Source organism: Mya arenaria, chromosome 5, assembly GCF_026914265.1.
Source record: "Mya arenaria isolate MELC-2E11 chromosome 5, ASM2691426v1".
NCBI lineage: Eukaryota > Metazoa > Mollusca > Bivalvia > Myida > Myidae > Mya > Mya arenaria.
Genome location: NC_069126.1, coordinates 73,056,641 through 73,186,119, shown reverse-complemented (window position 1 = coordinate 73,186,119; position 129,479 = coordinate 73,056,641). Strand labels below are relative to the sequence as shown.

Genomic DNA, 129,479 nt, shown 5'->3' with positions numbered 1-129,479 from the left:
TGAAATTATTCATATAAAAAATAATATTTATACTTCAATTTGAAAGTTGCTAATGAAGTTCTTGATTCTCGTAACAACTGGGACAATAAGGTAAAATCTCTGTTAAATAAGTATGGTCTCTGATACGTGTGGTTAATTACAAACTCAGATAATTTGAAAAACTTCAATATTATGTTTAAGAATATAGTGTTCTGTTATGTTCTGTTTAAGGATAGAATGTTAGATGTTTTCAAGCAATCATGGTTTCAAGGGTTTCAAGAGTTTATTGGCGAATCGGCATGTTTGCCTTTGGTCATTTACAAACTATCTATTTTAATATGGCCAAGATACGATGGTATAATGATAAGCAATTATGTGATGACATAACATATCTATTTACAAAAGCAGTATCCTAATAATATATATGAAAATATAACCAATAGAAGCAGCTAAACGTCTGGCATTTCTTGTCTTAATTTCATAGCACTATATACAGACTTAGCTTTTAAAGTTTTGTGAAAATAAATCCCTCTTTACTGACATCAAATATTTAAATATAGCCATATTTGGCCAATTAAATTAATATGATATTTTTTCTAAGATCTGAATAGGCTGTACAACAAAGTAAAAAATGATATTCAGACTCCACAGTGTCATGTGAACAAAGTTTATCTTTTCTGTTTTCTCTGTTAGTATTAGTATTTCGCCCAGTCTCTTTTTCCATTCAATGAGATGATAGTCTAAATCTTGATTATTCTTTTCGGAATTTATCATTTATGACACATGTTAAATATTCTTCAAATAAAAATTCTTGTTTGAATCTACAATAATAGTATTCCATTCTTGGTTGAGATGTTAAGGTATCATACCACGTACGGTATGAAGGGATAAGCAATCGTAATACTCTATCCTCATTAAGGAACATTTTGAAATAGAACTTTATCTAGATGTTTTACCAACGAAACTAATGTGCGTGAAGTTAGCACCGTAGCACCGTATCACCATATCACCGCGGTGATGCGGTGCTAGCACCGTATCTCCATATATTGTCAGATCAGTATACTAGTAGTATTAAGAGTCTCTTATTCCTTGATATGACACCTATAACACTGTGGGGGCAAGACCTAACCATAGGTAAAAGTTGCATGTGAATAACCTAGGATTTTAGGCCGGCAATGCCGTATTTGAATATAGGCACATAATGGCTATTTGCCACATAGTCAGTAAAAAAACACGCCGAAACGTTGGTTTATAATTATAAGTAAAGTATACGTGTTATTTTTTGTGTTACTCAATTAACCACATAGTCAGTAACTCATATACAGGGGAAACCTTAAAATCAGCGATGGGACCATAGCGATCAATGTCACCGTGTAGCCAAAACATGGCCATGGGTGATAGAACATGTTAATTTCCTAGGATTTCAGGCTGAATAGGCGTAATAAGGAGATGACATAGGTTCCAAATGACTATTTATCGCATAAAATTGTATAACTATGGTGCGGAAACCTCAAAATGAGCATGGAGACCATAACGACCTATGTCATCGTGTAGCCGAGGACTGGGCCTAGGTAATAGTATTTGTGAATAACCTAGGATTTTAGACAGGCTTTGCGGTAGAGGAACATAGAATAGACCCCCAATGTCTATTTGCCGCATATTCATTAACTGGTTATGGCACGGACACTTTAAAACAAGCAAGGGGACCATATCGACATATGTCACCATGTAGCCGAGACCTAGTCCTAGTTGATAGTACATATGAATAACCTAGGATTTTAAGCAGGCTATGCGAGATACGTACATGGAAAAGGCTCCCATGCCTATTTGCCTCTTATAAATGACATGTTATGGTGCAAAAACCATAAAACGATAAACGGGACCAAAGCGACCTTTGTCACCATGTAGCAGAGACCTAGTCCTAGGTGATAGTACATATGACTAACCTAGGATTTTATGCAGGCTATGCGAGATAGGGACTTAGAAAAGGCTCCCAATGTATATTTTCCTCATATCCATTACATGTTATGGTGCAAAAACCTTCAAACAAGCAAGGGGACCATAGCGCCCTATATCAGTGTGAATCTTAGACCTAGTCCTAGGTGATAGTACATATGAATTACCTAGGATTTTAGGTAGGCTATGAGTGATAGGGGCATGGAAAAATCTCCCAATGGCTATTTCCCTCATATTCATTACATGTTATTGTGCAAACACCTTAAAACGAGCAAGGGGACCAAAGCGACCTATGTCAGCTTGTTGCTTAGATCTTTTTCTAGGTGGTAGTACATATGAATTATCTAGGATTTTAGGCAGGCTATGCAATATAGGGACATGGGAAAGGCCCCTTATGCCTATTTGCCTCATATTCATTACATGTTATGGTGAAGAAACCTTAAAACGAGCAAGGGGACCATAGCGACCTATGCCAGTTCGTTGCTTAGACCTATTCCTAGGTGATAGTACATATGAATTACCTAGGATTTTAGGCAGATTGTGACAGAAAGTGACATGGAAAAGGCTCCAAATGCCTATTTTTACCTGATATTCATTAAATGTTATGGCGCAGAAACCTAAGAACGAGCAAGGGGACAATAGCGACCTATGTCAGCTCGTTGCTTGAACGTAGTCCTAGATGATAGTACATATGAATTACCTAGGATTTTAGGCAGGCTATGTGAGATAGGGACATAAAAAATGCTCCCAATGCCAATTTGCCTCACATTTATTACATGGTATGGTGCAGAAACCTTAAAATAATTAAGGGGACCATACGTCACCATAGCGACCTTTGTCAGTTCGTTGCTTAGACCAAGTCCTAGGTGATAGTACATATGAATTACCTAGGGTTTTAGGCAGGCTATGCGATTAAGGGACATGGAAAAGGCTCTCAATACATATTTGCCTCTTATTATTACATGTTATGGTGCATTAACCTTAAAACGAGCAAGGGGACCATAGCGAACTATGTCAGTGTGTGACTTAGATCTAGTCCTAGGTGAAAGTACATATGAATTACCTAGGATTATAGGCAGGCTATACGAGATAGGAACATGGAAAAGGCTCCCAATCCCTATTTGTCTCATATTCATTACATGTTATGGTGCAGAAAATTTAAAACGAGAAACGGGACCAGAGAAACGTATTTCATCGTTTAGCCGAGACCTAGTTTTAGGTGATTGAACATATGAAATTCCTAGGATTTAAGGCAGGCTTTGCGGTAGAGAAACATGGAATAGACCCCCAATATATATTTGCCGCATTGCCATAAACTTGTTATGGCACGAAAACATTAAAACGAGCAAGGGGACCACAGCGACATGTGTCACCATGTAGCCGAGACCAAGTCCTAGGTGATAGTACATATGAATAACATAGGATTTTAGGCACGCTATGCGAGATACGTATATGAAAAAGGCTCTCAATGCCTATTTGCCTCGTATTAATTACATGTTATGGTGCAGAAACCTTAAAACGAGAAACGGGACCAAAGCGACCTAAGCCACCATGTAGCAGAGACCTAGTCCTAGGTGATAGTACATATTAATAACGTATGATTTTAGGCAGGCTATGCGAGATAGGGACATTGAAAAGGCTCCCAGTGTATATTTGCCTCATAGTCATTACATGTTATGGTGCTGAAACGTTCAAGCGAGCAAGGGGACCATAGCGCCCTATGTCAGCGTGTAGCTTACACCTAGTCCTAGGTGATAGTACATATGAATTACCTAGGATTTTAGGTAGGCTATGAGTGATAGGTACATGATAAAGGCTACCAATGCATATTTGCCTCATATTCATTACATGCTATGGTGCAAAAACCTTAAAACGAGCAAGGGGACCAAAGCGACCTATGTCAGCTCGTTGCTCAGTCCTAGTGCTAGATGATAGAACATATGAATTATCTAGAATTGTAGGCAGGCTATGCGATATAGGGACATGGAAAATGCTCACAAAGCCTATTTGCCTTATTTTCATTACATGTTATGGTGAAGAAAACTTAAAACGAGCAAGGGGACCATAGAGACCTATGAGAGTTTGTTGCTTAGACCTAGTCCTAGGTGATAGTACATATGGAATACCTAGGATTTTAGGCAGATTGTACGAGATAGGGACATGGAAAAGGCTCCCAATGTATAATTGTCTAATATTCAATACATGTTATGGTGCGGAAACCTTAAAACGAGCATCGGGACCATATCGACCTTTGTCATCATGTAGCCGAGACCTAGTACTAGGTAATAGTACATATGAATAACCTAGGATTTTAGGCATGCTATGCGAGATAGGGACATGGAAAAGGCTCCCAATGCATGTCTGATTCATATTATATACATGTTTTGGTGCGGAAACCTGATAACGAGCAAGGTGACCAAAGCGACCTATGTCACCATGTAGGACAGACCTAGTACTAGATGATAGTACATATGAATTATCTAGGATTTTAGGCAGGCTATGCGAGATAGGGACATGGATAATGCTCTCAAGGTCCATTGTCCTAATATTCATTACATGTTATTGTGCAAAAACCTTCAAACGAGCAAGGGGACCATACCGCACTATGTCAGCGTGTAGCTTAGACCAAGACCTAGGTGATAGTACATATTAATTACCTAGGATTTTAGGTGGACTATGGGTGATAGGGACAACATGGAAAAGGCTCCCAATGCCTATTTTCCTCATATTCATTACATGTTATGGTGCAAAAACCTTAAGACGAGCAAAGGGACCATAGCGACCTATGGCAGGTCGTTGCTTAAACCTAATCTTAGGTGATAGTACATATGAATTACATAGGATTTAAGGCAGATTGTGCGAGAAAGTGATATGGAAAAGGCCCCAAATGCCTATTTTTAACTCATATTCATTTAATGTTACGGTGCAGAAACCTTAAAACGAGCAAGAGGACAATAGTGACCTATGTCAGCTCGTGGATTAAACCTAGTCCTATGTGATAGTATATATGTATTACCAGGATTTTAGGCAGGCTATGCGAGATAGGGACATGGAAAAGGCTCCAAATCCCTATTTGCCTCATATTATTACATGTTATGATGCTTTAACCTTAAAACAAGCAAGGGGGCCATAGCGGCCTATGTCAGCGTGTAGCCGAGACCTAGTCCTAGGTGATAGTACATATGAATTACCTAGGATTTAAGGCAGACTATGCGAGATAGGGACAAGGAAAAGGGTCCCAATCCCTATTTGCCTCATATTCATTACATGTTATGGTGCAGAAACCTTAAAACCAGCAAGGGGACCACAGCGACCTATATCAGCGTGTAGTATAGACCTTATCCTAGGTGAAAGTACATATGAACTACCTAGGATTTTAGGCAGGTTATGCGAGATAAGGACATGATAAAGGCTCCCAATGCCTATTTTTACCTCATATTCATTAAATGTTATGGTGCAAAAACCTTCAAACGAGCAAGGAGACCATACCGACCTATGTCAGCGTGTATCTTAAACATAGTCCTAGGTGATAGTACATATGAATATTTAAGATTTTAGGCAGACTATGCGAGATAGGGACATGGAAAATGCTCACAATGCCTATTTGTCTCATATTCATTGCATGTTATGGTGCGGAAACCTTAAAAGAGCATGGGGATCATATAGCCCTTTGTCATCATGCTGCCGAGACCTAGTCCTAGATGATAGTACATATGAATAACCTAGGATTTTAGGTATGCTATGCGAGATAGGGTCATGGAAAAGGCTCCCAATGTATATTTGATTCATATTCTATACATGTTTTGGTGCAGAAACCATAAAACAAGCAAGGGGACAATAGCGACCTATGTCACCATGTAGCAGAGACCGAGTCCTAGATGATAGTACATATCAATAACGTAATATTTTCGGCAGGCTATGCGTGATAGGGACATGGTCAATGCTCTCAATGCCAAATTCATTAAATGTTATTGTGCAAAAACCTCAAAACGAGCTAGGGGACCAAAGCGACCTTTGTCAGCTTGTTGATTAGACCTAGTCCTAGGTGATAGTACATATGAATTACCTATAATTTTAAGCAGGCTATGTGATATAGGGACATGGAAAATGGCCCCTTATGCCTATTTGCCTCATATTCATTAAATGTTATGGTGAAAAAAACTTAAAACGAGCAAGTGGACCATAGCGCCCTTTGACAGTTCTTTGCGTAGACCTAGTCCTAGGTGATAGTATATATTAATTACCTAGGATTTTAGGCAGGCTATGCAAGATAGGGACATGGAAAAGGCTCCCATTTTCAATTTGCCTAATGTTTATTACATGTTATGGTGCAGAAACCTTAAAACGAGCAAGGGGACCATAGCGACCTATGTCAGCTTGTATCTTAGACCTAGTCCTAGGTGATAGTATTTATGAATTATCTAGGATTTTAGGCAGATTGTGCGAGATAGAGACATGGAAAAGGCTCCCTATGCCTATTTTTACCTCATATTCATTAAAGGTTATGGTGCTGAAACCTTAAAACGAGCCAGGGGACCACAGCGACTGATGTCAGCTCGTTGCTTAGACCTAATCCTATATGTTAATACATATGAATTACCCAGGATTTTAGGCAGGCTATGCGAGATTGGGACATGGAAAATGCTCACAATGCCTATTTTACCTCATACTCATTAAAGGTTATGGTGCAGAAACCTTGAAACAGACAAGGATACCATACCGACCTATGTCAGCGTGTATCTTAGATCTAGTCCTAGGTGATAATGCATTTAAATTACCTAGGATTTTAGGCAGGCTATGCGATATGGGGACATGGAAAAAGGGTCCCAATGCTCATTTGCTTCATATTCATTACATGTTATGATGCAGAAAACTTAAAACAAGAAACGGGACCAAAGCGACCTATGTCATTGTTTAGCAAAAAACCTAATCTTAGTTATGAATAACCTAGGATTTTAGGCAGGCTATGTGGGATGGTGACGTGGAAAAGGCTCCCAATGCCTATTTGACTCATATTCATTATATGCTATGGTGCAGAAACCTTAAAACGAGAAACGGGACCATATCGACCTATTTCACCTTATAGACGAGACCTAGTCGTAGGTGATAGAATATATGAGTAACCTATTATTTTAGACAGACTATGCGTGATAGGGACATGGAAAGGGCTCCATATTCCTATTTACGGCATAGTCATTAACTGGTTATGGCGCGGAAAAAATAAAACGATCAAGGGTACCATATCGACCTATGCCATAATGTAGTCGAGACCTAGTCCTAGGTCATAGTGCATATGAATAACCTAGGATATTAGGCATGCTATGCGAGTTGGGGACTAGAAAAATGCTCCCAATGGCTTTTGTCCTATATTCATTACATATTATGGTGCAGAAAACTTAAAACAAACGAGAAACGGGACCAAAGCGACCTATGTCATCGTTTAGCCGAAACCTAGTCTTAGGTGATATAACAGGATTTTAGGCAGGCTATGTGTGATGGGGACATGGAAAAGGCTCCCAATGTCTATTTGACACATATTCGTTACATGTTATGGTTCAGAAACCTTAAAACGACAAACGGGACCATAGCAACCTATGTCACCTTATAGACGAGATATTGTCCTATGTGATACTTCATATGAATAACCTCGTATTGTAGGCATGCTATGCGAGATAGAGACATGGAAAATGCTCCCAATGCCTATTTGCCACATATTCATTACAAGTTATGGTGCGGAAACATTACAACGAGCAAGTGGACCATAACGACCTATGTCAGCGTGTAGCTAAGACCTAGTCCTAGGCAGGCTATGCAGGAAAGGGACATGGAAAGGCTACCAATGTCTATTTCCCTCATAATCTGGCATTGCGCGGAAACCTTAAAACGAGTAAGGGGACATAGTGACTTACGTTACTAAGTAGACTTGACCTTTCCCAGATGATGGTTTATGTAAATATATAGGCAGGTTATGCGGGATAGGGAAATGAAAATGACTCCCAATTCCTATTTACCCAATATACAACTAAAACGGTGCGAAACCCTTAACACGAGCAAGCGCACGAAGGGACCTATGGCACTTTGTAGCCCAGACCTCGCTTTAAGTGATAACATCGCTGAATTACCAAGAATTACCCAGGCTTCGAGGGAAAGGGGCATGAAATAAGCTCCAAATGCCTTCATTGCATTAATAACAAACAGCGAAAACATGAACACGAACACATATACCATAGCCACCCAAATCGCGACCTGGCCATACACGGTGAGTAAACATATGAATATCATAGGAATTTATGCAGGCTATGCGGGATAGGGACATGAAATTTGCTCCTAATGGATATTTAGTTATTTATATTCTGGCATTGTTATGGTGCGGAAACCTTACAACACTCAAAGAGATCATAGCGACCTTAGTCACTGTGTAGCCGAGACTTTACCCCAGATGATTCCATATGTGAATTAGTTAGGATTTAAGGCAGATTTTGCGGGGAAGAGGCATTCAAAAGAATCCAAAGTACTATTTAGCCAATATACAACTTTTATGGTGCGATAACATTACAATGAGTAGTAACCTATGACACTTTGTAGCCAATATTTGGCTTGAAGTGATGGTATATGGATCAACCTAGGCAAGTTATGCTAGGCTAGATAGGGACATGAAAAATTCTTCCAATGCCTACCTGGCATTACTAACATGTTATGGTGCGGAAACCTTTAAACGAGAAAGGAGACCATAGCGACCTATGTCACCGTTTAGCCGAGACCTGGCCATACTCGGTGTTGAAACATGAAAATATCCTATGCTATCTGGGATAGGGACATAAAATATGCCCATTATGCATATTAGTAATTTACACGATGTTCTTGCAGCGTTATTGTTTGTTATTGTGTGGAAACATTAAAACGTGCACTGCGACAATATGGACATATGTCACTGTTCAGCCGAGACCTTGCACCAAATGATGGCATATATTTGAATAACCTAGGATTTTAGGCAAGTTATGCAGGATAGGACATGGTAAGACTCCCAATACCTAATATCCAATATACAACTGTTATGGTGCGATAACCTTAAAACAAGCAAGCGAACCATTGCCACTGTATAGCCGAGACTGGTTTAAGTTTATGGCATATGTGAATCACTTAGACTTGTAGGGTGATAATGCGGGATAGGGACATGAAATAAGCTCCCAACACCTACCTGACCCACATACTTACCGTTTATGTTGCGGAATCCTTACAACGAACAAGGGTACCATATCGACCAATATCACAGTGTAACTGAGACCTGGCCCTTGGTGAGGCCTTATGTGAATAACTTCGGATTTTCGAAAGACTATTCGAGATTGGGACATACATTTATTTCTTAATGCGTGTTTAATGTGTGTATATAAAAGTGCCTGTCATAGGCAATTAAATAAATAAATAGGTCCAGCTTTTATTTGTATTTAGAGTTACTACGGTGTTAACACCTAATTGTGTGATGGCCGTAAACGACAGTGCACTTTAGTATTTACTTAAGGAATGAATTGCAGGGTTCGGACTCCACATACTTTGACAAGCCCGATTGCGTTCATACCCCGATAATGATATCAACCCCGCATTTAATTCCTTATATTTACACCAATAGTTCATTATTTCATTCAAGAATCGTTAAAAAAATACTTCATTTCATTTAAGAAATCCTTTCAGTAATGCTTCCTTACACATTCTGTATGTGAATCACTTAGGATTTTAGGGTGATAATGCGGGATAGGGACATGAAATAAGCTCCCAACACCTACCTGACCCACATACTTACCGTTTATGTTGCGGAATCCTTACAACGACCAAGGGTACCATATCGACCAATATCACAGTGTAACTGAGACCTGGCCCTTGGTGAGGCCTTATGTGAATAACTTTTTCGAAAGGCTATTCGAGATAGGGACATACATTTGGTTCTTAATGCGTGTTTAATGTGTGTATATAAATGTGCCTGTCATAGGCAATTTAATAAATAAATAGGTCCGGCTTTTATTTGTATTTAGGGTTATTACGATGTCTACACCTTATTGTGTGATGGCCGTAAACAACAGTGCACTTTAATACGATTTGATATTTCCTAGGGATCACAACTTAGTCTTGATCCGTCTTCCCCTTGAAGCATAGTATATGCGGCAGAAATAAATTAGGAGATTGGAGGGTTCTTACGCTATAATATCGCTATGTCTAAATTCAGCCTTGAACTGTGCACTTTGATGTAATATTTGTTTATTTATATGGACATAAAACGTTAATTTTATGGCGTCACATTGGGAATGTGACGTCTTCCATGTTAGCCGAAAATATGTTAACACCTAAACAAATGCGCGGCTAAAATAATTCTAAAACTGTGCATTTTGTAATACATACACAGGACAGAGGCTTGGAACTATCCCGGAATACGGTGAAGATGTTTGCCGTTACATAATGTCGTATCCCGGAGAGCAATGCTGATTTGTGATTAATGCATATTTATGTACTTGATGTATGCTTATTAATGACAGGCTTTGATAAATTACCGCTTCAAATGGCCACATTCAGGAAAGGATACTAACATATTCATAAGTTTACAAAATGTTACCATATTTTTAAATATAATTCATTCAAGAAATATATTGTATATATGTAGCATACGTTTATAGACCTAAACATAAAGATAATGCTACTTATCTTTATCTAAAAGTAAACATATTGGATACTCAACAACACTGCTAAACGAAAAGCCCTCTTTTCCCCTGTAAGTAATCACTGTTTTCTCTCCTGCACCTCTTATACCATCCAAAATGCTACCCCTGTGTACCCTCCGTTAATACGGATATTCGGTAGCAGTCAATCGTTTAGTCATCATTCGATTGTTCATCGTAAGATGCGAATCGGGGATCCCAAATTTCTATCTATAAGGCATTGAAGGTAAATTTCGGCAATATCTGTCTCTAAAAAATATAAAGCTATTGTTTTTGTTAAACAGGTACTATGTTGCGACTGTTTCTTATATAGGGCCAATTTAAATTCGAAACTGTGCTAGAAACACCCTACCTTTCAAATCTGAAGCTAAGCTTTAAAGCTGTACTCTCACAGATTGAACGTTTTGACACCTTTTTTTGTCTTGGAACGAGAATTTTTTTGCGTAAATATCTGCAAACTAATGGTAAAAAACTGCTGACTAAAGATCAGATCGCAGCTTTACATATTTCCGTCCCAAAATTGATGTTTTATGCATTTCTCTTAGTAACGGTTTAAGCCATAAAACATTAAATTTGGAATGGAAATATGAAGATCTGCGATCTGATTTTTTGTCAGCAGTCTTTAATCACTGGTAAGCAGATATTTACGCAATATTTTCCAATTCCAAGACAATTTTTTTTTTTTAAAAATGGAAAAACGGTAAATCTGTGAGAGGGCAGCTTTAAACCTGATGTCTGCAACCCGGTGTTAATCAATCTCCAACGCAGTGTTCTCAATAATTTACATTTCATTTACCAAAATAACGTTTTTTTCTATTGACACGGGATTTTCATGTTGTGTGCTCAAACACCTTAGCGATGTATATTCATGTGTTCGTTCATTATGCTCAGACCAGAGTTTCCCCAGATCAATGGCCTATGTGAGGTTGAAGTGATTCCAAATTCCTACCACTCTGGCAATATTCATGTTAATTGAACATTAACTCGTGAATGCCTCAAACATGAGCCATCACAGCATATTGAGGTATAAGGCAATGCTCACATGTTAATGTGCTCAAACCAGACTTTTCCGAATACAATGGTATATTTGAGGTTGAAGAGATTCCATATGCCGACAACTCTAGCATAGTGGCAATAGCCATGATAATTTTAAGCAAACGTGTCAATGCCTAGAACATGAGCCATGAAAGAGTATTATTATTATCTATAGTTCACATTATAGGCCCTGAACCTAGTTATCATTACACTTTCTGTTAAGGACCTCTTAGTCGAATAATCGGGTCAGTTCGTCCCAAAAATGGCTTTTGCAGCAGCAAAGATCCATTTTCGAGCTCTATTTCGGCTATTCAGTACAACAGCTCCAGCGAAATAAAATTGACCATAAAGTAAGCCTCGTGGCATAGTTCATCCCTACACTTATCGTTATGTCCCCGAGGTAAAAATTTTGGGTCAGTTTGTCCCTATCCCGCATAGCCTGCCTAAAATCCTAGGGTATTCACATGTGCCATCACCTAGGGCCAGGTCTCGGCTACACAGTGACATAGGCCCCTATGGTCCCCTTGCTCGTTTCTGCGAGAACGAGCCTTACATGTATGGTAGGGGTCAGTAGGGCTTATATTGCCCATATACGCACAATGTTGGGCTAAGGACGGGGCCAGACTAAAATCCTCGTAGTATTAACAGTTTCCCCGAATGTATCACACCGCCAGGTAACCCTTGGATACAGTGCCATTGGTCCCCTTGCTCGTTTTTAAGGCATCCGCACCATAACAGTGTCTGAATATGGGCCAAATTGGCATGGGGGATCGAGTTCATGTCCCTATCCCGCATAGCCTGCCTAAAATCCTAGGGTATTCACATGTGCCATCACCTAGGGCCAGGTCTCGGCTACACAGTGACATAGGCCCCTATGGTCCCCTTGCTCGTTTCTGCGAGAACGAGCCTTACATGTTTCTTCGAGAATATTGCATGTCCTCTTATTGTATAGATTTTGATGGTGATACGGTGCTAGCACCGCATCACCGCGGTGATATGGGGATACGGTGCTACGGTGCTAACTTCACGCACATACGAAACTAAGTATGTCTTTGTCTAAGCTAAGATTGTCATTACATAAACCTTTCATTATTATAGAAACTTATTATGTAATTATATTTAAAACCATTATTTGTTATAAGCATATGGCCGAAATAGAATAGATAGAGCTCAACGTTATTGTATTGTTTTGTTTGTAAATCTAATGATTTAGAAGACGAACATCATTTTATCACAATATATCCAGTATTTATTATACCTCACTTTTGTCTACAATGGTAAAATCCCATTACCCGAAACAGAGATATTTTGACTGACAGAAACATTTGCAACACATTTTTGGCACGTGACCAAGCCAAAATTTACTGTCTGGTCATGTGACCGCAGTGACATTTTAAATGTCATTTAAGGCCAAATAACTGCTTCAATAGCTAAATCATACGTGATTGCCTCCCTTATACACATACATTAGTGACGTCACTATTTAATGTGTACACAAAAACATCAGACAACAGTTTTAGAAGGAATTTTAGCATAATTCAAGGTTGAATTTTGTTCTGGATATATTTATTTAATCATGTTATATTTTGTTTACCTTGTTAAACTTGTTTGATTAAATACATTTTAAAACTATTTTAATCACTTAATTTTGTTCGGTATAATAAAAAATAAATATCATACTGGATGGCAGCATGTGTGACATTGATATTGTCAACCCTCGAAACAGAATGTCACCCTTGGCCAACGCCTCGGGTGACATACTGTACTCGGGTTGACAATATCAATGTCACGCATGCTGCCATATGATATTTATATAATAACAACCTCTGATATTATTATTTTTTAAATCATATTATATTAGTAAGCTAAGAATGTACAATTTTATCGAACTAATGTCATCAAAAAACGTAAGCATTATAAGTATCCTAGGTAAATGTATAAATCAAGCATTTCTGTTAATGGCCTTCGACAGTGCAAAAGTCGGTGGGGAAGGCCAAAAATTAAAATGTTTCAAAAGTTCATGTTTTATTTTGTTTTGAGGAACGATTCTTTTCGGGAGTAAAACATACATTCTTTGTAACATGTTTTGGGGAAGTAAGGAGTTGACGAAATTTCATGAAAGAAGATTCTATCAGATTTTGATCCAAAAAGATTTTCACATTTGATGGTATATTTTTTCCAGTAAGAAAGATATTCAATAAAATAATGGAAAATAGTGGATTAATTTCATTTACTGGTTACAAAATTGGGTGATATAATTAAATTATACACCTACATCGGTAATATCACGTGATAACACCGACTAGCCAATCACGCATAAGGAATGAATTCTACCTGGTAGACATACCCAGTAATCATTTTAATGGAAAATACGAAATAACTGCTAAACTTAAATGTATTGTAAACTATATGGTACTTCAGTTAGAACGTTTCAAATGCATTGTACACATCGATGCCAAGTTTATGTCAGTTTTCGACAATTTTCTTTTTTTTCGCTATTTTATTATACGGAGTACAACCCCTTTAAAGCTGCACTCTCACAGATTGAACGTTTTGACAACTTTCTTATTTTTTGTCTTGGAACAAGCCAATTTTTGGAAAAATCTATGGAAACAATTTAAATAAGACTGCTGACAAAAAATTAGATCGCAGATTTTATATTCAAGTTCAAAAATGGATGTTTTATGCATTTTTCTTAAACCGTTAGTAACAACATTAAGTTTCGAACGGAAATATGAAAATCTACGATCTGATTTTTTGTCAGCAATCTTATATCCTTGGTTTGCAGATATTTATGCAAAAATTTGCTCTTTCCAAGACAAAAAAAATAAAAAAGGGTTGTAATAATGGTATATCTGTGAGAGTGCAGCTCTTTAAATGTCTTTTTTCAATGGTGATATACTGATATATTTCTGCCGTAAAACCTGATAACGATCGCTTGGTTTCGTGTTAACCACTTAATAACTGCGATAATTATATACATGTAGCTATCTAGTTAATATTCTTGTAACTTTTTGGTAAAATATATATCATAAGACTAAGACAGTCTTGAAAGTGCCCAGATATTCCTCCTGTTACCTTTTCATGCTGTACAACACGAACAGGTTCTCCAGTTAGGGTTAGCAAATTCAACTTAATTACCTGTAACACATAAACTGGTTAATTATTAACGCTGTAGACTAGTCATTAGTGACTTTGTCAGTTAAAGAAGGTTTCAGAAGAATTTGATTATGAATGATAATAAATTTCATCCAATTTTGGAAATGCTGCATATTTAAGTTAGCTTTGTGTATTTAAGGCCCTTTAAAGTTAAAGGACAGATGACTGTCTTGGGGTTTACTTCCTATTTAAAATGTTGATTTTCATATTCGGGAATCGAACCTGGGTCGCCTAAGTGAGAAACGAATGCTCTAACCACTGCGCCAATGATGAGATGTTGATTGCCACCTTGGTAGTGACCTATCTCCCGCCGTTTCAAATAGGGTCGGATTTTGGGATTCCTGACGGCCACCGGAAGTAAGCATTCTACTGAATGGGTGCACTTTACGCCCTGCTGTAGATCCGGTTGGGAAATCAGAATATCAAACCAAAGTCAGGACGTAGTCATCTACATATTTGGCTTTGAGGTGGATCGATTTACCTTTGCTGCTAAAGTGTATGCAAATCATTTGTGATAATAAATTATCTATATTTGACCGACCTTCTTGGCCATGAATGTCATTGCAATCTGATTCGACTGATGATATTTCAAACATATCTTATTCATCAGCGTATATATACATAACATAAAGACAAACAGAAACACATGTTCGGAGATTCAATAATGAGTCCCACGGCACAGGGATGTAATTTATTTTTACTACTGAAGTCAGCGCTGAAAAACGTAAATAGAAATGTCCTAATTTTTGGATCTAGTAACCCAATTTTGCACTTTTCAAGTTCCTAAACAAGATCTGCATAATTAAAATATTCATAAAACAACCATACAGACATACAGGCAGACAGACGTACGAACGGATGGATGGGCAGACAGACAACAGATAGACAGAAAGAAAGAAAAACAGTCAGATAGACCGACTCTTTGAAAGACAGTTGGACAGACAGACAGACAGTCGGTCTAACAGATAGACAGAGTCATATAAGATATCGGATACACCTTTTCTACTCATAGCAGTAGTGACCACACCACATAGAATTTTCGAGATACTAAAGATGTCAATACCTAACAGAGTTGGCGGTTAAAGTGCTTATCAGTGAACAAAACACAAAACTGTGTGAATCGGACGTATTGCCTATGTCAACACATTAAATTTTAAGTATGTTTGAAGGATGATCTTGAACATGAATTAAGTAATTAAAGACCAGTGAGTGACTTATCATTTCTCTCCAAGGTGATTGAAAAATCTATATTATCCAGACTTAAAGGCCTAGTATAAGGAATGTTTGGCATGATAATCCTCTGCTGTGCATCTCCTGCTAATTGCACTGGTGTCACAGTAGGGGCCAATTTCCTGTGTATTCGTTTATTGGCTCAGGGCCATTTAGTGTCCATTTTTTTTATAATAAAACATCGAAAACTGCACAGCATGATACTCAGATTGGAGATCTGATAAGGCAATAAGATTAAGATCAATTAACAGAGATTGTGTACAAATACACGGGGTTTGGGGGGGTTTTTTTGGGGGGGCGGGGGGGGGGGTCGTTTATAGAAGGCTTATAGTCATGTTGAAAACCACGATCTTCATTCTAAGAACCAGTCGGCCTACATACGTTATCACGGCTTTACTTAAATTTGTAATTGACCTGCAGATTGGCATGAGAATCAAGAGGTAAAAACGCTCATTGATCTCAGTGCAGTTGTCGTGTGTGTACCAACACCGCAACACATTCATTTCCGCGTACATTGGAATGCAGTGTTCCACAAGGCAGTTAGAGACACTCTATCTCACATATGCTGGAACATTATTAATTGTCATCCCATCATCCATATCGGTCTATGGAGTCGCAGTTAACCACACTGCGAACAAACGTTTTCGGCCAACTTCTGTTAATAATGAATTAAACGCGATCAAAGAACTTGAAAAATGTGCAGTGACAATAAACGGGTGAATGAAAGCAATCAAATTTAAAATGACCACCTCAAAAACAGAATTTATTATGTTTGGATAGGGCACAGTTAAATAGATGTTGCAGATGTACAAACGAAAACGCCATAGCTGGTGACAAAGTTCGGCCAGTCAGTGTGTTCTAAGGTAATGCTAAACTCTCTAGAAAAATTCTTTTTTCAAATGCTACAAAATCCTTGTACTTTCATTTGTCATTTCGCACTTAGATTATTCCAATTATATGCTGTTTGGCATAGCAGATTGTAATCTACTCAAAACGCGACGTATTCAAAATATATGTGCAAAACTAGTCTTAAACTGTGGAAAAAGTTCTAAACAACCTCTACATATGAACTACATCGGTGACCTATCAAGGCCAGAACTAATTTGAAATTGCTACTGTTTATCTTCAAGTATTCTTCTAATGATGCACCTGCCTACCTCACGGAACTTCTGTTCATGTTGCTAATGATGCACCTGCCTACCTCACGGAACTACTGTTCATGTACCAGTGGTCTGCTAATGATGCACCTGCCTACCTCACGGAACTACTGTTCATGTACCAGTGGTCTGCTAATGATGCACCTGCCTACCTCACGGAACTACTGTTCATGTACCAGTGGTCACGGAACTATTGTTCATGTACCAGTGGTCTGCTAATGATGCACCTGCCTACCTCACGGAACTACTGTTCATGTACCAGTGGTCTGCTAATGATGCACCTGCCTACCTCACGGAACTACTGTTCATGTACCAGTGGTCACGGAACTATTGTTCATGTACCAGTGGTCTGCTAATGATGCACATGCCTACCTCACGGAAATACTGTTCATGTACCAGTGGTCACGGAACTATTGTTCATGTACCAGTGGTCACGGAACTATTGTTCATGTACCAGTGGTCTGCTAATGATGCACCTGCCTACTTCACGGAACTACTGTTCATGTACCAGTGGTCACGGAACTATTGTTCATGTACCAGTGGTCTGCTAATGATGCACCTGCCTACTTCACGGAACTACTGTTCATGTACCAGTGGTCACGGAACTACTGTTCATGTACCAGTGGTCTGCTAATGATGCACCTGCCTACTTCACGGAACTACTGTTCATGTACCAGTGGTCACGGAACTACTGTTCATGTACCAGTGGTCACGGAACTACTGTTCATGTACCAGTGGTCACGGAACTACTGTTCATGTACCAGTGGTCTGCTAATGATGCACCTGCCTACCTCACGGAACTACTGTTCATGTACCAGTGGTCACGGAACTATTGTTAATGTACCAGTGGTCTGCTAATGATGCACCTGCCTACCTCACGGAACTACTGTTCATGTACCAGTGGTCACGGAACTATTGTTCATGTACCAGTGGTCTGCTAATGATGCACCTGCCTACTTCACGGAACTACTGTTCATGTACCAGTGGTCACGGAACTACTGTTCATGTACCAGTATTCACGGAACTATTGTTCATGTACCAGTGGTCTGCTAATGATGCACCTGCCTACCTCACGCAACTACTGTTCATGTACCAGTGGTCTTCTAATGATCCTTCCTACCTCACGGAATTATTGTTCATGTACCAGTATAATATGGTACATTAAAGGGAAGTAATAAAAACAACGTTTTACTAGGCTAGTCCAGCAATTTTCTTAAATGACTTAATGTCTTATCATGTACAACTTTAAACTGAAACTTTACCAATAGAATTTTCTTTCTATTTGTGATGCATGGATTTACCTTACTTGTGTATACCATTTGTGTTTTAAAAATTTGATGGCGTTACTTGCCCGTGATGCAGCAGCAATAGATAAAATCAACTTAAAAGTCCCGAATTAAAGGTGCCTTAATGGACCTAAAGTTCGGTGTATCCGAGGAGTTTTACCCCTATGCTATTTTTTAACGTACACAGCTGAGCTGGGTTACTTTTCGAGTTAAATAAAAAAAAATCAATTGTACGCTATTTCATTAATGATATTGGGTTTTGTTATTCAGAATGGACTGATTTTACAACTGAATTATTCATATTCCACAAAACATGAAAAAATTGAGTTGAAAAACGACCTTGATGGGACTCGAACCCACAATCTTCGGCTCCGGAGGCCGACGCCTTATCCATTAGGCCACAAGGTCTTCAATTTAATGATGCTCGCTTATTATGTACTTAAGGCTGACAGCTTTAAAATGCAATTTGAAGCAGTTGTGTGAGATGCAAATAATAATCATTACAACTCGATTTCATTCACATTAGTAATATAAACTCAATGGCGTCTGTTATTATATCTTATGCATATCTTATTTTAACGCGATACACCTATTTCATGCAAAATATATCGGGGCTGCTGTTTTCACAAATCATTAAATTCTTGAACACCGAACATGGCTGCCGTAGGATCGTTGGAGGAAACGGCATTAAAAAGAAAGGAAAGATTGAAAAATCTCAAAAATAAGAACAAAGGGGATGCATCAGAAAATGGACAGGAGAATGATGCCGATACAGAGAAAGAAAAATTACCAAGGTAATACGTGTTTTGAATGAAATTTTGATTCACATTGAAAACTACAATAAATTCGGAAGCTTCGTTTTCGGATAAACTAAAACAGCTTTTCACTACATAAGCATTAGACATCTTTAACATAAACATTTGAGTTATATAGCGTGAGGACTTATTTCATTATAAAACAGTTAGAAAACATGCCATCCTGAATCATCACATTTTGATAAAATGACATCAAACAGTGACTAGCATTTAATAAACACAATGAAAGATGTAATTCTGGCTTCCATAACTTTTTATGTTGATATTTATTTTTTTGATGTTTACTAGACATTGAACACGTCCCAAAAGGTAATATATTACCTGTTGGCTGAAGTTCTTTAGCTATGAAAGATGTTGGTATCTTGTTGGTACCGGTATCATACTGTATTAAGGTGTGAAGTCAAGTCAAGTAAATATTTATTTATTGTGAAGTTATCTTTTAACAGTTACCATTTCATAAGACAATGTTTAAGATACAAACTTTACTCATATTAACATGCATACAGTCACACATTATTGATATTTTTCAGGCCAGTGTTTAGGAGCTACAAACCCCTTGATGAGAGCTTAAAAGAAAATTCTTTACCCTCAGTGAAGCCAGAGGATGGTATGATAATCAGATATGTTACAAACTTACAATAGTTACTCTTTTCATCTATTTATTCTTAGTTTTAGCTGTCCTTTTGTTCAGAATTTTAAATCAATGTACATTGGAACATTTGCTGAGTCCAACACTAAGCTGCCTCTTGTATATTTATTTTGCTAATACTGAAAAAATGTACATAGTTGTATCTTTTAAATTATTTGAAATATGTTTTTCGTCAATGGCAGGTTATGTTTTTAAGGAAAGGTTACCTTTCTCTTGAGATAATTGAAATATAAGAACTAAAGTCCAGACATGTATGCAAGAATGTGTAAATAATTAAATGTGCTGTTTCCCTGGTTGGTAATTGACGGAATATTCCTGCTGTGGCTTTCTTTAAAGCCAGGAATGAAGTATAGGCTTACTTAATGGCCAACAAAATAGCATAGGCTTACTTAAAGGCAGTGAAAGAAATTTATGATGAAAGGCAAGGAAAGGAAAGAAGAGCAGGGAAAAGGCCGCAATTCTTGTTTACTTTGAACACATACCATCAGAGGTGTTACATGTTACTTTTCTTTACAGTTGCTGACAAAGTGAAGAGTCAGTTGGAGGCTTCCAAAACACATGATGTCCTGGAGGAAGTGGTATGACCAATGATTTATCTCAGTCACAAGTCTTTGTATAAAAGTGTATTGTAATGTATACCCAGGTACTAATATTCCAAATGTACTCCAATTAAACTCCCTAGGTGGTCAGTCTCTTAATCTAGTTGTCTTATATTTGCATTTGATTTAATATAATGCAAAACGCAGAACACATGATATAAACTCCCTAGGCAAGGTGCAGTGATTTATGACATAGTCCATTATATGCAGTGATGGATTTTCAAAACTGTGTGAATACATCTATTGAATTTGCATATTTCAAAACTAATGGTTCGAAAGAAAAAAACGGCAGAGATTCATGCAAACTTTCATTTAAGATAATGCATCCTGCTGATGCACATATTTAAGAACGGATCCCCAGGAAAATCAATCATTATTATACAGACTAGTGCTGCTGTGCAATATCAACCTCTGTAATATTACATGGGTACATTGTCAGCTAAGGAGGCTTACAAAAGGTTACATTATGTGAAGAATGGAAGAGAAATTTATCTGGGGTTTTGTTTCATTTTGCAACACTATTTCAGGATTTAGTGAATCTGGCGCCTCGCAAACCAGACTGGGATCTAAAGAGAGATGTGGCAAAAAAGCTGGAGAAACTGGAACGAAGAACTCAGCGAGCAATTGCAGAGTTGATTAGTAAGAACTCATGTTCCACTTTGTCTTATATTTGTGGTCTGTACACAATCTGTACATCATCATATACAATGTGATTGTTTGTGGTAAATGCTACAAAATAAAGTTTATATCTTGTATTAAGATTTGATGAATTGAGGGCTTTTTTTGGCAATTTTGACGCAATACCTGATAAAGTTGGAAATTGCACATTAACAATGTAGGCGTTATAATTTCAGATGAGCCATTTCTGTCAAATTGGGAATTTTTGCACATATAAGTTAGAATTTTAAAAATAGACTGAAATGCTTTTTAAAAATAAGATATTTGAAAAAAAAAATAAAAAAAAATAGTGACCACTTAATGAATTTATGCCATCTATTAAGTGCTGTGAAAAAAAGCTCCAACATCCTCAATTTTGGTCACATAATGAACTTTTCAGACATCAGGTAATGAGGTAGTTGACCAATATTGAACGATATCATATATTTTGTATAATATTATCCATACCGTGAATTGACTAGAAAATGGTCGTGCCAAATAGTCTTGCCTATTTATGTATGACTTGTAAGTAGCTGAGTTGATACATGTATGTTTATCTTATAGAGTTATGACTCTTAACCCTCTTGTGACTACTTCAACATGTGCAGACAAACAATCCTTACACTGATAAATGTATATAAATTTAAGTACCATACATGTCTGTGTATAGGTACATGTAGCCACATGAGTTTGGTAACTGACCTAACTTCACAATAGAACTGTTCACATATTGGCATTTTAAACTGTATTTTTTGTTTTCATAATCATTTATTTAAGCTTGATTTTGAAGACAGCTGAAAGCTGATATGAAGCACTCTTGAGTCTGAGTGGGGCTCTGTGGTGTGAGGTGAACATCAATACCATTGGACCACTCTCACCTAAAACATACTGTGTGTTTTTTCAGGGGAGAGATTAAAAAGAAGTGGAGAAGATCTAGCACAGGTGGTGAATGCAGGAGCAGCACATCCAGATAATGCTGCTGCTGATGATGATGATGATGACAATGATTGAAATGCAGACATGGAGATGATTAAGGACCAGTTTATATTAGTAATTGAACGTGATGGGAAAATGTTGTGACATGATTATTATCAAACAGTGGAAGACAATGTTGAAGATATATTTTGAGATAAAGTTACGTTATGCCAAATGGAAAGATTATTGTGTGGTACATGCATGTTATAATCACAAAAGGCCATCTCAAAGATTATAAAGGTAAATGTTAATTGGAAGAATTTTGATGATGCAAGCTTAAGTGTTATGCATTGTAACATTGGTCTCAGACGGGGCCATTATATCCAATTTAATATGTTACATTTACAAATGCTCATACTAAAATGGTAAAATGTTTCGTAGGAACTCTTATCAAAGTGGAATACTAGGATTATGTATCATTTAGGTCATAAATATATTTATAAAAATAACGTTAAGTACAAGTACATGCAAATAAATGCGTGTTACTTGGTACAGTAACATTTTTTGCTCCAAGGTGATGGCTTTGTTAATGTATTGATTTGCTTTGTTTATTAACATGATGACTTTTTATCACTTTTTATGCCCCCCTTCGAAGAAGAGGGGTATATTGCTTTGCACAGGCATGTCGGTATGTCGGTCGGTCCGTCCGTCGGTAGACCAAAGCTTGTCCGAGTGATAACTCAACAATCCCTGGACGTATGGTCATCAAACTTCACATGAAGGTTGGGGCTGACCAGTAGATGACCCCTATTGATTTTGGGGGTCATCGGGTCAAAGGTCAAGGTCACAGTGACCTTTAATGGTAAAATAATTTTAAAGCTTGTCCGAGTGATAACTCAACAATGCCTGCACCCATGGCCCTCAAACTTGACATGGAGGTTGGGCCTGACCAGTAGCTGACCCCTATTGTTTTTGGGGGTCATCAGGCCAAAGGTCAAGGTCACAGTGACCTTGAATGGTAAAAGGTTGTCCGAGTGATAACGTGACAATGCCTGCACCCATGGCCCTCAAACTTGACATGGAGGTTGGGCCTGACAAGTAGTTGACCCCTATTGTTTTTGGAGGTCATCAGGCCAAAGGTCAAGGTCACAGTGACCTTGAATGGTAAAAGGTTGTCCGAGTGATAACGTGACAATGCCTGCACCCATGGCCCTCAAACTTGACTTGGAGGTTGGGCCTGACCAGTAGTTGACCCTTATTGTTTTTGGGGGTCATCAGGCCAAAGGTCAAGGTCACAGTGACCTTGAATGGTAAAAGGTTGTCCGAGTGATAACGTGACAATGCCTGCACCCATGGCCCTCAAACTTGACTTGGAGGTTGGGCCTGACCAGTAGCTGACCCCTATTGTTTTTTGGACTCAATGGGTCAAAGGTCAAGGTCACAGTGACCTTTAATGGTAAAAGGTTGTTCATGTGATAACTCAACAATGCCTGCACCCATGGCCCTCAAACTTGACTTGGAGGTTGGGCCTGACCAGTAGATGACCCCTATTGTTTTGGGGATCATTGGGCCAAAGGTCAAGGTCACAGTGACCTTGAATGGTAAAAGGTTGTCCGACTGATAACTCAGCAATGCCTGCACCCATGGCCCTCAAATTTGACTTGGAGAATTGGCCTGACCAGGAGATGACCCCTATGGTTTTTGGGGGTCATCTGGCCAAAGGTCAAGGTCACAGTGACCTGGAATGGTAAAAGGTTGTCTGAGTGATAACTCAACAATGCCTGAACCCATGGCCTTCAAGCTTGACTTGGAGTTGCATCTGACTTGTAGGTGACCCCTTATGATTTAAGGGGTCATCAGGTCAAAGGTCAAGGTCACAGTGACCTTGAACGAAAAAAACTTGTCTTGTGATAACTTGACAATGCCTGCACCCATGGCCCTCAAACTTGACATTTAGATTCCTGGTGACCAGCTGATGACTCTGGATTTTGAGTTCATAGAGTCAAAGGTCATGACGGTCATAAAACACTTTATCCTCACACTTTAATGGTCATAATCTTAAAACAGCAATAAATCAGCTGTCATTTCGGTCCATGCATATTTCATTCAATTGTCCATTTAATCCTGACAACATGGCGCTCAGGGGGGGCATAATGTTCGACAAACATCTCTTGTTATATGTTTGTATCTGCTCAGATGAGTGTTAAATGTATTTAAAAAGACTTTTGACTCCTTTGTTTGAAAAACGCCAGGTTATTATTAACTTGGTCTTTTTGAAGACGAAAGAAAGGTTAAAGTTATGTATTGTGCTAGAAATATTTTGCAAATACTTAACACAAAAGCCACTCAATAGACAAAAAAATCTGGGCAGAATCCAGTACTGGTGTCCTTTTTAAGAGTCCATAAGAAAGTACTCCTTGCAGGGAATAAACCCATAACCTCTTATTAAGAACACTGGCAGTGATATATTAAAATGATGAGGCTAATAACTTCAAATTGCAATGTTGCAATCTGGAGGGTTATTAATGATTGGATATGAAATTATTGGGCATTTGAAAATATAAGATCAATTAGGCCAAATTTTAACATCTAAGTATACGAATAGTTTGATGATTTTGTAAGTGTTGGAGAAGAAATGCTCAAATTAAAATAATGGAATAGTAAATTTAGCCATGTTATGACAATTTAATGGCCTTAACTCTAGAATATATAAATAGATATACGGTCCTTCACTAGTCGGATGACAATGATTATATCTAATTGGTATATCATTGTCATCCGATTAGCGAAGAATTGGATAAGAACGTTAGGAAGAGAGAGGACTAAGATAAATTTGGTCAAACTTGGACAATTCAAGGCTTATCACCGTAAAATTAACTCAGCTGAGATAGTATGCCCATAAACACTGTAACCAAGTTTGGAAAATATAGGTTAAAAAATGTTTAGTAAGAGAGCAGACTTAGAAGTATGGAACTCGAACATCAGACAACATTGTCCCTATGCGTCTGCCATTTTACACAGGGGACATAAAAATAGAAGCAGAAATAGTATGCTATGGCACAGTAAGTTACTAATAAACCCATTTTGTTCTAGATCTTTTATTTTATTGCACATGTTTAACATGTTTGTCAATTTCAATTTGACAACACAAATAATGAAACTAAACATGAAATGTTAGCTTAGGGCATGTAAGATGGTATTGTGTAACATGTAGAAAAAAACACTGATGACTCCAGTCTTCAAAACAATACATTACTTGAAGCTAACAAAAAAAAGTAAAATCAACACTAGTGGTCTAGTATTGTGAATAAATTTGTTCATCCTGTAATTGTTCTTAAACACAATACAATGTGCCACTCATAATCAGCAGTAACGTTTGTCAGTAATAGGAGACTTCTTTGATGTGACACACTGTTCTATTTATAAATTATAACCTCTAAATGTGTTTCCACAAACTATTCTGATCTATGGTGATTGTCTAAACACACAAGTGAATTTCATTTCTTCTATAAATTGATTTTAAAGCTGCACTATCACAGATATACCATTTTTACAACTTTTTTATTTTTTGCCTTTTTGTAAATATCTGCAAACCAATGATATAAGATTGCTGACAAAAAATCAGAGCATAGATTATAATATTTCCGTTCAAAATTAATGTTTTATGGCTTAAACCGTTACCTTCGGTTTAAGAAAAATGCATAAAACATCAATTTTTTAACTTAAATATAAAAATCTGCAATTTAATTTTTTGTCAGCAGTCTAATATAACTGGTTTCCATGGATTTTCGCCAAAATTAGTTCATTCCAAGACAAAAAATAAAAAGGTTGTCAAAACGTTCAATCTGTGAGAGTGCAGCTTTAAGTAGTCTATGGATTTTTTGCAAAAGAACTGTGATGACTCCAAATTTTATGATTTCGCAAATTTCCTTTAAAATAATCACAACTTTCAAACTTCACGCTTTAAATATCACCATTTCACACTTGATGAAACATCCTGACATGAAATTGTGAAGTGTCATATCAAGAATTATAAAATGTAAAGTCCCTATGGGTCCTTCTTAAGTTTTGATTCCAACTGTCATTTCTCATGATTCTGAAGACATTTATTAAAAGGAGCATTTCGTCTCTGACAGTTTGTTCAAATATAAAATAAATCTAATGCATTTCTGCTGATTTTTTAATCATTTTTTACTTGTATATCACAACTGCTCATACAGTTTCATACCATAACACTGTACACACTTTTGTAATTCAACAAAAATAAATTTACAGGAACATTTCTTGCCCTTGCAAATCATAATGATGCCTTTCATTATCACATATCAATACATGTATATCTAGCCCAGAATTCACATAACTGGGTTTTCCCATGCCGGTAAAAATAAAAGGTGAATTTTGAGCTATTGAAATTCATGTAACAGTCCAGTGACTCTATTGTTTCCTAACTATCCTGTGTATATTAAAATGGTATAATTTTGTTTGTACTGGAGGAATAGCTTGGGAAAACCAGAAAATCTATAATAGGCTTAAACTATTGGTGAATCTTTACTTGAAATGGAAATGCTGGCTCTTGATCCAAGCTTGGGAGTGCCCCTTTAAACACAGTTAATGCTTTCAGCTAAATGATAAATTATTAGATAAAGACAATGATAAATGTTAGAACACTGAACACAAATTGGACGGAATACATATTATCTATCACAGCTATTTTACACGAGACTATTTGCAAATGAAAAATTACATATTATTTTCAACAACCAGAAACACTGTCGCAACACGTGATTTTTTGCCAAAAGTCAGAAATCCTGGTTTGGAAAAAATTATGCTGTTGCACTCAGTATAAATTGAACCATATGAATGTGATGTTGTCAATAAAAATTAGTCCTTTCCTATGGAGTTTTTTTTCAAAGTATTGTTCCTGGTAAGTGGACAATCACAGCTATTTAGAAAATATCACTTCATCAGTTCTACATGTTGTGATGAGTTGACTATTTATCCAATCACTTTGATAAATCCCAATTTCTGATAATTATGCGTCTGCCTCCACATGACTTATTTTCGCCGACATCATACGTCACAAATATGTCAATATGTGTAACTGACTAACTCATTTACTACAAAGAAAAACCACTTTCAGCAAAAAATCCTTTGGTGCGACATAAACATACAACCATTTTTTATCAAACTGTACATCTTACAAAAAAGAAAAAGAAATATGCACACAATTCATGCTATATAATATTAATTCAATATGAAGTTGCATTATGCAAGCTGTTGTAAGTTGTTTACAAATTGTACATGTATGCAAATGGATATAAAAAAACAACAACAACATAAAAAATGTTAATTGAGGATGTACATTAAGGTGTGCTACTAATTGACTGTCTGTCTATTAGTAATTAAAAAATGTGTCACCATATTAGTAAAATTAATATAAAAAGCTGAGATACTAGAGCCACAAATCATTTATGTTAGTTTCATTCTGTGAGATCAAATTTCCTCATAACATTGTGCAAATGTTATCACAAAATATTGTAATAAATTGTTCCAAAACTGTTGTAAAATAAATTTCAAGCATAAAAGGTTTTTATCAAAAACAAGTTTTGCGTTTAGAAATAACAAACATTTTGAATAGAAATGATAACCTTTCAATATAAAACACACTTCATAATAACAACTATGTCAACTCTGACAACTAGACAAACAAGTAAGATCGAAATATGTAAGCATTGTATACCATACATGCAAAAAATGAAGGTAATTCACAACAGTATGAACGTTTTCATTAATCATTATGCATTCCCATAATATATTCCCCTTAAATTATTTCCCTTTTCAATTGTTAACAAAATAATTGATCAAAATTTATTATTGACCACACATGTGTACGGTTCAAGATTTTACAGATATTAATTTTCAATTTCAATACATATAAATGACAGAATAATTTGGATAAATAAAATATTCCTTTACAAGAAAATGAAAAGACAGATCTATTTTTCTCCAACCCTGGCCCTGGATATCCAATAATGTATACATGTTTCTCTGCCCCCTAAACCAGGATATCTGGTCATCTATATCTCTCCCCCCTAAACCAGGATATCTAGTCATCTATATCTCTCCCACCCTAAACCAGGATATCTAGTCATCTATATGTCTCCCACCCTAAACCAGGATATCTGATCATCTATATCTCTCCCACCCTAAACCAGGATATCTGCTCATCTATATCTCTCCCACCCTAAACCAGGATATCTGCTCATCTATATTTCTCCCACCCTAAACCAGGATATCTGCTCATCTATATTTCTCACACCCTGTACCAGGATATCAGCACATTTATAATTCCCCAACCCGGATATATACCCTGACACAGATATTACCCCTGACCTGGAAATCACCCTGTACCTAAATATCTGATCCTTTGAAACTATAAAACAATTTGAAGCTATTGTATAAACAGGACTAACAAAATGCACTATACAGGAGGTTAACCAGTACATACAATACCCTCAATAATCTTTTTCAATTAAAGATACCAAGTACTCCATTTAAAATTACTGGTTTAATTTACTAACATACACATAAGCATAATAATTATCTTAACAATGTCCCCAATAAAACAATGACAATTTTAAACCATGACATTCAAAATAAAAGAAATAAAATTGCTAATTTTGTAGTAAAAACATTTAAAAAGACTCAAAATTTCTGCTAAAATTTAGATTACATCCCTAAACATTATCTTGTATACTGGTAAGAGAGTAATGAAATAAACTTTTCACTTAAAGGGTCTCCTATATGTTTAATAAGGTCAGACATCAAATAAAAATATTACATGTGAGAAGGAAACAAAATGCTTGTTTTCTGATAACATTATCGAAAGTTCACATAAGAACTCGATTGCTAATAATATTTTAAAAGTCACAGAAAATGCTCTAATTTGCCAAAAGCGACAGTTTCTCTATTGAAAATTGTCTTTTATGCTTGTATTTTAAAAAAAAATATTAAATTAAAATCACATTCAATTTCAAATGAAATAAATAACAAAAATACAAACAGCAGTAACTGTAGAATGTATTTTAGTGCTTTATTTCTTGTGCTGTAATCTGCAAATATTACACCTTCAAATGATACCATAACAATATAATGGGGTCACAAAATTTATGACTTATGATAAAATAACTGGCATATTACAAGTAGTACATTGGATTTCTTAAGATATTGCAAATGGTGGCATGGAAAAGATGTAATACAACGCAAAAATATTGCTAAATATCTGTAATACATCATTGCTGATTGCAAATCACTGGGAAATGTGAATGAAAAACCATACAACTTACATTGGGAAGTATGAGTTCTGATGAAATTATATTAACATACTTAATACTTAAATGTAAAAATTATTTTAAAATTACATTAACATTCAGTCTTTAGGAAAAAAGATAACTATTTGGTTGGCAATTTCAATTGATTTCAATAACAAAATTTCTCTAACAAACAAATAAAGAAACACTGACAGATCTACACTGACAGATCTATGTAAATGTATAATGTAGTTTGTTAACTTCCTTACATTCCCCTAAAAGTCTCACGCCCCTTTCATTTCCCCATCCCTCAAAAAACGAAGAGAGAGATATGTTTATCATGTAATCTCCAAAACCTGTCTATTCTGCTAAAATCATCATCCCCCTTTCCCTTTCCCCCCAAAAAAAGAGACAGATATACATATCCTATGGGTTGTTAAAATCCCCTTCTCCATTCTATTCCCCTAAAACCCTGTCCTTTATTCCCCAAGCAACAATACCTTCCAAAGCTTTAGCTGACAATGCTGCCAATAACACCAAAAGTAATAGATGTACCATTAATGAGTGTTCCCTTTGTTTTCATCTATACATTACATAGCTAGCGTGCAAATAAATTACAGCGCTTTTCACTATCCACTATACAGCACACCAGTTATAGAACATTGTCCAAACATATACAAACAGTTTCCAGGGGATCTAACAGCTGATAATTGTCAATCTTGAAAAGTAGACCCCTTTTTCCAAAGTCATTTATATTCATTTCAAGGTACTTTCTACTGTTTTTGATGCAAATATAAAAAACCACCTTACAACAATGCAATAGTCTATAGAAAAAGCTCTCAATCCCAATTCCAGAATAAATCCTGAACTTTAGAGCCCTGAGTTATGTTACCTAGTACCCTTTTGATTAAAATGATTAATGAGCGCTTCAAAGATGTGCAGTAACTATTACCTAAATGACTTCTTTTCAACAATAAATGTCCATCAAGTATATGTTCGTTCAGGTGACTCTGTGTGTGTGTTTCTCCCAAGAAGTCTGTCTGTATTAGCCGTAACATTGGTCAATAACAGCTGTATCTCTTGTATATAGTAATCAACCTTGCGTGCCACTGTCTCTGCTGGAAACACGCCTTTTTCGTCCTTACCCGATCCTCTGACTGGTCGCTTTTGATGACCTTGAAGCTCGACTGGGACTCTAGATTTCAGTTCTGCTATGTATTGCCTGTAAAAAATACATTTGTAAAATAATGAAGTATCTTTACTACACAAGGTATTATCACTTTTTGTGCTGAGGTGTTCTTTTTCAAAATAAGCCTCATAGCAAATACTAATGGTGCACAGGATTTTCATTTCAATTGTGTGTTTTTTCAATAAAAGTTAAAAAAGATTTTTAAAAGTTAATATCTTTTGCATTTTAATAAACTATTGAAACCCCATCTCCACATACATAAAATTCTTAACTTTTATCCTTAACAAATTTCAAAACTTACATAAGTTTGCGTAGTGCATCTTTAAAGTCCTCACACTGCTGCCTGGTATCCACGACGATTCTCTGAACTTGCGTCCATGCACCGCGTTCTTCCATCAGGCAAGACTCTGTCACATTACGGAGTTGTTGTTCTTGTTTCACCTGCGCTTTTAATTTCTCTAGCTGCTCAACAGCCTAAAAACCACAAATAGTTTTACAACAATTGTGAAGAAAGTTATATTAACCTTATACTAAGTCACTCTCATAAGCATGATGTTGCATGAGAGTGTGGTCTTTTGTTGTGGGGGAAACTGTAGAAACCGGAGAAAACCCTCTTGTCCGGCTTGGTGACCACCAACCAAACCCACATGCGCCCAGGCCGGGAATTGAACCTAGGACGCCTAGGTGAGAAGCGAGTGTTTACCATAATTCATCTCATATTAAATACTTCAACTTCATTCTATAGCATTATGTCATAATTTCACAAGGGTTTTGGCTGGTTTCTTTTAAATGTAAATTATAACATTCATCAATGTTACATATTTTATCTTTCATATGACAAGTACTTCTTTGTTTTCTTTTTACAAACAGTTTCTTTCGAATGTTCTTGACCACCCATGGCAATCTACGAAACTCTTCAAAAGCGCCTCTTAAACATGTATTTCAAAATCCAACACCTCCAGTAAGTGCCTCTAAAACAATAATGATACATTTATTTCAAAATCCAACACCTCCAGTAAGTGCCTCTAAAACAATAATGATACATGTATTTCAAAATCCAACACCTCCAGTAAGTGCCTCTAAAACAATAATGATACATGCACTTAAAAATCCAACACCTCCAGTAAGTGCCTCTAAAACAATAATGATACATGTATTTCAAAATCCAACACCTCCAGTAAGTGCCTCTAAAACAATAATGATACATGTATTTCAAAATCCAACACCTCCAGTAAGTGCCTCTAAAACAATAATGATACATTTATTTCAAAATCCAACACCTCCAGTAAGTGCCTCTAAAACAATAATGATACATTTATTTCAAAATTCAACACCTCCAGTAAGTGCCTCTAAAACAATAATGATACATGCACTTAAAAATTCAACACCTCCAGTAAGTGCCTCTAATTTCAAAATCCAACACCTCTAGTAAGTGCCTCTAAAACAATAATGATACATGCATTTCAAAATCCAACACCTCCAGTAAGTGCCTCTAAAACAATAATGATACATGTATTTCAAAATCCAACACCTCCAGTAAGTGCCTCTAAAACAATAATGATACATTTATTTCAAAATCCAACACCTCCAGTAAGTGCCTCTAAAACAGTAATGATACATGCATTTCAAAATTCAACACCTCCAGTAAGTGCCTCTAAAACAATAATGATACATGCATTTCAAAATCCAACACCTCCAGTAACTGCCTTAATAACAATCCAATACCTCGGATTTGCAGCTGCGCCTCTTCTCTCGCATTTCAGCTTCAACCACATGACTTGTTTCAATTTTTCCATTTACTAGCCACATGACATTTCTTCAAAACAACATTTTCCAGAGAGCCGTGTCAATGTTGTAAAAAATGTTGAACAAAGTAAGAGTATACTTATTAAAAAAATAAAAAATATAACACAAAAACACATACCATTTGCAACTGCACACCCATTTCTTGCATTTCTCCTTCTAATCTATCAGCATATGCCTGCTCAAGTTCCCCCACAGAAATCCTGGCCTTCCCGTGCCACCTCGCAATGGCGTTCATCATCTTTTTGCGAGGACCAAATAATCTGAAGAGTTCAACATTTCAAACAACAGTTAATATAACTATTTTTAACCAATAAGTATCACCTACATGTATATTTTAAACAGCAAAGAATAAAAATACCTTTAGAAAACCTCCAACAATCAACATCTTTCTTATGATTATTACTAACAGACAAGACCTCAGTTAACATATTATTATGGCTTTTAGTTTATATAAGGTATACAGTTGTAGTTTAGAAGATATACTTCTTTTCATTTAAAAAAAGGCGTAAGACAATATAGTTGACACATTAGCATCCTCTTTAACCATTCAGATTTCTTCTTTTTATTCACCTTAATGCATAGCGGCTTGCATTTTACAGTCATTGAAATTAGACATTTGGTAGAACAAGCCTAAATTCTTATACTATCGCTTGGCATCAAATTCTTTAACAAGCCCTGCTATATAAAATTCAAAATTTGAGCAAGTCTGGAAGACATTTTACCAGTGCAGGGCTTGCAGGCTTGTGTTAATTTCGACCTCTGATTTTTATACGCACATATTGAGTTCTTGGACTAGGGTGAGGAATTATGTATCCATCACCCTTAAACCAAATCTTACTTGATTCCAATTTCCTTGAGATCATTGTCGTTGAGAGACAAGAAGACCTGTAGATCAACGTCTTGTTCCTCAAAGGTAGGGACGTACTTGGACAGTCCCAGGTCTTCTAGAAGGGCTGCCAAATCTCGGGGTGTACATTTCTCCTGAATGGGTAACAAGAGATGTAACAGGGAAATGAGAAACACCCCACATTCGGTCTTGTTAGACAAATAGCCATTTGAATTGAATAGAAAGTTTATAAAATAACAGTTATCATAACTTAGTATTGATAGAAAATCCCGATTGTAAGTGCAGCCTAGAAGCTTGGAGCTAAAAGCATGAATATAACATGATGTGTAACAAACTGGTCCATGATGTTTTTAAAAGTATGTGATGTTTGATTGAAATCACATTAACATTTGAAATTAATGGGTAGGATATTGCGAGAAGATTGAAATTGATTAAAATGCCATTAATAGTCAAAAAGGTACAGGCTAGATGTCAACAATAGCTATAAAATTGTTACAGGGCAAGACTGACCACCAAGGCTGACGTTAACCTTTTGAGATGAGGTCACAAATTTTAAGCCAGACAGAAAACCTCATCATGCTTTTCAAATTTGTGAAATATGTCAGAATTATCATCCTGGTAGTGGTAAAAATTTATATCTGAGACACAAAGACTTGCTATAATATCAATTTTGCACATCCTTGACCTCAAAGTTTCATCTGGACTCCGGGACTGTCTTAGTTTACTACACCCATTGCAAAGCACCTGAATCATCACTTATAACCAGGTAGTACAAACTTATTCATCAAGCCGCTTACCATTTTCTCCATGAAGACAGCATTGGAGGATGGTTTGTCTACCTGTGCGTCTGTCTGTCCTTGTGAACCCATTCCCATGTACGCAATTTGTGGCTGGCTTACTCCTATTCATAATGTTAACAGTATGAAATAACAATTTTCAATAAATAAACCAATTGGCTACAAAGAACCACTTGACTCCATGTATATGCCTTTTATAAAATAATTAACTACCAAAAAACAAAAAAAAACAAGTACTTCTTGTGTTTGAATGTACACCGCAGATTAAAATACATGTATGTGGATTAAATGTCATATTTTTCAACTAGTAATTAGTGTCTGCAATTCTAGTTTTGTACTAATTACTCAATTTACTAGCATATTTGAGTCAATTATAAATCTGCAAGATGTGCCTACAGCAAATTTTCAAACATAAATTTACATTAAAAAGTAAAATAAAATTTCCAAATAAAAACATTACAAAATCATTTTCAAAACTAAAACATTACAAAAGAATAAGTACATACTGTAATACTACAAACCTCCATCCTGAGCTATAATAGGATATGCATTAACTGGAGCGGTAAATCCAGGCGGGGGCTGAATTCTGGGCCCTTGGTTTCCATGGTAACCCTGAATATCTTGATTAGTATACCCTTCACTTGTTTTGTTAAGAATGTTTAAACTGGACATGTTATTTTGCAAAAACTCTTTCCCTGGTCTTGGATCATGTGATTCGACACTTTTTGCAACTTGGTCGATCAAAAGTTTTGCTTCCAGTTGACTGGATAAATGTGTTGGAGATGACTGACTGCTGCTTTGAATGTCACTGGATTTTGATGATTTCATCTTTGGTTGATATTCTGGTTTGATTGCTGCATCTTCATCTTTGTCGCCTTCTTCAAAATTGGTGTCTATTACTGGATGTGTATCTTTAACACTGTCGATCCACTCTGAGACTGAATTCTTTAGTTCTATGATTTCTGACACTTTATCTGTGGTCAGTCTTAGTTCTTTTGATTTCTTACTTTGTAACTGCTTTTTCTCACTTGCATTATCAATTTTATCAGATTTTTCACTTGACCTATCAACAATCTTGTTTTCATTCACTGTGGGACTAATTTTCTCCAATGCTGCATTCTGATTGGCTGTTGGATTTTCTTCTGATCCTGAATCTGAAGAGCTCTCTGCACTGTTGTCATGGTGATGGGAATTTCCGCATGAGGAATCATGAGGAAATTCATCACTATCCATACTGTCCTCACGGTGAATGTTAAATGCTGCTGCAAATCCCCCACTAGATCCAGAGCTACTTATAATAGTTAGGGCTCCAGTTTTAGAAAACATATTGGCGTCATCTTCTGTTTCGTTGTATTCTGAAAGAGTTCATACAAAAGCTAATAATTTTTAGAAAAACAAACAAATAAAAAACATACTGTACATGTATATAATTGATTTGCAAATTGACCAAGAACTTAAAAATACGAGTACTGTACAAGTAGATTTTCTCAATTGAGAAAATAAAGTATTATGGTTAACCTTTAGTCTCTTCTTTCATGAATGGATTACAATTTTTGGTCGTGTTCATATTTTTCCCAGGTGTATTTTTATGTGGCTTCAAAAATATCATGCATAAAGTATTACGCGCCAAATGCAGCACATGCAAATCGTTATTAGGTCTCCATAAAAGAAAAGGTCAACATTATTGGATATAAAACATGAATAGATAAAAACCTTATTCAGTTATAGAGAAAAATGTTATCTAGTTTTTTTCCATGAAGAACTTATAATACAAATTTGGTATCGTCACTTTTTTAGTATATTTATTCAACGGCACACACATCTACATTATTTTTAGTATCAGGACATGAACTTTTCACTATAAACTATTGTAGGCTACAATATTATGTATAGAACCAATTTTATTCCAAATTTCAATAAAATATTCCATAAACATGTTTTTTTAGAATTACTTATTTCATTTGTGAATCCTTTAAACGCTATTTTCATACACAGTATACTTAACAAGAGCCGTCATAAGACAGCGCGCTCGACTACGCCGCTTTGACTTAGAATACAATAACATATAAAAATACCAAGTTTGGTCTCTTTATGTCAAACCTAACTAAAATTATTTGATACATAAGGTGACTTTGATGCTGCCCTCCCACCAGCCCGCCCAAACAATGACGCAAGTCATTCAAAAAACTTGAATTCCCATTATGAAAATGTGGTTAAGAATATACAAATATGTCTTTCAAAAGAAATTTAAAAAAAATAAAGAAATAAAAATTCAAGGGCCATAATTTGTATTTAGGCTTAAAACAGAGTTATGTTTCTTGTTGTAAGATGGTCGTAAATAATTATGAATTTTATTAAGTGCATTTAATGAACGGTATAGAAGTTTTTTTATTAAAATCCCAACTTGCCCTTAACTTTTACTTGCCTAAAACTTTAACCTAAGTCAATCAGGGGCCATAACTTGTATTAAGGATATGGAGTTATGTAACCTCATTGGGTGATGGTCCAGAACAATTGTGTGAAGTATTAAGTCAATTGAATGAAGGGTATAGAAGTTATTAAACAATATCCCAACCTGCCCTAAAACTTTAACCTAAGTTCCATAGTCAATCAGGGGCCATTAATTGTTTAAAAGATAATATAGAGTTATTTAACCTCATTATGTTATGGCTCTGAACATCTGTGTGAAGCATTAAGTCAATTGAATGAATGGTATTGGAGTTTTAAGTGAAAATCCCAACTTGCCCTAAAACTTTAACCTGCCCTAAAACTTTAACCTAAGTCAATCAGGGGCCATAACTTGTATTTAGGATACTATGGAGTTATGTAACCTCATTGTGGGATGGTCCTAAACAACTGTGTGAAGTATTAAGTCAATTGAACAAAGGATATAGAAGTTATTAATAATTATTCCAACTTGCCCTAAAACTTTAACCCAAGTTTCATAGTCAATCAGGGGCCATAATCTGTGTAAAGAATAATATGGAGTTATCTAACCTCATCATGTGATGGCCCTGAACAACTGTGTGAAGTATTAAGTCAATTGAATGTAGGGTATTGGACTTATAAGTGAAAATCCCAACTTGCCCTAAAACCTTAACCGGACGCCGACGCTGGGGCGAGTAGTATAGCCCACCTATTTTTCGAATAGTCGAGCTAAAATCGGAACGATAATTTATAAAGAGCTTCAACATCACATACCTCTGCTGCCTGAGCTGTCCAGCTTATAATCCTCCGGGTTGATGGGTGATGTCACGTCTCGGTACGAGAGCTTCTGGGGCTGTTCCACGGACGAGTCTGTGTCCTCAGAGGTCACACCACCACCAGGGACTTCTAGAACACATCAATCATTTGTGTTACGCCAGATTCATGTGTCCATTATGTTCTAAGCTGCTTATAACGGGCAAGCCACATTATTATAACACAAGAGTCTGATGAAAATATCTTAGATAATAAACGATGTTTTTATTATAACATAAGGTCATTATATGTTTTTTGATAAATAGCTATCATGATAACTTTAACTTGAAGTCATAAATGAATTGCTTTGAAAATATGCGTGATATATAGTGATGTTTTATGAAATAAGCTCTGTCAATGATCAAATGAGTATTGATGACACAAATTAAGTATCACTATCATGATCATTAAGAAATTTATAAAACTTGTTCACTAAATTCTGTATTGAATGACCATGAATTTGATATCATCTATTTATTATGAACAGAGAAATCCAGGCAGTGATGTTAAGGTTTGATTAAGCGTTGTATAACATTTCATGATAATTTGCAGCATGAGTCTTTACAAAACACAAATACAAATGTAGCAGTGACCAATCTTATTCTATATGATGGTGGTATGATATATTTCATAACTATATGATACTAAAAGCATACATGTACATATATCATACTAACCAGGAGCTTTTGGAGGGCCCCCATCTTTCCCAGTCCTGTCTATAAGCCTCGCAATGGCCTGAGGCCCGTCCATGATGCTAGGGCCACTGCCAACAGCCTTCCCTCGACCCAACCGGAGGTTCTTTGTGCGTGTGAAAGTGTCTACGGAAGAACCAAGCTCTGAAAACAATCAATACAGAATTATTATTTTCAAGAACATCACTTTTGGGATGAAAAAATAGAATTTAAAGTTTATGACTTTTTCTCAATATTCTATGAAATGCCAAGAATTTGTACCATATGATATGATAGCAATTTTTTAAACCGATAAGCACTGTTATCAACACTGCATTGAATTACTTGTATCAAATTCAAGTTTAACACTAAATCTTATAAGTAATAAGAAGAGTAATAAGAAGATATACAATTAAAAACTTTACTTTCAAAAATTTCCCAAGGAGTTTTTAACGTGTGGTCATGCGACAATCATGCTTGACAAATGGGTGTCTCTGCTAATTATATTGAGTACCATTATTTGATTTGCACTCGACAAACTCAAAATTTGGGTGTCCATTTGGCCGAGTGCTGAACAGTAAGTTGAGGGTCACTAGATTGTAAATTGGGGCTGGAATTCATAATATCTGCATCAGAAAAATCTACATGAGATGGGTCAGAATCAGGCTTAAAAGGATAAGATATGTCAGTTGTATTATTAGAAAGCCATTTATGTATTTATTCCAACTTTATAAATCCAGTTTACTATCATTAACAAGTAAGCACTCACCTGGTTCAGCCCTCAGTGAAGTGATAGGTGTTACATGGTTGTCTATGAGACTGACAATCTTCATATTTCCGTTGATAAGAGCGAGGGATCGGGCAGTGTCCCCGTTGTACGCCTTAGCATTCACATTCACGCCCTGCAAGTCAAGTAATTATCAGTTTGACTAATCAGTCTCAATTGGCAAATTGTTTACAGATGCACTCTTGTTCCCAAATAAGATTTACCTCAATTAATAATATTGTTTAAATATTCCAAAATAGATGAATTAATGTCGAAAACAATGGTTCTTATGAGGGCTATTCCAGTTAAACATATGTCCCACCCCAGGACGGCAAAATAAAGAAATTCTGTAGGGGGTAGGTCTTTTTCTTAATTTGCTACTGTAGGGGGTGGTGATAAGTCCAATTTCGCTTCTATAGGGGGGCGTCATTTTCTTTTTTGCTTCTGACCGTATCTGCTCATTTATATTCACTGCCCGATGGTGAAATACCGGGGTTTTTTTTATCCATATAACATATTTTACCGAACGTCGTGTACAGAATTGGTTTGGATACAAATTTTCGCGATATTACGAGTCGGTTCCGCGGTACCGGAAATCAGAAGAAGTTGCGTCCCTTGACAACAAGATGGCGGAGGCGCCAGAATTTGTAAAGTCGTGGTCGAAGACCAACCTACAAAATTGGCTAGAAACCAATAGTTGCGCCGCATGTGTGGATACGTTTGGTGGTCAGTATACCAAATTGCAGTGTTCGACACTAACGGGGTCCCGGGATCCCGAGGACACCAGTTTTTCAGGAGGGACACCTGAACTTCGAAGTCCGGTATTCCGTCGGGACACTTTAAATTTCTGACTGATAAACGCTAACTATCAATAAATAAGTAGCATTTAATTAATTTATTACCTAAATTCGGGCTCCCTAAATTTCTTGACAGCACATGTCAAAACAATATTATTAATTATCATTATCGGACTCGTCAAAGCGAAAGTATAGCTGACTATTTGACTATAGTTACGTCATGAATCTATAAATAAACAGGTCATTTCACAGGCGCATGCAGGTTAACGCTTCCGTTTTGTTGTTTACATTTTAAACAAGGTCAGAGCTGACAGAGATTTATTATCGGTAAAATACTTATGTGGAATTGTTTTGCTTATGTGTCAGAACCGCCCAAAAAGATGCCAACTCTGATGATACCTTTTATATAATATGATGCGACCTTTGAGTATTTACAGTAACATTTACGACACAAAAGAACTGCATCCTACATTCAGCATTCTTTGTTAATTGGCATTCAACTTATCAATATTCTTTGTTAATTTTAAAGACATATATTTTATGCCTTGATAAAAAATAATAGAAATAAAATTTGCAGGGTTTTATTCATGAATTCAATAAATTTATAAAATTTTATGACTTTTTTGGCGCGAAAATTAACATGTATACACAATTTTTGGTCGTCTGCTCTTCCAGTATGCACTACGACTGTTGGGCAGTCTGATTGATTTATCAACAGCTCTACTAAATATTGATTGGAGTTTTCACAAGCCAGATGTAATATTCCAACAGTTTCTTAATGAAAAGCACCGACATCTGACAAGACCCTGAACCATGATGTATTTTATGCGTATTTTCCAAAAATCTAAAAATAGTAACAACATCAAGTTTTTGTTTACATTGTATCCATCTCTGTTTTTGACTGAAAACAAAAGGGACTTAGACATTCTCCCGCTTTTGAACCCAATCTACCAACTTAGAGACCAAAATATACCTCACTGCCATTCAGTGCTACTAACCTGTCATTACATGCTGCTGAAAACATGTATACTAATTATGGTGGTTTATACTTGCATTACAAATTGAAAAGTAAAAGGATGTTGAATTTAATATTAAAACAGGCTCAACAATGAAAAAATGTAAAAAGTGGAAGGGACTCCTAATTTCAGGAAGGGACACCTGATTTCAAATGTTGGTGTCCCTTCGGGATCCCTTGGAAAAATGGTTAGTGTCGACCCCTGAAATTGACAACAGTTGTCTAGAATTTTATTAGAAATCATAATTTGTACGTTTTGCGTAAATGTTATAAATCCGAATGTTTCGTCCCCTTAACATTTCGACCACAAGTTATTTTAAGGTTGTATATAATTACATGGGTGAAAGTTTCAGCCTCATGTGGCTTAATATGCACTTATAGCAACATATGAAGAAACAAGAGAACCGTGGTGTGTAGGTTATAGTCCATATAATGGAAAATAACCAAATTTATTAATGGAAAATAACAAAATTTATTACAAGCGAAGCCCAGTAATAAGTTTTGTTATTTTCCATTACATGAGCTGTAACCGACTTATAGTTCACTCTAGTTTCTAAGCCAATCATCGAACAAGGCCGTATACAGCGTGCCCATTGGCTGCTCGAAGTTCATTTGGCGCGCGCCATGTCTGTTGACCTAGTTATAATAATTAACTTATTGGATGCAGATGTGATCTTATATGAAACCTATTCGAGCAAAGATTTGAAAATCTCTGGGTGATGATTGGCTTAGAAACTAGGGTGAGCTATAAGGTCCTATATAGCTCACCTGATCAAAGAGTTACAAAAAAGTAATTGCAAATAATCTTTGCATATAGACGTATAAAAAAATAAACTTCTCAAGGGGGTCCGAATTTGCTCAAAAAATATTCTAAAGGGGGTTCTTTTCTCATCAAATAAACTTCTGAAGGGGGATGGTCCATTTTGAAAGTGCCTTCCTGGGGTGGGACATATGTTTTACTGGAATAGCCCTGAAGGATACCGAGTTGAATTTAAAAGAAATACGCATAAAATATGGTATGTTGACCTTACAAGACTATAGTAGACCACAGTAAATCTTTTAGCATTTACCAATCATTTAATATTTTTGCGCTTTCTGCTATTAAATACTCGGTTACAATCTTGTTATCAGTTATTAATTTTTCCATAAATGCATTATTTAGTAAGTAGCTACATGTAAATGTTTATCAGTCAAAAGTGATGTTTGTTATACATAGGTATGCATTGATTTTGAATAAGAGTGTCACTTTAAGTTTACAACATGATTTCGGACATAGTTTTAAAAATGACTTATAACCCTTTGAGGTTCATACAATATGAATGTCAAATTTTCTAGTTTCTAGGTAAATGCAATAGTTTTATGTTTACATGTCTGAGGAAAAGCTGGAGAATGATTTCATGTCCTTCTGCAGCAGCCTCCATGAATGGCGTCATACCCAGGCGGTTCTCACTGTATTTGAACAAAAATAATTCATGATGTATGTCACTGAAGAGTTCAGAAGATAATTTAAATAATTGCTGTATCCATAAGAGTGTGGAAATTAAAGTGATCAAAAATAGTAAATAGACATAAAATTTTGGAGCAAGACATAAAATGATGCAAAACGGATGAGTCGCCTGTCGCCACCATGACCAGGGGTCGTTTACTGACCATGACCAATGGTCACCATGACCAGGGGTCGTTTATTACTGACCATGACCAATGGACATACTATGCTTTTAGACTCTTCACCAATTTGTTCAAAAGATATTGACAATGTGGATGACGAATGCGGACAAAGTAATCTCTACTGTATGTGTCTGCCATGCTTTTTAGCTGACACATCAAGCACAATGTAAAAGTGAAAAAGTGGATAATAAAATAGTATAACTGTTATATCATGAAGTATCTAAATTAAAGCTACAGATGTGCAAACTTACACTGCATGCATGTTTGCGCCCTGTTTCAGGAGAAATCCCACCATGTTCTGATGTCCAGAGTATGTGGCATGAAACAGCGCCGTCCATCCCCTCTCATCCTGGCACTCTAACTCCGCCCCTTGCTAAAATCATCAATACATGTAAATCATGGAAGCAACATGTGTAAGTAGAGATTCAACCCATCCTTGTTCATTATGGCATTCGAACCAAGAGCTGTGCTGGAACTAGACAAAAAATTATTCAGGTATTCAGTGTATTCATTTGAAGCCCAAATCGGCTCCTGGTTGATATACAGCATAATCTGCATATCTAAAAATAAATCATACAGGGAATTTCCCTCACACAGAAAACCGGAATCCTTGACATATTTTTTAACCTAGATACTCTCATTTTGAATTAATGGACGCCATAACAACCAATCATTGAGTGTAAACAATTATATTGGGACCCTATATAATAATAAAAAGTTTGGCAAAATTGAGGGTGAAATGACATCCATCTGACATACATGCCATATCATCTGAAGACCATTCAGGGGGATTTGTTCAGAAAGGCTGAACATTCAGGGGGATTTTGGTAGTATTCAGGGGGATTTTTAGCAGGTCTAAGTTGGTGAAACTGCAAGTATGAAAAAATGTATTCACATATAAATATTTTGCTATGAAAATCTCTAACTTTTTCATTATACAGTACAGATATATTTTATGTCATGATTTATCAAATTCTTATAATACACTGTCATGTCATACTTTAATGCACTTGCAGAACAGAATATGTCATTGGAAAAATATTTTTTTGAGACAATTAAATTAAATTTACCTTCCTCCAAAGTCTTCTAAAAACTTCTGCTCTTTTGGCATTTATCAAACCTTTTTTAAACAGTCATTTCACCCTTGTGGATTTTTTTTTTTAAATTCCGTGGGTTTTTTATCTCCCACCGGGAGACCAGGATATGAATCGAAATTCCTGGGGATTTTTCCCCCCTGCCGGGGATATGGCATGTATGATCTGGAAAATTCCATGCATAGATTTTCTTGTATTTCACAATCTAATTTGTGGAGTTTCTACTCGTAATCAAAGGCATGCAATTTTGATTATCTGCAACCTAATTCTAAAATATTTCAATCAACTATATTGGAAAGGAATTTTATGAGTCATATCTTGACACCAAAGCACATTTATATGCTTTAGACCAGTTGAGATTGTTTAAATCAGGATTGCAAAATTACTTAATCATCTGAAAATCTGAAGCCCCAACTACTATTACATTTAAGTGAGACTGGTCAAGTGGTTAGGATATAAACCTATCATGAAGAAGTTCCAAGGTTGTACGAAAGGTTTAATGCTATCCCAAGGGTAACTGTTCATGGTTCCTCTATAAATTGAAACAAGAACTGCTTTTTCCTGGATAACAGACTCACATTAGCTTATATATATGTATAGCTACCTTTATATTCAAGCTAAAATTGGGATTCACCAAAGAAAAGTGCTTACATTACACAAAAGCCTGCCAACTCTATCATTCCCACAGCTTGCGGCTAACATGAGAGCTGTCTCTTTTTTCCCATTCCTTAAGTTTACGCTGACGCCCTGGTCCAGTAGCTGACTAACAATCGACTCGTGTCCTATATAGCAGGCGTACATGAGGGCAGTCCAACCGCCCTTGTTTCTGTGATCTACATCTACCAGGTCACTAAAAAGATGTTAAAAAATGAGTAAATGAGGAGGAAACGTAACCCATTGATCATAAATGTATTTAAAATCATTCTTCAACTATATATAAATAATAAGTTTTGTCAGGAAGAAGATTAAAGTTTCGTTGAAAAAAAAATCATTTTATACAAAGTTTTTAAAATCTAACAAAAAATGATTTTTTTTTTTCGTGAACATTGCCAGAAGAATAAAATTCCTGTAAAGTTGTTAAAATTTCCTTTAATCTAAAACATGACAATGTGTACTTTTCTTTAAAATGCTTATAACAAATGTTTCCAAATAAATATTACTTCATACACTAAGTTTTCTTTACTCCAACTTTTAATGAGGAATCAGACAATGAATATTCCCTAAAATGCTTGGGATTATACACATTACTTTGCTATGTGTTCCTTCACACAATCATACAGTCCCAGGCTGGATGCTGTGTGCAAGTCGAGGGCCACCGGTTCCTCAAAACCCTTCCAAACAGACAAGCTCTTGTTGAGCAAATCATTCTCTGACATATCATCCGAGCCCTCTGTCTCAGCCATTGTGCTGGGATGTATAGTCTTACTCTGTAATAGATAAATACATAGGTACATTTTTCATCTGTTCTTGCATGTCATCAATTAAAAAGTCAGCAATATTAAAGTAAACCTTGGTTCTAGCCCAAATACACTACACTCCTCCCCACGACCGCCGGAACACTATCACGGAGCTCTAACCAATTGACCTAACCGGGCGGCTGGATCTAGCCCACACACACTACAATATAAGTCATGAATGATATTTTTCATCATGATAGACATTTCAACGTCATTTGCACAATTAGTCCAAATAATTGTACGTTGACGGATTTTTTTTAGATTTTTGATATGACAAATCCTTCACGTACAAATTGTTTAGTATCAAAAGTGGGTAGTTGTTCCGATCAGGAGTCCGGGTTAAAGCATATAGCGTCTATAAAATATCATAAAAACAAGAAATATTACCAGATAATGTTATTTTATATTAGTTCCGTACACAAAAAAATAAATATCCAACTTATAATTATGAGTTTGACAGCTTTTTTCATTTCATTCTGTCAAAACATAACGATATATACATGAAGGGCACCTGCAAGGCTTTAGGGCACAGTTTTAAATCGCACGGAACATTTCGGCCATGGCCCGAGTTGTTACGATTGTATAGCGAGGTCTATCTCGAAGCTTTGTCGGAGGAGGCCGAGCTATTACGATTGTATAGAGTTGTTCCCCTTCGCATAATTGTTGTCTGTGTCAGTCAACTTTCGTTTTATTGGAAAGGTAAACAACTTTTAATGCATTAAATGCTTGTTTAGTGCAAAATAACATTTCACTTACATGGTAAATTATGAATATAACTCTTTATGATCAATTTCAACCATAACTTCACTTAAAACAATTTCAATATTTTTAAAACACCCCCGTTTTTTGCACATTCCCGTTTAGACGTTAGGGATTGGAAGAATCCCGTATAACATGTCTATTATTTTAGACTATTGCACAATAAGCTGAATCTTTAACCATTCCTCATTAGTACCTTATTTTAAAAATTACTCAATTTCAGTTACAAAATACCAATAAAAAAATGTTGAAATAAGCTGATTAGATGTGATCCCTGAACATTATCATTCATAAGACAATGTCCGAAAAGACACTGTCCGATGACATTCTAGTTGATAAAAGCATTTTTTTTGTAATCCTGAACAACAATGTATCTTTGAACTACAGCAACGAGATATGGCCCTAAATTATATGTTCGCTTAAATATGTTATTTTAAAAAAGGCAACGCTTTAATACCTTTCAAATTAATAAATTCTTTATTATTGACATTAGATTGACTTTGGAGCAGACAACACATCAAAACAATACAAAGAGGCACTCAATAGTTATTACTTACGAAGAGCCACCCGGATCGGGCGACTGGAAATAGACGACATCGGCTGATTTTGTCTGTTTATAACCTTTTCCTTTACGTCTACTTCCATATGAATAAATCACAATGGCTTATAATCGAAACGGGATTAGTCCGTATTATAAGTGCACAAAATTATCATGCCACGAGCTAGGCTCATGAAAACGGTACAGTACAGTAGGGTAGGCGCCTATTTCGAGGAGAGTATTAAATCCGGCCCTATACTTTTTTTAGTATCTTTGTGAGGAAGAAACAACCAGCTTCCAGAAAATATTTTTGGTTTTTAATTTCTAGACTAAATTAAGCGCAGGTATGGAAACACGGCCATAGTGTCTAACTCTTTTAATTCTTTAACAATTTAACAAAGTTTGTTATCGTTGTAACGTAGAAACAACCAGCTTTCAGAAAATATTTTCGTAATTAATTTCGTTGGAAGAGTCGGGTAACCCGAACCAGAGGTATTTAGTGCCTAATGAAAAACAACCAATGATCTTACCTTGCATAGTTTATTGGAGGAATATATTGTTGTTTGATTGTTTGCTTGTTTTCTAACTATACCTTAAAGGTTAAAACAATATAATGAAGAACACTTATAGAAAAGTTTTAACGGATAAATCAACTGCCGAATGGTGATATTCAAATAACATTAAAACGTATCCGCATCGTAAATTTCTCGTTTTTAACACGATTTTGTTTAATATAAGCACGTCATGCTTTGGGTGCGCTATAACGATAATGGTTCAACACGGGTGCATCTCTTGAAATGTTTCCAACTTTCCATATTGCTGTTTTAAAACTGGGAAATTGCATACAACGTTATCAATTTTACGGTTTACGACACACATAGAGACGCCATTCATTATCGTCGAAAAAATATCAACACTCGCTGTCGTCTAAAATCACCAACATCATTGTCCTCTGAAAATGAAAAAAACTCATATCATAAAATAGAGACAAAAAAAACAACATAAAAGCGACAACACACACTGTCGTCTAAAAAAATCAGGGTAAAAACGCACTACCGTTTGAAAAAATAAAAATAGCGACAACAACGGCTCTCCCATCTGAACACTAAGGGACATCACGCACTGTCGTCTGGACACGGATTGACATCACACACTGTCGTCTGGACACTGACGGATAACACACACTGTCGTTTACAAAATAACACACGAACACCTGACTTAAAACTGAGGAACCACACGCATTTTCGTCTGCAAACTGAGGTGCAACACGAAAGCTACCGATGCAAAAAAACTCCCGTCTAAAAAGTAGGGACAATACGCGCTGCCACGGCATGACAGGTATGGGAACCGAGGGTCAATTTATTAAATACACTGCCGTTTGAAAACTCAGAGTATATTAGCCGTATTGAAAACGGAAAGACAACACGCGCTAATGTATGAAAACTGAGGGGAACCACACACTGTCGTATAATTACTGACGAATTACACACACTGCCGTATGAAAACTACGAATAACACGCACTGCCGTATGGAAACTACGAATAACACACACTGCCGTATGAAAACTACGAATGGCACACACTGCCGTATGAAAACTACGAATAACACGCACTGCCGTATGGAAACTACGAATAACACACACTGCCGTATGAAAACTACGAATAACACGCACTGCCGTATGGAAACTACGAATAGCACACACTGCCGTATGGAAACTACGAATAGCACACACTGCCGTATGGAAACTACGAATGGCACACACTGCCGTATGGAAACTACGAATAGCACACACTGCCGTATGGAAACTACGAATAGCACACACTGCCGTATGGAAACTACGAATAACACGCACTGCCGTATGGAAACTACGAATAGCACACACTGCCGTATGAAAACTACGAATAGCACACACTGCCGTATGGAAACTACGAATGGCACACACTACCGTATGGAAACTACGAATGGCACACACTACCGTATGGAAACTAAGAATGGCAAACACTGCCGTATGGAAACTACGAATAACACGCACTGCCGTATGGAAACTACGAATGGCACACACTGCCGTATGGAAACTACGAATGGCACACACTACCGTATGGAAACTACGAATGGCACACACTACCGTATGGAAACTACGAATGGCACACACTGCCGTATGGAAACTACGAATAACACGCACTGCCGTATGGAAACTACGAATAGCACACACTGCCGTATGGAAACTACAAATAGCACACACTGCCGTATGGAAACTACGAATGGCACACACTGCTGTATGGAAACTACGAATGGCACACACTGCCGTATGGAAACTACGAATGGCACACACTACCGTATGGAAACTACGAATGGCACACACTACCGTATGGAAACTACGAATGGCACACACTGCCGTATGGAAACTACGAATAACACGCACTGCCGTATGGAAACTACGAATAGCACACACTGCCGTATGGAAACTACAAATAGCACACACTGCCGTATGGAAACTACGAATGGCACACACTGCCGTATGGAAACTACGAATGGCACACACTGCCGTATGGAAACTAAGAATGGCACACACTGCCGTATGGAAACTAAGAATGGCACACACTGCCGTATGGAAACTACGAATGGCACACACTGCCGTATGGAAACTACGAATGGCACACACTGCCGTATGGAAACTACGAATAGCACACACTGCCGTATGAAAACTACGAATGGCACACACTGCCGTATGAAAACTACGAATAGATCACACTGCCTTATGAAAATTACAAATAGCACACACTGCTGTATGGAAACTACGAATAACACACACTGCTGTATGGAAACTACGAATAGCACACACTGCCGTATGGAAACTACGAATAGCACACACTGCCGTATGAAAACTACGAATGGCACGCACTGCCGTATGAAAACTACGAATAGATCACAGTGCCTTATGAAAATTACAAATAGCACACACTGCCTTATGGAAACTACGAATAGCACACACTGCTATTTGGAAACTACGAATAACACACACTGCCGTATGGAAACTACGAATAGCACACACTGCCGTATGAAAACTACGAATGGCACACACTGCCGTATGGAAACTACGAATAGCACACACTGCCGTATGGAAACTACGAATAGCACACACTGCCGTATGGAAACTACGAATAGCACACACTGCCGTATGGAAACTACGCATGGCACACACTACTATTTGGAAACTACGAATAACACACACTGCCGTGTGGAAACTACGAATAGCACACACTGCCGTATGGAAACTACGAATAGCACACACTGCCGTATGGAAACTACGAATAGCACACACTGCCGTATGGAAACTACGAATAGCACACACTGCCGTATGGAAACTACGAATAGCACACACTGCCGTATGAAAACTACGAATAACACACACTGCCGTATGAAAACTACGAATAGCACACACTGCCTTATGAAAACTACGAATAACACGCACTGCCGTATGAAAACTACGAATAGCACACACTGCCGTATGAAAACTACGAATGGCACACACTGCCGTATGAAAACTACGAATAGCACACACTGCCGTATGAAAACTACGAATAGATCACACTGCCTTATGGAAACTACGAATAGCACACACTGCCGTATGGAAACTACGAATAGCACACACTGCCGTATGGAAACTAAGAATAGCACACACTGCCGTATGGAAACTACGAATAACACACACTGCCGTATGGAAACTACGAATAGCACACACTGCTGTATGGAAACTACGAATAGCACACACTGCTGTATGGAAACTACGAATAGCACACACTGCCGTATGGAAACTACGAATAGCACACACTGCCGTATGGAAACTACGAATAGCACACACTGCCGTATGGAAACTACGAATAGCACACACTGCCGTATGGAAACTACGAATAGCACACACTGCTGTATGGAAACTACGAATAGCACACACTGCCGTATGAAAACTACGAATGGCACACACTGCCGTATGAAAACTACGAATGGCACACACTGCCGTATGGAAACTACGAATGGCACACACTGCCGTATGAAAACTACGAATGGCACACACTGCCGTATGAAAACTACGAATGGCACACACTGCCGTATGAAAACTACGAATGGCACACACTGCCGTATGAAAACTACGAATAGATCACACTGCCGTATGAAAACAACGAATAGATCACACTGCCTTATGAAAATTACAAATAGCACACACTGCTGTATGGAAACTACGAATAGCACACACTGCCGTATGGAAACTACGAATAGCACACACTGCCGTATGGAAACTACGAATGGCACACACTGCCGTATGGAAACTACGAATAGCACACACTGCCTTATGGAAACTACGAATAGCACACACTGCCTTATGGAAACTACGAATAGCACACACTGCCGTATGGAAACTACGAATAACACACACTGCCGTATGAAAACTACGAATGGCACGCACTGCCGTATGGAAACTACGAATGGCACAAACTGCCGTATGAAAACAACGAATGACACACACTGCCGTATGAAAACTACGAATGGCACACACTGCTGTATGGAAACTACGAATAGATCACACTGCCGTATGAAAACTACGAATGGCACACACTGCCGTATGGAAACTACGAATAGATCACACTGCCGTATGAAAACTACGAATGGCACACACTGCCGTATGGAAACTACGAATAGATCACACTGCCGTATGAAAACTACGAATAGATCACACTGCCTTATGAAAACTACGAATAGATCACACTGCCGTATGAAAACTACGAATAGATCACACTGCCTTATGAAAACTACGAATAGCACACACTGCCGTATGAAAACTACGAATAGATCACACTGCCTTATGAAAATTACGAATAAATGACACTGCCGTATGAAAACTACGAATGGCACACACTGCCGTATGGAAACTACGAATAGCACACACTGCCGTATGGAAACTACGAATGGCACACACTGCCGTATGGAAACTACGCATGGCACACACTGCCGTATGAAAACTACGAATAGCACACACTGCCGTATGGAAACTACGAATGGCACACTATGCCGTATGAAAACTGACTAATTAATATAACAGCACTGCCGTTTGGAAAAAAACACTGAGGGACAATATGTATTGCCGTCTTAAAAGTAACAACACAATTTGTTCAACGTTTTTTTTTTATTCTCATAAGTCCAGTTTCATTTTTCCATCAAAACCTTTTCATCAGAACTAAGAGCAACACATTTATATACATATAGTTCATACTGTCATACAAAACAGCAGGAGCAGAGCTCAGCCCACTGTCAAACCATGACTCCACGTTGATAGAATTACATCTGTCCGTGGTACACTTGTGTTCACATGTGGGATATGGCCCGTCTTTTACGCAGCAGTTGTCGCCGGAGCATAGTGCTGGGGCTTGGCACGTTCTCAGAACGGATCGGACATGGCTCATATCTGAAATTTAAAGAAAATAGCAAATGAATGCACAATTCTTTTTTTCAAACACATCACACAACGTGTACACAACAGCTGTCGCCGGACTAAATTAAACATTAGTATTTACTTATTGATTTAACTGCTGTCCTCGTGGAACCCTTCTCCACTTCATTCTTCAATGTTTTCATTTTTATAGTATTTACAAACTCTTCAAACGTTGTTATCGAGGCTTCCAAAGTGTATATGGTATAGTATATATATAGTATAAAGATAGCATTTGTATTTCATTAGTTTAAAATTAAAACTGCTAAATGAATACGTCTGCCTCAAGATTTAACCCACTACATGTCAATAATGCCGCGCTTAGGATTAAAGAACAGCTCTTCGGTATCAGTCGCTTCTTCAGAAGATGTTTTGCAATGAACAAACTGTTGAGCATTTCAAGTACAATATTGGCAGTGTAATGTAATCGAAAAGTAGTCGAAATTTACTCATTTTTTTCACAAGTTAACATTTATACTGTTACTATGATAACGAATAAACCCCAGACTTTACCAGTACCCCAACCCCTCCACACAACAGTAGTGAAATACATGTACCTTGATTAAACAAAGCCTTCGTGTAGCAGGACCTCGGCCTCTCGCATTTCAAAGTATGGGGCCACTGAGTCGCATTGACACACTCATAGTCCACCCTGGGATCGGATGATAACGTGTAAGTGCAAGAATAGCAGGCAAACGGTTCTGAAAATGGTCAAAATATTGCTTTACATGTTCAGGTTTCCTTCTTTGTGCTACCGCTAAGTCAATATGGAAAGCAGTGCAATTTTCTGTACTGACACATTTATAGTTTATGGTAGGAAAACAAGAATAACAGGTCAATGTTTTAGAAGATAGGGAAAATAAAGGTACACACTCTATCGCTAGGTAAATAGCTGGACTCTGAGTAATAGTTAGATGACATGAAGTAATATTTTGATAATTAAAAATGGACGGAGTGAGCGAAGCGAACGAGCCCTTCTTATTTATTCAGAAATAACTTCAGGTCATGATACTACGCAAAATCTGACGCAGGGCAGGTACCTTTAAACACCCGCGAAAGTTGGAATTCTTCGTGATTAAGCTTAGTACTAATTGAATGCCTATCTGCAATTTCATTGGCTGAGAATGTAGGTTGTATTCTAAATGTAAATGCAATCGGAAGGTAAACTATTCAGAAGAACATAGTATAAAATATAATGTAAACAATAATTGCATGTCAAGGAGGTCCTGGATACCTCTCTCAAATGTTTTTATTAGTGTATATATGGTAAAGTTGCATGTTTGGCATTCGGCAACTGAATTGGAACGATTGGCTTGACTGTTCCACTGACAGCAAAATATCGACAAATAACCTTTAATAAATGTGTATTTGCTATAAAGGAAAGACGTTTGCGTAATGTACACCGGCCCTTCCCCCTACCCCGACGGACCCGATAGCTACAGTCAGAGCAAAGGGTATATAATTGATGGGCTCCGCAAGGCGGGAAATTATTTTAGGAAATTGCAAATACTATGGTATATATATATATATATATATATATATATATATATATATATATATATATATATATATATATATATATATATATATATTCTTTATTTCCTCCTATAAGAAGAGCATACATGTACATTATATGTAAATAGTGAGCAATAATTACAATCAAATATATTTAACTATATACAAATATATATATACACATACTTAAATCGATTCTAAGATACAGGCTATATAAAATAAAGTCTATATTGCAAATAGATTATAAACAGTACTGCAGTTAATTAGGGTTACAAATCATGTACTCAATTAAATGTGTTTAGTAAGCATTCATCTTATACAGTGTTCGAAGTATATACTTGAAACAACATAGACGGACGTGATCATCTAAGTCAACGACAACCAAACCATTGAACAACGAGATGACCTGATCTTCAGGTTCAAATGCACAAAACTGTGTGAATCGACAATTACCTAACACTTTTGCCAAATATAACCATAAACATCTGCGTATTTTTATATGACATTGGCAAAAAAGTATAACATGTAATGCAAATGATGAGTAGACAAGACCGCACCCCGAACATATCCTATCATAGCGTCGCTCGAAGTGTTTGCACATTAAGTTATAGGCTCTTGAGCAACACCCATTATATGACGGATTTAGCGAGCTGAAATGCCAAAAGTTGCATATGTCGTATGTGTTATGTACTTGACTAAATAGAACCAAGTCTTTGTCTGTTGATAAACGCTTCTTCCATTCGTCCTCTATCGTAGTTTGTATGGCGACTTTAACAGTTCGTTTCCACGCATTCGCATTGGGGAAATGTCCGGATTGGATGTAAGTGTTTATTAAGTTGTGTCAGGTTGTATTTGCCCAATATCGACAATATATCGGGTATGAAGCCTGTTGCTTTCATCGGGAACATTTTGCAGGAAAGCAGTCTGTTTACGAATATTTGTTTGACTGTGTATTTTTCATCGAGGCGGCATAATTGGCCAAGCAGTAGTAATTTGCGCTTATCAATGAGATTCATAATGGGGTACACTTTTAATGTGCTGAATACTACATCCGTTCTGGCGTGTTTAGGAACCGACTGTATCATCTTTATACATTGACGATGAAGTGTCTCTAGGGGAAGTAACTGTGTCACGGTGACTTCTGACCAGAGTTCAGTCCCATAAAGTGCACGGGACAATACGACTGATTCATATATCCGTTTGTTAGTCAAAGGATTCAGTGTGTTTTGGCCTCGACATGCGACGGAGCTGTAAAACGTTTTACGAAGTTTATCGCATCTGTCTGATATATTAGTATTTAATGAGAGATGCTGTTCGCAAGGTATTCCAAGATGCGTATATATCTTCTTCAATGCAACTATTGCAGAGCTTCCACTGTCTGTTACGTTCATGTGGCTTATCATTGAAAACTACAACTTTACATTTGGAGTTAATGTAGTAATATTGCTCTTCACATGAGTTTATATAACACATTTCAATAAGTTTGTCAAGGCCGGATTTGGTATAAGAGAGGATCACCATGTCGTCTGCTGAAGTTGGACACCCACATTTTATGTTGTAGATACTAAAACAGTTTTCGCTTTTCTCTATTTTGTTCATAAGGTCATTGATACCATTGTGTTGAGCTCGTGCCAGCTACACGTGCTAGCTAATTACTATGTAATAATCAGACGTTCTAGATATATACGTGATAATTTTCTTCAAACTTTAAAATCGCTTTTGGTTTAAAAACGGTCATGTTTTCATTGAAATTCCCAGCTGAAGTACTGTATTGAAATTAATATTTAATTTAAGTTCTTCAAGAAAGGGAGAAGAATTTGAACAGATTATACACAGATGGAAAATGATCTACCTGCGTCTGCCAACTGAAAAGTTCCAAATAAAATCGTACAAAATAACAGAAATTGATCCATAGTTATCCTTCCTACATTCGACACTGGTACACGGTTCTACGAACCTAATTTACATCCGTTTAATATTTATTTAGAGTCATCATTCGGAAAGTGTAAATGGAGGAGGACCTAAATCATGCATATAAACTTCTATACAATGAATACTTGAATACTTGAATTTAAGGCATGCATGAAAAATATATACTTTATAAAGAACAGGGTGCTGAAATGGGACAGGATGCTAGGGGGAGAAAAGGGCACATAGTGTCAGGCTGTAAAAATATTAACATTAGGAATTTGACAAAAATAGATAAAAAGTGTGTCGTATTGAAGTCATTCATATTGTTAAACAGGAGTCTAATTTTCTGTCCCTTTTGCCATTAAATGGCATAATTATATATTTCAATGTCAATGACCCTATGTCTGTAACAGCATTTATAGTCAAGAACGAATACTGTAACTTTTGCTGAAATGTTTTACTTTTTGTCAGAATCATGTGGATTCAGGCATATATTCACGCGTAAAGCCAGCTGCGCGCCTGAGTAATACAACTGCCAACTATGTCGAGTTTGTATTAATTTATTATACATGTAAATATTTAAGCTTTAACCAAAACAAAATAAATGTTTGATTAAATGTTTTGAAATGTGCTTAATTTAAGTAATATTAGGTTTTACCTGCCAAATTTGTCAAGTTTGTATGATCGACTTTATAGTCATGTTTCAAGTTTTAATAAATAAGGGCAGGAGGGTGCACATGGTGGTCCCTATAAGGGCAGGAGGGTGTATATGCCGGTTCCCTAGAGGGCAGGAGGGTGCACATGCTGGTCCCCACGAGGGCAGGAGGGTGCCCATGCTGGTCCCCATGAGGGCAGGAGAGTGCACATGCTGGTCCCCATAAGGAGGGTGTATATGCTGGTTCCGATAAGGGCAGGAGGGTGTATATGCTGGTTCCCATAAGGGCAGGAGGGTGTATATGCTGGTTCCCACGAGGGCAGGAGGGTGCACATGCTGGTCCCCACGAGGACAGGAGGGTGCACATGCTGGTCCCCATGAGGGCAGGAGGGTACACATGCTGGTCCCCATAAGGGCAAGAGGGTGTATATGCTGGTTCCCATAAGGGCAGGAGGGTGTATATGCTGGTTCCCACGAGGGCAGGAGGGTGCACATGCTGGTCCCCACGAGGGCAGGAGGGTGCACATGCTGGTCCCCATGAGGGCAGGAGGGTGCACATGCTGGTCCCCATAAGGGCAGGAGGGTGTATATGCTGGTTCCCACGAGGGCAGGAGGGTGCACACGCTGGTCCCCACGAGGGCAGGAGGGTGCCCATGTTGGTTAACACGAGGGCAGGAGGGTGCACATGCTGGTCCCCACGAGGGCAGCCATGCTGGTCCCCACGAGGGCAAGAGGGTGCCCATGCTGGTCCCCACGAGGGCAAGAGGGTTCCCATGCTGGTCCCCACGAGGGCAGGAGGGTGCCCATGCTGGTCCCCACGAGGGCAAGAGGGTTCCCATGCTGGTCCCCACGAGGGCAGGAGGGTGCCCATGCTGGTCCCCACGAGGGCAAGAGGGTTCCCATGCTGGTCCCCACGAGGGCAGGAGGGTTCCCACGCTGGTCCCCACGAGGGTAGGAGGGTGCCCATGCTGGTCCCCACGAGGGCAAGAGGGTTCCCATGCTGGTCCCCACGAGGGCAGGAGGGTTCACATGCTGGTCCCCATGAAGGCAGCATATATATATAATTAATTATAACTCTTACTTTCATAATATGTCTTGAATCATTTGAGTGCGAGTTTAAAAGTTTAAAACACTTTATGACATTGACATATATGTCAAATTACACCATCGGTTAATGATATACTTAAGAAGGAATTGGGAGGGGGGGGGGGTGGCTGAGGGAACATGCCCGACACCTGGGGTACACACTGGCCTGGATGCATGGTCTCCATTACATGTTGCTTTGCAATGTGGGTTCCTTAAAACTTTTAAATACAACAGAGGCTAGTATAGGGAAATCGATCGTTTTAACTATCATACAAACGTGTGCCTATGCATGAGTGTATGTGTGCGTACGTGTATGTATACATAAGTATTCACGCTTGTGTTTGTGTTGTTCGCGTATTTTTATGCGTGTGCTTGGGTGTGCGAATGTACGAGTATGTGTGTGTGCGTGAGCATTCTTGTTTTTGTATACATGTTTATCCTAACAAAATGCAAACTTGTTTTTTAGGTTGATAATTTAAAACTGTGCTAATACTTATTCTATGTGAGAAATAAATAAGAAAAACTTAGATGAATTTGCATATTATCTTTATTAGCTTTTGACAATAATTTCATATGATTATGCGATCACACGTATACAACCTGTACCAAGTTATTCAGCTACTTATCTGGTGTTGAAATGATGCATTAACAGGTCAAGGTAACGCTAATATTTGGTGTGCAGGAGTTGTTCATTATATTCTGGATTATATTAATTTCAGGGTCGGATCCAGGATTTGACGACAGAGGGGGCGTAACATAGAGGCGTAGCCTTTTGAACTTCTTTTAGAACCTAAATTGATAAGGTTTAAATTGTTTTAACAATTTTTAGTCCGAAATGATGCATTTTGGGCGTATTGTCTCTCCTGTACTGAAATTAATGGATAACTTGGACATTTTTTGGGGGTTCGAGGGGTTGCACGCCCCCAACACTGGACACGCTAGTATATTATCAAGCTTCATCTAAATTCATACTTGACGTCAGCTTGAACTTAGATTAAAAGACATGTCGAATCGCGACTTGTTGGAATGCCAAACACGACAAAACATTAGTTAAAGACAGTGATTTATTTTAACATAATAGAAAAACACTCTTAACAAAACAAGTTTTGCTACATCATAACTGTTCAGCCATTTCATATTTTCAGTAATCATGTAACAAAATCACTAACTATATGATACCATTTAGCAAAGTAGCCATCGTAGCACGTACAAACTCAGTTACCATAGTGTCACAGTACAAACTCAGTTACCATAGTGGCACAGTACAAACTCGGTAACCATAGTGGCACAGTACAAACTCAGTAACCATAGTGGCACAGTACAAATCAGCAACCATAGTAGCACGGTACAAACTCAGTTACCGTTGTTGCACGGTACAAACTCGGTAATCATAGTGGCACGTTACAAACTCTGTTACCATTCTGGCTCAGTACAAATCAGTAACCATAGAAGCACGGTACAAACTCGGTAGCCATAGTAGCACAGTACAAACTAGTTACCATAGTGGCACAGTACAAACTCGGTAACCATAGTGGCACGGTACAAATTCAGTTATCATAGTGGCACGGTACAAACTCAGTTACCAAAGTGGCACAGTACAAACTCAGTGACCATGGTGGCACAGTACAAACTCAGTTACCATAGTGGCACAGTACAAATCCGTAACCATAGTAGCACAGTACAAACTCAGTGACCATGGTGGCACAGTACAAACTCAGTTACCATAGTGGCACAGTACAAATCCGTAACCATAGTAACACGGTACAAACTCAGTGACCATAGTGGCATGGTACAAACTCAGTAACCATAGTGACAAGGTACAAACTCAGTTACCACAGTGGCACGGTACAAACTCTGTTACCATAGTGGCACAGTTCAAAGTCAGTTACCATAGTTACACAGTACAAACTCAGTTACCATAGTGGCACAGTACAAACTCTGTTACCATAGTGGCACAGTTCAAACTCAGTTACAATAGTTACACAGAACAAATTATGTTACCATAGTGGCACATAACAAACTCTGTTACCATAGTGGCACAGTTCAAACTCAGTTACCATAGTTACACAGTAAAAACTCAGTTAACATAGCGGCACAGTACATATAGGTAACCAAAGTGGCACAGTACATATCGGTAATCATAGTGGAACGGTACAAACTCAGTTCTCATAGTGGCACAGTACAAACTCTGTTACCCTAGTGGCACAGAAAAACTCTGTTACCATAGTGGCACAGTACAAACTCTGTTACCCTAGTGGCGCAGTTCAAACTCAGTTACCATAGTTACACAGTACAAACTCAGTTAACATAGTGGCACAATACATATCGGTAACCAAAATGGCACAGTACATATCGGTAATTGTAGTGGAACGGTACAAACTAGGTAATCATAGTCACACAGTACAAACTCGGTAATCATAGTGGCACAGTACAAACTCAGTTAACATAGTTGCACAGTAGGAACTCAGTTACCATAGTTGCACAGTACAAACTCAGTTACCATAGTGGCACAGTAAATATCGGTAACCATAGTGGAACAGTACAAACTCGGTAACCATGGTAGCATGGTACAAATTCAGTAACCAAAGTTGCACAGTTCAAACTCAGTTAACATAGTTGCACAGTACAAACTCGGTAACCATAGTGGCACAGTACAAACTCGGTAACCATAGTGGCACAGTACAAACTCGGTAACCATAGTGGCACAGTACAAACTCGGTAACCATAGTGGCAAAGTACAAACTCAGTTACCATAGTTGCACAGTACAAACTCAGTTACCATAGTTGCACAGTATAAACTCAGTTACCATAGTGGCACAGTATAAACTCAGTTACCATAGTGGCACAGTACAAACTCTGTAACCACAGCGGCTCAGTACAAACTCGGTAACCATAGTGGCACAGTACAAACTCAGTTACCATAGTGGCACAGTACAAACTCAGTAACCATAGTGGCACAGTACAAACTTGGAACCATAGTGGCACAGTACAAACTCGGTAACCATAGTGGCAAAGTACAAACTCAGTTACCTTGGTGGCACAGTACAAACTCGGTAACCATAGTGGCACAGTACAAACTCGGTTACCATAGTGGCACAGTACAAACTCTGTATCCACAGTGGCTCAGTACAAACTTGGAACCATAGTGGCACAGTACAAACTCGGTTACCATAGTGGCACAGTACAAACTCAGTAACCATAGTGGCACAGTACAAACTTGGAACCATAGTGGCACAGTACAAACTCAGTTACCATAGTGGCACAGTACAAACTCAGTAACCATAGTGGCACAGTACAAACTCGGTTACCATAGTGGCACAGTACAAACTCTGTATCCACAGTGGCTCAGTACAAACTCAGTTACCATAGTTGCACAGTATAAACTCCGAGACCATGTGATAACATTTCAGAAAGATTAATGCTTTTACAAAGAAGACAAGTCACAATATTTTGCAAAAAATTATGGTTATCATTACAGAAGCATTATAAAGTAATATATTATGCACCAGTCAATTGTAAACACACCAGCAGTTTGTCCCCGCAGAGCGGGGATTTTACCTGGGATTGGATGGAGCATAGTCAAAGTTCCTGCTATTCCCTAGACCTGGGGGCTGTGGTTACAATGGACTAGTGCATTATAAGGGATGAAATCAATTAAACATACATGTATAGACATATGTACATAAGTCAATCTTGGCCTCACATCAATTAAGCAAAGTACTCAAAATTTCAAAAATGATAAAGGTATTGATATACTACAAATGCTTGGCTTAACACCCAAACTGCAAGACTAAATAATTATTTAAACCCCTATCCGCCCAAAGAGCAATAATTCTGCTTGTCATATAAACTTTAATAAACAAATGAATGTAAATCTATTGTTTCACACAAACAAACATTTTGTTGAGCAGAACTATTTGCTTATATCACGCAAAAAGAGAAAATGACATTTAAATAGTTCCACCATTATAAAAAAACATCTTTAGAGACAGAATGATATCACTGAGAGTTCTGTACACAAACTGGGGACTAAAACCATCCTCTTAGATAACTATTGTCCATAACTTTTACACAGACTAGTGTTATAATGCCTTAACTTAGTAGACAGCTCACAATGTTTTGCCAAAATCAAAAACAACTTTTACAAAAACAAAATTTGCTGTTTCCTATATTTTTTATTTGTAACTAAAGTGCTGAACAATATAAAAGTACATTTACTAAATGTTAATACCCTATTCGTATTTGTTTGTGTTATGTCACATAAATTTATCATACAATTACCAGTACAATGCTTCAGAATAAAAGTTTAATTACCATTGAGCACAATTTGCAACAAATTAGTTTATTAGTTCAAGCGCTGTAAATTATCAATCTTAAGGAATCGAGTACCGTATGGCTGCATTAACCTTAGTGTTATAGTTTGATGCTACTCGACCCAATACAATTGTTGAATCTTATTTGCTTATTGATTACAAGTATGTAAAATAATTGACTTAAAGTACATTATACATAAGGTTATTACAGTATATTTGTATATTTGCTTTGTATCTCAATTGATAACAGACGTAAAATGTTGTTGTTTTTTGCCATCTTGAAAGCCAAAATCACTTGTTTGTTAACTATATTTGGTATTCTTTTTACAATTTTCTTCTGCGTACAATAACCCTTTCAAATGATACAAAAATAATATAGGTCACCAAGCGTCTTAAAATACATATCTGTGGATCAGACACTAGAAACATTGTTAACACATACCACAATGAAACAAACTCTGATATTTAATGTAGCGCTAGTTTTACACAATGCCATAGAAATTATTTGACCATTTAAATTCCAGCAACCATGTATCAACTTTTGAACAAAAAAAAAAATAATAAAAAAAAGCAGAAATGTTTGTGTACACTGCAAATTCACAGTAAAAGAACAGTGAACACGCCAAAGCTCAAACAAAAGACAGAAAAACCATAACAAATATCCACCACATTAGCTACAAAATATCCTACATGATTTTTTATTGTTTTTACAGAAGCAATGCCAGTTAAAAATAGAACAAGAGTGCCACAAAGTGAATGCTAATACCCATCTGTTGCCTTCAGTCAAACAAGAGGCTCAAACTTGACAATGATTAATCCTAGAGTTGTGAGCCTAACTATAACTGTGCATAATATCTCAGGAAGCATGACTTTTGTGTACCCAGTTTCATTCAAATATCTTGAATGGATTTTGAGGTCTGGCCAAGATCAAAGACTTGCACAGCATGGACTACCCTCCTGATGCTGCTGACACCAAGGCTATCACACTTATATTTTTTCTTACACCCCTCCAGCACCCCCATCCCCACCACCCTGAAGGCAAGCGTAAAACAATGAAAGATACAACAGCACCGCACAAAAGACATCTGATTACTTTGGATTTAACTTAAATAGGAAAGACACATACTCATGTATTTTGAAGCTTGACAGGTATCATAATAAAATATATTCTCATGCGATTTTCATATAACTACTGCAGATATTTAAGTACAAAGTTATGGAAATGGTTGCCTGAAAGAAGCTGTTAACTGTAGCTGCCAAATATACCATTATACATTATAGAAAAATATTGATTGAATTATTTGTGAACATTATTCCTCAGTTCAAAATGATGAACAATTGGCATATATGTTCATGTTCTAATCCTTACAACCAATTCTACATCATAGAAATTAAGTGAAACAATCAGATTTCACCAAGAGTAATTTAAGTTTGCCCCAAAATGCCATACATTCGAATCCTGTTGGCTCAAACTCCAAGGGACCAGCGAAAATACATCAAACCTCGGAACATTCGAGTCAAGCGGGAATGCTTACGTTCAGCATAAAGGAATCTGTCCTTCACATTTACTTTGAGCCATTGAGAAATTCGAGACAAGAGAGTTTAAGCCAATGGGATTCTACTGTATTTATAAGACCAACACAACATTGTAACATGGCATACGTAAACTATAATTTTCAGCACCATTCACAATTGTATCTTAAACAGTCATAAAACAAGAACTTACACCAAAATTAACAGAAATACACCATTACATTATTATTGTGAACAAATCATTAACCTAATAAAGAAAAACCAAAACAATTACAAATACCGAAACTTATTTTCTTCGAAAAAAAACAGACATGCTGAAATTGTTTGTTTGTGGCTTAACCTGGACTGTTTTCAGAAACTACTAAAATATGTAGCCCTTATTTCATGGGGTGTTTTACACCAGTACCAAAGCCATTGAATACTAAGGAACTATCTAAAATTCCTCCAATTGGATATGTCCCCTGTCATTTGTTTTCCCACAATTGTTCTAGTAAAGATCACCGTGACTGTTGACCTATTGACCCCAAAATCAATAGGGGTCATCTACTGATCATGACCAATGTGTTCACCAAGTTTAAAGTCCCTCATTCCAGAGATAGACTTGAAAGGTCGAGACCATGACCTTAAAGTTTTATCTAATGATCTCAAAATCAATAAGGGGCATCTACTAATCTTGACAAATGTGAAAAACAAGTCATTGGAAAGTTACTGACTGGAAAGGGAGTTTGATGATACCATATTTGGTTCTGTTCTGCTCCAATAATCATCAAGGTGTTCCACCACTTCCAATGGTAACAGGCTTACTATTTGAAAAGAAGCTAATCAATATTATGTCTTTGTATTCGGTATATAATCACACAAACATTTTTTTTTAACTTTTATATCTTAATGTTTCTGCATTACACCTTCAACAGTAGACAAAAATCAATTTATAACCAGGAAGTGACATCAACATCATACAATGTTGATGATGGTACAATATTAACAATTCAATTTCCCCCTAGAAGGGAACAGCTAAAAGGCTAAAATTCCCCCATCTAAAGGGCACAGCAACAAGGTCGTAAAGGCTGAAAAATGTCCCTTTACTATTTCTGTTTGATGGAAGTTTATTCAACATGTTTAGTAAAATCAATGCTTGAATTTGCAATTTTTGCTTCAAAAATCTTTATTACTGTAAAAGAAAGTTAACTCTTGTACCTTTAATACCTTTTCGGTAATTCTACGCTTGATTTTTTTATTTGGCCCTCACATTTACTGTTAGAATTTAAGTCGCGGGAACAGTCGTCTAACATTTTTAATAATAAGTATGCAGCCTTTTTTTCAGCCAAAATAAAATATATTTCCATATCATGTATTTTAAATATCCCCGACATAATTCTCATATTAATGTCTCCAGCATAAAGTAACCAAAAAATAGTTTCAAACAACCGACTAAATTTTTCTGAAATTATTACACTTAACAAATAACAAAACACAAATCAAACGCTAAACATACATGTGTAGAAAAAACATGTGCATTTAAAGCAATGAAAATTTGACCTTATGGAATCCATTTAAAATTCTAAAATAACATCATGCTATTTAATGCTATATTAAATGATCTAATTTCATCAAGTATGTTTAAACAGCCATAAGATTGCATTATGCTAGTAGCCTTTTAAAATTTACCGGTACACAGAAGTTGAAATAAATTACACAGCTAATACTGGAAATTAACGGTATATACATGAATAAACATGTAAGTAGGACTGAAACAGGGTTCATATTCAAACTCACACTCAAGTCGTAAGGGAATACGGACCCAACTTTCAGAACAAGAATGCTCATGGTAAACCCCTGAAAAAACAACTGATTTTAAAATAAACACAACTAAACTAGTTACTTCACAACTTGCACGGTCATGTACCTACAAAATTAATATATATATATAGATAGATATAATGCTGTTTAACAAAGATTTATACTACATTAAATTCAACTAATGAGCCAAAAACATATACAGTTGAAACACAGATCTACAGAAACACGTCAAGCATATATGCCCAAGAATACAAGAACACTTCCATTATCAAAAATACAAATATACACCGTGATTAGTCTGGATGGTTCATAACCACGGCTATCTTAAGACAAGAGCACCGCAAAGCAAACATCAATGCTCTTCTGCTGTAGGTATTTCAGTGAAACAATGTGCATAACTTTAATAAGGGCAGAGTTATGGGCCCTGCTATACAGAAGTATATTGTCTCTGGTAACATGACTACCAAGTTAATTTATAATGTATACATACGGTTTTATAGTTATGGCCTAAAATAAGTTTTTTCACTCTCTGCTGCCAACAAATCCAAAGCAATGACAATACTGGACTGTTTTCAGTGGAACGATACCCGGTAGATAGAGAATATATGAAATCCTGGAAGGGAATTAATGTACAGAAATAAATGCAACTATTTTTCTCTAAATCCTGGGGTCAAAAAATATGATTTGGGGCACTTTTAGTGAATCCGTCGGACCAATGCTAACAATACTTTTTAAAGAGTTGAGTGGATGGTTGGATAAAAAACACTTTCACACATTGTCAACTGTTATACACCAATATTAATTTGAATCTGGACTGAATCCAAGTGCGGTACTATTGATGCAATATCGTTTCCCTTCTGGCTCTGGACCGTCATCAAAAACATGGCCAAGATGAGAATCACACTGAAAGTAAAATACATCACAAGTTATTACAATGCACTTGACAACCAGGCAAGATGAATTTCTAAAAGAAAATATTAGGGTGTAAAAGCGAGCATGGCAAGTAGTTGCCAACTTGTGTCTACTTTTCTCAGAACTATGTAAAAGGGGCAAAACTCAAGAACTTTTTCAGCAATGGACTTGCTAGTTATATCTCATATGCCCATTTTCATTATAAACATGTCACTATGAGACCATTGTGTTATGAAGGAGCTGCAGTATGTGTACCAAGTTACATATATATTAATTTCTCAAACAATTGCTGAATTACAGCCAAATGTTGAAGACCTTGCATGATGAACACTCAAATGAGGACAAATTACAGTATGACAAAACCTTGACTTTTTTCATCAAAAGACAAACAAGCTTAAAGGGACTAGACACCAGATGGTCCAAAAGTTGGCAAAGGAATATTTCCTCAAATAAGCCTAGAATTGTCAATACGAGCTACACAGTAGTATGAGGCTGAAATTAAGCCACTTTACATGATACCGGTAAAAGAATATTTTTTCGCTATCTCAGTTATTTAAAGTTTACCTGTTGAAAAATAGCACTTAATGGCTTCCCAGTATATAGTGTGTATATCTAGCAAGTGAAAGTATCTGATTAGTACAAATACATATCCCGATGCTATTTTTATTACAATGCACTTGACAACCAGGCAAGATGAATTTCTAAAAGAAAATATTAGGGTGTAAAAGCGAGCATGGCAAGTAGTTGCCAACTTGTGTCTACTTTTCTCAGAACTATGTAAAAGGGGCAAAACTCAAGAACTTTTTCAGCAATGGACTTGCTAGTTATATCTCATATGCCCATTTTCATTATAAACATGTCACTATGAGACCATTGTGTTATGAAGGAGCTGCAGTATGTGTACCAAGTTACATATATATTAATTTCTCAAACAATTGCTGAATTACAGCCAAATGTTGAAGACCTTGCATGATGAACACTCAAATGAGGACAAATTACAGTATGACAAAACCTTGACTTTTTTCATCAAAAGACAAACAAGCTTAAAGGGACTAGACACCAGATGGTCCAAAAGTTGGCAAAGGAATATTTCCTCAAATAAGCCTAGAATTGTCAATACGAGCTACACAGTAGTATGAGGCTGAAATTAAGCCACTTTACATGATACCGGTAAAAGAATATTTTTTCGCTATCTCAGTTATTTAAAGTTTACCTGTTGAAAAATAGCACTTAATGGCTTCCCAGTATATAGTGTGTATATCTAGCAAGTGAAAGTATCTGATTAGTACAAATACATATCCCGATGCTATTTTTTTATTATTGGTATAGACGTGGTAGACAAACCCAGTAAATTTCATATTGGAAAAAAGACCCAAAACTGCGAAAGTTACATGAGTCGTAAGCAATGTGATACATGAGTCGTAAGCAATGTGATACATGAGTCGTAAGCAATGTGATACATGAGTCGTAAGCAATGTCATACATGAGTCGTAAGCAATGTGATACATCAGTAGGTAAGATTCAATGGGTTGTAGATAACGATATCAATTTTATGTAAGTTTTTGACAATTATCTTGTTTTTTTGCAATCGTATCATCTGGTGTCTAGTCCCTTTGAAACTCTCCATATCTTATAATCTAGTATTTCTTTATACATAAATTACCTTTCTGCAAATGACTTCTGTTCGAAATGTGCTCTGGTCTAGGCTGTTCTCTGGACGTTCAATGATGTTTGAAAGGCCTTTGTCACTTTTGTAGGCATCGGAAAATGACGGCCATCCTGTACCAGAATCATATTTTGACTTTGAGCTGCAACAAAACCAAGATCATTAGATTTTTAAATTATACAAATCTAGCAATTGTGAAGGAAGAAACTGTATGAATACAATCAGCATGTAGTTATATATCTAGCATTTTGCTAAAAAAATAAGGATTTCTTTTTTTAACATTGTTAATAGAGTTTAAACTTTACTTTAATGAGACATTACAGGCGACTTTGATATCCATAAATTTAGTTTAGTAAAAACTGTGTCCATAGGGCAAAGAAGCTCGAAATATATGTATTTGTCAAATGAACACTGCTTTGAAAGCAAGGTATGAAGTGTGAAATAGCATTTGACAACTATGCTCTACACAATTAATAGGCAAAAGTTTGCAGCCCTTATCATTCCCTTGATGATGATCTGTACATAATGATAATACTTCACTATAATCTATAATATAGAAAACAAGGCGCGTCGTAAGACAGCGCGCTCGACTACGCCGCTTTGACTTAGAAGTGAATACAATAACGATGTAATATGACCAAGTTTGGTCTCTTTATGTCAAACCTAACTAAAATTATTCGATACATAAGGTGACTTTGATGCTGCCCTCCAACCAGCCCGCCAGAACAATGACGCAAGTCATTCAAATAACTTGATTTCCCATTATGAAAATGTGGTTAAGAATATACAAATATGCCTTTCAAAAGAAATTAAAAAAAAAAAAAATCAAGGGTCATAATTTGTATTTAGGGTTAAAATAGAGTTATGTTTATTGTTGTAAGATGGTCAAAAATAATTTTGAATTTTATTAAGTGCATTGAATGAACGGTATAGAAGTTTTTTTTATTAAAATCCCAACTTGCCCTTAACTTTTACTTAAACTTTAACCTAAGTCAATCAGGGGCCATAACTTGTATTAAGTATATGGAGTTATGTTACCTCATTGGGTGATGGTCCTGAACAATTGTGTAAAGTATTAAGTCAATTGAATGACAGGTATAGAAGTTATTAATAAATATCCCAACCTGCCCTAAAACTTTAACCTAAGTTCCATAGTCAATCAGGGGCCATAATTTGTATAAAAGATAATATGGAGTTATCTAACCTCATTATGTGATGGCTCTGAACAACTGTGTGAAGTATTAAGTCAATTGAATGAATGGTATTTGAGTTTTAAGTGAAAATCCCAACTTGCCCTAAAACTTTAACCTGCCCTAAAACTTTAACCTAAGTCAATCAGGGGCCATAACTTGTATTAAAGATAATATGGAGTTATGTAACCTCATCATGTGATGGCCGTGAACAACTGTGTGAAGTATTAAGTCAATTGAACAAAGGGTATAGAAGTTATTAATAAATATCCCAACTTGCCCTAAAACTTTAACCTAAGTTCCATAGTCGATCAGGGGCCATAATCTGAGTAAAGAATAATATGGAGTTATCTAACCTCATCATGTGATGGCCGTGAACAACTGTGTGAAGTATTAAGTCAATTGAATGAAGGGTATTGGACTTATAAGTGAAAATCCCAACTTGCCCTAAAACTTTAACCGGACGCCGACGCCGGGGCGAGTAGTATAGCCCACCTATTCTTCGAATAGTCAAGCTAAAAATAAAAAGTGCCATTATTATCTTTCTTGCCTGCACTGATTTTCAGTGAAATTTGATGCAAATCCATCCAATGGTCAAAGAGGATTTCAACAACTGTTACACATGAATTTGAGACAAAAAAAAGAACGGACAAAAGTAATTCTTTATTCCTCCCACAAAATTTCGAGATTTCAATGGCTAAATTCAGACTATGAAGTTTCAAGGGTCAAGGACAGAGAAGAGGAGTATTAAACTGGAACATCATAATAAATGTAATGGAATCTGCACATATCATACCTGAAAAGATCTGTACCACAGCAAACACAGGTGTACATGCCCTTTTCATAGTGACTGTTAAACTCGCCACTGAATGGCTGAAAATCAAGAACCATTTTTTGTTATAAATAAATTATCAGATATTCTAGTGTTATTATGATGCTAAAAAAGATAAGGAGAAAAATATTATTGAAATAGTTCAATTCCAATTATTAATTATAATTGATCGAAAAGAACATCATTGGTGACTATCCACAAAGATTTTGCCATAATCCATATGTATCTTTTCGACTGGTTTTAAACTATTTTGGTACCATTTCTCTGTGTCCAAAATTGATACTTGCTTTTAATTTGCAATTAATGTTTTTACCATAAATGTCCTTTTACACAACATTCCCTTTTAGAGGCTCTATGTTCCCATTATGAAACTTGAGCAATGCACAACTTCGGTAACTCTAAATTTGAATAAAATCTTATTTGTTCTGATGAGAGGCACTAGTTTATTGCTTACCTGTAAAGGTCTGGCATTTAAAACACTTACTACGTTGAAACACGAGCAAAACATTGTGTATTAATATATTGAAAATAATAGGGAAACTACAGGGACAAGCTGAGTTCTCAAAAATAAAAAACCACACCCTGTTTTGAGGCACAAGGTAAGGGCCCAAACGACACTGAACCAGATTATATTAAAAATAAGTGTTCAGTTGACCATTTATGATTTTCACAACAGGGGGTGTATACAGTTATGATTGGTCAGTTGCAGGCTTTTATCTCCACCTACTCACTGTCTAGAAGAAGGGTAATTGTGACAACCGCTGGTAGCGGTATTTGATATTTATGGCTGTAAACATGAGTGATACAGTAATCAAATTAAGAAGATTTTACCAAGTTTGCAGAATGGAAAAAAATGGTTCTTATTTAGTACACAGCGTTATCAATGCTTCATGAATGAAAACAACATAACAGACGATGAAAAACATGCATAATAAGTATAAATTATGTACATTGAGTAATGAAGCGATATTGTTCAGTGATTGAACATGTATGAAAATATTTGAATATTAATTGGTTTCAAGCTTGAAAATCAATAGCAAATGTTTTGTCCAATTCGCAACACACTTTTAAAAACATATTTATGCAAAATAACAAGGAAATGCACAAAGAAAACGTTAAATGTAGCAGTCAGAATGAAAGATATGTTTTACAATGCACTGTTTTCTGCAAACGGAGACCTCATTTGGAGCAAGTCTCTCTTCTCATTCCAGCTTTAAGCACAGTGAACTAATGTAGTTAATCAAGGCTTCTTACCGGTTCTGTGCACTGCTCTCTGCATACTGAGAACTGTTCAGGTGTAAGTCGTTCCTCCCACTCCGACTTGGTCATCGTTCTCAGTTCATCATGACTCACTGGGTGGGAGTAACCTTTGAGGGAACGGGCAGAAAAAAACAACACATTTTAACTGGTAAATATAAATAAGTAAACTTTAATTTTAGTTGATGCAAAGAACAAATCCAAATATAAATATGGAAGCATACCTGTAATAGAAACAACTGCCATGCATTTTGCATATATAACAAACTGCAATCTGCTCAAGTCATTTAAATCAGTTATTCGTACAGATATAGTACAAGGTGTTCATGAAAAATAAAACTTTGTCTACCTGAGAATTTTGCGATATGCTTATGAATCTTGGTAGATGTATGTTATGTCTGACGTGAAAACTGTCATTCAGAGTCAATTTTCACCTGCAAGAGTCCAAACTTACCGGTCAGGACAATGGAATCGACGGTCTTTACGACCTGTCCTAGGATTCTATTAAACCTAACTTTTATTGAACATAATAATATGGGAAGCGAAAGTGCGCAGTTCGAAACAACTGTGTACAAAAGTTGAAGTACGGTCGAAGTAACATTTATCGAAATTGGTTTTACTCACATCTTGATTTCGCTGCAAAAATACTTGCTGCATAGTTCTCCCGTGGTTTCAAAGACAGAAATGCCCTTGTTAAGCAAATATTTCTTGGAGAAAACCTTCTCACGATTGTAAACATCGCCATCACTGCGGTTTGTGTTATTCCCGAAAGTTTATGACGTCACGGAAAATCCCCTGTAATGAAAGCAGAGTAACTCGAATGTAGGTGAAAGGTCGAAGTTCACTTGCAAAATATAAAAACAAACATGGCGGACGAAGTGGAGACTTTTCTCAAAGCAGACTTACCAAATCTAGCATTTCCCGTTTTAGAAGATATCAGAAGGCAGGGCAAACTATGCGATGTGACCCTCAAGGTTTACCGTTTAGCCTTTTTCTTAAAACTGCAAAACTACTTCTTAATGTCAATAGCATTCGGATGAGGAGTTGACATTAATGCACCAGTGTACCAATTGTAACCACGGCCCGGTAGTATACCGGGGATATCCGTGTAAATGGGTCGTGTTTTTACCTTCCAGGTGGACCCGCAGTGCCGGATGAATGCGGTGGTTTTGTCTTCGTGCCAAATATAGCGGGAAATGGGCCTTACCTAGCGTCCCTGGGGTGCGGGGGCATTTGGCGGGGTTTTAACCAGCAGTTCATCTCCACAGGGCGGGGATTTTGCCCGGGCTTGGCTCGACCTTAAGTCAAAGTCCCCGATATTTCCCGGACCTGGGTGGGCCGTGGTTACAATTGACTGGTGAACAAACAGAGATAGATAATGAACTGCAGTTGTTTATCAAATTGGGGCCGTGGTTACAATTGACTGGTGCATTATTGTGGCTAGTGTCGTGTCTAGGTAAGAGAGCTGCCAAGTAGGCTCAGTTGGTTAGTGCTGTGCTTGTGTTCCAGCGGTCGTGGGTTCAACCCTTCACAAGGCGCACTTTTCCTCCCAGGTTTACTTAACCCGTTTAACGCTACCACCATAAAAGTAAACCTGGGAGGAAAAGTGCGCCTTGTGAAGGGTTGAACCCACGACCGCTGGAACACAAGCACAGCACTAACCAACTGAGCCTACTTGGCAGCTCTCTTACCTAGACACGACACTAGCCACAATAATGCACCAGTCAATTGTAACCACGGCCCCCCACGGTCGGGGGGTATACCGGGGAAATGGGCCGTGTTTTTACCTTTCAGGTGGCCCCGTAGTGCCGGGTGAATGCGGTATTTTTGTCTTCGCTTTAAATATAGCGGACAATGGGCCTTACCTAGGGTCCCTGGGATGTGTGGGCATTTGGTGGGGATTTTACCATCTGTTCGTTCCCGCAGTGCGGAGATTTTAGCCGGGGTTGGCTGGACCGAAAGTCAAAGTCCTCGCTATTCCCCAGACCTGGGGGGCCCTGGTTACAATTGACTGGTGCATAATGCGTGTTTAGGGAACAATTGGATATTTATTTTGTTCCCTTAAGCTACAACTCGACTGATCAATATCAATGTAAAATATATTCTTCAACTGTAACTCCATAATTCTTAACACTTCACTGTTAAATAAAATCACAAAAGTTAAACATTAATTATTTTTAGCCAATACCTTTCTCTTATTACACTTAAGAGTTTAATGAAACACAAATAATTAATTTAATTCAGATCAAATTCTGTCAACAAAGCAGCGCCATTTTGAACCATCTCAGTGGTCGAAATTAGCACAAGCTCGCAAGCCCTGCACTGGTTAAATGTCTTTCGGGCTTGCTAAAATTCTGAATTTTATATAGCAGGGCTTGTTAAAAATTTTGATGCTGAGCAATAGCAAAATAATTTGGGCTTGTTGATCCAGAAGTCTAATTTCGATGACTGCCATCTAGCAGGTGCCCATTATCTTTCCACTCAATATACGCTGGGATCTGTCATTCTTGGCTAGGAAAGCAACAAGTGGGATATGGACGCGTAGAGTCGCCAAATCAAAAATCGTCAAAGACTCTGAAGCTGCTGTTTATATGGACTAACCTAGACACACCACACTCCTCATCCCATTATTCACATTAACCCGTTTAACGCTACCACCATAAAAGTAAATCTGGGAGGAAAAGAGCGCCCGGTGTGGACAATTCACGACTGCCGGAACACAGCCGCACAGTACTTTTACCAACTGAGCTAGCTGGGCGGCTGGTTCTTGCCCATAAACACTATGGTAAACCTGGGAGGAAAAGTGTGCCAGGGTCAGGGGCTCGAACCCAAGACCACCAGAACACTAGCATGGCGTTCTAACCAACTGAGCTAACCGTGTGGCTGGTTCTAACCCACACACACTACAACATAAAATTTTGCCCCTGAGGGTTGATAACCACATGGGTAAATTTGCCCATGGGATAATTTTGAAACTTTTTATGGCAAGTCACAAAGGAATATTTTTAATAAAAAGCCAATATTATGGGTTAGAAAATGCATAAATCATATTTAATTTGCTCAAACACTCCTTCACTTAATTCTCCCTATAATTCTCTAAAAGACCCTTTGTATAGCCTACCAAATATATAGAATAATCAAATGTTGACAACAGAGTCATGGCAGATCAGAGGTTCTTGTAAACTCTAAAACTCAGAACTAACCCAAAATCCAAGATTGAGACCTTTCATTACTTCAGACTATATATATATATAAATAATTGTACACTTGTAAAGATTTTTTTCCTTGGACATTTGCATCAAAGGAGTTGAGTCGGATCAAAGTTCCTTGAATGGAAAGGCTTTTTGGAAATAATTTCAAAAGAGGTCTTTTTTGACATTCCAACAATTATGAAATATGCTATTATTTAAGGTTTTTCATCAGAGGTTTGACAATGATCAATCTATATAAATGCTATGTACGCATAGCATCATCACTCTGGTGTATGAGAAATTGGGCGTTAGTATGAAAACAAATGTTTTTCTAATGTTCTAGTAAGTGCTTTGTAAGCTATGTAAATATTAAATTTAAATAACTAGCAAGGCAGTATTGCAGTTACCATATGGCATAAGTGTTTTATTTCTGGTGTGTTTAAGGTGGGAGATAGGAAGTTTCGTGCACACAGAATTGTGCTGGCTGCAAGTATTCCGTACTTCCATGCAATGTTCACACATGACATGGTGGAATCCAAGCAAGACGAAATCAGCATGCAGGGAATTGACCCTAAGTAAGGCATAAAAAAATAGAAAACTGTTTGTTTCCACTTACCCAACTGACCCTATGTTTTCCTTACGACCCTACACTTTTTTGCTGTAATGTGGATTTTTATATTGATATTTATTGAAGTAATGCGTACATACCTATCCTATTTTATTTTTAAATGTAAGTGGAAACGAAACCCTTTTTTGGGGGGCCCTAGTCGAGAAAGCTTGGTTGAAATTATTTGTCATAATTAATGATTGGAGCCTTTTGTCTCTTTTTGAATATACCAAGTTTTTGTATGAGCATTTTACATGAATGTTAAAATATATGTTTTAGTGTGTAAAACACCGTTTTATAGCTCTAAGACATTTATGTCGATGCTTTAGTTTAAACTTATTTATTTTACAAGGATAAAAAAATGTGGAAGAAGATATTACAACATTGTATTAATCACTTTGTTGGCGTCTACTCGAGATGTGGTCTTGTGTTGTGGGGGAAACTGGAATACCTGGAGAAGACCTCATGTCCAGCTTGGTGACCACAAAACAAACACACATGTGCCCAGGCCAGGAATCGAACCTGAGTCACCTAGTTGAAAGGCATGTGCGCTAACCACTGCGCTAACCCGACAAATTTTATTTTAGCAATGTTTCGATGCATGCAGATGTCATCATATATTGACAGATGTATCTTACTGTGTTGAACAATTTAAGAGATGAAAGCTGCTAAGCAACAATAGATAAAGACTATGAAGTTATGAACCATTGATCGACTTTTTAATAATATTAAAAAATGTTCAGTTTAAGTTTAGATTTAAAATCCCATATTCAGGCCAATAGGGCAATAACAAAATCACAAAATGGTCACTCAGTTGTTTTTTTGAGCCATGAATTACAAACTCTTGTTCATGATTAAATCATAATCTACTTTTTCAGTGCCTTGGAATCTCTTGTAAACTTTGCCTACAATGGCCGTGTTGAAATAGACCAGAACAATGTCCAGTCTCTCCTGGTGGCTGCCAGTTTTCTACATCTACAGTCTGTCAAGGATGCTTGCTGCAACTTCCTCAATAAGAGGTAGGCCTTTCAGAGTGGTATGTTAATGACTTGCTATTCTTTTGTGAAATATTTTCAAGTACATCTAATTAAAAACAGATTAAATAGTTAATTATAGACATACAGAGGAAGTTAAGTGCACTTTCATAATGTTTCAAGTACTAGATTGACGTTCCTTAGTTTTCATTAATAGTCTTTTAGTAATTAATGGAATGTGTATAAGTAGTTTTCATAGCTTGTCAGTAGTTCGTTGAAGGTACATTTTAGTGGTATGTGTACTGGTAAATCTCATAGCTTGTCATAGTTGGTTGAAGGTACATTGTACTGGTATGTGTACTGGTAAATCTCATAGCTTGTCAGTAGTTCGTTGAAGGTACATTTTAGTGGTATGTGTACTGGTAAATCTCATAGCTTGTCATAGTTGGTTGAAGGTACATTGTACTGGTATGTGTACTGGTAAATCTCATAGCTTGTCATAGTTGGTTGAAGGTACATTGTACTGGTATGTGTACTGGTAAATCTCGTAGCTTGTCATAGTTGGTTGAAGGTACATTGTACTGGTAAATCTTGTAGCTTGTCATAGTTGGTTGAAGGTACATTGTACTGGTAAATCTTGTAGCTTGTCATAGTTGGTTGAAGGTACATTGTTCTGGTAAATCTCGTAGCTTGTCATAGTTGGTTGAAGGTACATTGTACTGATAAATCTTGTAGCTTGTCATAGTTGGTTGAAGGTACATTGTACTGGTAAATCTTGTAGCTTGTCAGTAGTTGGTTGAAGGTACATTGTACTGGTAAATCTCGTAGCTTGTCATAGTTGGTTGAAGGTACATTGTACTGGTAAATCTCATAGCTTGTCATAGTTGGTTGAAGGTACATTGTACTGGTAAATCTTGTAGCTTGTCAGTAGTTGGTTGAAGGTACATTGTACTGGTAAATCTTGTAGCTTGTCATAGTTGGTTGAAGGTACATTGTACTGGTAAATCTTGTAGCTTGTCATAGTTGGTTGAAGGTACATTGTACTGGTAAATCTAGTAGCTTGTCAGTAGTTGGTTGAAGGTACATTGTACTGGTAAATCTTGTAGCTTGTCATAGTTGGTTGAAGGTACATTGTACTGGTAAATCTTGTAGCTTGTCATAGTTGGTTGAAGGTACATTGTACTGGTAAATCTTGTAGCTTGTCAGTAGTTGGTTGAAGGTACATTGTACTGGTAAATCTCATAGCTTGTCATAGTTGGTTGAAGGTACATTGTACTGGTAAATCTTGTAGCTTGTCAGTAGTTGGTTGAAGGTACATTGTACTGGTAAATCTCATAGCTTGTCAGTAGTTGGTTGAAGGTACATTGTACTGGTAAATCTTGTAGCTTGTCATAGTTGGTTGAAGGTACATTGTACTGGTAAATCTCATAGCTTGTCATAGTTGGTTGAAGGTACATTGTACTGGTAAATCTCATAGCTTGTCATAGTTGGTTGAAGGTACATTGTACTGGTAAATCTCATAGCTTGTCAGTAGTTGGTTGAAGGTACATTGTACTGGTAAATCTCATAGCTTGTCAGTAGTTGGTTGAAGGTACAATGTACTGGTAAATCTCATAGCTTGTCAGTAGTTGGTTGAAGGTACATTGTACTGGTATGTGTACTGGTAAATCTCATAGCTTGTCAGTAGTTGGTTGAAGGTACATTGTACTGGTAAATCTTGTAGCTTGTCAGTAGTTGGTTGAAGGTACATTGAAGTGGTAAATCTTGTAGCTTGTCAGTAGTTGGTTGAAGGTACATTGAAGTGGTAAATCTCATAGCTTGTCAGTAGTTGGTTGAAGGTACATTGTACTGGTAAATCTCATAGCTTGTCAGTAGTTGGTTGAAGGTACATTGTACTGGTATGTGTACTGGTAAATCTCATAGCTTGTCATAGTTGGTTGAAGGTACATTGTAGTGGTATGTGTACTGGTAAATCTCATAGCTTGTCATAGTTGGTTGAAGGTACATTGTAGTGGTATGTGTACTGGTAATTCTTGTAGCTTGTCAGTAGTTGGTTGATGGTACATTGTACTGGTATGTGTACTGGTAAATCTCATAGCTTGTCAGTAGTTGGTTGAAGGTACATTGTACTGGTAAATCTTGTAGCTTGTCATAGTTGGTTGAAGGTACATTGTACTGGTAAATCTTGTAGCTTGTCATAGTTGGTTGATGGTACATTGTACTGGTAAATCTCATAGCTTGTCATAGTTGGTTGAAGGTACATTGTACTGGTAAATCTTGTAGCTTGTCTGTAGTTGGTTGAAGGTACATTGTACTGGTAAATCTTGTAGCTTGTCTGTAGTTGGTTGAAGGTACATTGTAGTGGTATGTGTACTGGTAAATCTTGTAGCTTGTCAGTAGTTGGTTGAAGGTACATTGTAGTGGTATGTGTACTGGTAAATCTCATAGCTTGTCAGTAGTTGGTTGAAGGTACATTGTACTGGTAAATCTTGTAGCTTGTCATAGTTGGTTGAAGGTACATTGTACTGGTAAATCTTGTAGCTTGTCAGTAGTTGGTTGAAGGTACATTGTACTGGTAAATCTTGTAGCTTGTCAGTAGTTGGTTGAAGGTACATTGTACTGGTATGTGTACTGGTAAATCTCATAGCTTGTCAGTAGTTGGTTGAAGGTACATTGTACTGGTATGTGTACTGGTAAATCTTGTAGCTTGTCAGTAGTTGGTTGAAGGTACATTGTACTGGTATGTGTACTGGTAAATCTCATAGCTTGTCAGTAGTTGGTTGAAGGTACATTGTACTGGTAAATCTTGTAGCTTGTCATAGTTGGTTGAAGGTACATTGTACTGGTAAATCTTGTAGCTTGTCTGTAGTTGGTTGAAGGTACATTGTACTGGTAAATCTCGTAGCTTGTCATAGTTGGTTGAAGGTACATTGTACTGGTAAATCTTGTAGCTTGTCATAGTTGGTTGAAGGTACATTGTACTGGTAAATCTTGTAGCTTGTCATAGTTGGTTGAAGGTACATTGTACTGGTAAATCTCGTAGCTTGTCATAGTTGGTTGAAGGTACATTGTACTGGTAAATCTTGTAGCTTGTCTGTAGTTGGTTGAAGGTACATTGTACTGGTAAATCTTGTAGCTTGTCATAGTTGGTTGAAGGTACATTGTACTGGTAAATCTCATAGCTTGTCATAGTTGGTTGAAGGTACATTGTACTGGTAAATCTCATAGCTTGTCATAGTTGGTTGAAGGTACATTGTACTGGTATGTGTACTGGTAAATCTCATAGCTTGTCATAGTTGGTTGAAGGTACATTGTAGTGGTATGTGTACTGGTAAATCTCATAGCTTGTCATAGTTGGTTGAAGGTACATTGTAGTGGTATGTGTACTGGTAAATCTTGTAGCTTGTCAGTAGTTGGTTGAAGGTACATTGTAGTGGTATGTGTACTGGTAAATCTCATAGCTTGTCAGTAGTTGGTTGAAGGTACATTGTACTGGTAAATCTTGTAGCTTGTCATAGTTGGTTGAAGGTACATTGTACTGGTAAATCTTGTAGCTTGTCATAGTTGGTTGATGGTACATTGTACTGGTAAATCTCATAGCTTGTCATAGTTGGTTGAAGGTACATTGTACTGGTAAATCTTGTAGCTTGTCTGTAGTTGGTTGAAGGTACATTGTACTGGTAAATCTTGTAGCTTGTCTGTAGTTGGTTGAAGGTACATTGTAGTGGTATGTGTACTGGTAAATCTTGTAGCTTGTCAGTAGTTGGTTGAAGGTACATTGTAGTGGTATGTGTACTGGTAAATCTCATAGCTTGTCAGTAGTTGGTTGAAGGTACATTGTACTGGTAAATCTTGTAGCTTGTCATAGTTGGTTGAAGGTACATTGTACTGGTAAATCTTGTAGCTTGTCAGTAGTTGGTTGAAGGTACATTGTACTGGTAAATCTTGTAGCTTGTCAGTAGTTGGTTGAAGGTACATTGTACTGGTATGTGTACTGGTAAATCTCATAGCTTGTCATAGTTGGTTGAAGGTACATTGTAGTGGTATGTGTACTGGTAAATCTCATAGCTTGTCATAGTTGGTTGAAGGTACATTGTACTGGTATGTGTACTGGTAAATCTTGTAGCTTGTCAGTAGTTGGTTGAAGGTACATTGTACTGGTATGTGTACTGGTAAATCTCATAGCTTGTCAGTAGTTGGTTGAAGGTACATTGTACTGGTAAATCTTGTAGCTTGTCATAGTTGGTTGAAGGTACATTGTACTGGTAAATCTTGTAGCTTGTCTGTAGTTGGTTGAAGGTACATTGTACTGGTAAATCTCGTAGCTTGTCATAGTTGGTTGAAGGTACATTGTACTGGTAAATCTTGTAGCTTGTCATAGTTGGTTGAAGGTACATTGTACTGGTAAATCTTGTAGCTTGTCATAGTTGGTTGAAGGTACATTGTACTGGTAAATCTCGTAGCTTGTCATAGTTGGTTGAAGGTACATTGTACTGGTAAATCTTGTAGCTTGTCTGTAGTTGGTTGAAGGTACATTGTACTGGTAAATCTTGTAGCTTGTCATAGTTGGTTGAAGGTACATTGTACTGGTAAATCTCATAGCTTGTCATAGTTGGTTGAAGGTACATTGTACTGGTAAATCTCATAGCTTGTCATAGTTGGTTGAAGGTACATTGTACTGGTAAATCTTGTAGCTTGTCATAGTTGGTTGAAGGTACATTGTACTGGTAAATCTTGTAGCTTGTCAGTAGTTGGTTGAAGGTACATTGTACTGGTAAATCTTGTAGCTTGTCAGTAGTTGGTTGAAGGTACATTGTACTGGTAAATCTTGTAGCTTGTCAGTAGTTGGTTGAAGGTACATTGTACTGGTAAATCTCGTAGCTTGTCATAGTTGGTTGAAGGTACATTGTACTGGTAAATCTCATAGCTTGTCAGTAGTTGGTTGAAGGTACATTGTACTGGTAAATCTTGTAGCTTGTCATAGTTGGTTGAAGGTACATTGTACTGGTAAATCTTGTAGCTTGTCAGTAGTTGGTTGAAGGTACATTGTACTGGTAAATCTCGTAGCTTGTCATAGTTGGTTGAAGGTACATTGTACTGGTAAATCTCATAGCTTGTCAGTAGTTGGTTGAAGGTACATTGTACTGGTAAATCTTGTAGCTTGTCAGTAGTTGGTTGAAGGTACATTGTACTGGTAAATCTCATAGCTTGTCAGTAGTTGGTTGAAGGTACATTGTACTGGTAAATCTCATAGCTTGTCATAGTTGGTTGAAGGTACATTGTACTGGTAAATCTCATAGCTTGTCAGTAGTTGGTTGAAGGTACATTGTACTGGTAAATCACATAGCTTGTCAGTAGTTGGTTGAAGGTACATTGTACTGGTAAATCTCATAGCTTGTCAGTAGTTGGTTGAAGGTACATTGTACTGGTAAATCTCATAGCTTGTCATAGTTGGTTGAAGGTACATTGTACTGGTAAATCTTGTAACTTGTCAGTAGTTGGTTGAAGGTACATTGTACTGGTATGTGTACTGGTAAATCTCATAGCTTGTCATAGTTGGTTGAAGGTACATTGTAGTGGTATGTGTACTGGTAAATCTCATTGCTTGTCATAGTTGGTTGAAGGTACATTGTACTGGTATGTGTACTGGTAAATCTCATAGCTTGTCATAGTTGGTTGAAGGTACATTGTAGTGGTAAATCTCATAGCTTGTCAGTAGTTGGTTGAAGGTACATTGTACTGGTATGTGTACTGGTAAATCTCATAGCTTGTCATAGTTGGTTGAAGGTACATTGTACTGGTATGTGTACTGGTAAATCTCATAGCTTGTCATAGTTGGTTGAAGGTACATTGTAGTGGTAAATCTTGTAGCTTGTCAGTAGTTGGTTGAAGGTACATTGTACTGGTAAATCTTGTAGCTTGTCATAGTTGGTTGAAGGTACATTGTACTGGTATGTGTACTGGTAAATCTCATAGCTTGTCATAGTTGGTTGAAGGTACATTGTAGTGGTAAATCTCATAGCTTGTCATAGTTGGTTGAAGGTACATTGTACTGGTATGTGTACTGGTAAATCTCATAGCTTGTCATAGTTGGTTGAAGGTACATTGTACTGGTATGTGTACTGGTAAATCTCATAGCTTGTCAGTAGTTGGTTGAAGGTACATTGTACTGGTAAATCTCATAGCTTGTCAGTAGTTGGTTGAAGGTACATTGTACTGGTAAATCTCATAGCTTGTCATAGTTGGTTGAAGGTACATTGTACTGGTAAATCTCGTAGCTTGTCATAGTTGGTTGAAGGTACATTGTACTGGTAAATCTCATAGCTTGTCAGTAGTTGGTTGAAGGTACATTGTACTGGTATGTGTACTGGTAAATCTCATAGTTTGTCATAGTTGGTTGAAGGTACATTGTACTGGTATGTGTACTGGTAAATCTCGTAGCTTGTCATAGTTGGTTGAAGGTACATTGTACTGGTAAATCTCATAGCTTGTCATTGTTGGTTGAAGGTACATTGTACTGGTAAATCTCGTAGCTTGTCATAGTTGGTTGAAGGTACATTGTACTGGTAAATCTCATAGCTTGTCAGTAGTTGGTTGAAGGTACATTGTACTGGTAAATCTCGTAGCTTGTCTGTAGTTGGTTGAAGGTACATTGTACTGGTAAATCTTGTAGCTTGTCATAGTTGGTTGAAGGTACATTGTACTGGTAAATCTCATAGCTTGTCATAGTTGGTTGAAGGTACATTGTACTGGTAAATCTCGTAGCTTGTCATAGTTGGTTGAAGGTACATTGTACTGGTAAATCTTGTAGCTTGTCATAGTTGGTTGAAGGTACATTGTACTGGTAAATCTCGTAGCTTGTCATAGTTGGTTGAAGGTACATTGTACTGGTAAATCTCGTAGCTTGTCATAGTTGGTTGAAGGTACATTGTACTGGTAAATCTCGTAGCTTGTCATAGTTGGTTGAAGGTACATTGTACTGGTAAATCTCGTAGCTTGTCATAGTTGGTTGAAGGTACATTGTACTGGTAAATCTCGTAGCTTGTCATAGTTGGTTGAAGGTACATTGTACTGGTAAATCTCGTAGCTTGTCATAGTTGGTTGAAGGTACATTGTACTGGTAAATCTCGTAGCTTGTCATAGTTGGTTGAAGGTACATTGTACTGGTAAATCTCATAGCTTGTCATCGTTGGTTGAAGGTACATTGTACTGGTAAATCTTGTAGCTTATCAGTAGTTGGTTGAAGGTACATTGTACTGGTAAATCTCGTAGCTTGTCATAGTTGGTTGAAGGTACATTGTACTGGTAAATCTTGTAGCTTATCAGTAGTTGGTTGAAGGTACATTGTACTGGTAAATCTCATAGCTTGTCAGTAGTTGGTTGAAGGTACATTGTACTGGTAAATCTCGTAGCTTGTCATAGTTGGTTGAAGGTACATTGTACTGGTAAATCTCGTAGCTTGTCAGTAGTTGGTTGAAGGTACATTGTACTGGTAAATCTCGTAGCTTGTCATAGTTGGTTGAAGGTACATTGTACTGGTAAATCTCGTAGCTTGTCAGTAGTTGGTTGAAGGTACATTGTACTGGTAAACTCGTAGCTTGTCATAGTTGGTTGAAAGTACATTGTACTGGTAAATCTCGTAGCTTGTCATAGTTGGTTGAAGGTACATTGTACTGGTAAATCTCATAGCTTGTCATAGTTGGTTGAAGGTACATTGTACTGGTAAATCTCGTAGCTTGTCATAGTTGGTTGAAGGTACATTGTACTGGTAAATCTCGTAGCTTGTCATAGTTGGTTGAAGGTACATTGTACTGGTAAATCTTGTAGCTTGTCATAGTTGGTTGAAGGTACATTGTACTGGTAAATCTCGTAGCTTGTCATAGTTGGTTGAAGGTACATTGTACTGGTAAATCTCGTAGCTTGTCATAGTTGGTTGAAGGTACATTGTACTGGTAAATCTCGTAGCTTGTCAGTAGTTGGTTGAAGGTACATTGTACTGGTAAATCTCATAGCTTGTCAGTAGTTGGTTGAAGGTACATTGTACTGGTAAATCTCGTAGCTTGTCAGTAGTTGGTTGAAGGTACATTGTACTGGTAAATCTCATAGCTTGTCAGTAGTTGGTTGAAGGTACATTGTACTGGTAAATCTCGTAGCTTGTCATAGTTGGTTGAAGGTACATTGTACTGGTAAATCTCATAGCTTGTCATAGTTGGTTGAAGGTACATTGTACTGGTAAATCTCATAGCTTGTCATAGTTGGTTGAAGGTACATTGTACTGGTAAATCTCATAGCTTGTCAGTAGTTGGTTGAAGGTACATTGTACTGGTAAATCTCATAGCTTGTCATAGTTGGTTGAAGGTACATTGTACTGGTAAATCTCATAGCTTGTCATAGTTGGTTGAAGGTACATTGTACTGGTAAATCTCATAGCTTGTCATAGTTGGTTGAAGGTACATTTTAGTGGTAAATCTCATAGCTTGTCTGTAGTTGGTTGAAGGTACATTGTACTGGTAAATCTCGTAGCTTGTCATAGTTGGTTGAAGGTACATTGTACTGGTAAATCTCGTAGCTTGTCAGTAGTTGGTTGAAGGTACATTGTACTGGTAAATCTCATAGCTTGTCATAGTTGGTTGAAGGTACATTGTACTGGTAAATCTCATAGCTTGTCATAGTTGGTTGAAGGTACATTGTACTGGTATGTGTACTGGTAAATCTCATAGCTTGTCATAGTTGGTTGAAGGTACATTGTACTGGTAAATCTCATAGCTTGTCATAGTTGGTTGAAGGTACATTGTACTGGTAAATCTCGTAGCTTGTCATAGTTGGTTGAAGGTACATTGTACTGGTAAATCTCATAGCTTGTCAGTAGTTGGTTGAAGGTACATTGTACTGGTATGTGTACTGGTAAATCTCATAGCTTGTCATAGTTGGTTGAAGGTACATTGTACTGGTATGTGTACTGGTAAATCTCATAGCTTGTCATAGTTGGTTGAAGGTACATTGTAGTGGTAAATCTTGTAGCTTGTCAGTAGTTGGTTGAAGGTACATTGTACTGGTAAATCTTGTAGCTTGTCATAGTTGGTTGAAGGTACATTGTACTGGTATGTGTACTGGTAAATCTCATAGCTTGTCATAGTTGGTTGAAGGTACATTGTACTGGTAAATCTCGTAGCTTGTCATAGTTGGTTGAAGGTACATTGTACTGGTATGTGTACTGGTAAATCTCATAGCTTGTCATAGTTGGTTGAAGGTACATTGTACTGGTATGTGTACTGGTAAATCTCATAGCTTGTCAGTAGTTGGTTGAAGGTACATTGTACTGGTAAATCTCATAGCTTGTCAGTAGTTGGTTGAAGGTACATTGTACTGGTAAATCTCATAGCTTGTCAGTAGTTGGTTGAAGGTACATTGTACTGGTAAATCTCGTAGCTTGTCATAGTTGGTTGAAGGTACATTGTACTGGTAAATCTCATAGCTTGTCAGTAGTTGGTTGAAGGTACATTGTACTGGTATGTGTACTGGTAAATCTCATAGCTTGTCATAGTTGGTTGAAGGTACATTGTACTGGTATGTGTACTGGTAAATCTCGTAGCTTGTCATAGTTGGTTGAAGGTACATTGTACTGGTAAATCTCATAGCTTGTCATAGTTGGTTGAAGGTACATTGTACTGGTAAATCTCATAGCTTGTCATAGTTGGTTGAAGGTACATTGTACTAGTAAATCTCATAGCTTGTCAGTAGTTGGTTGAAGGTACATTGTACTGGTAAATCTCGTAGCTTGTCTGTAGTTGGTTGAAGGTACATTGTACTGGTAAATCTTGTAGCTTGTCATAGTTGGTTGAAGGTACATTGTACTGGTAAATCTCATAGCTTGTCATAGTTGGTTGAAGGTACATTGTACTGGTAAATCTCATAGCTTGTCATAGTTGGTTGAAGGTACATTGTACTGGTAAATCTTGTAGCTTGTCATAGTTGGTTGAAGGTACATTGTACTGGTAAATCTCGTAGCTTGTCATAGTTGGTTGAAGGTACATTGTACTGGTAAATCTCGTAGCTTGTCATAGTTGGTTGAAGGTACATTGTACTGGTAAATCTCGTAGCTTGTCATAGTTGGTTGAAGGTACATTGTACTGGTAAATCTCGTAGCTTGTCATAGTTGGTTGAAGGTACATTGTACTGGTAAATCTCGTAGCTTGTCATAGTTGGTTGAAGGTACATTGTACTGGTAAATCTCGTAGCTTGTCATAGTTGGTTGAAGGTACATTGTACTGGTAAATCTCGTAGCTTGTCATAGTTGGTTGAAGGTACATTGTACTGGTAAATCTCATAGCTTGTCATAGTTGGTTGAAGGTACATTGTACTGGTAAATCTTGTAGCTTATCAGTAGTTGGTTGAAGGTACATTGTACTGGTAAATCTCGTAGCTTGTCATAGTTGGTTGAAGGTACATTGTACTGGTAAATCTTGTAGCTTATCAGTAGTTGGTTGAAGGTACATTGTACTGGTAAATCTCATAGCTTGTCAGTAGTTGGTTGAAGGTACATTGTACTGGTAAATCTCGTAGCTTGTCATAGTTGGTTGAAGGTACATTGTACTGGTAAATCACATAGCTTGTCAGTAGTTGGTTGAAGGTACATTGTACTGGTAAATCTCATAGCTTGTCAGTAGTTGGTTGAAGGTACATTGTACTGGTAAATCACATAGCTTGTCATAGTTGGTTGAAGGTACATTGTACTGGTAAATCTCATAGCTTGTCATAGTTGGTTGAAGGTACATTGTACTGGTAAATCTCATAGCTTGTCATAGTTGGTTGAAGGTACATTTTAGTGGTAAATCTCATAGCTTGTCTGTAGTTGGTTGAAGGTACATTGTACTGGTAAATCTCGTAGCTTGTCATAGTTGGTTGAAGGTACATTGTACTGGTAAATCTCGTAGCTTGTCAGTAGTTGGTTGAAGGTACATTGTACTGGTAAATCTCATAGCTTGTCATAGTTGGTTGAAGGTACATTGTACTGGTAAATCTCATAGCTTGTCATAGTTGGTTGAAGGTACATTGTACTGGTAAATCTCATAGCTTGTCAGTAGTTGGTTGAAGGTACATTGTACTGGTAAATCTCATAGCTTGTCATAGTTGGTTGAAGGTACATTGTACTGGTAAATCTCATAGCTTGTCAGTAGTTGGTTGAAGGTACATTGTACTGGTAAATCTCATAGCTTGTCATAGTTGGTTGAAGGTACATTGTACTGGTAAATCTCGTAGCTTGTCATAGTTGGTTGAAGGTACATTGTACTGGTAAATCTTGTAGCTTGTCAGTAGTTGGTTGAAGGTACATTGTACTGGTAAATCTCATAGCTTGTCATAGTTGGTTGAAGGTACATTGTACTGGTAAATCTCATAGCTTGTCAGTAGTTGGTTGAAGGTACATTGTACTGGTAAATCTCATAGCTTGTCATAGTTGGTTGAAGGTACATTGTACTGGTAAATCTCGTAGCTTGTCATAGTTGGTTGAAGGTACATTGTACTGGTAAATCTTGTAGCTTGTCAGTAGTTGGTTGAAGGTACATTGTACTGGTAAATCTCGTACGTAGCTTGTCATAGTTGGTTGAAGGTACATTGTACTGGTAAATCTTGTAGCTTGTCAGTAGTTGGTTGAAGGTACATTGTACTGGTAAATCTCATAGCTTGTCATAGTTGGTTGAAGGTACATTGTACTGGTAAATCTCGTAGCTTGTCATAGTTGGTTGAAGGTACATTGTAGTGGTATGTGTACTGGTAAATCTCGTAGCTTGTCATAGTTGGTTGAAGGTACATTGTACTGGTAAATCTCATAGCTTGTCATAGTTGGTTGAAGGTACATTGTACTGGTAAATCTTGTAGCTTGTCATAGTTGGTTGAAGGTACATTGTACTGGTAAATCTTGTAGCTTGTCTGTAGTTGGTTGAAGGTACATTGTACTGGTAAATCTCATAGCTTGTCATAGTTGGTTGAAGGTACATTGTACTGGTAAATCTTGTAGCTTGTCATAGTTGGTTGAAGGTACATTGTACTGGTAAATCTTGTAGCTTGTCTGTAGTTGGTTGAAGGTACATTGTACTGGTAAATCTCATAGCTTGTCAGTAGTTGGTTGAAGGTACATTGTACTGGTAAATCTCGTAGCTTGTCATAGTTGGTTGAAGGTACATTGTACTGGTAAATCTTGTAGCTTGTCAGTAGTTGGTTGAAGGTACATTGTACTGGTAAATCTTGTAGCTTGTCAGTAGTTGGTTGAAGGTACATTGTACTGGTAAATCTTGTAGCTTGTCTGTAGTTGGTTGAAGGTACATTGTACTGGTAAATCTTGTAGCTTGTCAGTAGTTGGTTGAAGGTACATTGTACTGGTAAATCTTGTAGCTTGTCTGTAGTTGGTTGAAGGTACATTGTACTGGTAAATCTCATAGCTTGTCAGTAGTTGGTTGAAGGTACATTGTACTGGTAAATCTCGTAGCTTGTCATAGTTGGTTGAAGGTACATTGTACTGGTAAATCTCATAGCTTGTCATAGTTGGTTGAAGGTACATTGTACTGGTAAATCTCATAGCTTGTCATAGTTGGTTGAAGGTACATTGTACTGGTAAATCTCATAGCTTGTCAGTAGTTGGTTGAAGGTACATTGTACTGGTAAATCTCATAGCTTGTCATAGTTGGTTGAAGGTACATTGTACTGGTAAATCTCATAGCTTGTCATAGTTGGTTGAAGGTACATTGTACTGGTAAATCTCATAGCTTGTCATAGTTGGTTGAAGGTACATTTTAGTGGTAAATCTCATAGCTTGTCTGTAGTTGGTTGAAGGTACATTGTACTGGTAAATCTCGTAGCTTGTCATAGTTGGTTGAAGGTACATTGTACTGGTAAATCTCGTAGCTTGTCAGTAGTTGGTTGAAGGTACATTGTACTGGTAAATCTCATAGCTTGTCATAGTTGGTTGAAGGTACATTGTACTGGTAAATCTCATAGCTTGTCATAGTTGGTTGAAGGTACATTGTACTGGTAAATCTCATAGCTTGTCAGTAGTTGGTTGAAGGTACATTGTACTGGTAAATCTCATAGCTTGTCATAGTTGGTTGAAGGTACATTGTACTGGTAAATCTCATAGCTTGTCAGTAGTTGGTTGAAGGTACATTGTACTGGTAAATCTCATAGCTTGTCATAGTTGGTTGAAGGTACATTGTACTGGTAAATCTCGTAGCTTGTCATAGTTGGTTGAAGGTACATTGTACTGGTAAATCTTGTAGCTTGTCAGTAGTTGGTTGAAGGTACATTGTACTGGTAAATCTCATAGCTTGTCATAGTTGGTTGAAGGTACATTGTACTGGTAAATCTCATAGCTTGTCAGTAGTTGGTTGAAGGTACATTGTACTGGTAAATCTCATAGCTTGTCATAGTTGGTTGAAGGTACATTGTACTGGTAAATCTCGTAGCTTGTCATAGTTGGTTGAAGGTACATTGTACTGGTAAATCTTGTAGCTTGTCAGTAGTTGGTTGAAGGTACATTGTACTGGTAAATCTCGTAGCTTGTCATAGTTGGTTGAAGGTACATTGTACTGGTAAATCTTGTAGCTTGTCAGTAGTTGGTTGAAGGTACATTGTACTGGTAAATCTCATAGCTTGTCATAGCTGGTTGAAGTTACATTGTACTGGTAAATCTCGTAGCTTGTCATAGTTGGTTGAAGGTACATTGTAGTGGTATGTGTACTGGTAAATCTCGTAGCTTGTCATAGTTGGTTGAAGGTACATTGTACTGGTAAATCTCATAGCTTGTCATAGTTGGTTGAAGGTACATTGTACTGGTAAATCTTGTAGCTTGTCATAGTTGGTTGAAGGTACATTGTACTGGTAAATCTTGTAGCTTGTCTGTAGTTGGTTGAAGGTACATTGTACTGGTAAATCTCATAGCTTGTCATAGTTGGTTGAAGGTACATTGTACTGGTAAATCTTGTAGCTTGTCATAGTTGGTTGAAGGTACATTGTACTGGTAAATCTTGTAGCTTGTCTGTAGTTGGTTGAAGGTACATTGTACTGGTAAATCTCATAGCTTGTCAGTAGTTGGTTGAAGGTACATTGTACTGGTAAATCTCGTAGCTTGTCATAGTTGGTTGAAGGTACATTGTACTGGTAAATCTTGTAGCTTGTCAGTAGTTGGTTGAAGGTACATTGTACTTGTAAATCTTGTAGCTTGTCAGTAGTTGGTTGAAGGTACATTGTACTGGTTAATCTTGTAGCTTGTCTGTAGTTGGTTGAAGGTACATTGTACTGGTAAATCTTGTAGCTTGTCAGTAGTTGGTTGAAGGTACATTGTACTGGTAAATCTTGTAGCTTGTCATAGTTGGTTGAAGGTACATTGTACTGGTAAATCTTGTAGCTTGTCATAGTTGGTTGAAGGTACATTGTACTGGTAAATCTCATAGCTTGTCATAGTTGGTTGAAGGTACATTGTACTGGTAAATCTTGTAGCTTGTCAGTAGTTGGTTGAAGGTACATTGTACTGGTAAATCTTGTAGCTTGTCATAGTTGGTTGATGGTACATTGTACTGGTATGTGTACTGGTAAATCTCATAGCTTGTCATAGTTGGTTGAAGGTACATTGTAGTGGTATGTGTACTGGTAAATCTCATAGCTTGTCAGTAGTTGGTTGATGGTACATTGTACTGGTAAATCTTGTAGCTTGTCAGTAGTTGGTTGAAGGTACATTGTACTGGTAAATCTTGTAGCTTGTCAGTAGTTGGTTGAAGGTACATTGTACTGGTATGTGTACTGGTAAATCTCATAGCTTGTCAGTAGTTGGTTGAAGGTACATTGTACTGGTAAATCTCATAGCTTGTCAGTAGTTGGTTGAAGGTACATTGTACTGGTAAATCTCATAGCTTGTCAGTAGTTGGTTGAAGGTACATTGTACTGGTAAATCTCATAGCTTGTCAGTAGTTGGTTGAAGGTACATTGTACTGGTAAATCTCATAGCTTGTCATAGTTGGTTGAAGGTACATTGTACTTGTAAATCTCATAGCTTGTCATAGTTGGTTGAAGGTACATTGTACTGGTAAATCTCATAGCTTGTCATAGTTGGTTGAAGGTACATTGTACTGGTAAATCTCATAGCTTGTCATAGTTGGTTGAAGGTACATTGTACTGGTAAATCTTGTAGCTTGTCATAGTTGGTTGAAGGTACATTGTACTGGTAAATCTTGTAGCTTGTCATAGTTGGTTGAAGGTACATTGTACTGGTAAATCTTGTAGCTTGTCATAGTTGGTTGAAGGTACATTGTACTGGTAAATCTTGTAGCTTGTCAGTAGTTGGTTGAAGGTACATTGTACTGGTATGTGTACTGGTAAATCTCATAGCTTGTCAGTAGTTGGTTGAAGGTACATTGTACTGGTAAATCTCATAGCTTGTCAGTAGTTGGTTGAAGGTACATTGTACTGGTAAATCTTGTAGCTTGTCAGTAGTTGGTTGAAGGTACATTGTACTGGTAAATCTCATAGCTTGTCATAGTTGGTTGAAGGTACATTGTACTGGTAAATCTCATAGCTTGTCAGTAGTTGGTTGAAGGTACATTGTACTGGTAAATCTCATAGCTTGTCAGTAGTTGGTTGAAGGTACATTGTACTGGTAAATCTCATAGCTTGTCAGTAGTTGGTTGAAGGTACATTGTACTGGTAAATCTTGTAGCTTGTCAGTAGTTGGTTGAAGGTACATTGTAGTGGTACATGTACTGGTAAATCTCATAGCTTGTCAGTAGTTGGTTGAAGGTACATTGTACTGGTAAATCTCGTATCTTGTCTGTAGTTTGTTCTATGTACATTGTTTGACATGTATATAATCGGAGCCTAAATATTAGTCTAGCAGTGTTGTCCAAAAAACAGCATGTGCAAAACTATAATGTTTCAAGAAACTTTCTTAAATGAAATATCCATGTATCACTATATCTTACAATGTATCTATGAATACCTATAAGTTTATCTTGTAAGATAAAGTAGCAAGAAAAAAACTGCAATTTTACTGTCACTGTTTAATTGAAATGCAGTTTACCAGTAATTGATACTCTACAGCCATTCTGAATTATTTATTTCAAGGATTCACCCTGCCAAATGTAAAGTTTTACTGACCAGTACAATGTGGCCTAGACTAATAGAGGCGGCTAAAAATAGCCCCACACTATTCTTATTGTTACTAGCTGATTAATTCATTTGCAGACTTCATCCAACAAACTGCCTTGGAGTGCGGAGTTTCGCTGACCAGTACATGTGTACAGGACTAGTGGAGGCTGCTAACAAATACGTCCAGAAACACTTTAAGGATGTGATGAGATCGGAAGAGTTCTTGAACCTTCCCCGGACAGATGTCCTTGATATCTTGGGCAGGGACGAGCTGAATGTTAGCACAGAGGAACAGGTTAGCTATAGTTTCCTTGTCAGTGATTCATTTTAAAATCTGTTTGAATATGTCCTTGGACTTGCATATTTCATTACCATGAGTCTTGAGCAAAAGATTTTGGAGTGCCAGACAGTTTAGTTCATATATTACAAGTTATTATAAAAAAAAAAATTCTTTAAAAATTACTGGACTTCAGGAAAAAAAAATGTGTTTGAGACTCTGTATTCGAGCAAAATGCATCACTCACTGTGTATGGAAACAATAAGTTGATGTTAGCTTCAAGGCTTCATGGTTAATCTGGAAATGTCAGGCTCTGTAAGAAAATCAGCAGATGGACACATGATTGATCAATGGCCTCTCCAATCATTTCCAATATTTGATTATTTCATTAAGTTATTTGTCCCAGTTCCAGTCCCTAGTATGAAGATTGTTTCTGATTTGATTCGCCAAGTTACAGCAATAATTAAAACACAAAATCCCTTTAATAAAAGTGTTTCTGGTAAGAACTCAGTAAGAACATTATGTGAGTGTAAGAATATATTAAGTATCTTTCATGGCCGAAAGTGTAAGATAGGTTTATCCCAAACCAAGTGTAGGGTGCAGAACACCCTGTGCGAGGGTTGGGATGAACCTGTCTTATACTAGCGGCTATGGTAGATGCTTTTTCTCCAAACTCAGTTAAGCACAATAAGGTTTAAATGTATTTTTTTCGCAGGAACTCTTTTGTGCTTAGTGATAACAACTTGCCTATAGATATGGATAATTCATGGTTGTGTTGGATATGCGCATAGTGATTCAGATTATGTAAAAAAAGTCAAATCTTTTTTTAAATAGTTTTGAGGATAGTGCAGCATTATTTTTTGAATGCAGCCTAAAAATTATTTTGGTGTCATTTTAAGCGAGAAATAAATAATTTGCATTTAAAATATTACCACAACACAAGGTTTCCATGATGCTACAGATGCTAAATCCCCCCCCCCCCAAAAAAACCCAACAACAACAACATAGAATTGTTATTATGACATTACTGCCTTAATGTATGTGTATTGATTACTCTGTGTAAAAAATAAATGAGAAAAAAAAATGATGCTACTGATGACGGTTTTCAACAAGGGAGGTAATTGTGTGATGACAATAAAAAAGGAGTTCCATATCTATCTGAGGTGGGAGAAAAGATCTTTTAAAATGCAAGGAATACATGTTTGGTTAGAAATAGAAATGCATCTCTTAATTTAATTAAACAAACATTAAATCATGTTTGATTCTTGATTTTTATCAAGTTTTGATGTATTCAAATGTTTTTGTCCAGGTTTATGAGGCTGTCCTGCTTTGGGTAAAGAAAGAAATTGATTCCCGTCAAGACTGCCTTCCTGAGTTGATGGTGAAAGTTCGCCTGCCCCTGCTCACCCCGCAGTTTCTGAGTGACCGGGTGGCTACAGAAGAGCTGATCAAATCATCACACAAATGCAGGTATTTCATTGGCTCATCTTATTTTCTGAAAAAAGTAGCAGTAGTATCATAGCCTTGACTCATCGGTATTGCGGTCATTTTCAATGTTAGTCGTGGCATTATTTTAACTTTAAAATTTATAATTATTTACTGTGTAACATACTTTCACTTTCTATTTGTATTTGCTGCAGAATTATTGTATGGGGTTATTGCATTTGAACTTTATTCTGATCAGCTTTTTGGTTGGGGGTATTAATATTAATAAACAAAAATATTAAAAAAATGCTGTTCTATAGTTGACCTGCAAAATTAGGAAAGGTGCTGGTTGGAGTGTGCACTACTGTTGTCCTAAAATAATGGATTCTTGTCAGATGAACAAGTAGCAAGATAAGCAGAATAACGGCCATAACTCCACGGATTGTATTCATAAAGCATTTTAGGGAAAATTTTGATCCTAGTGAAAAAATCCTTTTTTGCTAAGTTAAATTTAAAGAAAACTAGCAATGTTAAAATGAGCAGTGGGTTAATACCAAAAATATTAAAATAAGCAAGAAAATGGTCAAAATAAAAAACGGATGTGAATAAATTTTATGAAAAATAAATATATAAAATATTTGATGAGTAATATTCAAAATATTTCTCTTAAAAGTTGAATGTTTACACTTTAATCAATACGGCTCCAGACCTTCAAGACTACCCGACAGTGTTTTACAGACATTCAACAATTCACTCTATCTTGCTAGATATAAGTACAGATACTCTTTTTTCAACCAAAAACAATCTGTCTCTCCAGATATAAGAAAAGGCAGCATATGCATGCTAAAACAATGTATGCTGTTTCTCCAGACAGAATCACAGATCAATTGTACCAGCATGATTCTGCTTTACTGTATTATACAGTGACCTACTATATGTAGCGAGGGACTACCACCTGATACTTGAGAGGCGGCCGTAACAACATTCTGTTTTACTTATCATTCAGGGACCTACTAGATGTTGCGAGAGACTACCACCTGATGCTTGAGAGGTGGCGGTAACTACATTCTGTTTTACTGTATTATTCAGGGACTTACTAGATGTTGCGAGGGACTACCACCTGATACTTGAGAGGTGGCGGTAACTACATTCTGTTTTACTTATCATTCAGGGACCTACTAGATGTTGCGAGGGACTACCACCTGATGCTTGAAAGGTGGCGGTAACTACATTCTGTTTTACTTATCATTCAGGGACCTACTAGATGTTGCGAGGGACTACCACCTGATACTTGAGAGGCGGCCGTAACAACATTCTGTTTTACTTATCATTCAGGGACCTACTAGATGTAGCGAGAGACTACCACCTGATGCCTGAGAGGCGGCCATAACTGTATTCTATTTTACTGTATCATTCAGGGACCTACTAGATGTAGCGAGGGACTACCACCTGATACTTGAGAGGCGGCCGTAACAACATTCTGTTTTACTTATCATTCAGGGACCTACTAGATGTAGCGAGAGACTACCACCTGATGCCTGAGAGGCGGCCATAACTGTATTCTATTTTACTGTATCATTCAGGGACCTACTAGATGTTGCGAGGGACTACCACCTGATACTTGAGAGGCGGCCGTAACAACATTCTGTTTTACTTATCATTCAGGGACCTACTGGATATAGCGAGAGACTACCACCTGATGCCTGAGAGGCGGCCATAACTGTATTCTGTTTTACTTATCATTCAGGGACCTACTAGATGTTGCGAGGGACTACCACCTGATGCTTGAGAGGCGGCCATAACTACATTCTGTTTTACTGTATTATACAGGGACCTACTAGATGTTGCGAGAGACTACCACCTGATGCCTGAGAGGCGGCCATAACTACATTCTGTTTTACTGTATCATTCAGGGACCTACTAGATGTAGCGAGGGACTACCACCTGATGCCTGAGAGGCGGCCATAACTGTATTCTATTTTACTGTATTATACAGGGACCTACTAGATGTGGCGAAATACTACTACCTGATGCCTGAGAGGCGGCCATAACTACATTCTGTTTTACTGTATTATTCAGGGACCTACTAGATGTAGCGAGGGACTACCACCTGATGCCTGAGAGGCGGCCATAACTGTATTCTATTTTACTGTATTATACAGGGACCTACTAGATGTTGCGAGGGACTACCACCTGATGCCTGAGAGGCGGCCATAACTACATTCTGTTTTACTGTATCATTCAGGGACCTACTAGATGTTGCGAGAGACTACCACCTGATGCCTGAGAGGCGGCCATAACTGTATTCTATTTTACTGTATTATACAGGGACCTACTAGATGTTGCGAGGGACTACCACCTGATGCCTGAGAGGCGGCCATAACTACATTCTATTTTACTGTATTATACAGGGACCTACTAGATGTTGCGAGGGACTACCACCTGATGCTTGAGAGGCGGCCATAACTACATTCTGTTTTACTGTATACTACAGGGACCTACTAGATGTAGCGAGAGACTACCACCTGATGCTTGAGAGGCGGCCATAACTACATTCTATTTTACTGTATTATACAGGGACCTACTAGATGTTGCGAGGGACTACCACCTGATGCCTGAGAGGCGGCCATAACTACATTCTGTTTTACTGTATCATTCAGGGACCTACTAGATGTTGCGAGGGACTACCACCTGATGCTTGAGAGGCGGCCATAACTACATTCTATTTTACTGTATTATACAGGGACCTACTAGATGTTGCGAGGGACTACCACCTGATGCCTGAGAGGCGGCCATAACTACATTCTGTTTTACTGTATCATTCAGGGACCTACTAGATGTTGCGAGAGACTACCACCTGATGCCTGAGAGGCGGCCATAACTGTATTCTATTTTACTGTATTATACAGGGACCTACTAGATGTTGCGAGGGACTACCACCTGATGCCTGAGAGGCGGCCATAACTACATTCTGTTTTACTTATCATTCAGGGACCTACTAGATGTAGCGAGAGACTACCACCTGATGCTTGAGAGGTGGCGGTAACTACATTCTGTTTTACTGTATTATTCAGGGACCTACTAGATGTTGCGAGGGACTACCACCTGATACTTGAGAGGTGGCGGTAACTACATTCTGTTTTACTTATCATTCAGGGACCTACTAGATGTTGCGAGGGACTACCACCTGATGCTTGAGAGGTGGCGGTAACTACATTCTGTTTTACTTATCATTCAGGGACCTACTAGATGTTGCGAGGGACTACCACCTGATACTTGAGAGGCGGCCGTAACAACATTCTGTTTTACTTATCATTCAGGGACCTACTAGATGTAGCGAGAGACTACCACCTGATGCCTGAGAGGCGGCCATAACTGTATTCTATTTTACTGTATTATTCAGGGACCTACTAGATGTAGCGAGGGACTACCACCTGATGCCTGAGAGGCGGCCATAACTGTATTCTATTTTACTGTATTATACAGGGACCTACTAGATGTTGCGAGGGACTACCACCTGATGCCTGAGAGGCGGCCATAACTACATTCTGTTTTACTGTATCATTCAGGGACCTACTAGATGTTGCGAGAGACTACCACCTGATGCCTGAGAGGCGGCCATAACTACATTCTGTTTTACTGTATCATTCAGGGACCTACTAGATGTAGCGAGAGACTACCACCTGATGCTTGAGAGGCGGCCATAACTGTATTCTATTTTACTGTATTATTCAGGGACCTACTAGATGTAGCGAGAGACTACCACCTGATGCCTGAGAGGCGGCCATAACTGTATTCTATTTTACTGTATTATACAGGGACCTACTAGATGTTGCGAGGGACTACCACCTGATGCCTGAGAGGCGGCCATAACTACATTCTGTTTTACTGTATCATTCAGGGACCTACTAGATGTAGCGAGGGACTACCACCTGATGCTTGAGAGGCGGCCATAACTACATTCTGTTTTACTGTATACTACAGGGACCTACTAGATGTAGCGAGAGACTACCACCTGATGCTTGAGAGGCGGCCGTAACTATATTCTGTTTTACTGTATACTACAGGGACCTACTAGATGTAGCGAGGGACTACCACCTGATGCTTGAGAGGCGGCCATAACTACATTCTGTTTTACTTATCATTCAGGGACCTACTAGATGTTGCCAGAGACTACCACCTGATGCTTGAGAGGCGGCCGTAACAACATTCTGTTTTACTTATCATTCAGGGACCTACTAGATGTTGCGAGGGACTACCACCTGATGCCTGAGAGGCGGCCATAACTACATTCTGTTTTACTTATCATTCAGGGACCTACTAGATGTTGCGAGAGACTACCACCTGATGCCTGAGAGGCGGCCATAACTATATTCTGTTTTACTGTATTATTCAGGGACCTACTAGATGTAGCGAGAGACTACTACCTGATGCTTGAGAGGCGGCCATAACTATATTCTGTTTTACTTATCATTCAGGGACCTACTAGATGTTGCGAGAGACTACCACCTGATGCCTGAGAGGCGGCCATAACTACATTCTGTTTTACTGTATCATTCAGGGACCTACTAGATGTAGCGAGGGACTACCACCTGATGCCTGAGAGGCGGCCATAACTATATTCTGTTTTACTGTATTATTCAGGGACCTACTAGATGTAGCGAGAGACTACCACCTGATGCTTGAGAGGCGGCCATAACTATATTCTGTTTTACTTATCATTCAGGGACCTACTAGATGTAGCGAGGGACTACCACCTGATGCCTGAGAGGCGGCCATAACTACATTCTGTTTTACTTATCATTCAGGGACCTACTAGATGTAGCGAGAGACTACCACCTGATGCCTGAGAGGCGGCCATAACTACATTCTGTTTTACTTATCATTCAGGGACCTACTAGATGTTGCGAGAGACTACCACCTGATGCCTGAGAGGCGGCCATAACTACATTCTGTTTTACTGTATCATTCAGGGACCTACTAGATGTAGCGAGAGACTACCACCTGATGCTTGAGAGGCGGCCATAACTATATTCTGTTTTACTTATCATTCAGGGACCTACTAGATGTGGCGAAAGACTACCACCTGATGCCTGAGAGGCGGCCATAACTACATTCTGTTTTACTGTATTATTCAGGGACCTACTAGATGTAGCGAAATACTACTACCTGATACTTGAGAGGCGGCCATAACTACATTCTATTTTACTGTATCATTCAGGGACCTACTAGATGTAGCCAGGGACTACCACCTGATGCCTGAGAGGCGGCCATAACTACATTCTGTTTTACTGTATCATTCAGGGACCTTCTAGATGTTGCGAGGGACTACCACCTGATGCCTGAGAGGCGGCCATAACTACATTCTGTTTTACTGTATTATTCAGGGACCTACTAGATGTAGCGAGGGACTACCACCTGATGCCTGAGAGGCGGCCATAACTACATTCTGTTTTACTTATCATTCAGGGACCTACTAGATGTAGCGAGGGACTACCACCTGATGCCTGAGAGGCGGCCATAACTACATTCTGTTTTACTTATCATTCAGGGACCTACTAGATGTTGCGAGAGACTACCACCTGATGCTTGAGAGGCGGCCATAACTACATTCTGTTTTACTTATCATTCAGGGACCTACTAGATGTAGCGAGGGACTACCACCTGATGCCTGAGAGGCGGCCATAACTACATTCTGTTTTACTTATCATTCAGGGACCTACTAGATGTTGCGAGGGACTACCACCTGATGCTTGAGAGGCGGCCATAACTGTATTCTATTTTACTGTATCATTCAGGGATCTACTAGATGTAGCGAGAGACTACCACCTGATGCTTGAGAGGCGGCCGTAACAACATTCTGTTTTACTGTATACTACAGGGACCTACTAGATGTAGCGAGAGACTACCACCTGATGCTTGAGAGGCGGCCATAACTATATTCTGTTTTACTTATCATTCAGGGACCTACTAGATGTTGCGAGAGACTACCACCTGATGCCTGAGAGGCGGCCATAACTACATTCTGTTTTACTTATCATTCAGGGACCTACTAGATGTAGCGAGAGACTACCACCTGATGCCTGAGAGGCGGCCATAACTGTATTCTATTTTACTGTATCATTCAGGGACCTACTAGATGTTGCGAGGGACTACCACCTGATGCCTGAGAGGCGGCCATAACTACATTCTGTTTTACTTATCATTCAGGGACCTACTAGATGTTGCGAGAGACTACCACCTGATGCCTGAGAGGCGGCCATAACTACATTCTGTTTTACTTATCATTCAGGGACCTACTAGATGTTGCGAGAGACTACCACCTGATGCTTGAGAGGCGGCCATAACTACATTCTGTTTTACTTATCATTCAGGGACCTACTAGATGTTGCGAGGGACTACCACCTGATGCTTGAGAGGCGGCCATAACTGTATTCTATTTTACTGTATCATTCAGGGACCTACTAGATGTTGCGAGGGACTACCACCTGATGCCTGAGAGGCGGCCATAACTACATTCTGTTTACTTATCATTCAGTGACCTACTAGATGTTGCGAGAGACTACCACCTGATGCCTGAGAGGCGGCCGTAACTACATTCTGTTTTACTTATCATTCAGGGACCTACTAGATGTTGCGAGAGACTACCACCTGATGCCTGAGAGGTGGCGGTAACTACATTCTGTTTTACTTATCATTCAGGGACCTACTAGATGTTGCGAGGGACTACCACCTGATGCTTGAGAGGCAGCCATAATTACATTCTGTTTTACTTATCATTCAGGGACCTACTAGATGTAGCGAGGGACTACCACCTGATGCTTGAGAGGCGGCCATAACTACATTCTGTTTTACTGTATTATTCAGGGACCTACTAGATGTTGCGAGGGACTACCACCTGATGCCTGAGAGGCGGCCATAACTACATTCTGTTTTACTTATCATTCAGGGACCTACTAGATGTTGCGAGAGACTACCACCTGATGCCTGAGAGGCGGCCATAACTACATTCTGTTTTACTTATCATTCAGGGACCTACTAGATGTTGCGAGGGACTACCACCTGATGCTTGAGAGGCGGCCATAACTGTATTCTATTTTACTGTATCATTCAGGGATCTACTAGATGTTGCGAGGGACTACCACCTGATGCCTGAGAGGCGGCCATAACTACATTCTGTTTTACTTATCATTCAGGGACCTACTAGATGTTGCGAGAGACTACCACCTGATGCCTGAGAGGCGGCCATAACTACATTCTGTTTTACTTATCATTCAGGGACCTACTAGATGTTGCGAGGGACTACCACCTGATGCCTGAGAGGCGGCCATAACTACATTCTGTTTTACTTATCATTCAGGGACCTACTAGATGTAGCGAGAGACTACCACCTGATGCTTGAGAGGCGGCCATAACTACATTCTGTTTTACTGTATTATACAGGGACCTACTAGATGTTGCGAGAGACTACCACCTGATGCCTGAGAGGTGGCGGTAGCTACATTTTGTTTTACTTATCATTCAGGGACCTACTAGATGTTGCGAGGGACTACCACCTGATGCTTGAGAGGCGGCCATAACTACATTCTGTTTTACTTATCATTCAGGGACCTACTAGATGTAGCGAGGGACTACCACCTGATGCTTGAGAGGCGGCCATAACTACATTCTGTTTTACTTATCATTCAGGGACCTACTAGATGTTGCGAGGGACTACCACCTGATGCCTGAGAGGCGGCCATAACTACATTCTGTTTTACTTATCATTCAGGGACCTACTAGATGTTGCGAGAGACTACCACCTGATGCTTGAGAGGTTGCGGTAACTACATTCTGTTTTACTGTATACTACAGGGACCTACTAGATGTAGCGAGGGACTACCACCTGATGCTTGAGAGGCGGCCGTAACTACATTCTGTTTTACTGTATACTACAGGGACCTACTAGATGTAGCGAGGGACTACCACCTGATGCTTGAGAGGCGGCCGTAACAACATTCTGTTTTACTTATCATTCAGGGACCTACTAGATGTAGCGAGGGACTACCACCTGATGCTTGAGAGGCGGCCGTAACAACATTCTGTTTTACTGTATACTACAGGGACCTACTAGATGTAGCGAGGGACTACCACCTGATGCTTGAGAGGCGGCCATAACTATATTCTGTTTTACTGTATACTACAGGGACCTACTAGATGTAGCGAGAGACTACCACCTGATGCTTGAGAGGCGGCCGTAACAACATTCTGTTTTACTTATCATTCAGGGACCTACTAGATGTTGCGAGAGACTACCACCTGATGCTTGAGAGGTTGCGGTAACTACATTCTGTTTTACTGTATTATACAGGGACCTACTAGATGTTGCGAAAGACTACCACCTGATGCCTGAGAGGCGGCCATAACTACATTCTGTTTTACTTATCATTCAGGGACCTACTAGATGTTGCGAGAGACTACCACCTGATGCCTGAGAGGCGGCCATAACTACATTCTGTTTTACTTATCATTCAGGGACCTACTAGATGTAGCGAGAGACTACCACCTGATGCTTGAGAGGCGGCCATAACTACATTCTGTTTTACTGTATACTACAGGGACCTACTAGATGTAGCGAGAGACTACCACCTGATGCTTGAGAGGCGGCCATAACTACATTCTGTTTTACTGTATCATTCAGGGACCTACTAGATGTAGCGAGAGACTACCACCTGATGCCTGAGAGGCGGCCATAACTACATTCTGTTTTACTGTATCATTCAGGGACCTACTAGATGTAGCGAGAGACTACCACCTGATGCTTGAGAGGCGGCCATAACTACATTCTGTTTTACTGTATACTACAGGGACCTACTAGATGTAGCGAGGGACTACCACCTGATGCTTGAGAGGCGGCCATTACTACAGACATTCAAGGCTCGGCCCCGGTGTTGTTCGGACATCCCCGGCATGATCTACGCTGTTGGAGGACTTACTTCATCAGGTAATGCATGTAAAATCAATCAGCCTCATAGGAGGATTTCTCTTAATTGCATGTAAAAAGCCATGAGTGCTTTATAGGTCATTTACGGTAATGTAAATTTTCTTTAGTTCATAATTGAAAGAGATGGAGGATATTTGTTTTTGTTCGTGCAAGATCACAATAAAATTCACTGAGTGAGCCAGAAAGGTATATTACATGAGTGGCATAGCCATGAGTGAAATAAATACTACCATCTTACATTAAAACAATTTTATTATGTTATATATGCCTAAAATGTCTTTAAAATGACAGTTAATGGTAGTTGTGTATTTTTCTGGAAAGCATGCCAAATTATTTTCCACCTCAATGTCATTGTAGTTAAAATTGTGTCCCAGCACTGTGCTGATGATACTTTTGGAAATGGGAGCAGGCAAAAATTTTGATAAATCTCTATAACCCACCAGAAAGCATATAACGAATGAAAATGAATGAAAATTATAAAGTCCATTTCTAATATTTGTTGTTGTTTTTTGCATACATTTGCAGGAGATTCTTTGAGCACGGTGGAGTGTTTTGACCCTTTGGTAAGTCGCTGGAGCGTTGCTGAGGCAATGAGTACCATGAGAAGTCGTGTTGGAGTAGCTGTCCTTAATGGTTAGTCTCACTCTGTGATCTCATTTGCTATGAAATACATGTATATTAATATATATATATATTTTTTTTTGACTACAGTGGCAACTCTTTTTACCTTAATATGCACACTTCCTGGTTGTAAATTAATACATGGCTATTTACAATTAGATAATTGCATACTATGTACAAGAATATCAGACAAGGATATTTCTCCTGACTTAGTTAATTTTCCACTTTGCTATGCGATCTTATACCCCCACCTTCTTTGCATTCTTATGTCCCCAACTTGTTATTCTTTCATCATTTTCGAAAACCAGAGTGATGATGCTATGCGTACAACATTTTGGTCAATCTCCCAGATTGTGAGAGAAAACAGAAGAAAATTTTAGTCAATCAGAGACATTTGTCCTTTACTATTGGGGAGTCCGCAAACCGTGTCGATTGCCTATAGCCAATGAAAAAAGTCAAACAAACACTATAGTTTTGCACTCGGTTTAACAGGGTTTGAATCAAAGGTTAGATTTATCATTGTCAAAACTCTGATGAATGAGAATGCTCCTTTTTATGACCCTTCTGGCTATTCCCTCTTAGAGCATTTTTATGTCCCACTACTTGTTATTCCTCCAATGCCTCAACTTGTATCTCATTATACAGAAAAGGAAGTGCAAACTGATTTGAAAGAGTGCCACCTTTGAACAAATATATTGTATTTGCAGGTCAGCTGTATGCTATAGGGGGTTATGATGGACAGGACCGACTAAGTACAGTGGAAGTGTTTGATCAGTCAACTAAACGATGGAAAAAAGTTGCAGCCATGAACTGTAAAAGAAGGTGAACACTGTACTGTCTCAACCTATTTAATAGCAGAGTTTGATGAGTTTTCTTATGACAACCACTGGGACTGTATTCAATAAGCATCCTACTAGTAGTAACAATTTTCAACTTAGTGAAAAATGGCTTTTTTTCTAATTTGAATTTTAAGAAAACGAACAATGTTTGTACACCAAGAATATGAAAATAAGCAAGAAAAATGGTCTAAACAATATAATTTTATGCATATGAATAAATCTGATAAAAAGTAGCGGGTTTTTAAAATAATTGTTGTCAAAAATTATGAAAATCTCACTAAGTTGAAAAAATTCACTAAGATGCTTATTGAATACGGCCCCTGGTGTAAGAATTCTAACTTGTTCATCCAAAAGACTTATTGCCATGACTGCTCTAACAATTTCGGAAATATTAGATACCTGTACACCTTTTGGCTTTGTGATGAAGCTTATCTTACATTAAATCACTAAGTTAGAAATATATTTTAGTACTTTTGTGTACTTAATTATTGATCTAATTAGTGCCTGATGGTCTGCTGCACTTAACCGGCATTTGTTTGTCTTGATGGGTATGAGAGAGTTAAATATTGTAGATTTATAGAAGTTTTGATGCTGAACATAATGTGTATGTATTGAACAAACTTTAGTGTACTGATTATTGATATTTCCAGTGCCCTAGGGGCCGCTGCGCTCAATAGACGTTTGTACGTTCTTGGTGGTTATGACGGAGTTACCTCCCTAAAATCTGTGGAGGTGTTTGACCCAGAAAACAATGTGTATGTAGATGAAATTATTTTACATTTAATCAATAAACATAAAACTTACAGATTTATATTTTTCACATTGTCTTGTCCTCAGCAACCTTTCCCTCCCTGGTACATTATTCCAGTCACTTGATCAGTACCAGGCGCATCTGACCATGTGTTTTTCAAGGCTGGTGTATTTACTATTAACAAAATAGCACTTGATTAAAAAGAGTAGTAAATATGGATTGTAAAAAATACTTACTTCTTTAAATATATTCATATTGTTGGAGCTATTTGTTTAGAACAAAGCTGTGAAGAGAGATTATATGCATTTGCCATTTCATTTAGTTACAAATAATTTCTTTTGCATTTTGCACTAAAGTATCATCAGCTTTTTAAGATGAGTGTATCATAGAGCTATGTTGTACAGTGTCGATATATAACAAAATCAATTCATAGAATCAATTTTTTACTCCAGCTGGACAATTCTTTCCAACATGTTAAAACACAGGAGTGCATCCGGAGTTACGGTCCTTGACGGGGAAATATATGCCTGCGGAGGCCATGATGGATTGTCTATATTTGACTCTGTAAGAAAATTTTTTAACAATGCAAATGACTGTGTCTGAGCTAAAAAATCAGTATTAGCTCAAATTGTGATATATATGTTATGCCCTTGTTCTTAACTATTGTTCATTATTCCTAATGTAAATGAGGATATGCAAGATGTGAGCTCATATATTCCTTGATTTATTACATGAATAACAGTATTGTGACATTGAAAGTGTTTTGTTTTAGTAGGAAATGACTTTATAAAACAATAAATAAAAAATGTTTAACGATATTGCATTCTTATTGCATGTATCTTTGCAAATCCAGTGCTTCAGCAGTTTTAAAGTGTAACATTTTCTTTAGGTGGAGTGTTACAACACATCTACGAACACATGGCGATATCTGGCCCCTATGATGTCTAAACGCTGCAGACTTGGAATAGCAGCATTGAACGGCAAACTGTACGCAGCCGGGGGTTATGATGGATCTGTGTTTCTCAAAACTGTTGAGTGCTACAATCCAGAAAAAAATGAATGGAGACCTGTGAAAGCCATGAAAGTAAAACGAAGCAGAGTGGCGCTGGTTTCAACATATGGAAAAATATACGCTATAGGTGGTTACGATGGTTCTACTAACCTGAGTTCTGTGGAAATGTACGATCCAGAGAAAGATACGTGGGAGTTTGTGTCACCAATGACAGCACACGAGGGAGGAGTTGGGGTGGGGGTTGTGCCGGTAGAGCCGGAGGTGTGAGAGTAGCTTTGAGCTAAAGGGAATAAAAGGGATTGGTATTTCAGGGGTTTTCTAGGCAACCCATTCATCAGGTATTCCTAGACATTCCCCATGGGAAATAAGTACGCAGAATATCACATTTTAACCAGTTAGATCTGAGATTTCATTTCCCCATCTAACAGAACTTTACAAAAGCTACATTTCAAAAGTGGTGCTGAGTGAGGATGTTTCCTTATGTGTGGATCAATAGACATGCCTTAACAAACTCTTGGTAGTGTACAGTACACTCCGGCTTATATCATACATGTTTTATCCAGGGCCAGTAGTTAAACAACATCTTAAGTCATTTCCTAACTTACCATTTTCCTTATTTAAATCTCTCTCTCTCATGTGATATAGTTTCATAAAAATTCTGGAAGACTATTTTCATTTACTCTTTTTAAAATACTTACCTCTATGGCTATGTTTATAACACTAAATAAACTTTTGTTAAATTGACAATGTTTTTTTAAAAAACTTAATGTCAGACTTATGATAGAAAATGACTTAAGAGCATGTATGGTGACCAGTTTTGTTTTTATTTACTGGTAACAGTCAATTTGTGTATCATTATATTGAAAAAGTATAGGGCAAACATGACCAGCATTAGGAAAATATTAACTAGTCATTATACACTTTACCAGCCTTCAACCAGTATTAGTATGACAAAAAATGTCATTAAAAGGCAAGATACAGTTGCATTTTCAACATCCGGCCTTGTATGTTTACAGTCAGTTTCCAATTTTAAAGCCTCCCTGTCTGGCAAGAAAAAATGCCCTGAAAAAACCCATACTACTTTTGTTTCTTAGACAACATGCATTAAGCAGATTTTAACATGTTTACTTAATGAAAAGTCCATATACATAAATGAGTCCATATCTGACAAGATAATCAACTGTTCACATAATCCTTATGTTCTTTGCCTCATGGAGTCCGAAGGCAGTTTATTTATTTAAGGAATGGAAGCTGAGGTGTAAATATTTATGCTTGAACAGGCGATGTATAACGATAACTTTTGAAGTCAAGTGTGGCTTCAGGGTTGTTGGCAAAACCTTGGGCCGACAATAACATCAGTATTTATAGTCCAATCATGATAAAAGTTAGTGACAGTTTTTGTTGGCATAATATCTGGGTCAATTTTGAACACGGGATAACTTGTCTTAGTAGCTCAGGAGTTATTCTCCTTTTATTGAAAAATAGAGTTGCTTTATTACTGGTGCAGACAATTACTTACTTTAGTATTGTCCAATAAGGATTAAACTTTATAACATTGTTTGTAAAAATAATGTCTTGACCAAGTCTTGACCAAGTTCAATAAATCAAGTACACCACAGATATGCCCCTTCTAAATTAAAATTCAATTAGCATAGTTTTTGATTTGCTAAAATAATCAGGCAAAGTTTTCAATTCCTACCAAGTTTTGCTCCATTTACATAAAAATTAATATTTTAATTGGTTTCACTACGAAAGGCCCTCTGAACAAGGGCCAATTCTGTGGAATTCTAGTTTAAATAATTAAAAGTTATTATGAGAGAAATTTATACTCTTGTTTATTGAATTGTGTTTGGAATCAAATAGGAATAAATACGGCATCATCTTTAAACAGAATCTTAAAATTCTTGAAAATATTTTTTAGACCTAATAAGTTGATTGTTAAACAGTATGGAACAGACTATTTGTAATGTTTCCAACATTATCACCGGTGCTTTGTTGTGAAATTGTGTATGATTTGTGATATTGTCATAGTCAGAAGATAACCCCTGTTGATGTGTTTTTTAATTAGTTCAAAGTCATAGTGTCCTAAAATAAAAAAAATAATGGACGCTTTGGACATGTGACACATCTGATTTGCAGAATTTAAGTTCATTGTATATAGAAGCCCGATAAGAAGGGGCAATTTCGCCTCTGAAAAATCATGCATTTACTGTGAAATAGAGCCTCTGTACCCAAACTGTATGTTTGTATTGTTAAATAATTATTTACTGCATCTTTAATGATGTGTTTCTGTTTTCTGAAGTTCATGTTAGTTCAACAGTAAATTTATTCATCAATACAGGATTAATACTGCTGAATTGTTGAAGCACCGAACATTCATATAGGATAATGCATGTGTTTTGCATATTGATAAATGCATACCATAACATGTTCCTACCCTGGGTTTCAAAAATATCTTGAATCTCAGTACTGAAGGTAGGCTTTAGAGTTAAACTACTTGTAAGAACATCAATTACGTGATATGAACTTTGTGATATAGATTTCTTGTTGTGACATGCATGCATAACAATAGTGATGGTTGTTGCTTAATTTATTTATAGATTTTGTGCAACTACTTGTATACAATTTGGGCATAGGAAAATAGTAAATTATCCGAAATATGTGTACATGTATATTGATATACATGTATGTTCAGGGTCTATCAAATTTAAAAGTACTAGTGATAATTTGGTGCTTTTTTAACTGGGGAACTGGTGGCCACTTAGCTATAAATTAAAAAAAATAAAATATATAGACTTATATTTTTTTTATCTGTACATAAATTATTTTTGTTTTGTCTTGATCATTTAAGTCAAGTGAGTTAAACAATGCATCAAAATTAAAAAAATATACTTTATATTACATTGTGCCCCTGTCATATTTACTATATGGCCTATTTCTGCTTGTCATGGTTCATTTATATTCTGTCACCAGGATTGTGAATCTCTTTAAACCCTTTTTTTATGTACCATCATACATGTTTGATTTCATAATTGAAGAAGTGTCATGGTTTTTATTGTGAACAGTCTTTATATTTGTTTAGTATTTCATATCTTGTGCAAGGAAGAAATGAAATATAATATTTCTGTTAAATTAATTGGAATGAAAACAGCATTACTCTTTGAAATAATTTTTTTTGTAATGTTGCGTGTATGTCTAGTCAGGTAGAGCAATGTTGTATGTGCAGTATTAATGCAGATGTTAACGAAACATGTTAACTGTTCAGTTTCAGCGATATTAAAGTGGTGATTACTTTGGCTTGAACAATTGACACAAGTTATTTTGACTTTGACACAGGCTCAAATTTCTTGAGCATGCATAACAGGCTTAATTTAAATAAGCCAACTCACTTGTTAACATGACTTGGAAGTAAAGCTTGTTTGTTATTCAGAAAATTATTTATATATTGTCAAAGTCCAGGTGTCAGCAGCAGCATTGTCATTGAAGCACTTGAACCTTGAATAACACTCAGAACTCTCTCAAGATCCCCACTTTGTTCACAATGAACATTTCAAGGAAAGCCTATTACTTAGTTTTATGAAGTTTAAACAGATTGTTGTATTTTACACAAGAAAATCAGTTTGTTTATTTCCTTTTTTTCCATTTATTTTTTATTATTTCAATGTGGAATATTACTCTGACTCACATGATATGCAAAATGGTGAATCTGTTCAAATATGTGAAATAGTTGATTTCACAAATAATGTTGGTTGTATGAGTAGTATGCGCCAAAGGCTATAGTTTAAGGAATGTTTGGCATGACAATCCCCTGCTGTGCATCGCCTGCTAATTGCACTGATGTCACAGTGGGGCCAATTTCCTGTTTATTTGTTTATTGGCTCAGGGCCATTTAGGGTCCATTCAAGTATAAAACCTCCAAAACTGCACAGCAGGATATTCAGATCAGAGATCTGATAAGACAATTAGATGAAGATAAATACACATAGGTTGGGGGGGGGGGGGTCACTTAAAGAAGGATTAAACTAGGCCTTTAACTTATTGTGTCCAATATTTGCCACTGTCTCTGTTTTGTTATATTTGTTTTCAATACACAAGTGTTCGTTGCATTTTGTTGACCAAAATGTTTTGAAATCTTATGTCATTTGTGAGATTGTATCTTGACATTTATGTTTTAATGTTTATTCTTTCTTGACCATTTTGTGGTATTTTAAATGTGAATACTTGTTTTATTCTTCAATAAACTCTGCAAATGCCAAAAATGTCGACTATTACTGGTACAATTCATATACACCGCACAATGTACATGTTATTGTTTTGAGAAAAAAATACTGCTCATTTTAAAGTTCTACTGATCTCTCATTGGTTGTATGTGTAGAGAACACAATGTTTTATCACAGAGTTGAACCAGTAGATTAAGTACATTTGTCAGTAGGCTGTGTATGTGTGGTATTACGAACGTTCTGAAGTAATACAACTGTTTCAATTTACCGGAAAGGATGAATAAATATCGAAAACAATGGTTCTTATGACGGCTCCTGTGTTTAATTGAAATAAAGGTGCAGAAAACACCGTATGAGACGATAGTTTATCACTGTAAATATTTTAGGACTCACCAGTCATTAAATATATGTGCGTGTTCAGTTATTTAATACACGGTTACAATCTTATTATCAGTAGTTAAATTTTTCGATAAATGCATTATTTAGTTTTTAATAATCAAAGGGTTATCACTCAAAATTTGTGTCTGTTTTGCATGTGTATGTATTGATTTTAAATACTAGTGTCACTTTAATTAAATGATATATAATCATCTTTATTTCATCGAAATACTGCGTATGAAAAAATGATCGTTTGCAGCAAAAAGACCTTAATATTACACTGAGAACCAAATATTGTCGAATATAAACCAACCGGTGATTTCACCTTCCACACCGGTATAACGTCCTATACAATAAAGTATTCTGCAACCCTTTGAAGGACCTAGTAGTCCACGGATAAGATTTGGCCAGGTTTGTTGGAGAAATACTAATTTACAGAGTATCTATACAGTACACAGGGGACAGAAGCAAACTATTTTTTTATGTTTTCTTGCCTGTATACTAGTATATTATATACCGAATGATTGTTCCTGACATGGCCTGCTAAATCGTAACAGGTCCACAGTACACAATACAAGCTGGCGAGCTGGGCTAAAGGCCAGAAGAGCTTTGGCGATGGTAATGTGTACGTATCATGTGCGTTCGTGCGTCCGGCCGTCCGGCCGTGCGTATGTAAACAATTGCTTGTGAACACGATACAGTCTTCAGTTTTGAAACTTGCACAGTATCTAGATATCCATTAAAGCTCGGTTCCTTTCGAAAACCAGTCTAGATTATGGGCCTTGAAAGTAGAAAAAATGCTATTTTAGCTAAGTCTGTTTTTAGCCAAGGTTACATTAGCCAAGTTTACATGTAAAGTCACACTTGCTTGTGAATGTTTGTTCAAATTATGCCCCGGGGTCATTACTGGCCACGCCCCGGGTTAACAGGTTTGGTATGCTTAAATTGGGAAATGTTAAAAAACCTTTTTGTCTGAAACAGCTATGCAGATCCTTGCTATTTTGAACAAGGCTAAATTTAGTGGTCCATTACCATGGTTGTTCAAATTATGCCCCTTGGGTCAAAACTGGCACTGCCCCAGGGGTCACAAGTTTCATAGGGACTTATTTAAGAAATATTTTCTAAATCTTCTCGTTTCAAACCACAAGGCCCATACCTTTGATATTTGTTGTGGAGCATCATATGATGACCGTCTAGCAAAACATTTGAAATTATGCCCGTTGGGCAAAAGCTGGCCCCACCCCATTTGACTTACTTTTTAATGTTTAAAGCTACAGGAATGAAATTTTGACCATGTATACAGTTTTGCATCAATGTTGTCCTCGGATGTCCTTGACTTTGACCTTTTGACCAACTTTTTTATTTTTAAAGCTACAGACATTTTGACCATGAGTACCATGAGTACAGTTTTGAAAGCAAATATTTTTACCCTCAGATGTTACCTTTACTTTGCACATATTAAAATACTTCATGCAACTAATCTGCTTACAACACTTTCTGTCCTCAGATGTTGAACGTGCCGTGTTTTCAGCTAACCGAAGTGAAAACTGAGAACTAAATATTTGTTGACTATTACTCATACGTACATGCTCTGGATTGAAAATGACCTCAACAGCCATGCCAGTAGAGCATAGGCCCTCTCGTGCCTCTTGTTTTTGGTAAGTTTGGTTGAGATAAAAATAATCACAAAGAGAAATATCACAAACAAAATCTAGTATTTCTAGACCCATTATGTAACAGTTAATTGTATTTTGCTGTAAATTTTTGCTCGACTAAACGAAGAACAGAGAGAGCTATCCTACTCGTCCAAGCGTCCCATTGTTTAAGATGTTGCATGTAAGCACATATATCTCAACAAATACTTCATGTTCTACATTTAAACTTAAGAAAAGTGTTTCTAACCATCCAACATACTTAATAAATCAAGTGACAAAACTGTATTTGCATTATTGGCATTTACTGTTCAACGTATTCCTCCTGGTTGCAAACATGCAAATTATAGCCCTTTATTATTCAACTTGAAGGTTTTTCGCATGCACGTCCATGACAGGTTGTCGCCACTTTTTCGTCGGGCGTCAAGATGAAATAATCTTAGAAAAATGATTATATACACATACAAACTTGCTATTTTTGCAGTTTGTAACAAAACTACTACACATTTCTAACATTGTCTGTCCAATTAGTAATGTTCTTGCTCTTCACAGCTCTCTTAGCACCCTATTCCGATTCTGTCACACCAAGCTTCAAAAAAATCACAGGAATATCAGTCAGCCGCTAATTACGCCTTGCAGGGTTATTTCACAACAAAGTACTTTTTTGAGACTTTATACCATACTGTCGGCTCTCATATCGATTCCGCTTCTAACAGTCGAACATGAATCAAAGTCCAGTGAATAATACCAATCATCTTTAATTATACTACGCAATTATATTTAAAGGAATAATGGTAATGCAAGCAGACCTGAGGAATCACATGGACATGCGAATAATGAGAGCATGCTTGATGCTATGGAATGAAAGACGCATTTGAATTTAAAAAAGATTTTAGATATAAAAACTAATTGTAAATATTTTAGAAGTTATAATTTGAAAAAAAAACCACAACATTCTTTTGTTGTTAAAGTGTAGTTTACAATCCATCTGTGTGCAGTTTTAACTGTCATCTTCAATTTACATTGTTAAAAATATTATTCATAAGCAGAAACCATGCCGGACAATTCAACGCATGAACAGTTGCAACCAGAAGTTTCAGCAGAAACAGCCATCCCAGTCTGGGTCTCCACGGCAACCACGGTTATCATGACGCTCGTGTTCCTTCTGTGTATTTCCGGTAACTCTCTCGTGGGCGCCGTCCAGTTGCGCCAAGTGCGCCGTTCAAGCACGGACTATTTTGTGTTAACCATGGCAGGTTTTGACTTCTTTACTGGACTGACGCTCATCCCAGTGATGGTTTTTTCCCTGCACTCCCGTTTATGGCTGATGGTCGCAAGTGACGCCATGTGTAGAATGTATCAATACTCCAGGAACGTGTTCAACATCACCAGCACTGTCTTACTGGCCACAATCGCACTGGACCGCTACTTTAAGGTATGCAGGCCGCATTCAAACGTGATTACCCCGACCAAAGCGCGCCGAACATGCATTGTTTTATCCGCCGGCATCTTCATCGGTTGTGCACCAACCGCTTTCAACCAAAAACTGAACATGGACACTATGCTGTGTGAACGAATCAGTGCGTAAGGGTTGGTCTTTGACGCCATACTGTTCTTGACATTCGTTGGACTGTTTGGAATTACGTCAGTTTCCTATTTCCTTGTAGCAAAACAATTACGAAACAGACGGCGGATACGTACTGAAATCTCAGTTTCTTACAAGAATTCTAAACCCATCTCAACTGAACAGGCTGTCGATGTTCGAGACCAGAATGTCGCTACTCGTGACCAGCCTGACGTTACTCGAACCAGACACAGTATCGTGACCATTAGTCAAAGTAGAACAAAAACAATCCAAAGCAACATACAAAATAAACCCAATTTGAAAACCAACCAGGAATCTGGTATCATTGATCCAAAACTAATCCATAAAACGTCAACGAACGACTCTAGCACATGTAGCCAAGGTAGCAATGCTGTTACAGATAACAGGCAACCACCGTTGACAAAACAAATTCCGCCAAGATCAGATCGACGTCTAACACGAATCACTTTCGCAATGTTTCTAATAACGGTGGTGTATATAACATCGTGGATGATAACGGTGGTGGCCATGGGATTGATGTACGCCCAATTCTGGTCAGAGTACAGATTGGTCCTGCAACACACGCTTCTGAAGACGTATATCGTGAACTGTGCCGCTAATCCGCTCATCTACATCTGGCTAAGTTCCACCTTCCGCGGCCGGGTGAGGAAGATCCTCACATGCTTACCGCCAACGGTAGGCCAGGAATTTTGAAACACTATGGAGAGATGACAGGAAAAATAATATAAAACAAAACTGGCTGACAACTTTTGAAAATAGAAGTGTTGGTGATGATTTTATTCAAGTTGGATATATATTTTTGTTTCAAACCATTTATTGTCGTAACCGTTGAAATTATGCGTTGCAAAGCATATGGTTTGTTTTTTGTTTTCCGACCGACCATATTTTTTATCCGACCGTTACGTATCCCTTTTCCTTTTATAAGCTACATGTATCTATAGAAGAATGTACACACCCCCCCCACCCCCACCCCATGGTTATTGTTTTTAGACCATATATTTATGAAAGTATTGCAAACATTTTAAGACATGTTTACGCCTTGGCCGTTGGGGCGTTTGGAAACTACAGCATTTTAAAGTTCGCCGTCCAAATAATTTTAAACTTTCAAACACAGCTTTCACTTGTAAAATACTACCGTTTTATTGAAAAAAAATGTAGAAAACTGTTTTTATTCACTAATATATGACGTTATTAAACACACCAATAGTTTTTCAGCTAAAAAAAAAGATGTTATATTGCTCACTATAATGTAATTTACGTTACTGCAAAACTTGCAATATTTTATGACGAAAAACATCAAAATAATCTGCATCGATTTGATGAGAAATCTTTAATTAGACATTTAACTTCAGACAGTACTGATGAAAAAGACATAATGCCAATTTAAGCTTCACATTTATATTATGTTACATCATCAAAAAAGTGAGTTGCCTGTTTATACATGTAAAATAAATAATGCCTACAATGAGCATTTATCGTCAATTTGCAATTCTATCTATTTAGTGATCCTTGTTCATGGCACAAAAGCAAATTTCAAATATTATTCAGAAAAACAATCACATATTCAGTTCTGATGAATGCTCATGTATAATACGTTACTTTGTAAAATAAAAAAAACACGTTACAAACAATTTCTAAAGTAAAGAGGACTATATTTATTAACGTCACTCTTTTCACATCACAACTCTTCTCTGCTATGCAAGATTAAATTGCAACAACAAAATGAACGACCTTCAATTTCAAAATATAGACAAAAATACTAATCTGCATATAAATACCTTACTTCAAATTTCAATTATATGACTTGACATTTTCACTCGATAAGTCATAACACCACACTCCTATTTTTTATGTTAATGGACTAGAAATAACCATTATATTCTTCAACGGAACTGCGGCATCTGTCAATTGAAGTTTACGTAGCCAGTGTTTCATTAACCATGCAACGGCACTATATAATTGTAATTGTACACAATATGATAAAAAATCACAGTCTATAAATTTGATGTTCACCCTCAAAAGAATGTCGTCCTTTACATGCAGTTCTCTTACATTACATTAAAACAATTTGACATTATTTTGTTAACATTATGTGCCATATACGTGACGAATTGTAATGCTCATACATCTTACCAATTTTGCATAATTTACATGAAAAAGATGTCTACACGTTTTCAAAACCATACATCATAGTTATTTGTTGACAAACATTCTGCAATCAATGAAGTCAAGTAACCTCATTTAATGTTCTTAATACTTTTAAAGATGTACTTTTAACCCCATATAATGCACCAGTCAATTGTAACCACGCCCCCCCCCCCACTTTGACTTTCGGTCCAGCCAACCCGGCTAAAATCCCCGCCCTGCGGGGACGAACAGATGGTAAAATCCCCGCCAAATGCCCCCGCAACCCAGGGACCCTAGGTAAGGCCCATTCCTCGCTATATTTAAAGCGAAGACAAAACCACCGCATTCACCCGGCACCACCTGAAAGGTAAAAACACGACCCATTTCCCCGGCTATCCCCGGTATACCCCCGGACCTGGGGGGGGGGGGGCGTGGTTATAATTGACTGGTGTATAAGATTTACCATAAATAATACTAATGTTTTAATAAACCAAAAAAGATGAATACATGTCCAAAACAATTGTTCTTATGAAAGATACAGAGTTAAATTTGAAATTAAGATGCAGATAATATGGCATTTCTACCTTATGCAACGAAAGTAGATCACAGTAAATCTTTAGTGCTCACCAATCTTAAAAAAAAACTGCGTGTTAAGATATTAAATACACTGTTACAATCGTGTTGTCAGTAAATAATATTTTCCCAAAATGCATTATTGAGTAAGTAGTAAAAGGTTTATCACTCAAAATCTAGGTTTGTTATACATGTGTGTATTGATTTTGAATAAGAGTGTCACGTTCACCGATATGCTCGTAATATATCAACATCCTGCTCTAGTCTGTATCGGATTCATCTTCAAATACGATATTAGTCATATTATCAAGCTCCACTTCGTCATCGTCTTTTTCCGAGTCACTGTACTTTTCTTCTTTTATGGTACACAAACTTTTAATATTTTTTTGTGAAACTATCTTACCACATGTCCACACGTTTTCGATACTACTTGGCCCTTTTATCTAACCACTCCATTATATATCTCTATTTCTAAAATAGTATCGCTCAGGTTTGTGTAAAGAATGATTATTCTTGACGTCTAAGTAATATATCTTCCGTAGCAGAGATAGGTTCATCCCAACCCGAGCGTAGGGTGTTTTGCGGACACGAGGTTTCTTTCATGAGCGGCCATGGCTTTTTCTCCCACCTCAGTTAAACAAAATATAGAAAATATGTATTTTTTATTCAATTATTGTTTGAGTAAGATTATACGTATCTTCCATGGCCGAGAGTGTAAGATAGGTTCATTCCGACCCGAGCGTAGGGTGTTTTGCGGAAACGAGGTTTACCGAGTTTCCGCAAAACACCCTACGCGAGGATTGGGATGAACCTATCTTACAAGAGCGGCTATGGTAGATACTTTTTCTCCCACCTCAGTTAAACAAAATTAAGTAAAAATGTATTTTTTTGCTGGAACTCTTTTGTGCTTAGTGAAAATAAATGCGTATGGATATGCGATAATTCGTGGTTGTCTTGGATATGCGTGCAGTGATTCAGATGATGATAATAGTCAAATCGGTCTTTAAATAGTTCTAAGGGGAGTGAAGCATTATTTCTTGAAAGGTGCGTGAAAACTGTTTTATGGTGACATTTGAAGCGAGAAATAATTAATTAGCATTCTAAATATTGCCACAAGACAAAGTTTCCATGATGCTACAGACGACAGTCTTTAACAAAGGAGGTAATTACAATGTGATGACCATTAAAAAGGAGTTCCATACGGGAATTTTATCTTCGCCCGTGGGCAAGATAAGAATTTTTAGCATGGTTAAATTATTGGATGTACTTATCTGAGGTGGGAGAAATAGATTTCCAGCATGGCCAAATATCTGGACCTACTTTTATGGGATGGGTGAATATATTTATTGTCATTCAAAACATTTTTAAGAACAAGGATATATTCTCTCGTGTTTTGAAATTTGTAAATTGTATTCGCAACCACAGGCTGATGGTGCGTTGCTTTGACCCGACCCACTCGATTACTTTCCCCTACAACCCACCATTTTTATACAAAATCTTTCAAACATATCCATATATTGTTTAAACATCATAAACATGACATAATATCCATTTCTAACAATTTCCCATCTGAGACAAAGTTTATTTTAAGAAGGTTCAGATGAAAGTCTGCTGAAAATACACCTCTACCTGCTTTAAACGCCATAACTTTGCTAAAAGTTGGACAATCATGACCTTATAACAAATAAATCTGTTTGGAATATTGTGGATATTGTTTTGGGGCGGGTTGTAGGCGGGGTGGGGGTGCGGGGGGCTAGTAGAGGGATAAAGCGGTTCGAAACAACGCGACGCACCGAACAACCTACATGAAGCTGTGCTTGCAACATTATGCACGAACCCCATTTGCTCGAACTCGCTTGGCTCGATTTCCTCGTTTACAATAACAGGATGTAAAAGACAATTTCTTTCAACTGTATAGGAGAATTCCCGCTTGGCTCGAATTTTGCCGGTCCCTGTGAGCTCGAGCTAACGCGGTTCTTCTGTATAATGAAATGCTATTATATTTACTTGTTTATGAATTAATGAATATGCTGCTTTTTGCCTAAGTTTTGCTATCAAAATCAATCACTTTGTTTCTGGAATATTAGAATTTTTTGCAAAGATAAACAATTTTTTGAAACCGTTTTTTAATTAATGCATTTTTTTAAAACTCATTTTACTTTGACGATCTGAACAAAAAAACATGTGATTTGTGTACAGATAACTAAAACAAATAAGGGATATTTTGGCGCTTTTTAACTGCGGATTTTCTGGCCATGTTGCAATCAATTGAATAAAACAGGTTATTAGTTAAAACCAGACCTCAGATTTTGAAAACAAATCTATTTATTTAGGCTATATTATATCACCAACACGGCAACTTTGCGAGAGAAATCAGAGAGGGATTAGATCCTGTTGGCAAAAATGGAAATGTTCACGACTGAAATAGATAATGTTAATTAACATATTACGACAGACATGGCAACATGATTAATACTCTGAGTCTTTATATTGCAAGGTTAAATCAAGCATAAAAATTCAAAATTAGTTAAGTGGGACATTAAGTGCTCAATAGGGGTGCTCAATAGGGACACGTCAGGGGGACTGTTTGTCCCCATTTATTTTTCTATGTATATAAATGATTTAGAAGAACAATTCTTACAACATAAACATGAAAAAGCCGTCAGTATCCGCTGCAGCGTAGCTGCAATACACTAGTCAATTGTAAACACGTCCTCAGGTCCGGGGGTATACCGTGGTTAGCGGGGCCGTGTTTAAACCTTCCAGGTGGCCTCGCAGTGCCGAGTGATTGCGGTGGGATGAACTACAAATATTATTCGTCCAACTCAAATTTCGCATACAAATCAAACTTATTTAGTAGCTGCCAGTTTGAATAATTGCAAAAACAAACCAGGAATATTAAGTGTTGGAATAAGCTGTGAAGGCCATTTACTCTCAAAATATGCTGACGAAATGAGCCATCCTTGACATTGTTTCAACATCACATTTTGCACCTCTGTTTTTAACAACAGTCAAGCCCGCAACAACCATTCTTTGCAAAGGTGTAATCTTTACATGGAAGTCTATACTCTAATCTGATTGAAATTGATTTTTACAAACCAAGTAATTTGTAGGCAATAATGACCTGGTTCACTTGGTCAACCCCTATACACAACTATGTTAACAGTTGTAAGTCTATTTTGGACGTTAGTTTTTTACCAGCATTCCATTGGCTAGACGACCATGTTCTTGGAAACAAGCGTTTGTCGATTTCCATGTAGGTCCGTAAATTTCGGAGTAAAATGGTTGCAAAATATATACTAAATCACTCTCATTGGCATGCACGAATGCGAGAGTGTTGTTTTGAGTTGTAGAAAACTGTAGAAAACACACTTGGCTCGGTGACCACCAACCAATGCAGCCTCATGTAGTGGTCCTTCACCAAGATCGTACACAAATTGGCCTGTGGTCAAAAGAGGCCCTGTCCGAGCGGTTCCTGGTTAGGTTTCCTTTATACTCAATTAGTAAGAACTTTTAATATTTTGAATGTACAATTATGAAGTGTCTGTTAACTAAAATAGTTAAAATTATGTTCCTGTGGTAAAAGCGTGCCTTGCCCTGGGTGTCCAATTTTGTTATATGAAACTTGAGCTGAAGCGACATACAGCAATTCACAAAAAGTATCAAACTTTGTCGCGGCATCGACTGCTTAAACAATGTTGAAAAAACTAAATTTTGTATTATGTTCTTTTTTTAAAGATGCCTTAACAATTGTTGACAAAATTTCCTGAACAAATACAGTCGAAACCCATTTGCTCGATTTCCTCATTGGCTCGAACTGGATGTAAAAGGCCGATTTCTTTATACTGAATGTAAGAATTCCTGCATGGCTCGAATTACCCAATGCTCGAGGTACTCTCTCCAGTCCCCGGGAGCTCGAGCCAACGGGGTTTGACTGAATGTTTAATTTTTGACATTTTCATTTCCCAATTAAGTTTGTAATATATTTTGCTTTTCTTTTAACACTCTATTATAAGAAGTTTTTATAAATATAAACATAACACTACATAATGAGGGCTTGTAGATTGGAAATTGGTTTAGTATGAGATGTTCATACACTTGAGCTTTCCTCCATTCAGGAGGGATTATAAGTCTTATTTGCAAATATTCATACTTAATGTAAGCATACGACTAAAATTTAAATTAACTTTTGATAACACACTTGACAGTTGTTTTAATGTTGAAGGCGTCTACAACACTTTCGAGACAAATCATTATTCACCAACATTTCAACGTTGAACAATGATTTTCAATGTTGAATTGTTGGGTCAACTGGATCTTTATAAATAATGAATATCGACTCAGTCAAAAAAAAACATATTTGATCGCACATTTGAACATCTGATGTTGCTACTTGAACCAAAGATTCTCAAGTTGTAAGTTTCAAGTCAATATTATTTTCGCTTTTAGTAAAAAAACAATCCATAAAATCAAAGCATTGCCGCATTCAGCACTCTCAGTGCTTTGATTTATAAAATCCGGTTAAGAGGACGTGAATGTTGCATCTCGTAGTATTTATGCAATGTGACTGACCCACTATCATAGTAACCAGAAAAAAAGTAAGAATGTGCAAAGATGTCAAATGCTAAGGCCTATTGGTGATTGTTAAAAAGAAAAGTTAGTAGCAGTCCTCTTGTCAGCCAATGATTGTTTTGCCATATTTTCAAGCTTTAAATGACCCAGACTCTGTGCTTTTTCAACCTGATGAAGAAGTGTTTAATGAAAGGTATTTAGATGGTGAAATACAGATAATGTTTGATGAGCTAAATATACCATTTTCATGTGACGAGCTTGTTAAAGCTTGAAAGAAGCTGAATTGTGGTAAGTCAGCTCGACCGGACTTAGTACTAAATGAATTTTTGAAATATGGTATTGAGTCGGAACATTTTTTTTGTCATGTTTAAGTACCCTTTTTAATAAATTATTTGATATGAAATACTTTCCAGAAAAGTGGTCTGAAGGATTTATAGTTCCATTGCATGAAAAGGGTAATGTAGAAAAATGTAAATAATTTTAGATGAATTACTTACGTTAAGTACAATTGGATTTTTTTTTACAATAGATTTAGTTCTTGGGCTGAAACATATGATGTATATATAAAGAGGCACTATCTGGCTTTAGAAAGCAGATGGGAACTGTAGACAATATATTTGTGTTACATGGTATCATGGAGCATTTGTTAAACTATAAGAATGAATTTGCAGCCTGTATTGACTTTACCAAGGCGTTTGATTATATAGTTAGGGATAACATGTGGTTTAAACACATAAAGCTTGATGTTAGTGGAAAAATATTAGACATAGCTAATTCAATGTATGAAAAGGTTTGATCAAGGGTCAGATATAGAATTAATTAAGTGATGACTTGCCTTGTGTGCTAGGTGTTAGGCAGTGTGAATCATTATCACCTTTTTATTTTGTATGTATCAGATACAGAAGAACACTTCATGTTTCAATGTTTTACAGGGGTTGATTTAGATATGTTAAAAATGTCCCTGTTGTTTTATGCTGATGATATTGTTATTTTGATAGAATCTGAAATTTAGTTACACAATGGATTGGTTCTGCTGGAAGGTTATTGTTACAGGTGGAAACTTAGTGTTAATATAAATAAAACAAAGCCGATGATATTAAAAAAGGCGGCAATGTTAGAAGAAATATTAAATTTATGTACCAAGGACAAGAACTAGAGATTGTAAAAAGTTTACTTATCTAGGCATTGTATTTACACCTGGTGGTTCATTCAGTACAACTTTTGAAACCTTGTCAGGACAAGCTATGAAGGTTGTATACAAGCTTAATCAGATCTTATTAAGTTTCCTGGTATATCATTAAACCACTATTTGTCATTATTTGATAAACTTATATACCAAGTCTTAAATTATGGCTGTGAAATCTGGGGGTTAAGTGATAATGTTAAGAAAGAACGAGTTCATTTTAAATTTTGTAAGAGATTCTATGTGTAAGAACCCATACACAGAACAATTTTGCTTATGGAGAACTTGGAAAAACACCATTAGACACTAAAAGAGTTGTAAGCATTGTAAACAGTGTGTGTGTATACAACGTGATAAAAAGCACTGCGGAAAATGGATTAATATACGGGAATGTACTGAAACCCGTATATCCATCGTGTACAGTAAGTGTACGGGATGTTGAATATACGGGAGTGTTCGGACCCGTATATTCACAAAACTCCTACATCTTGAGTATACGGGATTTGATGTACGGGCGTGTACTAACCCGTACATCAATGTTATAATAAAAACATGAATTCTGTAATCAAATTAGGTCTCTTCGTGTTTACTTTGACAACATGTATAATATGAACAACATTTAAACCATTGACTTAAAAAAATCACTGTATTTAGGAAAATTGGATGGTGTTAGTAAAAATCACATTTGTAGAAAATTTAATGCTTTAATCGGTGTTGACTGCTTTTTGTGGAATTAGAAAGAGGTCTGAATACTAAAAAATAATTAAATACGACAATGCTGAGTGATTTGACTAACGACTGGTACTTTTACTATTTTGATGGATGCACAGTCCGTACATCTCCGTTTACCTTGAGTGTACGGGCATGTACAGTCTCCGTACACTTTGAAAATACGGGATTATACCATTCCCGTACACGATGAATATACGGGCGTGTACAATTCCCGTAAATTATGGATGTACGGAAATATACAAGTTCCCGTACACGGTGAGTATACGGGATAGTAACAATTCCCGTACACGATGAATATACGGGCGTGTACAATTCCCGTATATTATGGATGTACGGAAATATACAAGTTCCCGTACACGATGAGTGTACGGAAAAGTAACAATTCCCGTACACTATTGATATACGAAAATGTACTTTTTCCCGTACACCCATGTTGCAAAAAAGTTTGGAAATTTGTTATCATTTGACAGCATATATTATACGAACAACATTTATACCATTGACGTGTATACATTTTTCCGTGTTACTTTGAGAAACAAGAATATCTTTATGATACAGAAGAATAAGATTTGACATTGTGAGTGGTGTTACATTTGACAGCTATACGATACGATCAACATGCATTACATATACCATTGACTTATTTGTTTTTCCGTGTTTTAGAGGAACAGGAGTCGCGTTTTGTATAAATATTAACGCTTTTATGTGTTTAACAGCCGTTGAAGAAATTACAATGACTTATATGATACAAAATAATTGAATTCGACAATGCTGGGTGGATAAATTCACGGCTCGGGACTGTTTAGTTTCCCGTACATGATAAATATACTGGCGTGTACAAATCCCGTATATTATGGATGTTCGGAAATATACAAGTAACATTACCCGTACAAAACGGATACACGGACATGTTGTGTTTCCCGTACATGCTTAGTGTTTAGTTTCCCCGTATATGCTGAATATACCAATGGGGCATATAGGTTATGAGTGGAGGGTTCACTCATAAATGTTAGGACTTACAGTGAAACTGCGTTCCCTCGAACAAGCGGTCGTTCGAGAACCGACGTTCCCTCGAGGTCGGAGCTTGGTCCCGAACTTTTTCCTTTATTTTCATATAGAATATACCCACGCTGCATCGAAACCTAATTATGTCGAGCAGTCGAGCAATATCCTCGGTCCCAAGTATACAAATCGTGCACATAACATTATTGCTCCCTCGAGGTCATAATTTCACACTTTTTCCCGAACGCGTGTTCCAAAATAAACAAACATTTGCTAGGTGTTAAAATTTTCGCAAGTTGTAAAAATTGCAATGACAGTTGAAACCCAATTTGATAAGGTGTGAAAAACCGTTTATTACTGTTAACGCATGATCGATATTAGTTGATATGGGCATTTGAGATGATAATTATGAGAAGTTAATGACGAGAAGTTAATTGTGAGAAATGTAAATGAGTAATAAGATTATGAATAAACGCTACCATGTCGATCCAACATCGGAGTCTATGAAAATAATTCCTACTTGTCACTTTGCTTTGCAATATGGCAATTTTGTAAAAATAAAATTTCTATTTATTAATATTTCTTTTAAAATTTATATTTAGTATTCATATAGTATACGACGGCCTTTGAACATATAAGCGATTTCCACAACGCAACACATAATCGGTGTCTTAGTAAACAGAGGACTTCAAACTTAAAATACACTGAAATATATTTCATAACAGACTGGAGAATTGAAAATCGGGTCGTTCGAAACATCGGTTCCCTCGTATATATAAACACATAAGGCTATATCACTTCTAGTAAATCGTAGGAATTAACAAATACATTTTTCAGATAAGTCCACAGACGACTGTTTCAATTTATGGTTGACCGAAGAAATTGGGTGCATAACTAATATACGTTGTTTTCATATTGAAAGGTGGCACCTAATATAATTAAGAAGTGTCATCACTGTCTTTTTCTCGGGTACTTTTATGGCCTTATCAATTAGTGCATGTCGCGCGGAGATCATTTGTTTTCATAACCACATGGCCAGTGGGTCATAAATCTACGAAACACGAATTATTAAAATTATTAATTAATTTCATCGACAAGCTGCGGAAAATATTATTATCAGAACAGAACAGACATTTTATTAAGACTTATACTAACGTACATTGTCCAATCACATATAATAATTCACTTAAATATGTCATGTGTTTGTACAAGGTAAGTTTAAAAGTTGAACAAATATTTGTGTTACAGGAGCGTTATGCAATTATTATTAACTACTATAAGGTATAAATATGTAAACGCAGTAGTGTAACAGCTTCATAAACAGGCTATAAAAGAGGATGAACAGAATTATGTATCATTGTTTAGAATACAGTTACGGATACATAGTGATTCCTTAACGTATTTACAGAGCTTAATAAGCTCAAATCTATTAACAGAGTTTAATAGTTGGTGATATTTAAACACGGAGGGGCGAACATAATAATGACGTTTAATGAATTTCTGTCTTAAAACTAAATAACATGGGCATATACATACAAAATGGTATTCATCTTCAATATCAAGATGGTTACAACACATACAGTAGCGTTCATTACGCGGTGTATTATTTCTGGCATATCGTCCAGTTTGTATCCTTAATGGATGTACAGATAATCGTAATCTACAAATATAAAGTCGGTATTTCCTTGGTAGTATATTCAGATATTCTTCATACTGGAATGCATTTTTAAATACCTTATACATATCAAGAACAGAGCTATTAAATAATGAACCATGCCATTCCTGCTTAAATGTATCTATAACTCTACATTTAAATTCGTGAACAAATGTATTTACGTTTACATTTTGTACATTATCAAATATATGTGTAAAACCATAATCATTAAGAAGTTTTTTAACATTGGTAACCCAATTGGAATATCCTTTATTACTATCATCTACTGCTTGCAGTTATACAACACTTATCAATATATTATTAGTGTTAGCTATTTTCAACCAGTACTTAATTATACGTATGTATCTAGAAATATATAAAGGATATCTACCTAATTCTCCGTATACACTAGCAGTACAAGTGTTGATTTTAACATGTAATAATCTTTTACAGAACTTCAAATGAATACGTTCTATTTCTTTCGATTTAGTATAACCCCATATTTCACATGAATAGTTTAATATAGACCCTACAAAGGCGTCAAACAACTGACAAAATATATGAGGCTTTAGATCATACTCTTTACATTTATACAGTAACACATTTAAAGCCTTTAAAGCTTTTCCAGCTAAATATTCTTGGTTTAATGCATAATTACCAGTATAGTTAAAAACAGTTCCTAGGTAGTTAAAATCGCTAACGACTTCGATGTTTTGGCCATCATAGGTCCAGCTTTTATGCGGTAATAAACGTCCGCGCTTACGAAATACCATAATTTTAGTTTTATTTGTATTTACTCTAAGACCCCAAGTATTACAAGAAGTATTAAGTAAATCCAATTGATGTTGAGTTTCAGCCGGTGTCTTTCCTAAAATGGCCATATCATCGGCAAACATTCACATAATTAATATAACGTCATCTATGTTTATACCAGAATTAACGCATATCGCATTATCATAACGCATTATCATATTATGCATGAATTGAATAATCGTAAATAAATAAATGAATAAAATAAGTTAATAAATATCCAGCAGGTTTATCTCACTTAAAATTGTATTCAAACGATTTTATATTATCTGTGACATCTGCTTTGATGAATGCTGATAAAAGAAGATCATATCTAAGATAAGGCGTCAAAGGAGAACGATTACTTATTAAACACAACAAAAATATTCATCAATTTCAAGTTTTCTAATTGCATTTTATTAAAATTGCATTAAGTTATAATTTTGAAGAAACCAGTTTTGTTTTGATCTTAATTTTATTGAAAATGGCTCTTATTGTTAGCTTACTTTCTTCATAGTTTAATTCCTATTATGAACTTCCTTTTCAATAAAAGCAGTTTACCCTAATCCTCCCATTGATATGAGGGAGTATGAGGGAGTTGAAATAAAGATGCTCTTTAAAGATTGACAATTTTAACATTTTTTTTAAGTTTGGTCTCATCTGATGAATTTGGCATCAATGCCTTCATTTCATTCATATAAGACACCTCACAGTATAACAGATCTCAACTGTTTTGAAAACTGCCGAAATATTTAGTTTTTTTTAAAACGTTAGTATTATTGTTACGGTTTTAGCCATAAAACATCAATTTTCAAACCTAAATATGAACAATTGTGATCTGATCATTTGTCAGCAGTCTTATATCATTGAATTCCAGAATATTACGCAAAATTTGATCATTCCAAGACAAAAAAGAAGTCAAAACGGTCAATCTGTGAGAGTGCAGTTTTAATACTCATTTATTATTATGTAGGTAAAAGAAATCAGAGAGGAAGTCAAAAACAATGTAATTGTGTTAAATGCCAGTGTTTTTGGCTCTCGTTATTTGTTTAATCTTTCTCTCAATCATAAAGAACTCATTTGTAATAAATATTTAGAAAAAAAGTATTATACTACTGAAGTGCAGATTGTCGGAGGTCATGGCGGATAGCAAAAGGCGACTGATAAGCCACGCCTTATTTGGACGCTGATTGGTCGGTCGGGTTTTGGTCGGTCAGTTTGACTGACAGCCCGCGTCATGTCAATTAGTGACATGATCATTTGCTTTGAAAAACCACATGGCCAGTGGGTCACAAAACTATACGAAATACATCTAAAACACACAAATTCTAAATCTTATTAATTAATTCGACAGACTTCGGGAAATTTAATAACCGAATAAAATATAAATAGAAATAATGAAAAATAAATACATATGAAAAATAAATACATATATAAATAGCCAGCTTCCTTATCTCACTAATTATTGTATTTAAACAATTGTGACAACTGACTTGAATGCTGATAAAATCCGCTCTGATGTCATATATAAAAAAGGAGGCATCTGTTTTTGAAGAAATTAGACTGAATACTTATTAAAATCAAGAACAATAATTATTAATTTTAAGTTTGCATGATTTTCATTGATAGCGGTTGACTCTGACCCATCCATTGGTATGAGGGAGTTGCAATAATAATAATAATAATAATAATAATAATAATAATAATAATAATAATAATAGTAGTAAATAAAACAATTTTAATATTTAGTTTAAATTATCAAGAAATGCGTAAGTTTCAGCCAATATTTAGCTGCTGGTCATTAAACCAATCAAGAGCGTATAATCAATAGCCAATCGTAACAGCGGGATGCAGAAAGCGCGAGAATCGATATCATCTGTGTCATTACATGAGCCAAATAGCAACAAGGAAGAATACCTAACAATAATGAGGTAAGACTACGAGCTAGCATATTATAAGATATAATTGTTATTTATTTTTTGATGGGACACCGATTATTAGTTAGTTATTATGTCTGTGAACCGTGCATAGGTATTTATAATTCGAACGTGAACCATTGAACAACCGGATAAACTTTAATTCTGATGAAATGTGGGTTTGGTATTTTAATTAAGGAACAGCATTGTGAGCTTAAAATATCTTTTAATTAGAATAAATGCACATCTAAATAAAGATGGCAATTTAAAAAGTTTGACATTTTGACATTAGACAATTTTTAGCTCGCTGGTACAATTTTGAGGGGAAACAAAATAATAAATATGTATGCCTTTATAAATTAATACAAGCTATGTATTGAATTTACTTTGATTAAAGAATATTAGTTGGCATACATTGACACTTTTTCATAGAAATGTCATGTACAACACAGATTTATGTTAATTGTTTATGTATAATCATCACATCTGGAAATGGACTGGTTGAATTTTTTAGAGCTGCACTCTCTCAGATTGACCGTTTTGACATAAAATATTTTGCCTCAGATTTAGCTAACTTTTGTATAAATTCCTTCAATTCAAGCACCAAGATCACAGTCAATTGCTAAAAAACTGCCAAAGATTACAGTTTTTAATGCTTTGAGAGTGCATTTTTAACAAGTCTAGACTTAGACATATATAGGTGTGTCACATTTTTTAATGGTTTTTCTATCACGGGGTTTTCTAACTTCACGGTAATGAATTTGCCATATTGCTGTATTCTATCAAATCTGCATTTTAAATGTCTGTACGCCACAAGCTTGTTGTGTCTGTATACTTTCTTTTTTCAGTGACCTGATGTCCGTGCGCAATTTGACCTCATTGCGTGTACGGGCTCCGTATATTCATCCCGTACATGTTCCGTGTACGGGTCCGTATATCCATCCCGTACACGTTGCGTGTACAGAGTCCTATATCCATCCCGTACACGTTGCATGTACGGGGTCCGTATATCCATCCCGTATACGTTGCATGTACGGGGTCCGTATATCCATCCCGTATACGTTGCATGTACCGGGTCCGTATATCCATCCCGTATACGTTGCATGTACCGGGTCCGTATATCCATCCCGTATACGTTGCATGTACCGGGTCCGTATATCCATCCCGTATACGTTGCATGTACCGGGTCCGTATATCCATCCCGTACACGTTGCATGTACGGGGTCCGTAAATCCATCCCGTATACGTTGTATGACGTCCGTATATCCATCCCGTATACGTTGTATGACGTCCGTATATCCGTCCCGTACACGTTGAATGTACGGGGTCCGTACATCCATCCCGTACACGTTGCATGTACGGGGTCCGTATATCCATATATATTTTGTCAAAACATTCTTTGGATAAAATGTGTATTTCTTCAAAAACACGCTAAATAACATAAAAATATTGCACATTTTTTTTCTCGAAATTAAAATATCTCCGTATATCCAAAGAAACGGGAATGGATATACGGAAGTCCGTACACGCGGTGTTCCGTATACGTATTAATATACGGGGTCCGTACATGTGGATATACGGGTCCGAACACGCCCGTATATTCAAGATGTACGGGACCGTTCTTTCCCGTATATTCAACCATTTTCCGCAGTGAAGCGTCATAAATGCTACGTCGGAAGGCAAGATTTTGCTTCGAATGAAGACTTTAAACGAAGATAAGTTTCCTATTTCTTCACCATTTTAAAGGAAACATAGCACAGACTACGCCGCTTACGGATCCCCGCCTTCGGTCTTTTACCAGAGTTTGATTGAGAGTGTAGTTTTTAAAAACACTTCGACAAACCCTTTCAAAGTACGGCTGTCTGGCGGAGCACTGTCAAAACATTATTTTGAAAACAGGTTTGTCGAAGTGTTTGATGAAACTAATCACCTTATCAAACAATGGTATTAAAACGAAGGCGTGGACACAACTGGTTTGCAGAAATAAATATCTCATCCAGAGCAAAATCAAATGTC

General features: G+C 37.2%; 6 protein-coding genes and 1 non-coding gene across 8 annotated transcripts; 3 read left to right on the top strand and 4 right to left on the bottom strand.

The window, feature by feature from the left end:
- Window positions 1–18,842: 18,842 nt before the first annotated feature.
- On the bottom strand, window positions 18,843–18,915 carry Trnar-ccg (transfer RNA arginine (anticodon CCG)). The gene has a single exon. It is a non-coding gene; the product is annotated as a tRNA-Arg (tRNA).
- A 238-nt stretch (window positions 18,916–19,153) lies between these two features.
- On the top strand, window positions 19,154–22,429 carry LOC128235377 (coiled-coil domain-containing protein 12-like). The gene is made up of 5 exons (XM_052950186.1): window positions 19,154–19,301; window positions 19,853–19,929; window positions 20,488–20,549; window positions 21,098–21,209; window positions 22,132–22,429. Exons 1-5 carry the CDS (start codon window positions 19,162–19,164, stop codon window positions 22,236–22,238), a joined length of 498 nt encoding a protein of 165 aa, XP_052806146.1. The 5' UTR covers window positions 19,154–19,161; the 3' UTR covers window positions 22,239–22,429.
- Window positions 22,430–23,390: 961 nt separating this feature from the next.
- Window positions 23,391–46,069, bottom strand: LOC128234674 (ankyrin repeat and SAM domain-containing protein 3-like). Its single transcript, XM_052949076.1, has 14 exons — window positions 46,016–46,069; window positions 44,591–44,769; window positions 43,994–44,192; window positions 42,500–42,621; window positions 41,948–42,029; window positions 38,772–38,904; window positions 38,009–38,167; window positions 37,293–37,424; window positions 34,613–35,446; window positions 34,092–34,195; window positions 33,286–33,428; window positions 32,566–32,707; window positions 30,943–31,115; window positions 23,391–30,674 (listed from the first exon to the last, which is right to left on the bottom strand). Exons 2-14 carry the CDS (start codon window positions 44,743–44,745, stop codon window positions 30,437–30,439), a joined length of 2,616 nt encoding a protein of 871 aa, XP_052805036.1. The 5' UTR covers window positions 44,746–44,769; window positions 46,016–46,069; the 3' UTR covers window positions 23,391–30,436.
- Window positions 46,070–47,624: 1,555 nt separating this feature from the next.
- On the top strand, window positions 47,625–50,975 carry LOC128235940 (uncharacterized). Its single transcript, XM_052950726.1, has one exon. The coding sequence runs from the start codon at window positions 47,625–47,627 to the stop codon at window positions 50,973–50,975; it is 3,351 nt and encodes a 1,116-aa protein (XP_052806686.1).
- A 288-nt stretch (window positions 50,976–51,263) lies between these two features.
- On the bottom strand, window positions 51,264–55,097 carry LOC128236147 (U-scoloptoxin(05)-Cw1a-like). Its single transcript, XM_052951017.1, has 3 exons — window positions 54,946–55,097; window positions 52,136–52,279; window positions 51,264–51,554 (listed from the first exon to the last, which is right to left on the bottom strand). Exons 1-3 carry the CDS (start codon window positions 55,004–55,006, stop codon window positions 51,307–51,309), a joined length of 453 nt encoding a protein of 150 aa, XP_052806977.1. The 5' UTR covers window positions 55,007–55,097; the 3' UTR covers window positions 51,264–51,306.
- Window positions 55,098–57,795: 2,698 nt separating this feature from the next.
- LOC128234155 (methionine-R-sulfoxide reductase B2, mitochondrial-like) lies at window positions 57,796–71,027 on the bottom strand. Its single transcript, XM_052948193.1, has 5 exons — window positions 70,873–71,027; window positions 70,246–70,358; window positions 68,956–69,032; window positions 66,967–67,111; window positions 57,796–65,294 (listed from the first exon to the last, which is right to left on the bottom strand). The coding sequence occupies exons 1-5, from the start codon at window positions 70,991–70,993 to the stop codon at window positions 65,190–65,192; spliced, it is 561 nt and encodes a 186-aa protein (XP_052804153.1). The 5' UTR covers window positions 70,994–71,027; the 3' UTR covers window positions 57,796–65,189.
- An 81-nt stretch (window positions 71,028–71,108) lies between these two features.
- On the top strand, window positions 71,109–109,563 carry LOC128234897 (kelch-like protein 18). 2 transcript variants are annotated; one of them, XM_052949507.1, is made up of 12 exons: window positions 71,114–71,222; window positions 73,884–74,014; window positions 74,925–75,065; window positions 91,248–91,446; window positions 92,738–92,898; window positions 99,474–99,518; window positions 101,745–101,836; window positions 102,362–102,469; window positions 103,165–103,279; window positions 103,947–104,051; window positions 104,500–104,611; window positions 104,937–109,563. In XM_052949507.1, exons 1-12 carry the CDS (start codon window positions 71,115–71,117, stop codon window positions 105,324–105,326), a joined length of 1,707 nt encoding a protein of 568 aa, XP_052805467.1. In that variant the 5' UTR covers window position 71,114; the 3' UTR covers window positions 105,327–109,563. The 2 variants fall into 2 exon arrangements, with proteins under 2 accessions (XP_052805466.1, XP_052805467.1); XM_052949506.1 differs by lacking the exon at window positions 99,474–99,518 and having other exon boundaries at window positions 71,109–71,222; window positions 101,700–101,836.
- Window positions 109,564–129,479: the final 19,916 nt, after the last annotated feature.

What these genes read in the sequence shown, in the direction of transcription:
- LOC128235377 (XM_052950186.1), top strand. Translation starts at nt 19,162, where the DNA reads ATGGCTGCCGTAGGATCGTTGGAGGAAACGGCATTAAAAAGAAAGGAA. An exon ending in CTCAGTGAAGCCAGAGGATG is followed by an intron (nt 19,930 to 20,487) that starts GTATGATAATCA and finishes TTTTCTTTACAG; the next exon opens with TTGCTGACAAAGTGAAGAGT. An exon ending in AGCAATTGCAGAGTTGATTA is followed by an intron (nt 21,210 to 22,131) that starts GTAAGAACTCAT and finishes GTGTTTTTTCAG; the next exon opens with GGGAGAGATTAAAAAGAAGT.
- LOC128234674 (XM_052949076.1), bottom strand. Translation starts at nt 44,745, where the DNA reads ATGGCTGAGACAGAGGGCTCGGATGATATGTCAGAGAATGATTTGCTC. An exon ending in TTGGCAGGCTTTTGTGTAAT is followed by an intron (nt 42,622 to 43,993) that starts GTAAGCACTTTT and finishes TGATGATTTTAG; the next exon opens with CAAGGGGCGGAGTTAGAGTG. An exon ending in TCCAGCTTTTCCTCAGACAT is followed by an intron (nt 38,905 to 41,947) that starts GTAAACATAAAA and finishes CTTGACTTGCAG; the next exon opens with GGCGTGAATGTGAATGCTAA.
- LOC128235940 (XM_052950726.1), top strand. Translation starts at nt 47,625, where the DNA reads ATGGAAACTACGAATAACACACACTGCCGTATGAAAACTACGAATGGC.
- LOC128236147 (XM_052951017.1), bottom strand. Translation starts at nt 55,006, where the DNA reads ATGGATCAATTTCTGTTATTTTGTACGATTTTATTTGGAACTTTTCAG. An exon ending in TTTTCAGTTGGCAGACGCAG is followed by an intron (nt 52,280 to 54,945) that starts GTAGATCATTTT and finishes GACCATTTTCAG; the next exon opens with AACCGTTTGCCTGCTATTCT. An exon ending in GAAGGCTTTGTTTAATCAAG is followed by an intron (nt 51,555 to 52,135) that starts GTACATGTATTT and finishes TTTAAATTTCAG; the next exon opens with ATATGAGCCATGTCCGATCC.
- LOC128234155 (XM_052948193.1), bottom strand. Translation starts at nt 70,993, where the DNA reads ATGGCGATGTTTACAATCGTGAGAAGGTTTTCTCCAAGAAATATTTGC. An exon ending in TTTTGCAGCGAAATCAAGAT is followed by an intron (nt 70,359 to 70,872) that starts GTGAGTAAAACC and finishes GTTCCCTCAAAG; the next exon opens with GTTACTCCCACCCAGTGAGT. An exon ending in GAGAGCAGTGCACAGAACCG is followed by an intron (nt 69,033 to 70,245) that starts GTAAGAAGCCTT and finishes CTTGATTTTCAG; the next exon opens with CCATTCAGTGGCGAGTTTAA.
- LOC128234897 (XM_052949506.1), top strand. Translation starts at nt 71,115, where the DNA reads ATGGCGGACGAAGTGGAGACTTTTCTCAAAGCAGACTTACCAAATCTA. An exon ending in ATGTTAGCACAGAGGAACAG is followed by an intron (nt 91,447 to 92,737) that starts GTTAGCTATAGT and finishes GTTTTTGTCCAG; the next exon opens with GTTTATGAGGCTGTCCTGCT. An exon ending in TGGAGTAGCTGTCCTTAATG is followed by an intron (nt 102,470 to 103,164) that starts GTTAGTCTCACT and finishes TTGTATTTGCAG; the next exon opens with GTCAGCTGTATGCTATAGGG.